The 138,460-nt window shown below is 41.9% G+C and overlaps 3 protein-coding genes across 4 annotated transcripts; all 3 read right to left on the bottom strand.

The window, feature by feature from the left end:
- Positions 1-18,742: 18,742 nt before the first annotated feature.
- aqr (aquarius intron-binding spliceosomal factor) lies at positions 18,743-71,345 on the bottom strand. Its single transcript, XM_069152499.1, has 37 exons — positions 71,087-71,345; positions 70,593-70,706; positions 70,292-70,348; positions 69,388-69,428; positions 69,129-69,164; positions 68,916-69,036; positions 68,646-68,786; positions 67,943-68,011; positions 67,679-67,779; positions 67,485-67,561; positions 66,534-66,598; positions 64,317-64,433; positions 64,086-64,199; positions 63,797-63,900; positions 60,790-60,892; positions 58,928-59,048; positions 58,381-58,522; positions 57,741-57,919; positions 56,523-56,690; positions 54,587-54,756; positions 53,342-53,583; positions 52,953-53,102; positions 52,157-52,226; positions 50,998-51,108; positions 50,410-50,519; positions 46,877-47,012; positions 44,913-45,122; positions 42,691-42,828; positions 42,515-42,586; positions 41,377-41,564; positions 41,093-41,264; positions 35,637-35,807; positions 29,248-29,333; positions 25,315-25,489; positions 23,855-23,965; positions 20,994-22,895; positions 18,743-19,517 (listed from the first exon to the last, which is right to left on the bottom strand). The coding sequence occupies exons 2-36, from the start codon at positions 70,674-70,676 to the stop codon at positions 22,626-22,628; spliced, it is 4,422 nt and encodes a 1,473-aa protein (XP_069008600.1). The 5' UTR covers positions 70,677-70,706; positions 71,087-71,345; the 3' UTR covers positions 18,743-19,517; positions 20,994-22,625.
- A 34-nt stretch (positions 71,346-71,379) lies between these two features.
- On the bottom strand, positions 71,380-75,552 carry LOC138200075 (zinc finger protein 585A). Its single transcript, XM_069152500.1, has 2 exons — positions 75,402-75,552; positions 71,380-75,013 (listed from the first exon to the last, which is right to left on the bottom strand). The coding sequence occupies exon 2, from the start codon at positions 74,955-74,957 to the stop codon at positions 71,652-71,654; it is 3,306 nt and encodes a 1,101-aa protein (XP_069008601.1). The 5' UTR covers positions 74,958-75,013; positions 75,402-75,552; the 3' UTR covers positions 71,380-71,651.
- A 1,472-nt stretch (positions 75,553-77,024) lies between these two features.
- Positions 77,025-132,952, bottom strand: dph6 (diphthamine biosynthesis 6). Of its 2 annotated transcripts, XM_069152497.1 has the most exons (15): positions 132,800-132,952; positions 132,459-132,550; positions 131,241-131,425; positions 118,385-118,458; positions 117,314-117,432; positions 109,059-109,120; positions 108,346-108,440; positions 108,127-108,220; positions 105,998-106,148; positions 105,447-105,572; positions 103,666-103,795; positions 103,343-103,517; positions 88,548-88,796; positions 83,017-83,404; positions 77,025-79,118 (listed from the first exon to the last, which is right to left on the bottom strand). In XM_069152497.1, exons 1-15 carry the CDS (start codon positions 132,820-132,822, stop codon positions 79,000-79,002), a joined length of 2,082 nt encoding a protein of 693 aa, XP_069008598.1. In that variant the 5' UTR covers positions 132,823-132,952; the 3' UTR covers positions 77,025-78,999. The 2 variants fall into 2 exon arrangements, with proteins under 2 accessions (XP_069008598.1, XP_069008599.1); XM_069152498.1 differs by lacking the exons at positions 132,459-132,550; positions 132,800-132,952 and adding an exon at positions 131,569-132,447.
- Between the last annotated feature and the right edge of the window lie 5,508 nt (positions 132,953-138,460).

The following is a 138,460-nucleotide window of genomic DNA, read 5'->3' as shown; positions in this document are numbered from 1 at the left end:
ACGTCTGAAATATGGTCAAAAAGTCATACTATAGCATGTCGTCTGAAATATGACAAAAAAGTCATACAATAGCATGTCGTCTGAAATATGGTCAAAAAGTCATACTATAGCATGTCGTCTGAAATATGACAAAAAAGTCATATTTCGTCATGTCGCCTGAAATATGGTGAAAAAGTCATACTATAGCATGTCGTCCACATTGTGACAAAAAACTCATATTATAGCATGTCTGCAATATCGTCAAAACGTCATGCTATAGCATGTCGTCCAAAATGTGATAAAAAAGTCATACTATAGCATGTCGTCTGAAATATCGTGAAAAAGTCATACTATAGCATGTCGTCTGAAATATGGTGAAAAAGTCATACTATAGCATGTCATCCACATTGTGACAAAAAAGTCATATTATAGCATGTTGTCTGAAATATCGTCAAAACTTCATGCTATAGAATGTCGTACAAAATATGACCAAAAAGTCATTACTATAGCATGTCGTCTGAAATATGATCAAAAGGTCATACTATAGCATGTCGTCTAAAATATGATCAAAAAGTCATACTATAGCATGTCGTCTGAAATATGATCAAAAAGTCATACTATAGCATGTCGTCCAAAATATGACCAAAAAGTCATACTATAGCATGTCGTCTGAAATATGATCAAAAAGTCATACTATAGCATGTCGTCCAAAATATGACCAAAAAGTCATACTATAGCATGTCGTCTGAAATATGATCAAAAAGTCATACTATAGCATGTCGTCCAAAATATGACCAAAAAGTCATACTATAGCATGTCGTCTGAAATATGACCAAAAAGTCATGCTATAGCATGTCGTCCAAAATATGACCAAAAAGTCATACTATAGCATGTCGTCTGAAATATGATCAAAAAGTCATACTATAGCATGTCGTCTGAAATATGATCAAAAAGTCATACTATAGCATGTCGTCCAAAATATGACCAAAAAGTCATACTATAGCATGTCGTCTGAAATATGGTCAAAAAAGTCATACTATAGCATGTCGTCTGAAATATGGTGAAAAAGTCATACTATAGCATGTCGTCCACATTGTGACAAAAAAGTCATACTATAGCATGTCGTCTGAAATATGGTGAAAAAGTCATACTATAGCATGTCGTCCACATTGTGACAAAAAAGTCATATTATAGCATGTTGTCTGAAATATCGTCAAAACGTCATGCTATAGAATGTCGTACAAAATATGACCAAAAAGTCATACTATAGCATGTCGTCTGAAATATGATCAAAAAGTCATACTATAGCATGTCGTCTGAAATATGATCAAAAAGTCATACTATAGCATGTCGTCCAAAATATGACCAAAAAGTCATGCTATAGCATGTCGTCCAAAATATGACCAAAAAGTCATGCTATAGCATGTCGTCCCAAAATATGACCAAAAAGTCATACTATAGCATGTCGTCTGAAATATGATCAAAAAGTCATACTATAGCATGTCGTCTGAAATATGATCAAAAAGTCATACTATAGCATGTCGTCCAAAATAAGACCAAAAAGTCATACTATAGCATGTCGTCTGAAATATGATCAAAAAGTCATACTATAGCATGTCGTCTGAAATATGATCAAAAAGTCATACTATAGCATTTCGTCTGAAATATGACCAAAAAGTCATACTCTAGCATGTCGTCCAAAATGTGACAAAAAAGTCATACTATAGCATGTCGTCCGAAAAATGACCAAAAAGTCATACTATAGCATGTCGTCCAAAATATGACCAAAAAGTCATACTATAGCATGTCGTCTGAAATATGATCAAAAAGTCATACTATAGCATGTCGTCTGAAATATGATCAAAAAGTCTTACTATAGCATGTCGTCTGAAATATGATCAAAAAGTCTTACTATAGCATGTCGTCTGAAATATGATCAAAAAGTCAGACTATAGCATGTCGTCTGAAATATGACAAAAAAGTCATATTTCGTCATATTTCGTCATGTATCCTGAAATATGGTCAAAAAGTCATAATATAGCATGTCGTCCAAAATGTGATAAAAAAAAACGTCATACTATAGCATGTTGTCTAAAATATCGTTAAAAAGTCATGCTATGGCATGTCGTCTGAAATATGACCAAAAAGTCATACCATTGCATGTCGCCCTCAAATGTGATAACAAATTCATACTATAGCATGTTGTCTGAAATACGATGAAAAAGTCATACTATAGCATGTCGTCCAAAATGTGATAAAAAACTCATATTATAGCATGTTGTCTGCAATATCGTCAAAACGTCATACTATAGCATGTCGTCCAAAATATGACCAAAAAGTCATACTATAGCATGTCGTCTGAAATATGATCAAAAAGTCATACAATAGCATGTCGTCTGAAATATGGTCAAAAAGTCAGACTATAGCATGTCGTCTGAAATATGGTCAAAAAGTCATACTATAGCATGTCGTCTGAAATATGACAAAAAAGTCATACTATAGCATGTCGTCTGAAATATGACAAAAAAGTCATATTTCGTCATTTTTCGTCATGTATCCTGAAATATGGTCAAAAAGTCATAATATAGCATGTCGTCCAAAATGTGATAAAAAAAACGTCATACTATAGCATGTTGTCTAAAATATCGTTAAAAAGTCACGCTATGGCATGTCGTCTGAAATATGACCAAAAAGTCATACCATAGCATGTCGCCTCAAATGTGATAACAAATTCATACTATAGCATGTTGTCTGAAATACGGTGAAAAAGTCATACTATAGCATGTCGTCCACATTGTGACAAAAACTTCATACTATAGCATGTTGTCTGAAATATGGTGAAAAAGTCATACTATAGCATGTCGTCTGAAATATGACAAAAAAGTCACATTTCGTCATGTCGCCTGAAATATGGTCAAAAAGTCATACTATAGCATGTCGTCCCAAAATGTGATAAAAAAAAAAAGTCATACCATAGCATGTCGTCCGAAATATGGTAAAAAAGTCATACCATAGCATGTCGTCTGAAATATGGTCAAAAAGTCATACTATAGCATGTCGTCCAAAATATGACCAAAAAGTCATACTATAGCATGTCGTCCGAAATATGACCAAAAAGTCATACTATAGCATGTCGTCCACATTGTGACAAAAAACTCATATTATAGCATGTTGTCTGCAATATCGTCAAAACGTCATGCTTTCGAATGTCGTCCAAAACATGACCAAAAAGTCATACTATAGCATGTCGTCTGAAATATGGTCAAAAAGTCATACTATAGCATGTCGTCCCATAATTGGCCAAAAAGTCAAACTATAGCATGTCGTCTGAAATATCGTCAAAACGTCATACTATAGCACGTCGTCCAAAATATGACCAAAAAGTCATACTATAGCATGTCGTCTGAAATATGATCAAAAAGTCACACTATAGCATGTTGTCTGAAATATGGTGAAAAAGTCATACTTCAGCATGATGTCTGAAATACGGTGAAAAAGTCATACTATAGCATGTTGTCTGAAATATGACAAAAAAGTCACATTTCGTCACGTCGTCTGAAATATTGTCAAAACGTCATACTATAGCACATCGTCCAAAATATGACCAAAAAGTCATACCATAGCATGTCGTCTGACATATGGTCAAGTTCCAGGCTCGCTATCAAACGTGGAAGCTCCTGATTGTGAAATGACAACCATTTTGCTTTTTTTTAATGCATACTTGTCTGATTTATATGACTTATATAACTTTTAAACATATTATGGAAGAGAGGTCTCAACGGTGCAGTGGTTGGCATTGTTGCCTTCCATTCAGAAGGTTGCAGGTTCGAGACCTGCCCTGGAAAAGATGATTTTAAAATCTTTGATGAAAAGCCACGTCAAGGGCAAGAATTGAACCTGGACCTATCTAAATGGGAGTCAACAGCACTAACCACTGCACCACGGTGCTGTCTTCTTTAAAAAGTTTAAAAGTCATATAAGTTATGGAAGTTATGGAAGTTAGACACATGCAATAAGGGCACCACCATTTTACAGTTGCTAGCGTTGTCATCTCACAATCAGGAAGTACTGGGTTCGATCAGGGGCTTGGAACTCTGTCTGTGGAGGATTGCATGTTCTTGCTTGGAGTGCGACTGAGTCACATTTACGACTACATGATGTTTGTTTTACATCATGGACTACATGCATGATTACATGCATAAGTTACTCGTCCATATTAAGGACGACATATTTTAATTTTACTTATTACCTATGCAGGAACATGCAAATTCCACATAGAAAGTCCCAGGCGGGGATCGAACCACGGACCTTTAGACTGTAAGACGACAACGCTGACAACTGCACTATGGTGTTGCCAGACAAAATTTGAACGGAAGTCATACTTGTAGCATGTCGTCACAAATAGCACAAAAAAGTCATACTTCTTTAATGTCGTCCAAAATGTGATAAAAAGTCATACTATAGCATGTCGTCCGAAATATGATCAAAAAGTCATACTATAGCATGTCGTCCGAAATATGGCCAAAAAGTCATACTATAGCATGTCGTCCGAAATATGGCCAAAAAGTCATACTATAGCATGTCGTCCGAAATATGGCCAAAAAGTCATACTATAGCATGTCGTCCGAAATATGGCCAAAAAGTCATACTATAGCATGTCGTCCGAAAAATGATCAAAAAGTCATACTATAGCATGTCGTCCGAAATATGGCCAAAAAGTCATACTATAGCATGTCGTCCGAAATATGGCCAAAAAGTCATACTATAGCATGTCGTCCGAAAAATGGCCAAAAAGTCATACTATAGCATGTCGTCCGAAAAATGGCCAAAAGGTCATACTATAGCATGTCGTCCGAAAAATGGCCAAAAAGTCATACTATAGCATGTCGTCCGAAAAATGGCCAAAAAGTCATACTATAGCATGTCGTCCGAAAAATGGCCAAAAGGTCATACTATAGCATGTCGTCCGAAATATGGCCAAAAAGTCATACTATAGCATGTCGTCCGAAATATGGCCAAAAAGTCATACTATAGCATGTCGTCCGAAAAATGGCCAAAAAGTCATACTATAGCATGTCGTCCGAAATATGGCCAAAAAGTCATACTATAGCATGTCGTCCGAAAAATGGCCAAAAAGTCATACTATAGCATGTCGTCCGAAAAATGGCCAAAAAGTCATACTATAGCATGTCGTCCGAAAAATGGCCAAAAAGTCATACTATAGCATGTCGTCCGAAATATGGCCAAAAAGTCATACTATAGCATGTCGTCCGAAATATGGCCAAAAAGTCATACTATAGCATGTCGTCCGAAAAATGGCCAAAAAGTCATACTATAGCATGTCGTCCGAAATATGGCCAAAAAGTCATACTATAGCATGTCGTCCGAAAAATGGCCAAAAAGTCATACTATAGCATGTCGTCCGAAAAATGGCCAAAAAGTCATACTATAGCATGTCGTCCGAAATATGGCCAAAAGGTCATACTATAGCATGTCGTCCGAAATATGGCCAAAAAGTCATACTATAGCATGTCGTCCGAAATATGGCCAAAAAGTCATACTATAGCATGTCGTCCGAAATATGGCCAAAAAGTCATACTATAGCATGTCGTCCGAAATATGGCCAAAAGGTCATACTATAGCATGTCGTCCGAAATATGGCCAAAAGGTCATACTATAGCATGTCGTCCGAAATATGGCCAAAAAGTCATACTATAGCATGTCGTCCGAAATATGGCCAAAAAGTCATACTATAGCATGTCGTCCGAAAAATGATCAAAAAGTCATACTATAGCATGTCGTCCGAAATATGGCCAAAAGGTCATACTATAGCATGTCGTCCGAAATATGGCCAAAAAGTCATACTATAGCATGTCGTCCGAAATATGGCCAAAAAGTCATACTATAGCATGTCGTCCGAAAAATGATCAAAAAGTCATACTATAGCATGTCGTCCGAAAAATGGCCAAAAAGTCATACTATAGCATGTCGTCCGAAATATGGCCAAAAAGTCATACTATAGCATGTCGTCCGAAATATGGCCAAAAAGTCATACTATAGCATGTCGTCCGAAAAATGGCCAAAAAGTCATACTATAGCATGTCGTCCGAAATATGGCCAAAAAGTCATACTATAGCATGTCGTCCGAAAAATGGCCAAAAAGTCATACTATAGCATGTCGTCCGAAAAATGATCAAAAAGTCATACTATAGCATGTCGTCCGAAAAATGGCCAAAAAGTCATACTATAGCATGTCGTCCGAAAAATGGCCAAAAAGTCATACTATAGCATGTCGTCCGAAAAATGGCCAAAAAGCCATACTATAGCATGTCGTCCCAAAAATGGCCAAAAAGTCATACTATAGCATGTCGTCCGAAATATGGCCAAAAAGTCATACTATAGCATGTCGTCCGAAATATGGCCAAAAAGTCATACTATAGCATGTCGTCCGAAAAATGGCCAAAAAGTCATACTATAGCATGTCGTCCGAAATATGGCCAAAAAGTCATACTATAGCATGTCGTCCGAAATATGGCCAAAAAGTCATACTATAGCATGTCGTCCGAAAAATGGCCAAAAAGTCATACTATAGCATGTCGTCCGAAAAATGGCCAAAAAGTCATACTATAGCATGTCGTCCGAAAAATGGCCAAAAAGTCATACTATAGCATGTCGTCCGAAATATGGCCAAAAGGTCATACTATAGCATGTCGTCCGAAAAATGGCCAAAAAGTCATACTATAGCATGTCGTCCGAAATATGGCCAAAAAGTCATACTATAGCATGTCGTCCGAAATATGGCCAAAAAGTCATACCATAGCATGTCGTCCCAAAAATGGCCAAAAAGTCATACTATAGCATGTCGTCCCAAAAATGGCCAAAAAGTCATACCATAGCATGTCGTCCGAAATAAGGCCAAAAAGTCATACTATAGCATGTCGTCCGAAAAATGGCCAAAAAGTCATACTATAGCATGTCGTCCGAAATATGGCCAAAAAGTCATACTATAGCATGTCGTCCGAAAAATGGCCAAAAAGTCATACTATAGCATGTCGTCCGAAATATGGCCAAAAAGTCATACTATAGCATGTCGTCCGAAAAATGGCCAAAAAGCCATACTATAGCATGTCGTCCGAAATATGGCCAAAAAGTCATACTATAGCATGTCGTCCGAAATATGGCCAAAAAGTCATACTATAGCATGTCGTCCCAAAAATGGCCAAAAAGTCATACTATAGCATGTCGTCCGAAATATGGCCAAAAAGTCATACTATAGCATGTCGTCCGAAAAATGGCCAAAAAGTCATACTATAGCATGTCGTCCGAAATATGGCCAAAAAGTCATACTATAGCATGTCGTCCCAAAAATGGCCAAAAAGTCATACCATAGCATGTCGTCCGAAATAAGGCCAAAAAGTCATACTATAGCATGTCGTCCGAAAAATGGCCAAAAAGTCATACTATAGCATGTCGTCCGAAATATGGCCAAAAAGTCATACTATAGCATGTCGTCCGAAATATGGCCAAAAAGTCATACTATAGCATGTCGTCCGAAAAATGGCCAAAAAGCCATACTATAGCATGTCGTCCCAAAAATGGCCAAAAAGTCATACTATAGCATGTCGTCCGAAAAATGGCCAAAAAGTCATACTATAGCATGTCGTCCGAAATATGGCCAAAAAGTCATACTATAGCATGTCGTCCGAAATATGGCCAAAAAGTCATACTATAGCATGTCGTCCGAAATATGGCCAAAAAGTCATACCATAGCATGTCGTCCGAAATAAGGCCAAAAAGTCATACTATAGCATGTCGTCCGAAAAATGGCCAAAAAGTCATACTATAGCATGTCGTCCGAAATATGGCCAAAAAGTCATACTATAGCATGTCGTCCGAAAAATGGCCAAAAAGTCATACTATAGCATGTCGTCCGAAATATGGCCAAAAAGTCATACTATAGCATGTCGTCCGAAATATGGCCAAAAAGTCATACTATAGCATGTCGTCCCAAAAATGGCCAAAAAGTCATACTATAGCATGTCGTCCCAAAAATGGCCAAAAAGTCATACTATAGCATGTCGTCCGAAATATGGCCAAAAAGTCATACTATAGCATGTCGTCCGAAAAATGGCCAAAAAGTCATACTATAGCATGTCGTCCGAAAAATGGCCAAAAAGTCATACTATAGCATGTCGTCCGAAAAATGGCCAAAAAGTCATACTACAGCATGTCGTCCGAAAAATGGCCAAAAAGTCATACTATAGCATGTCGTCCGAAATATGGCCAAAAAGTCATACTATAGCATGTCGTCCGAAATATGGCCAAAAAGTCATACTATAGCATGTCGTCCGAAAAATGGCCAAAAAGTCATACTATAGCATGTCGTCCGAAAAATGGCCAAAAAGTCATACTATAGCATGTCGTCCGAAATATGGCCAAAAAGTCATACTATAGCATGTCGTCCCAAAAATGGCCAAAAAGTCATACTATAGCATGTCGTCCGAAATATGGCCAAAAAGTCATACTATAGCATGTCGTCCGAAATATGGCCAAAAAGTCATACTATAGCATGTCGTCCCAAAAATGGCCAAAAAGTCATACTATAGCATGTCGTCCCAAAAATGGCCAAAAAGTCATACTATAGCATGTCGTCCGAAATATGGCCAAAAAGTCATACTATAGCATGTCGTCCGAAAAATGGCCAAAAAGTCATACTATAGCATGTCGTCCGAAATATGGCCAAAAAGTCATACTATAGCATGTCGTCCGAAATATGGCCAAAAAGTCATACTATAGCATGTCGTCCGAAATATGGCCAAAAAGTCATACTATAGCATGTCGTCCCAAAAATGGCCAAAAAGTCATACTATAGCATGTCGTCCGAAATATGGCCAAAAAGTCATACTATAGCATGTCGTCCCAAAAATGGCCAAAAAGTCATACCATAGCATGTCGTCCGAAATATGGCCAAAAAGTCATACTATAGCATGTCGTCCGAAAAATGGCCAAAAAGTCATACTATAGCATGTCGTCCGAAAAATGGCCAAAAAGTCATACTATAGCATGTCGTCCGAAAAATGGCCAAAAAGTCATACTATAGCATGTCGTCCGAAATATGGCCAAAAAGTCATACTATAGCATGTCGTCCGAAATATGGCCAAAAAGTCATACTATAGCATGTCGTCCAAATATGGCCAAAAAGTCATACTATAGCATGTCGTCCGAAATATGGCCAAAAAGTCATACTATAGCATGTCGTCCGAAAAATGGCCAAAAAGTCATACTATAGCATGTCGTCCGAAAAATGGCCAAAAAGTCATACTATAGCATGTCGTCCGAAATATGGCCAAAAAGTCATACTATAGCATGTCGTCCGAAAAATGGCCAAAAAGTCATACTATAGCATGTCGTCCGAAATATGGCCAAAAAGTCATACTATAGCATGTCGTCCGAAAAATGGCCAAAAAGTCATACTATAGCATGTCGTCCGAAATATGGCCAAAAAGTCATACTATAGCATGTCGTCCGAAATATGGCCAAAAAGTCATACTATAGCATGTCGTCCGAAATATGGCCAAAAAGTCATACTATAGCATGTCGTCCGAAATATGGCCAAAAAGTCATACTATAGCATGTCGTCCGAAAAATGGCCAAAAAGTCATACTATAGCATGTCGTCCGAAAAATGGCCAAAAAGTCATACTATAGCATGTCGTCCGAAATATGGCCAAAAAGTCATACTATAGCATGTCGTCCGAAAAATGGCCAAAAAGTCATACTATAGCATGTCGTCCGAAATATGGCCAAAAAGTCATACTATAGCATGTCGTCCGAAATATGGCCAAAAAGTCATACTATAGCATGTCGTCCGAAATATGGCCAAAAAGTCATACTATAGCATGTCGTCCGAAATATGGCCAAAAAGTCATACTATAGCATGTCGTCCGAAAAATGGCCAAAAAGTCATACTATAGCATGTCGTCCGAAAAATGGCCAAAAAGTCATACTATAGCATGTCGTCCGAAAAATGGCCAAAAAGTCATACTATAGCATGTCGTCCGAAATATGGCCAAAAAGTCATACTATAGCATGTCGTCCGAAATATGGCCAAAAAGTCATACTATAGCATGTCGTCCGAAATATGGCCAAAAAGTCATACTATAGCATGTCGTCCGAAATATGGCCAAAAAGTCATACTATAGCATGTCGTCCGAAAAATGGCCAAAAAGTCATACTATAGCATGTCGTCCGAAAAATGGCCAAAAAGTCATACTATAGCATGTCGTCCGAAATATGGCCAAAAAGTCATACTATAGCATGTCGTCCGAAAAATGGCCAAAAAGTCATACTATAGCATGTCGTCCGAAATATGGCCAAAAAGTCATACTATAGCATGTCGTCCGAAATATGGCCAAAAAGTCATACTATAGCATGTCGTCCGAAAAATGGCCAAAAAGTCATACTATAGCATGTCGTCCGAAAAATGGCCAAAAAGTCATACTATAGCATGTCGTCCGAAATATGGCCAAAAAGTCATACTATAGCATGTCGTCCGAAATATGGCCAAAAAGTCATACTATAGCATGTCGTCCGAAATATGGCCAAAAAGTCATACTATAGCATGTCGTCCGAAATATGGCCAAAAAGTCATACTATAGCATGTCGTCCGAAAAATGGCCAAAAAGTCATACTATAGCATGTCGTCCGAAAAATGGCCAAAAAGTCATACTATAGCATGTCGTCCGAAATATGGCCAAAAAGTCATACTATAGCATGTCGTCCGAAATATGGCCAAAAAGTCATACTATAGCATGTCGTCCGAAATATGGCCAAAAAGTCATACTATAGCATGTCGTCCGAAATATGGCCAAAAAGTCATACTATAGCATGTCGTCCGAAATATGGCCAAAAAGTCATACTATAGCATGTCGTCCGAAATATGGCCAAAAAGTCATACTATAGCATGTCGTCCGAAAAATGGCCAAAAAGTCATACTATAGCATGTCGTCCGAAATATGGCCAAAAAGTCATACTATAGCATGTCGTCCGAAAAATGGCCAAAAAGTCATACTATAGCATGTCGTCCGAAATATGGCCAAAAAGTCATACTATAGCATGTCGTCCGAAATATGGCCAAAAAGTCATACTATAGCATGTCGTCCGAAATATGGCCAAAAAGTCATACTATAGCATGTCGTCCGAAAAATGGCCAAAAAGTCATACTATAGCATGTCGTCCGAAAAATGGCCAAAAAGTCATACTATAGCATGTCGTCCGAAAAATGGCCAAAAAGTCATACTATAGCATGTCGTCCGAAAAATGGCCAAAAAGTCATACTATAGCATGTCGTCCGAAAAATGGCCAAAAAGTCATACTATAGCATGTCGTCCGAAAAATGGCCAAAAAGTCATACTATAGCATGTCGTCCGAAATATGGCCAAAAAGTCATACTATAGCATGTCGTCCGAAATATGGCCAAAAAGTCATACTATAGCATGTCGTCCGAAATATGGCCAAAAAGTCATACTATAGCATGTCGTCCGAAAAATGGCCAAAAAGTCATACTATAGCATGTCGTCCGAAAAATGGCCAAAAAGTCATACTATAGCATGTCGTCCGAAATATGGCCAAAAAGTCATACTATAGCATGTCGTCCGAAAAATGGCCAAAAAGTCATACTATAGCATGTCGTCCGAAAAATGGCCAAAAAGTCATACTATAGCATGTCGTCCGAAAAATGGCCAAAAAGTCATACTATAGCATGTCGTCCGAAATATGGCCAAAAAGTCATACTATAGCATGTCGTCCGAAATATGGCCAAAAAGTCATACTATAGCATGTCGTCCGAAATATGGCCAAAAAGTCATACTATAGCATGTCGTCCGAAATATGGCCAAAAAGTCATACTATAGCATGTCGTCCGAAATATGGCCAAAAAGTCATACTATAGCATGTCGTCCGAAAAATGGCCAAAAAGTCATACTATAGCATGTCGTCCGAAAAATGGCCAAAAAGTCATACTATAGCATGTCGTCCGAAAAATGGCCAAAAAGTCATACTATAGCATGTCGTCCGAAAAATGGCCAAAAAGTCATACTATAGCATGTCGTCCGAAATATGGCCAAAAAGTCATACTATAGCATGTCGTCCGAAATATGGCCAAAAAGTCATACTATAGCATGTCGTCCGAAATATGGCCAAAAAGTCATACTATAGCATGTCGTCCGAAATATGGCCAAAAAGTCATACTATAGCATGTCGTCCGAAATATGGCCAAAAAGTCATACTATAGCATGTCGTCCGAAATATGGCCAAAAAGTCATACTATAGCATGTCGTCCGAAATATGGCCAAAAAGTCATACTATAGCATGTCGTCCGAAAAATGGCCAAAAAGTCATACTATAGCATGTCGTCCGAAAAATGGCCAAAAAGTCATACTATAGCATGTCGTCCGAAATATGGCCAAAAAGTCATACTATAGCATGTCGTCCGAAAAATGGCCAAAAAGTCATACTATAGCATGTCGTCCGAAAAATGGCCAAAAAGTCATACTATAGCATGTCGTCCGAAAAATGGCCAAAAAGTCATACTATAGCATGTCGTCCGAAAAATGGCCAAAAAGTCATACTATAGCATGTCGTCCGAAAAATGGCCAAAAAGTCATACTATAGCATGTCGTCCGAAAAATGGCCAAAAAGTCATACTATAGCATGTCGTCCGAAATATGGCCAAAAAGTCATACTATAGCATGTCGTCCGAAATATGGCCAAAAAGTCATACTATAGCATGTCGTCCGAAAAATGGCCAAAAAGTCATACTATAGCATGTCGTCCGAAATATGGCCAAAAAGTCATACTATAGCATGTCGTCCGAAAAATGGCCAAAAAGTCATACTATAGCATGTCGTCCGAAAAATGGCCAAAAAGTCATACTATAGCATGTCGTCCGAAAAATGGCCAAAAAGTCATACTATAGCATGTCGTCCGAAATATGGCCAAAAAGTCATACTATAGCATGTCGTCCGAAATATGGCCAAAAAGTCATACTATAGCATGTCGTCCGAAATATGGCCAAAAAGTCATACTATAGCATGTCGTCCGAAATATGGCCAAAAAGTCATACTATAGCATGTCGTCCGAAATATGGCCAAAAAGTCATACTATAGCATGTCGTCCGAAAAATGGCCAAAAAGTCATACTATAGCATGTCGTCCGAAATATGGCCAAAAAGTCATACTATAGCATGTCGTCCGAAAAATGGCCAAAAAGTCATACTATAGCATGTCGTCCGAAATATGGCCAAAAAGTCATACTATAGCATGTCGTCCGAAATATGGCCAAAAAGTCATACTATAGCATGTCGTCCGAAAAATGGCCAAAAAGTCATACTATAGCATGTCGTCCGAAATATGGCCAAAAAGTCATACTATAGCATGTCGTCCGAAAAATGGCCAAAAAGTCATACTATAGCATGTCGTCCGAAAAATGGCCAAAAAGTCATACTATAGCATGTCGTCCGAAAAATGGCCAAAAAGTCATACTATAGCATGTCGTCCGAAATATGGCCAAAAAGTCATACTATAGCATGTCGTCCGAAATATGGCCAAAAAGTCATACTATAGCATGTCGTCCGAAAAATGGCCAAAAAGTCATACTATAGCATGTCGTCCGAAATATGGCCAAAAAGTCATACTATAGCATGTCGTCCGAAATATGGCCAAAAAGTCATACTATAGCATGTCGTCCGAAAAATGGCCAAAAAGTCATACTATAGCATGTCGTCCGAAAAATGGCCAAAAAGTCATACTATAGCATGTCGTCCGAAAAATGGCCAAAAAGTCATACTATAGCATGTCGTCCGAAAAATGGCCAAAAAGTCATACTATAGCATGTCGTCTATAATATGATCAAAAAGTCATACTATAGCATGTCGTCCAAAAAGTTAAAAAAAATGTCATGCTACAGCATCCATCCACTATCTATACCCGCTTTATCCTGAACAGGGTGACGGGGGGCTCGAGCCTATCCCAGCTCACTTAGGGCGAAGGAAGGGTGCACTCTGGACAGATCGTCAGTCCATTACAGGGCCACATAGAGACAGAAAGAAAATGAAGACCATTCACACCTAAGGGCAATTTCTAGAACCACTAATTAACCTGAGGTGCATGTTTTTGTTATGGTGGGAGTAATCCGGAGTACCCGGAGAGAACCCACGCAGGCACAAGGACGACATGCAAACTAAGCACAGAAAGGGACAGGCCCGGATTCAAACCCAGAACCTTTTTGTTGTGAGGCGACCATGCTACCACTGTGCCACCCTGGACTATGTCGTCCAAAAATTGACATAATGTTTGCATGTCATCCAAAATGTGAAAAAAAAGTCATACTATCGCATGTCGTCCAAAATATGACAAAAAAGTCATACTATAGCAAGTTTCATGTGTTTTGAAGTATGTTAAAGCCGCCAAAAAGTTCTGGTTCCGTGATTTTTGTACTAACCCTGCTTGCATGCTGGTCTATTCTTCCCACTGACACTACTACTACGGTCATCCACCACACTGTACTTCAGCAAATGTACTAAGTTATATTCCACCATTGTTGAGTTATGACAGTCCCCACATTCAATGAGGCTCTGGCGGACCCTTTGACTTTAAACATTTTTCCTTTGCCACTTTCCAAGTAGAAAAATAACGGCAGAAAAAAAAGCTTCAATGGCAACCTTTTTCCTCTTAAAACATCAAATCATAAGCAAGTTACTGCTGGTTTTAAAGCTCGACAAAGCTCTCCTAAAGCAAACTGAACTGACCCCAACAGCAGCAATGCAGTCGAAGGTGACTTACGGTCACTAAATTAGTATGTGCCAGATGAAAATGGTAATTTGCCATGATATTCCTTTAAAATGTTTGGTCAAGCACAAGCATTTCCTCCCCTATTTGTCAGAATAGCTCAGAGCACACCGGGGTGAGTCACAGGGGTTGAAACCAACAATTAGCCTTAAAGAAATGAAATTAAACACAGTCTACTGTCCCTCTGAGACACTACATGGGATAATGGCATGGACCTAACTTGACTTAAGGTCAAGTTAGGCAGTTGATTGAACAAAGACAAAGAAAAAGGAGGGCATAGAGGTCATATGAATATGAAACTATGTAATGCATGACTAATGATTTATCTGAATATTTTGGGAAATGTTTTTTCATTTCTTGCCAAGAGAACATTAATGTTACTCTTGTATCATTGCCAAATATATATATATATATATATATATATATATATACATATACAGTGGGTACGGAAAGTATTCAGACCCCTTTAAATTTTTCACTCTGTTTCATTGCAGCCATTTGCTAAAATCAAAAAAGTTCATTTTATTTCTCATTAATGTACACTCAGCACCCCATCTTGGCAGAAAAAAACAGAAATGTAGAAATTTGTGCAAATTTATTAAAAAAAGAAAAACTGAAATATCACATGGTCATAAGTATTCAGACCCTTTGCTCAGTATTGAGTAGAAGCACCCTTTTGAGCGAGTACAGCCATGAGTCTTCTTGGGAATGATGCAAGAAGCTTTTCACACCTGGATTTGGGGATCCTCTGCCATTCTTCCTTGCAGATCCTCTCCAGTTCCGTCAGGTTGGATGATGAACGTTGGTGGACAGCCATTTTCAGGTCTCTCCAGAGATGCTCAATTGGGTTTAGGTCAGGGCTCTGGCTGGGCCAGTCAAGGATGGTCACAGAGTTGTTCCGAAGCCACTCCTTTGTTATTTTAGCTGTGTGCTTAGGGTCATTGTCTTGTTGGAAGGTGAACCTTCGGCCCAGTCTGAGGTCCAGAGCACTCTGGAAGAGGTTTTCTTCCAGGATATCTCTGTACTTGGCCGCATTCATCTTTCCTTCAATTGCAACCAGTCGTCCCGTCCCTGCAGCTGAAAAACACCCCCATAGCATGATGCTGCCACCACCATGTTTCACTGTTGGGATTGTATTGGGCAGGTGATGAGCAGTGCCTGGTTTTCTCCACACATACTGCTTAGAATTAACGCCAAAAAGTTCAATCTTGGTCTCATCAGACCAGAGAATCTTATTTCTCATAGTCTGGGAGTCCTTCGTGTGTTTTTTGGCAAACTCTATGCGGGCTTTCATATGTCTTGCACTGAGGAGAGGCTTCCGTCGGGCCACTCTGCCATAAAGCCCCGACTGGTGGAGGGCTGCAGTGATAGTTGACTTTGTGGAACTTTCTCCCATCTCCCTACTGCACCTCTGGAGCTCAGCCACAGTGATCTTTGGGTTCTTCTTTACCTCTCTCACCAAGGCTCTTCTCCCACGGTTGCTCAGTTTGGCTGGACGGCCAGGTCTAGGAAGAGTTCTGGTCGTCCCAAACTTCTTCCATTTAAGGATTATGGAGGCCACTGTGCTCTTAGGAACCTTGAGTGCTGCAGAAATGATTTTGTAACCTTGGCCAGATCTGTGCCTTGCCACAATTCTGTCTCTGAGCTCCTTGGACAGTTCCTTCGACCTCATGATTCTCATTTGCTCTGACATGCACTGTGAGCTGTAAGGTTTTATATAGACAGGTGTGTGCCTTTCCTAATCAAGTCCAATCAGTTTAATTAAACACAGCTGGACTCCAATGAAGGAGTAGAACCATCTCAAGGAGGATCAGAAGAAATGGACAGCATGCGAGTTAAATATGAGTGTCACAGCAAAGGGTCTGAATACTTATGACCATGTGATATTTCAGTTTTTCTTTTTTAATAAAATTGCACAAATTTCTGTTTTTTTCTGTCAACATGGGGTGCTGAGTGTACATTAATGAGAAATAAAATGAACTTTTTTGATTTTAGCAAATGGCTGCAATGAAACAAAGAGTGAAAAATTTAAAGGGGTCTGAATACTTTCCGTACCCACTGTACATGTGTGTGTGTGTGTGTGTATGTGTATATATATACAAAAATTCCATGATTAAGATATAGAAATAAATGAAATAGAAACAAATAAAAACAAGTGATTGCTCAGAACATATCTCCAAAGAGGTGGATAGGTGGATACAGTGTTTTAGCCTGTTGTGTTTTTATGTCATCACACTCCTTTGGAAACCTTCTATTTAGAAAACTTTCTTCAGTTGGAGTTATCTGAAACAAATTGTTTAAACACACTCGAAGAATTTACCTTAAAGTGACTTCCATAATTTTTTTTTCCAAAATATCAACCTCACCACATGTTGGTGAATTATTGACTGAACTTGTTCATTATACAGTGTTTCTTCCTTTCAGTTATCTTTATTTAATATGTTTTTGCCCTTTCCAAAGAAAATAATTTTAAGCAACCGATTGCCATTTTCAGTTCATCCAGTGGATAATGTGCCTTGTGTATTTTTTATGACTGTACAATGTAAAGGCTCTCGTTGTTATGGATTTTAAATAGTGATAATTTGCTACAAAGTAAAGTACACAAAAATCCAACAAAAGGCCCATTATCCAAATATCAGATTACGAATCTCAGATGAATTATATTTAGTGCACAAACTCACTTCCTCTTCACATTAAAAGTTGAGCTTACAACTTTTCACCCTTTCCTTTGGGTTTTGGCTTTCAAAATTCAATAACTTCCTGAAGCATGAACTCACAATGTCAAAACTTCAGTGCGACCAACCCGCACTTTGAGCTATTGGATCATACTGCTTCAGAGCATTTTTTTTTTTCTTTTGTCAAAACCTTTCAGTCTTTACTTAAGATGTTTGCTCTCAAAGATTAAAATCAGACTTAAACCTTGAAGTAGTACTTCAAAAGTTTAAAAAAAAACAAGTTCCCTTGTTTAGCCCATATCAAGCTGCAGTCTCAAACAAAGCCTCGAGACATTTCTTATTAGAAAAATGAATATTAAGGCAAGTAGCTTTGAAGATCTTCGATCGACCGGGTCACATCACTTCATACGCCATCTCAAAGTTTAAAGTTTTTGCTTGGGAAGTTTGCTGCCGGCCTGCCAGGGTTAGCAGCTCTTTCGCACTTCCAGTCGTTTTACTTTCACACTCATTCTCTGAGTGCTTTTCGATCTTTTGCTGACCACTAACAGAAGCGCTCCGCAACTTTCTGCATCTGTTTTTCTTAGTGCGGTCAGCGTGGTGCTGGTCAGCTTGTTATCTGAAAGGCTTGGGGCATTTTTCAGCCAATAACAAGAAATTGTAAGAATTATGAGGCAGTGATCAACAGTTTCAAAGCTTTAGTTAAACCGTGCCCGTTAGCCACTAACATGAACTCAAAAACTACTCACCTGAGAACATATTGACGTCATTCTCTCGGATAGGTGAAAAATAAATAAAATTGAAAACACTGAGATAGATTGCCTAAAAAAACACTTGGGGGGACGTCAATGCGCCTGGGCGGCCCGCCTATGTAAGTCTATGAATGGGAAAGACTACATATTGTGAACATAAAAATATCATAGTTGTGTTCTCCAAAATTGCCTAAAAATGTTGGATGCGGTGACTGTCAACGATTCCGTTAGGAGGGTTTCCAGACCTATATTTTCATGCAGTGAATTTAGGTCTGGTATCATCAGGCCAGTTGGTCCGACCCGAAGTGGCACTAAATAAATAGATAAACAAACCAGATCATGCTGCTTTAAGTAGTCCACGTGTTCACTCATTGTTGGGCTTGACATGACCTGGCTGCCTGTCTCAAAATATTCCTCCTGACTTCAGAGTAATTCGTTTTGGGATGAGCCCCATTCCCCCGTGTCCCTAAATAAGAACCAGCAGGTAAACATAATTCGTAAATGAAACTGTTGATATGTGCAGATTTTTTTAATTTCTCAATTTTACGTTCACCTTAAGATTTCACAACATGGATTTTCCACGGAATACTGTACACATTACGTCAATCAACAAACCCAAAGGGGAAGCTCGAAGCAGTTTTAATCCTATTTTAAGTTTGCGTACAGTCATTTAAAAGTCTAAACATGTCCATTGGTAAATTGCCATTTTCATTCTTATCTTCCCCTCGTGAATTAAACAGCAAAAACAGACCATGACCTTAAAGCCTATTTTCTTAGTGAAAAATTAGTGTAAATGTTTGAAATCTATGTTTAATTTTTGTTAACAGGAGTAGTGGAATCCATTTCCCCAGACCTTTTTTTTTTTTTTTTTTTTTTTTTACACAAGTTGCGAGAACGTTTCTCAGAGTATTGATTGGCAGTCATCTCGGGATATCTTCACATACGACAGACATTAACAGTTCTCTTCAAAGTGCAGCCTTTCCTCTGTAGGAAAAAAAACCTTGTTTTCGACGCCGGTGTTGCGCTGCTCACTCGGGATGGATCTCAACACAAAGGCTTGCTGTGCCTCATGTTGTTGGCGCAGGTTCGGCCCACGTTGGCTCCCTCCAGGAGTAAATCAGAGAGTCGGTCCAGGCCGAGGCAAGTGGTGAGGGGGCTGATGAGGCCGTAGAGCCCCCCTAAGGTGATGCTGAGGGGCCAGCCAAAGCACAGCAGAACCAACAGCCACATAAGGCACCAGAAACAGGACCCACAGCTTGCCATCCTGGTCTGGAAGAAAGAGACGAAGTTTTAGAATGGGTGATAATTTGCTCGAAGCGGAGATTGGCATGCTTTGCAAAAGCCAAGGTGCTTTCACTTTGAGTTAAGGTGATCAACAACAGATTGTTTCGAATTTGTGTGGAAGTCTGGCTTAAAAAGCACTTTAGATTGCCCGCGATAGTGCCTTCCTCCCTGCAACGGCATCAAGAGTGTTTGCTGCGAGCGTCAACGCTTCTTCAGTGACGACGGGAGATTATCAGATTGAAACGTGCCCTGCACGACGATCTGGATGCTCCCCCCCGTCAGGATTAGGCAGCGGCCTCGACAAAGCGTGATAAACCGGCAACCTCAAGCAATAACCGCGGCCCGCTGAGGTCGACGGGCCGCCCACTTACACGGTGGCACTGGCACATTAGTCACCCGCTAATAGCAGATCAACGGAGATCATGCGTAACTTTTGTAATAAGCATCACCGTCAACACCGATAACAACAGCGGCAAGGAGGTTAATGTGCTGCTATTCTGAGCGGTTTAAAAAAAAAAAAAAAAAAATGCTTCTTGTATGAAAACTGCTAATTGGTGACTGCACAATGTGCGACTCTGTTCTGTGCGAGGATTTACGTCAAGTATAGTAGCGAACAAGAATTTGGAAGAGTAAGACTTTTCCGTGAAATGCAATATTAAGAGAAAGGAGTGGGACTGTACATGTTTTGTTTTTCTGTGATTAAAATCCACCAGAAAAATCTGCCCCGAGGCCCAGCCTTGAAGTTGAGATTGTGGAGCTGATGGTTTTTATGAGCGTGAAAGTGTTGTGCGCCGTCAGACTGATTCCCTAAGTCCGTTTTAGCTTTAAGACACGACGGTCAGATCGTCCCTCCCCTCCGGGCGCTGCCGTCTCGAATCTGCGCGACGTGTAATTTCCTGTTGTGACACCGCTGTCTCGTAGGGTCGGGCAACGCATTACGCATTCGGCACGAGCGCGTCCCGCGGTGGGTCCGATGCGTTTGGTAAACGCGCTCGCATTAAAAAAAAAAAAAAAAAAAAAAAAAAAAAAAAAAGTAGGAACACATCAGCCACCAAACATGCAATTATTTTAAAGGCAGAATGACAACGCACAACCGGGACAAGTGGATTCCTGACCCCCCCGCTGCACCCTCGGCCCTCATAAAACACTTTAACTCCACCGTTCCAACTTTATCGCACGCACTTTTTTTTTTTAACGACTGAACGACCGACATTCACTCTTGGAAAACGTCTCCTTAGATTTGAAGGTATTAAAAGTGTCGGGAGACGATTTTACCAGTCGGACTAAAGACCATTTTCAATTCCAAGTCAGCAAACCTGCAATGAACACGGTAGTTTTACCGCACGCTGTTAAGTCTCTTCGGTACATCAGCCCGTTAGCGAAGGTTAAAAGCGAGAGCTTTGCAAAAGTAGCTACTAACAGAATGAATACCTGTCGTGTGAGTATAAAAGTCATGTTCACCTTCGGCAGAGAAAAGCTTCTGGAGGAAGCGAGCGCCCCGGATTCCTTCTTGCTCCGCAGCGAGTGTCCCGGGTCCCGCTCGAGACGAGTCCAGAGATGATGCGAGCGTGCGCGAGCTGTAGTCACTTCCCACCAGTTAGCTCTAATTTACTCCAACAAAAAAGGACCACGGGCGACTGAATTCTCATGAGGCCAGCTGGGAGAAAAGAAAAAGTCAACTGGGAGGGTATTGCACAATGCAGACATTCATGTGACTCGGGGGAAATTATGCTCACTGTCATGGGTTTCTAGAGACTTATTAAGCGATACGGTACAACGTTTGTCGTTGCGGCTCCGTTTTAAGCCTGTTGCTGCATTTTATGTTTGTACGGTCTGAGTGATTAAATATTTCATCACGCGATACGGTGTATTGGTTCAGTCTCGTTGGCTCTGTGCCAACACTTCTGCCAGTCATATTCCCAGTCGCAGCCTCAGCCGACAGATACGATCTCTCTTCTCTAACCTCTCGTTCTAATCCTGTTCTCAGCAGACGCAACGAGTCCGAAATACTCGAGCGAACCTCGGCCTGAAATTCCCCGGCGCTCCGGAGATGGAAGAGAGGGGGAGAAAAAAAAGAAAAAAAAGAAAGACATTTCATGGCTCCACACTTGACTGAATGCAGAAAATGTGTCTCTCCACATCCATCAACACATGGTTCTCCGTCAGGTCTTTCAACTGGCCCGGGCGCAAGCAGCTGTGCAGCTGACCTGTTCTATCAGCCTGCCCGAGGTATGATGTAACAAATAACTTCTGGTGCATGATAATGAATACATTTCCAGTCTGTGTTTTTTTTTTTTGCCCACGGGGTCGTGTGGACCGCGTTAACCTCTTCGGTTTAATTCATTTCATTAATTTGGGGTCTAAATGACCCAGGTCCCGGTTGGAACTTGCCGCCGCGATGCTTCTTTCGACGTCGGCGCTCACGTCAAACCTGCTGGTCCTTCTTAAAAGTTTGGTCATCGGATCTGAACCGCAGCGCCGATCCAAGCTGGTGGGAACCGCTCGGCAGCGCTCTTCGCCGTCGGCACGCCGCGCAAACATTGTGAATGGCAGAGGATTTGCTGCTTGCCGGTTGAGTGACTGTGTGCACCCACAGGGCGAGTTGAAATCCCCGAGCATGCGCGCCGGCCCTTGGGTGAAGTCACTGACCTACAAATGCAGCTTAGTTGCAGCTTTTGTAGCTGGTATAGTTTAACCCAACGAGGGTCAATGAGATTTGAGCTATGCTTAACGCAGACGACGGAAGCAGATGAATGGATGGAAGTATCACAACAGGGCTTAAACATGTCGACGGTACACTATTTGTTCGGATATACGCGAGATGTATTAGTCTCTGGAAGAGTATTATGCGCTCTGCTGGCTGCATTTAAGTAGAATAACCGCGCCCCAGACAATAATAGGATTTCTATCTTTTTTTTTTTTTTAATAAAGTACTGATGGTAACAAATACAAAAAAAAATTGATATGTTTTAGAAAACAATAACGAAACATTATCTTCAGGATCTCCTTTCAGTAGAAAACAAATTCCCAATTCCTCACTCCACTTTTCTAGAGGGAACCCACTCGGCCCCTAAATAACCGTCCCGTGTGGCTCTACTGCTCTTTCTCCTCGGCGCTGTCCTCCCCTTCGCTGTCGCTGTCTCTGCCAGGGTGCTCTGGCATCTTAGCACGGGCTACTGTATCCTGGCTTCCTTCCCTCTCACTCGCGTCCTCTGATTTTGGCTCCGAGCTCGGCTCTCCTTCTGGGTTTTCCTGCTCCATGGGGGTTTCTTCCTGCGGCTCCTCAGAGCTGGCTGCTGCTTTCTCGAGCGCGGCATCTGTCTTGGTCTGTTGTGGAGGCAGAGCCAGTTTCTGCTGTTGCTGCTGATAAGCCGAAGGAAAGGGGGAAAATATCAGGAACCAGGAGGGAAAATATTTCCACTTTATTTGTTGATATTATACTGTAAAGTGCACAAACAGTAGCTGAAACTAATGAAGTCCTTACGCAACAGCCCTGCAAATTAATCAGTCTACTGGAAGAAATATGTGTCACTAGACAGTGCATTTGATTTATTTCTATTTGAATATATGAGGCGCTCAACATGATCGCATTAAAAAAACAAACTAAATTTGAATAACATTCAAATATAATTCATTAGTTTGAAACTTCATTTCAATAAACCGTGCGATGTATAAAATGACATTTGTTCGCTCTGAAACTCTTTAATTCAACTCTGTATACTTTCACATTCAGTTCTTAAATCTCTATTTCAGTTTGTGTGTCTCACATCCAGTCTTTGGCTGAAAAGAAGATCAGTGAATCTGCACTCTGTTGCTATTTCTCAATCAGCAACTGGTTTTCAGGAACGTTCTGAAAACAAACATTCCTGGAACATTTGTTTTAGAATGATTGGCTAAAAAAAAAAAAAAAAATAAGCTCTTTCAATCTCGATCGCTATTCCTGAAAGACTCGGATGTGTGGGACCCAAAAACACATTCCACAAACATTGCCGAGGTTACGTTTAACACCACACACACACACACACACACACACACACAACCGTCTCGAAAATGCATAGTGTGGATAACATCTCTCCCTTTTTGACGTGTTCTCTTAGTGTCATCTACTATTCTTTCTAAATGAGCACAAGAGACACTCCATGAGACTGAAAGATACAGTTGAAAAAAAAAAACACTCTCTGTCACTTTCATAAATTAAAAGTTTAAAGGTGAATGACGGAAGAGGAGTTTATGATGCTGTAGTACCCCTCGATAAACAGTCGCGTCTGCACTGCTGGTTGTTTTAAACCTTTTCTTGGAGACAATCAGTCGAAGGTTCTTACCTGTCTGTACTTCTGGGAGTTCTGGATCATGTGCATGTACATACTGTACACCAGGTTGGCCATCTCGGGCATGTTCTTCACGATTTGGTCGGCCTGTCCGGAGGCATCTCTCTGAAGCGCAGAAACAAAGGATTTCAATAAGAGAAGGACTGTTTTGAATCCGGGAAGGGATGTGAAGAGAATGATAATGAATAATTCTGTCTTGTTGGCAGTCACTCTTTCAGGCACCACCTGCTGAAGTATTGATCTGAGGCAAAAAAAAAAAAATGTGCCAGGAAACTGCAGTTCACCTGCTCGCTGTTACCCGTTTCTTATTTGAAAGCAAATTCCTCCCTCCAGCGATCGCTGCTCACATATCAAAAGAAGTGGAGGATGCAGAGTTTGTAATTTGACGGTATTAGTATGCAGACGGAGCCTTGCAGCCTAAACTGAGGAGTGAGGCGAGCAGAATATTTATTCTGCTGTGCTGTTTGCCTCCTAAATACGGGGGGGGGGGGTGATGCTCCCGGTGGCCCTGTGGGCATCACGGCAAAGTGGATGAGACCGAAAGCTTCGATACTGTAGAATTGAAATGTGAGAACATACACAGTTAAGTTGCAGTAAAATAAATAGTAAAAAAAAAACACCAAAAAAAACTGGGGCGTTAATGCGTTTCCCAGTGATTATACGTCACGTTTTACTCTCTCTCCACTTCTACCTACTAATAGTGCTGCATTGAGCAGTTGTGTTTGTATACCGACTTCTGAATTAGCACCGTTAACTAGCCCACGACAGCTCCGGTCGAGTGTTGCCGGACAAAATCTGACTTGGGAGTCTGCATCTGCGTGTAAACAGCAGGGGTTTAGTGACTCCAGATAGATGGGCTAGGCAGGGGCCGCATGTGTGCGCCCGAAAGAGCTGTCCCCGGTGGGGACGAACACTGGAGAGACACGGGAAGTGTCAAAGGCTATTGGGTATTTTAGACACCCCCGTTGCCACGCACGCCCGTCATTGAGACACACTGACCAGACAGCAGCCGTCTCATGCAACGGGTTTGCCTTCTGACCTTTGGGGGTTAAATATAGTCAGGACCCGTGTTTCCCCCCCCCCCCCCGCTTGCAGATGGTCCCTGCAGAGCGCTGTGAACAGGCCGGGGCCTATGGGCAAAGCTGCGGTAAGACACGGGGACCAGTGAGGACCAACGGGATTGGAGATTCCATTCAGAATATAGAGGCAGGATTAAGCAGAAGTCATTGGGTGGGGGGGGGGGGGGTGCCGTGGCAACACTGACGTGGTTGAGATGATGGGGAAATGGGCGCTGGGCCCGGAACGTGGGAAAGTAAGCTCATTTCTTATCAGCAGATCTGGTGCTTGAGTACCTCATAATCAGCCAAATATAATGAAGTAGGAGAGTTTTGCGCCTCAGTAGACTAGTGAGTGTGTGTGTGTGTGTGTGCGCGTGTGTGTGCGCGCGCACGTACAGGCTGTTCCTGGCTGTAGTACTCGTGTGGTCTGATGTGCAGCTGCAGTGGTCTGGCAGTGAGCTGGTTGAAGGCAGGAGTCAGTTCGAAGCAGTTCTGGAACAGTGACACTCGGGCAAAGATGTACAGACCCAGTCTGGCTCTTGACATGGCCACCACGAGACGCCTGACGTCCCTGTGGGGGGGATAGAGAGAAAAAAGAGTTGATAATTGGTTTGATGTAAAAGGGGAGGTTCGGGGGAGGGAATCAAAGAGACGTGAAGGGGTGGGGAAGGAACGTGTGAAATTGTAAGAAGAGAAGAAGCTATGTGTAGGGGGCAAAAACAAAAACTCGAGTAAAAAGGATCGCAGTGAAAGGATCAAGGGAAAGACTGAAGGGGAAAAGGCAAAGTGGCGTAGGAGGAGAGAGGTTTAGTCAAGGATAGGCAGCACTAGGTGAGGGGGGGGGGGGGGCAAATATAGATGCCGAGAGCGAAATAAAAGAGTGGAAGGCTAAGGGCGTGGATAAGCACAGCAGACAAAGAAAAGGGAGAGGAGGGCGAGCAGAGAAAAGGGTAGAGAGGTTACTTTCTCTTGACATCCAGTAGAATTAAGAGATTAGCAACAGAGGAGTTATTTCTCTGAGAAAAGGAGGAATCCTGCTTGTGCTTGCTGTACCAGCCAAAAGTGGCTGTTTATCTTCCCCACAGTGAGATAATGCCACTGAAGGTCTATATATCGGTCTATATAGAAGTCTGAATGCTTGAAAAAACACACAGCGAGCACTGGATCTTAACACACTGTGAGACAAAAGTTAAGCTCCAGTCTGTTTCTCTACTGTATGTTAACACATGCAGGAAGGAAGGCGGAGGACGTTGGTAGGCTTTCAAAAGCCACAACAATGTGCGCCGTCACAAAGTGTACCAATAAAAAAAAATAAAAAAAAAAGGGGGTTCCTTTCAACCTATTTTTATCCTGTCAAATCTGTCTGTGTTGGGTTGTTTTGATGACCTCATGGAACGGTGCAAAATATAACCATCTAGCTGACGTCCGAAATTGGCAGTATTGAGACAAAAACATAGTGTTACTGAGAACCACAGAGCTTGGAAGACGACACGGCACTTGAGAGGGAGGAAGTCTTTGGCTCACTGAAAACCATGCTGTTTGATGTAGATGAATATGGCACACTATCGTGTTTCTGTCGACGCAGCCACAGATACACACCAACACATTGCACATACTGAAATGCAGCCAAAAACTGTGGAATGTAGAGTCCACCTGAGCACTTCATGAGATTAAGAGGATTAATCTTTGCAATACGCGTGATGAGTTTCGTGAATGTGCCGAAAAAGGCTTATGGGAAGTATCGTGAAGGGTGCGCGTGAGCAGCCCATACACTAATAAATAAGTAAATAAATGACTGCACATTTCAGGCCAAAACAAAGAAACGGGGCAAAATTAAACGTGAAAGCACAATATTTCCACAGAGACAAACTCCAACAGCCTACACCAATGAGCACAGAGCTGTAGAGGAGAGGAACCAATCATGAAGCCCGATAGCCTGTGGACATGGCACGACTAAGAGACGCCCACCTGGACTGTGCTGTGTGACATGACAGGGCAAAGTGGACGAATACCATTTCTGTGTGTGTTCCCACATATGTGTGTTTGTGTGTGCGCGTGTGTGTGTGTGTGCGTGTACATGTCAGAGCGTGTCTGGATCTGTGCTTCCCTGTCAAAGTGTGTGCGCTCCTGCATGTGAGCGTGCCCATGCGTATCAGCAGGAATGCTTCTACTGTCAAAGCAAGGGTCAGCTCATCATATGGTCAGCTGGGTCCCCTGCGGTTGTCACGGCAGCAGATTGCCATGAGGAGAGACGCAGGAACAGTGGACAGAGGAAGAGGAGGAGGAGAATGGAGAGGTAATAGTCAGCGGTACACCACAGTGATCCCAGTATGGGAAAAAAAAAAAAAAAAAACACAATGGACGGCATGAGGAATTCCCATTAATCATTGCTCCTTCGACCATTCAGAAGCGTCAGGGACACCAAGATATGAATGGATATTAATAAATCTATCAAAATGGGATTAACAAAATATTTTATTGATATTTTAATTGTTATATTATTAAAGTTGAACACTTCTATCCACTAAATACTAAATAAGTTAAGTGCTCTTAATCAAAACATTTGACTTTCGGCCTCTAACATATTTGAAATTGAATTTCCCCATTTACAGGCAAATACTGTACAACAAGGACTGTGTAAATGTGTTGTGTTACACTGTGTGAGGTGGGTCTCGTAAAAATCTACATCTCGCTCTCTGAACTTGGTTTTCTTCTTTGAGTCACACAAGCTTTTTTTTCTTCCTTCGTCTCCGTTATTTTTGCTTCGTGCGTGCATGTGTTTATTTCTTTAAATTGAAAACGGTCAATGTCTTCAACATCATCATTTCATGACTTCTTCTGATTGGTTGGTCTTAACAGCAGTCACACTGTGAGAACTTGGGTCTTAAAGTTCTGACTGCCCGAGTTTGGATGTGTCCAATTAGTGCAATCTAGGACCACAGTTTGACCACATTTCTCTAATCACTTTCAACTTAAAATCTTGGACAGCCAAAGTGCAACAATAAATATTGGTCAAAATCAAAATCCGAAATAAAGTTAAAAAAAAAAAAAAAGTTTCATACTCATAAACTAAGATGACGTGTATTCATGCAGGAATCTGTCATTCATAGTGAAGACGCCGATATGAAACTAGGTTTTCATGGCCTTGAAAGTCATTGTTGTTAAAAAATCCTAATCCAGGAGAATAGCAGCACCAGGACTATTTTTTTTACCTCCACACTGAATAATAGCAACACTGAGAATAATATATATATAAATAATGTAATATCCAGTGTAAGACAAGATCAAATGAATGATACATAGACGAGAGCAGGCCCTGCCAGCAAGATAAACTAGCGCTCTCCGTGGCCTGCTGCACTCTCATTCTCGACTACATCAGGTCACTGCTCTATCTGGGAGATGAGGAAAGAACAAAATAGAGTTTTTAAGTGTTTTCTCAGCAACGCTGTGGGTTGGGGGGGGGGGGGGGGGTGTAGAAGGGGAGCTTGTATTTGGCCGCAAAAGGAATGGCTTTTTATTTGTTTCCGGGGGTCCAATTTGCAGACGGTCCGATGTGAGGGCGGGTGAACACGCTGTGATAAAGCCGTGAGCCGTGCGATTCCAGCAGCAGCTACTGTACATCACAGCCAGCGTGGAGTAAAGAAGTTCTGTGGATGGGTTCGGCCGCGACTGTCTGGAATTAAAAACATGAAATATAAAGACCTCGTTTGGATTTCACGGCAGCTGAGGAGTGAAAGGCCACTCGACTGCAAATCAATTCGGTGAAATGAGTAGGGAACCGAGAAGGAGAGGGAGCAGAGAGATCAGGAGACGACGCTGAGGAGAGGCCGGAGAGGGAGAATAGTTGAGCGGGAGAACAATGGGACGTGGTGTGAAAAGGCCGGTTATCCATCGTGTCTCTCACCGACTGCTTTATAGTTTGCCTTTGATCAGAAATGAGCTCTTTGTTTGTCACTCTCAGCCCAATCATCAGAGCACAACGGCTTCCCTAAACCAGACCAAAAACTAGTCAGCTCCTGTCCTGAAGCACCTTTATCCTTCCTCGTATTAAAATTGAGCTCACACAGACGTTAACGCAGCAACAGTTACTTCCTTCAGCAAGCATCGCTTAGTAGTTCCACATGACAAAAAGAGAAAAGCCTCCCGAGATCAGCCGTCTCAAGAGAGTTTAGTCGCAACGTTTGTGCCGTGTTGTTTCTCTGGAGGATGTTTATCTTAGGTGTACTTCTTATTACACAACTATATTTATGGAAGAATTGCTGCTGGGAGGCGGGAGGCTATTTTGGATCAGGTCTATTTTTCTGCTTTGGCATGCATGGAGGTAATTACCTTAGGTGTCCCACAGCTTTGGTGCGGACCAGTGAGAGGATGATGTAGTCGTTCTGCTGACCCTGGAACCTGTCCACCGTTGTAACCTGCGCACACACACACACACACACACACACACACACACAAACATATTCATTATTCAACAAAACAACACACAAACACATAAATATCAAAGATATGCTAACTACGCTCGGGCAGCTGATGCACTTTGCAAAGTAAATGAGTGTTTGCATTTGAGGCAGGTGGATGGATTTAGCTGAAATGTTTAGAAACATGAGTGAGACTGCTTTCCGTCTTAAACTCTTTTATTTATTTCTGAGGGAGAACGGCGAGCGCCGGCGTTTTCTTGTTATTGCCGTTATCGCTGTGGGCCACATGGGCAGCCGGCAGGGTTAATACGGCTTAGAGGGCATTTGCTACCACTGGCCTCTTACCTGGGGCCCCTGAGAATCAGGGCCAAGGTACTCGGGGCCACGCTGCTTGACTGAATCAGAGATTATTTCAGGGAGACGGAGAATGAAGTGGCTTTCTCTGGCATTTTTTTTTTTTTTTCTCAAAGCAAAAGGGAACTCGTGTCAGCCAATTTGCTTTCATACTCTGGTAATCCTGTCTTGCTGGGAAGCGGTCTGATCCTCGCAGAGAACAGAGCTGTGTTTTGTCAGTGACGTTACCTTACATAATAAAGACAACAGAAAGCGCACGCACTTGAATCTTGATAGAAGGACGGTGAAATTACCGAGATGCAACCCTGTAAAAACGTAACAGCGCGCGCAGACGGCTCTAGCAGCACCGTAACGTGTGAGCTGCTCCCGCAGACCACGGCCGGCAGTCAAAATCTGATCATTTGCAAATCCGTATCTCTGCTGAGTGACAGGCTGCATTATGTATTGAAAGTGTTCCGATTTGATCTTTGTGTGGCAATCCTTATTTTATTACACTGGTTGCTATAGTAATGACATTGCGCCTGAAAGTAAAAGCAGATCACATGAACAAAACTAAAATGGACGTTAATGAAATGAGTTTGCTCATATACCACATGGCGATGTGGAGCCGCGGTGCAGGTTTTATAAAAAATAATGAGACAGCGTTGGGGACACAGGAGGCATAACTGCTCTGCTTTAGTTCATGCAGCTGTCACTGCCAGCGAGGAGTGTGGTTCAGACAGACCAGCTGTGACTGACTCCGTCCTCCACTAAGATAACATGTTTCACCTACGAGTGATGAACCCATGAACTTTACATGGAGTCAAAAGTGAAAGAAAAAGGGATAAAAAAAAAAAAACAACCACAAAAAAAACCCCCACACAACAACCCTGAAATCTGATTAAAGCAGACATATCTAACATCAGATTTTGTGATTTGTGACTGTTCACACTTCCTACATATCAGATCACAAGCACGTACGCGCATAAATCAGATTTTACAGACAGTCTGATCATCTCGCACGTCACCTGAACAGTCCGTGGCCGGGTTTCTTTTGAGTGTGACGATGAATTTGGTCTCGAAAGGATTCAGGACTCTTCTGTCTTCGAGCATGTAGCACAGACTTTTTGTGTACCTGTGATAATATTGTCATGTTCAAATGGCTACTTTGGACACCCTCAAAGTTATGTGATACACAACATGACTCAAAAAAAAAATCTTGTCAGATTAAAAGCGAATAGCACAAGTGTGTGAGCATACAAAATTCAGGGGAGAAGTTAACGACAACTCCTAAGGTGCATCTCAGCGAAATTCAATCCGTGTTTCGAATTCACTCCGATTCACACGCCTGACTACAACCTTCCATTTAGCAACTTACATGAGGTTACATAGACAAAACAAGTCATAAACACTACTCCACAGTTATATAGGCCATATGCTGAAAACGAGAGAGAGATTGGCCTGCGCTCTCTATGGATCCATGCTCTACAGTGGATCAATAGGACAACAGCTGCTACTGAGAAGCCACACAGGCCCAGGACTACAGCAACCATCATACAAACCAGCCATGCTATATAAACCATCCGGCGGTTGTGGTTACTTCCTGTTGTAGAGGTCAACTTTCGGTGAACCTGGAACTCTCTTTGCCCTTTTGGATAAAAGGAAGAAAATCTAGGCAGAGTGTGTTTGTTTTTGTGTGTGTGTGTGTGTGTGTGTGTGTGTGTGTGTGTGTGTGTGTGTGTGTGTGTGTGTGTGTGTGTGTTGTGCGCGTGCAAAAGTGAGAGCGATGGTGCTAATGAGGTATATATTTATGTCTCCCTGTTGCTATGTGAAACAGGTGCAGCACAAGAGGCAACGATATGTTGGTTTTTACAAGAGCGTGAGGCATCGTGGGGCTGTATGTTCAAGTCAAATGTTTAATGAATGAAACAGGGAGTCTTGTTTTGGAGAGAAGGGGTGCTGAAGAGAGCGAGTTATTCTTAACCCACAGACAGTGACAGCGAAGCCCGGATCGACAATCTCCCCAAGGCGTAGCATTTTGCATGGTGTTTAGTTATTTATGAGAAATCTTCCAGAGAGAGAGAGAATTACAGAGGTCATGTCATTGTGGCACAGGCATGTCTGTGGACACAGGGAAGCAGGCAGGCAGGCAGGCAGGCAGGCAGGCAGGCAGGCAGGCAGGCAGGCAGGCAGGCAGGCAGGCAGACAGACAGACAGACAGACAGACACAGGTTTGCTGCTTAGAGAAGCTATTTTACTGACAATCATCTCACCCTTTTTCTCATTGTCATGAAGACAATGACACTCTCTCTCAGCTAATAGTCAGCCATGGATCTCTGCTCTCTTTCTGTCTTTGTTACTGACTCTATCCATCCTGCTATGTCTTATTCATGGCAATTACCGCCTGCAATGTGCAGAAGTCAGACTGATGGATTCTTCAATTTTTCACAAGAGACACCCAGAGATGGCAGAGGCAACAGTCTCACGTCCTCGTGTCTCAGGGTGTCATGTCTGACTAAAAAAAAAAAAAATGAAAAAATAAAGAATGCAGGGAAATCACATGTTTCTCATTTATGTCAACATATCAGATTAAAAGACATCCTGGTTCCGGTCACACAGTTTTTGTGTTGTAAAGGAGACTCCTGCTCTCAGTAAATTAAGTTCATGCGTGTGGAAGAGCTACAGAGGAGGACATAACATGAATTCAACAATAAACAGGCACATCTTTTGTCTCCTATTCATCTTTCTTTGACCCAGCAGATCCTGGCAACCTGACTAACTGAAGACACATTAGTAACAATGTATTACTGCTTTGTTGGAGTGAGGTTCTGCAGTTTAAAGCTCTGGCTTGTGACCTGGATGAATAAATACTTTCCTGACGTTTAAAAATGCATAACTGCATGCACACTGTATGTATGCGAAGTGCTGTGTGTGAGATTCAGCAGACAGCTTCAGCTAGAGTGTTTGATTCGAGGACTGCGACTGGTGCTAACTGGCCTTCCTCTCCTTTTCTGTCTAATTAAAAGTCATCACAGTAAAGTAAGCTGGCTGTTGACATTTGCTTGGTTTTAGCCATTGTGACACATTGTGAGACACACTGTGGACCCAAAGCTCAGCACCATGACCTTTCAGCTGCTCAGCATTTTCCCCACAAGAGCCCCTCTTTCTTTTCCGTCTCTCTCCCCCTCCCTGGCTATCTTTCATCTCAGCCAATCTAACATGCTGTCACTCCTGTCACTTTATTACTGGACATGCATACTGACTAAGTCCATGAGCGCGCTGAATGACGCTTTATGTCTTAACATTGCAGGACATTTTACATAGCTAAGCACAATTTCTGGCCAGCTGTCAGAACAGGGACTATCCTGAGACACAGAGCAACATGGTAGGGTAGCGCTGCACAAACTACAGACACAACAACAGGAACTCAGTGGGCACACACCAGCCCTGCAGGTGGTAGAACGCAACATTAATTTAGACTCCAAACTGCTATTATAAATGACTCGCAGGGATCCACTTCCTGCCTACTTGTTTCTACACAAAATGGCCCCAATATATCAGTGACCCATTTTTAACTCTTCAGTAGTAACAAACAGGGTTCAGGGAGACTGTCACAAAGTTAGGAAAGTTGGCAAAGTACTGAGAGACAAACTCACATTGTTGGTTCTTTTCATGACATTTGTTGAAAATAAGAAGAACTAGAATTACTGCAAGACGGTCAACAGTGTTTCAAATATGGATGTTGCTGCAAAGAAGCTAAAAATTATAAAACTTCTCACACACAGATCTATACAATTACAAAATGTTTAAGGTGGACACCCAAGATTAGTGTCACCAATTCAGTATCTGACCAAATGTAAAATATGGTCAGTTTCCTCTTCTGTTCCTGAGTTATGGTGTTGAACAATAGCCAGAAAAATGTTTTTTTTTGCAGAACATTATTATGTCACAATGAAGTTGATCTTTGTCCCTTTGGATATAAAATATCATCACTTCACCCTTTTAGACTTTTGTGGGAAACAAGTGTATGAATTCTTGCGTTAATGGCCAGAAATGTGTTTTTTGAGGTCACAGTGACTTCGACCACCAACATCTAATTAAATTATTTTTGCATCCAAGTAAATGTTTGTGCCAAGTTTGAAGAAAATTCCTGGAGGAGGTGACAACCCGAAAAATATAATGCCTCCAGCCAAGACTCTCGCAGAGGCAGAAAATCCAGAAGGATTTAAAATGCAGAATAACTTCAAATACTTAGTATATAAATCATAAATCATGATAATATTGAGAATGATTTTTAAGGCCAAAAGATGAAGAAACAGAATTTAGGCTTTATATTGGTAACATGATCAAGAGACTCGCTGCTGATGTTTTTGCCCGAGATCTCCTCTTTCATCTTCATAAACAGGCTAGTGTGGAGAACTACTTTGCTTTAGTTCTAAACTAGACAACAAACACCAAAAAAAATTCAACACTTCTAAACTGGTCCTGATATTTTCGAGAGCACCCTCTGTTACTACGAACAAAAAAACAACTTAGAATAACTGTTTAAGTTGTTTTCACTCTAATCCTGTTACTTTCCCTGCAACGACTGAATAGTCTGTGACATTGTTAAGTGTGTGAAAAGCATAAAGTACAGACACCGAAGAAAGGTGAGAAGATGTGGGCCTGGTAAAAGGAATGAAGCGAGAGGAAAAGATAACCTGAGGCTAGTGAGTAAAGTGAGTAATTTATCGGTACAAACAGAATAGGGATGGGAGACTGTGCCAGCGGGGTTACTGATTTAACACGGTGTAAAGAAAGGAAAGAAAAAGAGGAGAGACACGAGGAGTTCAGGCTAGATGAAGACTACCCAACAGTATCCTTCAGTTATGAACAGAATTGACATGTTTCCTGCATTCACACTCCTTCACACACACGCACACGCACGCACGCACGCACGCACGCACACACACACACACACACACACACACAGACAGACAGACAGACAGACAGACAGACAGACAGACAGACAGACAGACACACTTCATTGAGTTAGATTTACAGAGGTATGCAGTTGGCTGGTATGCAGGAAGTGTCCTGCTCAATCTGGTCTTATGACTGGCTTTAAAAGTCTCATGATATGATGGAGTCGGACAATGAAGCCACTGAAAAAACATACTTGTAGCTGTTTAAGTAAATCAAGATTCTTAATGAGCCACTCCCTCTTCTACCCAACAGGAACCATTGAGATTCACTAAAACTCAAATATTACTGTATGTTACATGATGAGGATAAAAGGCTGGTGGGAAAATCTGTAGTTAAAATGTATAAATCCACTTAAACTGCACAGGGAAGGAGAGAAGAGTGTGTGTGTGTGTGTGTGTGTGTGTGTATGTGTGTGTGTGTGTGTCTGTGATAATGGGAGGCAGAAACACCAAAAGCCTTGTGAGAATTGAGAGCTGTGAATTTCTTTTGTCAGTGTGACGGTGAAGAAGATGTTGTTGGTGCATTGATTGCAGCTGACATCCAGAGGTGTGAAGAAGCTCTTCATGTGTAGGTCATGTGTGTTGTGTATGTTCCCACTAAACTAGCCTGAGTCCTACATATATTTATGAGGTGAAAACATGTCTGCTGGGATTGGGGGGGTTCCTTCCTGACAGCAGAGAAGAAATGTGACACCTTTTAGTGATATTGCATGTGGACTCGGGTGTGCTTCAGTGTTAGGATGCCGCATGAAACGTAGTGCATGTGAAACCGTGAAAGAGTAAAAGTCTGTCAGGTGTCATTGAGAAATTTCCTTTTAAGAAATACCCCAAAATATACTGCACAAAGATTACACAGAACACGGATGGATACACAGTTGTCCCATATCACTGTGTTTTTTTTTTCCTCCAGTTGTTTGTGGTTCATAACACGAAACTTGAAATGTTCAGTGTTCACAAAAATGATCTGCTGTTTTTTTACTTGTCTGTTCCAGCTGGTGCTCACCTTGTTGGGCTGGCTGAAGAATGGATTTCCAGAACAGCGTTGGTTGATGACATCTCTGATCAGGTGTTTTTGTCCATTGTAGGTGGTGAGGATGCTGATGCGGTCAGCAGGGTAGCCCAACAGACGCATGTACATGAAGAGAGCCACAGAATACTCCGCCTCCCCCAGGTTCTTCACAAAGAGAGAGAGAGAAAAGGTAGCGTTATATTATTGTAACTAAACATATTGACTATTGCCTGAGTCCTGTGAAAAAGACAAACTGATGTTGAAGAGATTCTGTTTACATTATACATCGAGTATAACATTTTTGCCTGCAAAAATGACCTCAGAATTAGAGCCGCCCCCCCCCCCCCCAATTTTTTTTGGGACAGATGTCCATAGATGCACACGGTTCTCTCTTCCTACTGGTACACCCACAGCTGTTTGATGTGTTTGACACCTTGCTGTTCTCATTCTCTTTTACTGTATAGGATTAAAACAGTCTAATTAGTATTCATAAATATATTTCCAATTACAAATGCTAGGTTGATGTACAAACAACGAAGTAATGAATTAGAGGCACAGATACATGTTTATAGATACACATCGCTGTGCATACAGTGGGGCAAAAAAGTATTTAGTCAGCCACCAATTGTGCAAGTTCTCCCACTTAAAAAGATGAGAGACGCCTGTAATTTTCATCATAGGTACACTTCAACTGAGAGACAAAATGAGAAAAAAAATTCCTGAAAATCACATTGTCTGATTTTTAAAGAATATATTTGCAAATTATGGTGGACAATAAGTATTTGGTCAATAACAAAAGTTCATCTCAATACTTTGTTATATACCCTTTGTTGGCAATGACAGAGGTCAAACGTTTTCTGTAAGTCTTCACAAGTTTTTCACACACTGTTGCTGGTATTTTGGCCCATTCCTCCATGCAGATCTCCTCTAGAGCAGTGATGTTTTGGGGCTGTCGCTGGGCAACACGGACTTTCAACTCCCTCCACAGATTTTCTATGGGGTGGAGATCTGGAGACTGGCTAGGCCACTCCAGGACCTTGAAATGCTTCTTACGAAGCCACTCCTTCGTTGCCCGGGCGGTGTGTTTGGGATCATTGTCATGCTGAAAGACCCAGCCACGTTTCATCTTCAGTGCCCTTGCTGATGGAAGGAGGTTTTCACTCAAAATCTCACGATACATGGCCCCATTCATTCTTTCCTTTACACAGATCAGTCGTCCTGGTCCCCTTGCAGAAAAACAGCCCCAAAGCATGATGTTTCCACCCCCATGCTTCACAGTAGGTATGGTGTTCTTTGGATGCAACTCGGCATTCTTTCTCCTCCAAACACGACGAGTTGAGTTTTTACCAAAAAGTTCTATTTTGGTTTCATCTGACCATATGACATTCTCCCAATCCTCTTCTGGATCATCCAAATGCTCTCTAGCAAACTTCAGGCGGGCCTGGACATGTACTGGCTTAAGCAGGGGGACACGTCTGGCACTGCAGGATTTGAGTCCCTGGCGGCGTAGTGTGTTACTGATGGTAGCCTTTGTTACTTTGGTCCCAGCTCTCTGCAGGTCATTCACCAGATCCCCCCGTGTGGTTCTGGGATTTTTGTTCACCGTTCTTGTGATCATTTTGGCCCCACGGGGTGAGATCTTGCGTGGAGCCCCAGATCGAGGGAGATTATCAGTGGTCTTGTATGCCTTCCATTTTCTAATAATTGCTCCTACAGTTGATTTCTTCACACCAAGCTGCTTACCTATTGCAGATTCAGTCTTCCCAGCCTGGTGCAGGTCTACAATTTTGTTTCTGGTGTCCTTTGACAGCTCTTTGGTCTTGGCCATAGTGGAGTTTGGAGTGTGACTGTTTGAGGTTGTGGACAGGTGTCTTTTATACTGATAACAAGTTCAAACAGGTGCCATTAATACAGGTAACGAGTGGAGGACAGAGGAGCCTCTTAAAGAAGAAGTTACAGGTCTGTGAGAGCCAGAAATCTTGCTTGTTTGTAGGTGACCAAATACTTATTTTACCGAGGAATTTACCAATTAATTCATTAAAAATCCTACAATGTGATTTCCTGGATTCTTTCCCCCCATTCTGTCTCTCATAGTTGAAGTGTACCTATGATGAAAATTACAGGCGTCTCTCATCTTTTTAAGTGGGAGAACTTGCACAATTGGTGGCTGACTAAATACTTTTTTGCCCCACTGTATATTTGTGCATTGTGTTTTACGAGTTACGTAACTTGACATTTGTTTGTGAATGCTAATAAGACTCTTTTAATCCCATATACTGTAGCCCCTTCTCACCTGCTGAGTGTTTACCTTTTCAGACAGATAAATCCCAGTCATTCATGAGATGCATGAGCAGTCTTCTGATTGGACTGAAACTAATTAGCTCAGACAGAGCTCAACATCGCTATCACTAGGCAGCTGGTACAAAATTCTGAATAGCATATTTCTACTGAGGCTTTGATAAGGGAAGAGAAGGGTAAGGCAAAATTGTGTGTTCAGAAGTGTGACAAACGAATTCATCATCAAAAGTTGCATTAGTCAGAATCTTATGAAGGCAAAATACTATTATAATACACTACCCATATCAACACAATATCAACACATTTACATTTTAACCAGAAAAGCTATGATTCTCCAAAATGGTGCTGCTTGTTTTTAGATCACGACAGCCCACTGCATTTATAAATGAAATGTAAATATTCAAACAAACGCATATAAAAACATTGTCCCTGTCGACACATGTAAACACACCCGTTTTAAAAAAATATATTTATCTCTTATTTCCAATTCCAAATATTGAGGCCCTGAAACAACATCAACAAAATTCCTCAGCTTGTGCATCCTGTCTCCAAGGCTACACTCTGCCCTTCAGATGTGACCGAGAAAAAGAAAAGAAAAAAGCCAACGGTATGCATTATTCATCTGCTTTCAATTAAACGTGGACTGCATCCTCACATCTTTGATAATAATTTATGCAGATTCATCAACAGTTCCCGATCCAGCTGCACTGGAGTCAACACATCAAAAACAATGACAGCCTTTGTTCTTCTTCCCTTATTACCTGCCTCCAAATGGCACAAATTCACATATTTAATAACCTCACCATGTTTCTCCAAAGACAATGTATTCAACACAGTAAATGTCAGCTATGAGTTGCTGTATTCAAAGACGATCTACCAAATAACAATCAGCTTTCAACACCGCCTGCTGGTCAGTGACAAGAGATAATTTTAGGATGAGTAAGTGAAACCGCATGACCTTATCTTATTCAGTTTGGCTGGACTGAGAGAAGTAAGGATCCCACTTCATCCAAAATATAAGGTCAAGATTGTTTCAGTAAAGCTCTCTTCTCAGTTGTGCATCTGCATCCATTATAAATACTAATGAGGTTGTTTTACAATTTGGCTGCAGAGAAAAAAGATCACAAGAACCACAAACATGCACATCTCTCTCTCTTTCACACACACTCACATACAGAAACAGACACAGAATAATATTTAAGTAGACATCTGGTTGACATCTACAGCTTTGCCTACCTCGTGCATGTTTTTAACATAAATAAGATCTAATGCCCTAACACCCGAGAGAAGTTGGTAACCATAACAACAAGGTCAGACCTAGCCCATCGGAGTTTGAGCCAGTGGCCACATTAGGACCAGAAAGGATGAAAAGATGAAACAGGGGCACAAGTTAGAGGGCTACACACTGCGGTGTACAAACACAATATAGTAATAAGAGGTGTAAATCTGGACAACCTGTAAGTAAAGTCCACCGTACCAATGGCTCTTATGCAATTTAAAATGCAGCTTGTGAAGCAGAAAAGTCTCGACTAACACGCCCAGAGGCTGAGAAAGGCAATTTTCAAAAAACAGAAGGTTTGGATTTAGATAAGCATCTTACTCTTCATGAGCCATTTGACAACACTGAAGTGCTGTCAATGGGCTGAGACTCAATATGGAAAGTGCTTTAGCAAATGAGGCAAACAAAGAAGCAGGGAAGGCAGACCTTTCCACTGTCAATTGTCTGTTCGCATGCACACACACTTACACATTCATGTGTTTAGTGTGATTTGTGCACAGATGCTGTGTAAGTGCAAAGCAGCGGCTGTGGCAGTGCTTGTTCAGCTGTGACATGTATTCAGCACGCACTGGATACAACTGCCTCTGTAGTGTCAAATTTATCCCCTCTGGTTCCTATGAAAGTGCATGTGTGTGCGTATAAATGTGCATGTATGTGTGTGTGTGTGTGTGTGTGTGTGTGTGTGAGTGAGTGAGTGAGTGAGTGAGTGAGTGAGTGAGTGAGTGAGTGAGTGAGTGTGTGTGTGTGTGTGTGTGTGTGTGTGTGTGTGTGTTCAAGCAGTGATACTGCCAATTCCCCTGAGGAGCCTTAAAAATGGCAACAGGCCAATGGAGTTGAGGTTCATGTGACCTGGTGCCTCGAGAAACGCACATGATCTGGATTTAAGAACAATAAGGAGCTTCAGGGACTTGAGGACGCATCGTGTTGAATGGAGCGATAACATTAGTGAAGAAATGTGAAATGCTCATTGGACATGCAGGTTATAAACTTAAAGCTTTGATTTGATATTTTTTATCATTAGACAAGAACACATTAACCCTAAATCAACTTTGGGTGTCTCTGATTTCTGCAAACCCTATAGAGATGCAGGAGATGAGGTGTTTATAGTATAACTTTTCCAAGATCTATAGGTTGTATATTTCTGGAATAATTCAAAAGAACACTTCCAATGAAGTCACATGTAAAGATTTCAAAGTCCTTCTTAAAATGTTGTTCCTGTCACAAGAATTTTGCTGTTATATTTGACTCCCACATATTTGGTCTCCTGAGCTGGTCCGGTGCCAAAGTAAACACCCCTATCCACCCTGCCGCCCGCCCACACACAGTCTTGGTGTCTCAGCAATGTCATGATGAAACACAATCTGGCTCCTGGTGTGAAGGACGAACCCACTGGTTTGTGCTGGGCAGCCAGTGTTAGCTTGCAAACTAAGCAGAGTGATGAATATATCATATGGACCGGTGGCTAAACCATTAGAATTTAAAAATGAATGAAGCGCTGCACAACAACCAACGTAGAGGAAATGGAGGCGAGGGAGGAATATGCTTCTCTGCTCTGGTGAAACTAAGTGGGCATGAATGTGTATCTGTGTAAAGGAGTGAATAAATTCTGTCTGGAAAGGGCCACACACTGTGTAACAAACCATTTCAGGTGTTCAAACGTTGTATATACCTGTGCCACATATATACTGAATACTGGTGTTATGTACTGCACAACAGCAGGTATTTACAGTTGTGAACATTTTATTTTCTGGAAATTGTTGCATTTTTTTATGTAGATTTTAAAACAAAGAGATTTGAATGTGCATCACAAGAGACAAACAAAATATGTTTAAATCAATTTCATGATCTGCGTGTATTTGTTTGTACTACTGACCTGGTAAAAGTAAGGGTTGGGCTCAGACTCTCCCACCCCATTGAAGTCCTCCACATTAATGAGCTGGAAGTCGAAGGTCAGACCAGGGTTTGGCACCTGGAACTCGGGAAGCTGCTGGACGTGCGGCAGGTTCCCCAGGTGTTTGTAGCGCCAGTTGTACAAGTTACACAGACTGTAGGACAGTGAGACATAAGGTCACATTGTTGTTACTGTAAGCCTTTCCAGTGACGGGACAGCACCCACCCTTGTAAAATTAAGTCGGACTCCAGCACTGTGTGACCCACCTTGCACGTGCACGGCCCTGTGCATCCAGGTCTATGGTGGGCACCCCGAGGCGCACAAATCGGGTGAAGAGAGACTGCTCCATGTTGGAGTACTTCTGGAAGGCCATGTTCTTGATGACTGGGGGCAACTGGTGGTGGTCTCCAATCATGATCCAACGCTTCAGCCTACTGTAGCCGTCCTCTGGGTTCTACAGAGAGGTGGAGAGAACAAGTGGTAAGAACACCTGTAACGGAAAAGGCATTTTGCCCAGTACATGTTAAACAGATAATTTAGGTTTACCTTTACTCTAACTAAATGTGCAGTAAATGTATTCACATGTACTCGTTTTGGCTCTATGGATCTACATCTGACATGTGAAATCTAACCTATGTTTACATATCTAATTGCAGTGCCCTATAGCAATCTCATTTTGCCCAACCCTTATTCAATTTTCATTCATATAATGACACAACAATATGAAATAGTGTACGTAAAATCCAATCTTGAGCAGGGAATGAAATTAAAGTGCAGCAGGGAAGCATGAAGGGCCACTGCAGTATTTCACTCACGTCTACGCATACTGCCAAATTTTACTAATGAGCTGCTGTTTATTTGGAGCTTGACCTCACACAAATCTGATATTCCAACCACTGTAAGTCTAGAGCTCATTTAACCACTGAAATCCCTGGTAAGGATGAATGGCTGGACAGAGAGAGGGAGGGAGGGAGGGATGGAGAATAAACAGGTCCACAGTGACGTCGGTACACCAAGCACAAGACTATGGCTCATTGGTGAAGAGAGATAAAGAGAGGAGCTCTTACAACGTTGTTGGATAGATTGATGTTCTTAATGATCTCCTCTGTACACAGAAATTAGCACTATCTCAGACAATTAGGCACAACTACCAAAGACAAACACCATTACATCGTCTGAGGCCCTTAACAGGGAGTCAGGTTGTAAAAGGCTGAGTTCTGTGGTAAGGATTAAACTAGGCTTGATGTGGGAGCTTGTGACACAGTGCTCATCCCTGGCAGAGTATCATTTTTTTTTCCAAGTGTAATTTTTTCAGCCAAGATTAACAGCTAAAACTTTCAGTCTTAGTCATAGGTGTTAAACAACATGAGTTTGTGTTTTAAGACTTAGTCAGGAGACGGTTACCTGTAACAACAGAGGGATAAAGGTCTCGATCTCCAGAATCTGTGCAGCTTCTTCCATCAGGATGTTGTCGTACTAATGAAGAGAATCAGCGGTTTAGTGCAAATTTTAAAACTATCTGCAGTAAATACAAAATGGACAAGGCTGTCCAGCCTTTGTGTCAACTGAGAAATGCCTACCTTAAATCCCAGCTCAACTAGATCGTGACGTTTGAGTGCAGCGTGTGTGCACGTCATGGCAATGATCTTGGCTTCCTTCACGAGCAGATACTTGGAGCGGTCCAGTCCACTCCTCAGCAGCTCAAAGGCCCTAAACTCCTTCAGGAGTAGACGAGGGAGAAGGTGAGGTTCAGGACCCAATCATGGTGAACAGTAGTATTTTAGAAAAAGGTGTGATTGGGACAAGAAATGGCAAAACATCATGAAGAATTAAGTTAGCTATCACTAAGATAGTGATTGTTTATTCTGTTATTTTTTTAGTTTTTTGCAGATGTGAGAGGAAACTTAAGACATCATAAAAAAGGATGGACCAGAACTGAGAAAAAAATATGGATGATATGATTACCTCAAGCAATAACACCTTTACTATATAAAGAAAAAATACCTCAATAATAAAAAAAAAAACACAGCCATCATATCATTATAAACGTATCTTCAGACCACTAGAATATCTCCAATTGGACAATTTTCATTGTCCAAGTTCCTGATTCAAAGTGATACCCAGAGACGAAACACAACTCCGAACTTCAACAATGTCCAGATGGACAATTTCATGACCAGCAGCCACCAGTACTCTGCTTTTTAATGAAACATATCATTAACATAATCCCTCTGCTTTCTACTCTCATTAGGAGCAAGCTTCCTCTTTTCCCATGATGCAGTAATGAGGAGACCAGACAGCTGCAGGGATTTTCTGTGGAGAGTGTAGTGGGTGTAGTTTGTTGTTCAATAACTGCAGCTTGAGGAGCACTTAAAACACAGATTTTCTTACATGGATGAAACTGCAATGGAGAATTTAGGGACAGTTTTGCGAGAATATACAAATCAGTTTACTTCAGGACGCTGATATCATGGAATTATTTAAAAATAAATAAACGCTGGGGAGGATATGGGTAAACTGGCATGCTATTTTCAGGTTGCCACACAAGCTGAGTAGGGCCAGGGAAGTGGGGACGGAGGGAGGAAGGGAGGGAGTAGACTCGGACAGCATTGGGGTATAAATATTTGATGTGTTACTATTTTAGCATTAATATTAAACCAATCAAAACATGCAATATTGATGAGGCCTATTTTTAACCCCCATGGCTCCAGAGTGGCTGAAGTATGAAATCAAGATGGTTTGTATTCTAACTCAGAGAAGTGGAGGAAGAGAGAGAAACAAAAAATGTATAAAAAAAAAGAAAAGAAGGAAAGATAAGGTGGGACTGCAGAGGAGTAAACAGAAGATGTCTGAACAGGAACCCAGGAGGTACATTGTGTCTCTGTCTGTCTGTCTAGCACTGAACAGGAGGAGGATATTCCTATGACAGCCTATTCAAAACTGCTTTTACATTTGAAAAGGTAGACAGATAAGCAAATTCAGCAGGATGCTGCATTTGCTACGCCTGCACCACATACAGCAATACCTCTTAATGGGTGTACAGATTTCACTGCAGCATGGGTGAGGCTGAGGGAGGAGGGAGAGGTGCTGTGATGCAGTGATACAGTGATACAGAGGCGAGCCAGATAAATCAAGGTCACCGCACGTGTTGGGATATTACCTTTAGCCAATAACTTCATTATTGCTTTTCGGAGACCTTCTTGGTGTTCTGAAATGGGTTTTTTTGTTATCCCTATAGAAATTGCCGATGGGCTGGGGAGGAATGATAACACATCTTCAGCTGTGAGTTTGTGAGCGTGAACGAGTGTGAAAAAGAGTGACAGGGAATAATAAGAAGTAAAAGACTTGACATTATTATTGTGTTGCTTATTTTTTTTTTTAACGGGTTACAAAGCATCCACAAAGAGACAGTTAGTGTCTGACCAGTCACTATGAATGTACAACAGCCTGTTAATGCGGTGGCCACTAAGGCAGCTACTTGTGCATGAGAGAATGTGCAACACCTGGACAAACAGCTGGCAAATAGCTTGAGAAAAAAGGTCAGATACAGCTGGCAGAGCTTGTTTGTGCATTCGAGCAAAAGCACATATAGGTTTATCTTTAATTTGAGCTTCTGTGGACGGGTACATAACATATGTTATTTGTTGCGGTGTACGTTTTAATGAAAAACACACTAAGGGTAGATATAATGACGTGTGCTCTATGAATAAAATGAACTGGCCTTATTGCACTGAAATAACCTATTTACATCCAGCTGGGTGTTGCTCAGCCGTGAGGAAACTAATGCACGTGACGTTCTTACCTCCAGCTGGGTAAATATCTTCTTGATGTGGCGGTAGCAGCCCTCCGCGATGTCCATGTCCTCCTCATATGAGCGGCCCTTGAACACAGGCTGAGGAGCGTTGGAGAAGTACTTGTGGAAGGGAAAGTGAGCAGCGACAGCCTCCACCTCCACGTTCTTGCCCTGTTTAGGCCGGACTTTGCTCATGTACTCCTCCCAGCGAGATATCACCTGTAGTGGGGAGAGACAACTGTCATTCATCCCCCTCTGAATGAGTGCCAGTGGTGATATTCTGTGTTGAGTGGATGCTTGAGAATTGCATATTTATCGGACTTTGTTTTATCATACAAATACAAACAGGTCTTTATGAATAGAGAAAAGCTTTTCTGGCAATTTCTTATTGCTTGAAGTGGTTGAATTGCTTGGACTGTGTTAATGTGCATGACGGGCAGCTTTGGACAGAAACAAAATGTACCTGTTTACAAAAAAGAACTATGAGTGCACAGCACTGTTAACCTTGGACAATAACTAAATGGTGTTTTAGTCATTGGCTTTATTTAGCAATGAAATAAGAAAAATCACAGAGGTACTTTCTTGTATGGAAAAACACTTGGCACAAGCCTCGGGTTAGATGATGTCTACCATAATGCTGTATGACCACACACAAAGTCCTACAGGGCTCTGCCTGTCTTAAATGGTGCATTCTAGATTTTTGCTAATAATTCAACTATAGCAAAAAACACATTACAAGCAAATAAACAAATGAGAACAGATAGCCTGACTGTTACAGAAGCGTTCCTGCTGAGCACCTAATAAACCAGCTTCAACCAAACAGCAGGGTAGCCTAGTTCTATAAATACCCCTGTGAAAAACAACTTTAAGGAAAGCAGTAATGAGTCTGCTAGAGGACTCAGCTTAATTACATGTTAAGTATCTGTCTGTATGAACTATAAAGCCCACCATGGAAACCTTAAGCATATGTACATAAATATACACTGTTGTGTATATTGTGTATCCTCTGACAGAGGAGTAAGCCAATGGTCAAGGTTTCACCCGTGCTAACATCCTCTCGACAGCATCTTCAATACCGATACTGATGGCTAGTTTTCAGAGTTAAAATAAACACAAGAACTCAGAAGCACAAGAAGTGTGGCTGGCGAATCCAGTCTCATCAGACTAATGAGGAACCACAGTGGCATGGGAGAGACAGCTGACAGACTCCTGGCGAAGTGCAAAAATGGCAGCATGAACAGTATTAGACACACACCACTGACACTAGAGTATCTGGCAATGACCATAGTCACTTCTAAAACACCTTACTCACTAAACAGGATGTAGTTTGAACTATGACCAAATTCAAGAGTAGGCCTCAGGCATCTTTGCACTGTTTATAAATGTCTAACATGGCTGTTGTGATGTGATGTCATACTTAAATGACAGCTATTTCTTTTCAGAAAAAAACATGTCTATTTTAGACCCCTGATACTGAAGCATGGGAACACCCGTCAGTAACTGTCTGCAGTATCATTTCACCTGCAGTCTGAGGGGGACAGAAATGAAAGGCAAGAATTGGGAAGGTTTCTTAATATTTGCAGTCGAAGCAAAAAGAGCAGCGAGTCTGGGGAATGAAAACTTCAATAATGTCTGTTTTTGACTGACAAAAATGTTCGGAGGAACAGGACAAACATTACAGAAATCCATTCTAATTAATTCTGCAAAATATCTCTTGGATCCCCAAAACTCTCCCTCCCTGCAAATCAATACCAAAATCCAAACATACATTTCAAGGATGTTTAGATGCCTAGTAGATGGAAGGAAAGAAGGAGCTGACTGAAAACAAATAACATCTGGGCTTTTGAGAGGGTTTGGTAAACCTGTGTGTTATTACAAATGAAGTGACTTTCAGCTTGATGGAATATTATGCAAAATATGAACCCAAGTGCAAAATCAGAAACGCAGCCATGCAAGCCTGGTGACGGTCTTACTTGGTAGAGGTAGAAGTGTCCAGCAGTCTCACAAGTGTAGGAAACATCTCCCGGGACGTCCAAGCTCTCCTGGAACCTCCCAACCTCTCTGAGGAGCTCCAGTCTTCTGGCCAGGACATAGTTTACTCTGCCATACCTGGAGACAGCACAGTGTAGCTGGTCAACAAAACAGTTCACCTTTATGTGTAAGGATAAACACACAGTTACAAAGACCTGCAGAAACAACTATTGACTTGATCGTGGGGTATTGATTCCAGATACCTAATAACATATATGTATAAGTACCGGCTTTACTCGACTCCACTTGTTTTCATATCATGTAATTTTCTCGATTTTGTCTTCCGCTGCAGACAACACCCCCTCATGTAGTAACGAGGCTCTACATACTCTATACACGTCATCGATAACGCGAAACACTCTCTTGTTGGATTCTTTTGTTGGCAACCATCCAGAGGGACATCTGCACCTCCTCAAAAAGCAGCGATGTGGCGGAGGTGATATCAAAAATAGGGCAAGGTACTATCCACCTATTTTGCCAAATGGAACACTAAAAACAGCAAGTAGAGTAAATTCCTGTATGTACGGAGGTTAAAGAGGGCAATCGCTGTCCCTGACGGTACACAAGATTTTCTTCAGGTTCTATAATGCATTTTACTGTGCAGCTAAACAATACTGTTCAAATTATCAGATGGTAATGAGACAACACATACAGACAGGAAGTAGGAGGAGTCACAGGGTAATACTAGAGGTGGGCTCTATTTTTAGATCCTGTGCAAAGATTCTCAGTCAGCAGATGACTCAAAGAAGATCACACTGCTTTGCCTGTTTGGCCTGAATAAAATAAGATAAAAAAAAAAAAAAAAAAAAGAAAAAAAAGGAAATGACCTTGTTTGTGAGGAAGACACACCTGTAATGCAGTCAGCCACTACCTAATACTGAAAACCTAAAATAGATACACAGGTATTTATCAAAAAGACTGAATTATATTTTGCGTAAAATCTAATAAATGCAAAACCCAATACAACAGCAGCAGCTGTGCTTGGACCTGGATGAGGATGGTGGATTTGTTTTCCACCTTAAACTGAAGTGGCATCATGACACGTTTTGGCAAATATTGTTTTCTTTACATACGACCTGCGGTACAAACATAGACTATCCAGTAAATATGGCTTCCCCCGGGGCTGCCACCAAGATCTACTTAAAAAAAAATCTCATTAAAACAGCACAAAATTTATTATGAAATGCACAGAGGCATTGTTAATTGATGCTGCAACTTCCCCTTTGTTAGGCATTCAGAGAAGCACTGCCTTCCATTTTTTATGTGGTATACAGTGTTAATTAAAACTTCCTGGCTCTTTCCTCTTGCTCGTGTCACTGGGGTGGAAGAAGTGTGGAGTCTGCATGTTGTTATGAAGCTGCCAGGCAGGCGGGAACATATTAAATGCTGCTCTTCCTTTTATATCTGTGTTTCTGCATAATTTAATAATGTAAGAGACTGCTTTCATGTGCAGTCCCCAGTTTTCATACAAGACAATTCATACTACACTCGTGCACTCACTCTGAGCAGCAGTCATACAAATGGTACATTAAATGAGAGACATGTATAACCCCTCCCTCGGTCTTTTAGAAGTGATGCTAAGAGCTATAGGGTGTAATTCACTCAGTACCACAGATGGAAAAGGTGGTAATTAAGAATTTAAGCTATAAGGAAACTTTAAATAGTCACAGCATACATTTTTTATGAATATTCAGTGAGGCTAAGCTATTTATATTCAGGAGCTGGCTAAAAAGTCTTGCTAGAAAAAAAAAAACTACGTTTCAGTCTGAGTCATTCAATAAGGGTGTTAAATATAGCAGCGGTCATGTAGAACTGTAAATGTTTTGGGTATCTTGAGATAATCTGCCTTCCTCAACTCTGTCAGGAGTGCTTAAAATGCACAGCCACCCCACCTTCTCTTTTCCCATCTCAGTAGTAGGAACTGAGTCACTCTCCTTCAAGGCATTACACTCACACAGACACACACTCATACACACAGAGTGGTTGAGAGAGCCCAGAATGATTGGGGATCCTTTAACAGGACTCTGGTGTTTCTTGTCTGAAGCTGTTTGTTCTGTTCCCTTTCACTGGTTCTACATGAGTTATAGCAGCACCGGCTGGTTCATGAGTCTTAAAAAAAAAGTTCTTAAACTAGTGTAAAAGCTGTGTTAGTTTCATCAAATTATACTCAGGTAATGTTGCCCTCTTAAGCTGCAACAAATAATTGATTAGTTTGATCATATTAATCGTCTTGAGTAGTTTTGCAATGAAAAAAAAAGGGAGGAATTCCTTGATTCCAGCTCCTTAAACATGAATATATTCTGGTTCCCATGATAATACCATTTTCTGACATTTTAAAGACCAAACAGCTAATCAATTCATCGAGAAAATAATCAACACATTACGGATTATGTAAATAATCGTTATTTGCCGTTCTGTTTCCATCTATTGATTTAAATTGGCTTCCTTTCTGAAAAGAGTAAAATTTACATTCTAATGGTCTTAGAAAACTAAGATGAAATTTATCTATTCATGTAATTATTTATTTATTCATGAATTTATTTAACTATTCCATCACATTGTTGTAAATGAATTATTAATTAAAAGGCTTTGTGTATCCCTGTGATAGGAAAAGGAAAACGTTATTTCAGCGGCTTCCCCATTAAACTTAATCATTTCGTTTATATTTAACATTTACACAACCATATTGTGGATTTGCCAGAATTTGTTGCATATGGTTATGCAACAAATTCATCTTGCTCATCCATAACTACAACTACAGACTTGATATGATTGAAACAAATTTTGGAACTGGGATGATTTGAATTAATGTTTTACCCAAACTTTAAGAAAGATTGATTTCATCTCTAAATTGTCGAATGAAATGTGCAAACACTTCACACAGTAATAACATTTTCAGGTTTAACCTGTCACAGGTAAATCTACATAAGTCTTTCTACAAAGCTTGTTGTCATGCTCTTCTTTTCTAAAAACGATTCTCAAAGTGGACAATACCGGTCTGATCTGATCTTGTGGTCCAATATAGCGATGAACGGGTTAATCAGGCACGCATTGCCTCTGAGCGCAGGGCTGCAGAGATATATCCCTTACACTGGCGGAAAGGTCTGAGAGTCCAACGATGCCTAATGAAGACAAACCAGGTCCACGGCCTGGCATATGGGAGTATCGAGTAGCCCTGTCATTGTGTTGCTCAGACTCATTATGTATGTGAGCAGCTGCTTCCATATGTATGTGTGTGTACAATGATAATATTGTGTGTGTGTGTGCGTGTGCGTGCGTGCGTGCAAGGTCAACTTCCTCTGCAATGCAGATGCACTATAAGTCTGCTCATTTGCTGAATTTACTTTCACACGTGTATGCGGGAATTCATGCTGTATCAGCTTTCACATGTGCTTTTCTATTCGTTTCGGTGCCTTGATCTATGTGTGCGTGTGTGTCTGTGTGCATGTGTCCACCTGTCGTCTGCTGTCCTCACCTGCTGAAGTCCTTCTCCGTCTCCAGCTCCTCCTCTCCGTGGCCAAGACGCAGAAGGTGGCGCTCGTCAATGTCCAGAGCCATGATCTTTTCAAACAGCTGGTTCAGAGCCTGGGTTACAATGAAGCAGGAAAGAACAAGTCAACATTGTCAGATATGGGAAATCTTCTCTCTGATGTGTGCATTTGATGTGTATCATATCTAAACTAGATACACATTTAGCATGCTATATGGTAAGCTTCTGTAAGAAATCTAAATTACTCTTGCAGGAGAATAATTATGGTGCTATACTTCTTGTGGATAAGGTTCCTTCTGGCAACCTTCCACTGGTGTGGAAAAACAACAGCAGATTACTTTGTGATTAAGTACAGAGGGGGGAACACCAGGGCACAGGGGAGCTTAGATTGAAATTTTTCCTTCATGGTTTGGATTTGACTATCGCCTGATTAATGGGCAGTTCTAAGCACAGGCTATAAATTCTCTAGACAGCTTCACTTATTTGAGGAGGGTGTTAGGAAAACTTTTTAGAGACTGTGTGTGTGTGTGTGTGTGTGTGTGTGTGTGTGTGTGTGTGTGTGTGTGTGTTGACCTGGTTCGAGTGTGTGACTATGAGGGTCCTCTGCTCAGGAAAGTTGTGATAGAGGTTTGAGATGATCTGAACAGCAACATCAGTCTTTCCGGTGCCGGGTGGTCCAACAACCTGGAGACAGAGTAGGAAGTGAAGACGAAGAAAGACAATATATTTTTTTTTAACTCTAGGAAACAAAAAAAAAAGAAGATAAGCACAATTTGAAGTTAGGTTGCAAAGGCACTCCACTTGAGATAACCTAGTGGTTGTGACAGCTAAGCCATGGGCATGTCACAACAGGCTGGGCTAGCGCCCCATTGTTAGCCATGCTCAGATGGACCCAATGCAATGCGGTGTTGGCTGGCATGCCAAGACAGTCAGTCTGACTGCACATATACTGTAGGCAAGGACAGACAACCACTGGAAAAAAGCTACAGGAGGTGCAAGTATTTTTCAAGCCTCCATTTCCTTCTTATTATTTGAATGTTAGGAACACTTCATCGCTGTATACAAGTTAGCAGGATAATAAACCTCATATTCACCTAACTGGGGGGGGTGAACAGCACATTTAATTTAGTTAATAAATATTCATGGAAGTGTAGTGTGGGTCTCTCAGGTGAGTAATCTCTGCTAAAAATAGTAAGCACAATTAAATATTTCTGCATATATCAGTACATAATCAGCTCCTTGGTTTCCCTACATGAAAGCCAGGCAGACCGGGAGGTAGTGTGTGTTTGTTATAACTGCTAATGACTGTGACATATGCCAAGAATGAAGGTTAGAAGGGGTGAAGAGAGGGGCAGAGGAAGGCATGAATGTGGAGTTGTTTTACGACTCTGTTGATAGCCTCTTTGCCATATTTACCACGGCAGGCCGCACAATAAATAACCGCGATCACGCTGCCAGCTTCAAATCACCACATCAAAATAGCACTTTTGTCAAAACATAGCAATGGCAGGCTGCGGTGACATGGTTGTGGATGTGCGTACACATTGGTGCATCTATATTCTGGTCTATTTTATTTAATGCCAATGACAAAACTACAGAGAGGGTTTCAGTGAAATTTGTCAACACTACTTAAATGATAGCGATGGGGGACTTTTTGTAAAATAAAAAATTAAAATTTTACTAACTATATGTGAGGAACTTAGCAATTGAACTCTAAATACGAAATCCTTACCATGGTTAGTCCTGGCTGCATCCCGGCTCGAATGGCTTCAATCTGCGTTGGAGTAAACTGAATTGTGTTCCTGTAAGAGATTTACATTGCTGATATTAATAAAAATCGAGTAATATTCTTGAGATACTGAACGGCCTCAGCAGCGTAAATACATTAGTATTCAGATGTTTTCATTTGTTTTTTTCCAAGAGATGTTCAATGCAGCAAGTGTAGTTGTGATGCTTTTTGAGACCATCTTGAAAGATTGTTAAGTCGGGGTCTCTTCATGGACCCAAAGAGCAAACTGCAAATGCTCAAACACCGCTGGATGAACCTTAATGTTCGCAAGTATTTTGTGGTGTTGTAATTAATACAAGAATATTAAAGCCTTTTCCGTTCACCTTTAATTGCATTAAAATGTCCATCTATAAATGTAGGCCTAACAACAACCAAAACAGCAACACAACATTGCATGGCAAACAGGTCGGATACCATAGAGACAAGCACAGACAAACAAATCAAAATAGTCAAGCTCAGAGTAGTGCACCTACAAGAAGCACAGCTAAAAGGACTGCACCTTTATACTGATTTATATTGAAAATATTTGTGAATATAGGTGAAGGACTTAACATGCGCTATATTATGATTCACAATTGAGCCTGGAATTCTAGAATAAGAAGTCATTATTACACTAGAGACTATAGTTTGGTAGAGTGCCTCAGTAATGAGGTCAGTACACTGACTATAAATGTTTTAATCAAGCGCTGTCCAAGTCATTAAGTTGTGTATGAGAATGACCTGGGTCTTGACCTCTCACCTTTTGGGCTGGTTGTAGGGATATGGTCCACGGTTGGGGGTGACGTAGGGTTCAACAGTCAAGGTCATGTCTTCCTCTTTGTCTTCCATTTCTTCATCAGCCTTTCTCTTCTTCACTTTGTCTGTTTTATTTGAGATGGGAAACTTGATTCTGGTCAAGCAAAAGACAGAAAATAGGCATTATTACAATATGATAGAATACAATTTCATACAATACACAAATTATAGCAGCATTATTTATATATATATATATATATATATATATATATATATATATATGTAGCAAGTAATGAAAATAGTAATGATTATACTTGAATCTGATTTGAGTTAAGTTGACCTTAACAAAAAAGTTTCTCTTCATTATTTCTTCATTGGATCTTTGACTTTCACCTGAAAGGGGGGACCTGCAGTTCAGGGTTCTCCTCGATGACCTTTATGTTGCAACCAGGGAAACATGACCGCAAGTGGTCCAGGGACAGAAAGGTGTCATTGAAGTCCAACGTGGAGATTTGATTGGGCATTTTTGAATAGTGCGCACTGCCTTGGTCACCGTAGCCCAGGATAATGTCATGAAGCCAGTCTGGGACAACACACTCTGTGTTCATCAGGTTCCTGATGGTCTCCAACACGGCCTGAAACAGAGAGGCAGAAAAACATGTGACAGATATCTAACCGATAAGATTGCAAAGTAAAAACTAAGAAGCTGAAGGAGAAAAATCTTACTGAATGAGGCACATCAAACAACAGACAACCATCCCACAAGAGCTAGTTTAGCTGGATAAGAATAGCTTTGTGGTGGGCTGATGGGACAGCAGGTAATTTGTAAGTCTGTCAATTATATTTTAATGAGCTGCAAACTGTCTAATACCCAGTGCATCAAACAGTGTGTGGGGAAACGTGTTTACTTTTATGAATGTCACAGATCAAAGATGGAGAAGAATGTTTCTTGAATACCCATTAGTTACTGCCCTTTTCAAATTCAGGAGAAAAAAAGAAAAAAAAAACACTTCAAAAACATCTGTCATTGCTCTGACTGTGAAAGACAGAAATGGGTGTTCAGAATTAGAAACAGCAGATTTGACAAAGCTGTAATGAGAAGCTCTCAAACTAAAACAAATTGATAAAAAAAAAAAGAAGAGTTTTGTGCATAGTTACCATTCTAAAAACACTGAACAAAATGGAGGACAGCAACATAAGAGTTAACTTTATCATGACCTGCATAAAGACTTTTTTTTAAATAAGTGTGAGTAACAGGTCTTCAAATTAAATCTTGAGCAGAGATTTCCTTTTTATTACCCTTCTGAAGAAACCTGCACGTTGTACCTACTGTATAACATGGACATGATTCCCCACAGAAACTATAATAACCTTTTGACATACAATATGGGTCTGCTGCCACAGGGGGATTCTTAAAGCAGAGAGAGGGGCGAACATTGGGAGGGCCTTGAGTGGGCGGCAATCTCAAAGATGCCCTGGCCCCAACCTTACAGCTACAATACCCCAGAGAGTATCATATGTGTGATACATCACTCAGGGGTGTTGTTGGTTGGACCAGAGCTCAAGGTCCGAAGATAAAGCACTCAAATACAATCTGCAGGGAGGACTGATGTCTGTGCTCCAGCCTGTAGTCCAAACCTTGAAGTTATTCTCCTTGGGTTTGCGTCTCATGATGATGTTGAAAGTCTCATAGGGGTCTTCGGTGCCGCTTTGAATGCTGCTGGTCATGTCCTGCTGGTACTGGTTCGGGTCAAGCCATACCCGGAAGGTTCTGGCGTCTCCTCGCAGCTTAGGCTTTGGTTCAGGTCCTAGACCAGAATAGCAGAGAGAAAACCTATTTCAGCATTGAAGTCATGATAACCTGCATAGATAAATATGCAGTAGAATTAATAAACCTAAAGAGTTTAAAAACACTATTTAAAAAGTGTTCTACAATCTAAAGAAAATGTAAATGTAGGCCAGGACAGTAAAACAGAACAGAAAAAGGCAGGGTATATAGCTTTCGAAGGAAAAATATATATAACTGAATCTAAATCAGTTAATTCTCATATATATAAAACTAGGATTTCAATTACTATCTCCATCCTATCCTTACATTAAGAGATAAATCCTTTTTAAAAAAGAGCTAATTAAAGCTTGCTTTACTACAGTACCATCAATACCTCCTGAGGAACAGGAATTGCTGCTTGACACAGGCTTTAAGCTTATTCCCACTGGGAGCCTGTGTGGTGCAGCATTCACAGATTTCTAAATAGATTCTGTGCGGAGCTGCAAGGCACGAGCAGGAGAGTGAAACCAATCCTGTCTGCTTCTGATGTGTGCGCCCGTGTGCACATGTGTACAGCTATGTGGGATCATCAAATCCCCTTGCTAAAAGGAGTATGGTGATAGCTTAAAGAGTGGAAGCTACACCCTCACCACTATGCAATAACAATGTGGACAGCTGGGCCAAGGTGCGTGAGCAATTACAACAAGTATGACCCATTGTATTAAACTGTAAACTGAAAAGGTGAAATTAAATCAGTGCGGGACTTAAAGGCAGATGCACAGTTCATTTAAGTCACAAACAATATGTACAGTTGAGAAGAGCAGTGTTTATAAAAAATGGATAGCAGTCGATAATTAGTGTCCCAAAATGCACATTGCATCCTGTGTCTCCCCATACCCCCACTAAGTTCCCAGTCATTTATGTGACATCACCCCACCACCCAGCCCGCCAAAGTACCACTTATCCCACTTGAGGATTTTAAAGTTTAACCAAGCTGGCACTGGCAGGGAATGTTCCTCGGCATAAAGCCTATGTGGAAAGCCCTGCCCGCTGCATATTTAATCCAAACAGATGAGACAGGATAGGGAGAAAAGGCTGCTTCTGCATATGGACACATGTTCTGTCAGAGGAAAAAGGCAAAAACTTGCAAAGGCTAACTTAGGTGAATCAACCGCTAAGATGGACTGCTTAGAGCTGCGAGGAAGACTCGGTACACCAGAGAAGATTGTGTTACTGTATAAATATATTTTACTTTTCAGGAATGAGCAAAGATTTAAATTTGGTCTGATGGTATCGCTCCAGTGGGGACACACAAAACAGTCTCTTTTTGTTAGAAAAACATAAAATTTCAGTCAGTGTTGAAATCAGTTTTGCAATGCTACAATGGGGTGAGTGTCGCTGATATGACACGTTACTGTATTCTGCACATTCAGCGTTCTCTTCCAGAAACATTCGTACAGATAAAGCCAATGCAACTCTTCAGGTGAGTCCAATAAATAAAGCAGAGGGCAGGGCTCGTCGCTCCGAGGTGTAGTTGTTGACCTCAGGTTAATGGAATGTTAATGGCAACAGGTCAGGTCTCAGTGTGACTGTCACCATGACAACACCCGCCGGCCCCTTTACCTGAGGATTAATAGGTAGGGATGATTGTGTATGGGACTGACGGGTGGATGGATGTCATGTGTCACTGCTGTCTGTGTGTGTGTGTGTGTGTGTGTGTGTGTGTGTGTGTGTGTGTGTGTGTGTGTGTGTGTGTGTGTGTGTGTGTGTGTACACGTATGCAGGCAGAAGCACATATGAGCGTACCTTCCTCAATGACTCGCCCCTTGTCATCCAGCATCCCCTGCACCTCGCAGCCTCTCACGTACACCAGGCCGGTCTGCTCAACGAAGGGCTGGCGCCGGTCGAAGCGGGTGCCGTAAGGCAGGTTGGGCCGCACCGTGACCAGAAAGCAAACGTCGTGCTTCCGCAGGCCTGCGGGGAAAGAGGATGGATGGAGAGGTTAGAGGGAGAGAGAAAGAAGAAAATAAAAAAGTTTTAGCGATATGCAGATGGGAAAAAAAGAGATAAAGCCTTACTTTGGGTAAGAAAAGGACACGGAGAGAAAGAAACGTGAAGAGGGAGCGAGACAAGAGTCGTTGTGTGGGGGGAGTATGGAGATGGGAGACAAACCACCTTGTCAGCATTTGCCTGATCTTTAAAATATGAAGCTCTACGGTCAGAAAAGACCAAGTGGAGGGAAAATATGGAAGATATACTTCCTTCTTTTCTGAAATTAGACAAAAAACTACAACTGCAAAAGTGGCTGTAAGAGATTGACATCAATTTGAGATAGATCATTTTTATTTAAATCCAGTGGTGACTTTATTAATTCAACAGTATTAATTTTCTATATGAATTAATCTGGTACATCATTGGGATAAATTCGCTTGGGAACGTATAATCTGTATCTTTCTCTGGAGAGCGACAGCAGACAGTCAGAGGCTTCGAGGTGCTTTCTAATGTTACCAGTGAATCAAAGTCCTTCAAGCCTGTCAAGCTTTATCTATAGTGCCCTTATCGCCACACAGAGAAAGAAAAATGATCAGGAAATAAAACGGAGGCTCAACAGCAGAGGCTACACAGAAATAGAATGTCTTCAAAGAGACATGAGGAAGGCGAGGGTCATGAGTCAAGGCCTGACAGGATGGAATACAGTGGTAAAGGAGGACTTTATGGAGGTTATAAACTGCTTAGTAGAAGTGTTAGGAGGCATAATAAAAGAAGAAATAGGAAAAGTAAGGTGGAGCAAGGCACTATGGAAAAAGAGGGTGATAATGCAGCATCGTGTTAAGAGGGTGTGTTTTATGGCCAGATTGTTTGCACTTATTTTTTCATCTACTGCACAGAAGCAAAATGGATTACGTAAAATAGGAAGACATGCAAAACATACACAATAGATAGACAAATACTGCAAGGAAATTTATTTGAAAAAATATATTGACAGAAATAAAGCTCTGGGAAAAAAAAGTCAGCCACTTTTACCTTCCCACTCGTGTTTGATATGATCTTGTACATTGAGGTTAACGGTGATGTCAGCTCGGACACGAGCCGGCCAGCTCTCCCCTATGTTGGGCTTGGCAACCTCTACTATGGAAAAAGCGGTGATCATCTGAGCCATCCTGGCCCACCCCCCAAACACCGCGCCACCATATTCTGATTGCCTGTGCAGAAGGACAGACGTGACAAGAAGTGAAGACAAGCGCCGTGGGTGGTTGTCAAGATTGAAATCAGTTGGATTTAGGGCAGCACATGGCACTACTTACTTATTTACTTTTGCAACAACGACAAGCAAGTTGGTACAACACTTGACATAATGGGAGCACTTATTATGTTAAGCAATGGGTTTCCAAATGTGGTGTACCAAATGCCATGGTCTTTTAATAAAATATAATCAATGTGCTGCACTACCATGTGAGAGGCAGATAGAGGATAAGAATCTTCATTCATTGAAATAAAAGGACAAAGTGTGCTGTAGCTGAGTTAATGGTAGGAATTTGTTTGAGAAAAATGAACACTGATGCTTATCAATGTATGTTTCTTGTTTTGTTTTTCTTACCAAGAAAACAATATGATATTGTGGATCAAGTTTTCTCTGATGCTAACAAAATCAAGGACATCTCACCATGGTTTCATACGCCAAACCACATCTTCTATGTCCTGTCTGATCTCGTAGGTGGACTCGAGACGAAAGAGGTTAAAGTTCCTCAGCAGGTAGTCATGGAGGGTCAGGAACTGGAGATTCAGCTTTGGTAGAGCAAGGCAACCTGAAAAGATAAACAAATGGACAAATGAATACAGATAGTCACTGTAAACTTAACTAAAAAAAAAATAAGTGAGCAATTAAGCACACTAACTTACAACAAGTCAAACAGAATTCATGATTTTATACACACTACTGCAAATATATGTGTGATAATATGAGCGTATTATGCTTAACAGATGGTGCCTGACTTGTCAGTGACATACGAGTTCCTGAATGTGTCATTGACAAGTAAAGAGCGTTCCGCAATAAACAAGGAATAAAATAAGATATGGTATAACACATGGGTGTATATTAATAAGTATGAGGCACTGACTGGACAGTGAAATTAGCATGCGCTCTAGTGCATGTCAACTCACACAGACACACCAACACAGTCGTAATTCACACATTCATTTACAGCACACACCTTCGCCTGAGTAGTACTCTGTTGGCACAATGTTCTCATCCCAGATGATCTTCTCTGTTGGATAAAGGGGCATCTGGTTAAGTTGCTCAATCTGAGAGATTCTGCGCTCATGACGGGAAACCTGTCATACAACACGAGAGAGAGAGGGACACAGAGAACATATACAGAGAGAAGTTAACGGAACAAATTCCCCTCTGCTTCGGATCAGTGTTTAGGATCTTTAGGAAAAGAAAAATCCGGTCATTCAAACCAGTCTGGTGACGCTTTTTTATCATTTCTCATTGGAAATGTAGTTTTTCTACCGACTTCAGTTGATCAATGTGTGTGCTGAAGTGGACAGAAATGCTACAACTAAAGGGTGAAGAATACATTTTGGGTTATCATACTAGGAAACTGCATTTGCTTACATCCGTTTATGTCTGGAAGGACTAGAAGCCATGACAACATGTAGACGTATTTTGTCAAAGGCAACAAAATCTCTGCAGGTATTATGATATCAAATCTGTATGATGTTTGCACACTGATTTAAAACAATGTTTTATTTAACTTTATTGGACACAGAGGTTTAACACACACCTCTGGAGATATTGTGTCACCTTGCTGGGGTGCATTTTCTGGGCGGTAACAAAGTGGCTTCTATTCCAGTGTGAGGTTACGCATCTATGTAACTGCATTCATCTTTGAAGCCTGCACCTTTCCTACTGAGGTTATGTGGATGTGCACACAACTGTCTTTGCTATTGTATCTATGCTCTTCTGGAAAACTGATAAATAACATGAATTATCGCCAATGTAAAGCAGAGTAATATCTGCGGCTGAATCCAAACCAGCTCATCTGTTCCACCAGACGAAGTAAACAGCCTTAACTGTCCTAACATTGGGACTAGTGTAACAACTCCTCCATAAGCATATTAATGAGTTCTGTTGCATTCGTGGCTGTTTTGCTACCATGTGGCAGAGTTCTAGTCCTGTGGCCTCCTCCTATCAAACCCACCCAGTCAGAGATTTTGGTTGTCGGGGGCAACCTCGGGCACACACAAATGTAACCCCTGACAAAGTCTAGTGCAAGAATATAATCAGATAATTACGAAACAGCTCTTCTCCATCCCTTTAATGGGTAATCATGAATAACCGCGGGACAGCCTTGAAACACCCACTTTGATGAAGAGGTCTACTGTACAGCACATGTGTGTGTGTGTGTGTGTGTGTATTGGGGGGACTAGCGGGACCTGCGGAGTCCTGGAGAGGTTTTCAAAAAGAAAATCAGGAGAGTGCAGGAAGGGCACCCAGAGAGCACAATCAACTCAGCTCAAGCTTTTCAAGAGATACTACAAAAATGAGAGACATAAATGTCTCTCTATCTGATCAGCACTGTCTTCAATTTACCCTACGTCACACCAATGACCACATAAAGCAGTAATTGGATTAGAAGGCAAATTCAAGAGGGACAGGGCAGTGAAGAGGGGATACAATATGTATTCCAAGGTCAAGAGCTTAAATTAATTACTTAAAAATGTGATTCACAAAACCTATTATGCCGTGGCGCTGAGTGGCCAGTTAATGTTCTGGAAAATAACATTTCACCAACAATAATTATGCATCTTTTATACTGCCAGTTGACAAGCAAGCAATACCTGATGTATTGCTTCATCAATTTATAGTCTGATACATTAAAAATTGCCTGAAAAGTCTGGAATAAATATTTTAATATTTGATTTATAAATAAAAGGGACCAAATAAAAAGGTAAGACACCAGAAAATATGCAGTTTTTCTCTTTAAGTTTAGTTTGAGAATTACTTCTGGAGTTCAAATTCAAAAACTCACGTTGACAGGATGATAAAAGCTGCACACACTGCACTTACCAGCAACTCAAGGAGAACCTCCTTCTCAATGGTGGTGTCTTGCCCTTCAGGCAGCTCTGGCAGCAGACACAGATATGAGGCCACCTGGTGGAGCATGTTGGGACTAAGAGAGAGAGAGGCAGGAGATAAACAAGTGGTTAGTCAGCTAAAAAAATTTGCAATTGCAAATTACAAATTTAGCTCATACTCCTGAGCGAGCATGCCAATAAGCAGATAATAACTCGTTGCTGTGCATAGATAATGATTTGGTAATGACTGAAATGATGCAGATTAAAATCACAACATGAACAATCGGATATCAACTCACACCTCAGTGATTTTAGGAAACAGCCTGATGATATATTATTGCTTTTGTGCACTATATTTATAAAAAAATAAATAACATGTCGGTTCAGCCACTTTTTTGGGACACTACCTCCCCTCTTCCTTCAGAGATTTTTTTTTTCAAATACCGTCACCATTGTATGCGTGAAAATACACGACCTTATACAATTCTTTGTGCTTAGTGGCACTGCGGCACAAAGCAATTCTTGTGTTGGCTTTGACACTGCGCTCCTGCTCTGTCAGCGCGTGTGCTCAGGGGGCCGGGGCACACTGATGAGACAGGATTATGAAAATCAAAGCCCATCTCCATCTCAGAAAGCTGAGGTGTGGCTCTCTGCACACAGACCTGTTTTAATCAGGCTGACACACTGTGACACAGGCCAGGCCTGGTGCAGGACAAAGGACAGGGTGGGGACACGTTGTGACAGTCCAGGACAGCTACACGTGGCACTGACCAACTGTAACCGTGTATGTGCATCCTTTTCTGCTACTTGTGATGCCACGCTTGGGCAGTGGGGTGGCAATTCTGCCAATGTTGCAGTTTAGTGGCCCAACGGATGACCTAGCATGGGTCATGTGGACATTCCTTCCCTTAGCAAAAAAAAAACAACAGCAGCACAACAACTCACTCTGAGTAACAGAGATGACTGGACCAGGTCACGACTGACAGCTCAGCCACTGGCAGGGTAAGGTGAAGATGAGGACATAACTGAAATCGGTCTACAGTGAGTTTTACTCTATAGCCTAAAGGCTGTCTAGACCCATGTACAGATTTGGTCTTAGCCATGAAACTGCAACTTTAATATATACACTATAATTTGGTCTGTATTTACTGGTCAGTTCATGGCACTTTTCATTAAGTTAGCTAGACTTTTGTGCACACAATCACATTATAAGATAATATCACAAGCCTGACAAACCCTCTTCTTGTTTTAAAGTTGTTTTTAAAAAAAAAAAAAAAAAAAAAAACTATGATGCATGTTTTTAAGGATGCCTAAATCTGCCGAAATTGTAGGTGGCGTATGCTTTCACCATATTTTGTTTTCTTTCATAATATAATACCTTCAGAATAGTGACCAAGATTCAATGAGAAGTGGAGTTGATCAAATCTACACATCCTTTTAAATGACAAGACAGTGAAGAAATAATCTCCATTACTAATTACACCAATTATTTTTACATTTCCTGTAGCAATGAATGATTCCTGCAGGTTTTGCTAACATTTCACTATGATGCATTCCCTTTGATCATGCATTCAATAATTTTTTTTTTGTGGCCTGAAATGACACCCAATATGTTTTACATAACTGAAAGAAGTGTATGAGTGTGAATGAGTGCGTGTCTGTGTGTGTGAATGTGAATGAGTGTGTATATTTGAGAGAATGGGTTTGTCTAAGTGTGGGCAGCCTATGCAATAATGCTGCGTTTGTGTGTTTGGGGGACTTAGCAGATGAATTCAGAGCGGCGGGTGACTGGGAGCTAAGCTCATGGGTAGCACAGCTGGAATAAACTGGCATTAGCGCGAGTTGTTTGGATGAAAAGTGCCTCGTTAAATCTGATCGGCATATTTTGAGTTATCCAGGAGCCGCTTTGGTGACAGTTGTGGGGCAGAGAACAATGCCGCTCCTGCTATATTCAAAACCCTAATTCTGGGAAAAGGAGCAGAGCTTCTGGAAAGACACGAAATGGTTCTGCTAAGTCTTTACCTGATTCAGCTCAGCTCGGCTCATAACCCTCTGCCTGACTCAAAGAAACTTAGTGTGGGGTTTTAGCATTTATAATCCACCACACAAGTCAAAAATATGGAAACATGGACAGCAAAAATAAATTGAGTTATTCCAACACCTCAGAGCAATCAGGACCAATAAAGACATCACATGATAGTGTACAAACAAATAAGTCATCAGTCACTCAGAGTGTCTGATTGAAAGACCTTGTACAAGTTCAGGGTCGGTTATCTTAAAATGTCATTCAGATATTTAACGTGAAGGAAGGTTAGACCGCGAAGTAATTACAAATTAACAATGACTATGTCTTTTCGCTCCCATTCCCACGTGCACAAGTTAAAACACACCCACACAGACCAGTTCATCAAAGTGAGGGTGTTTTTTGGCTCTCTGGCGAGCTAATATGATCTGACAAACACAGCTGTTCAAAGAGTTTATTCTCAAGCCACTGCAAATCGATTAAATTAATGAGGCGTGCCTCTCTCTCTGGCTGGTACCAGCTGCCTGTTCAAGGGTTCACTTGCTGCCATTTAGCAGGGAAGTCAGGCAGCAAGGGTGGTGCTGTTATATTACAGCACAGGAGCCAGATAACTGTGCATATATTCCTGCAATTGAACTGGGATTTTATGGTGATACGGGGAATATCAGTATTTGGCACCAAGATGTTAGCAGCAGACTTTAAATTGCAAGTTGGAGCCTCTGAGGCTCAGAAATACTTGAACATGATGCAGAATGGAAAGAAAACTGATTTTTGAACTATCTGTAAGGAAATAGGCAGAAAGTGTACACATCAGGAATTATTCCTCTTTGCTGAAACACCACTCCAATGCTAGCAAGGTTAGTAGTAATCATCCAGTCATGTGTATCCTCCCACCACACATTCCTCCATCTCTGCGCTGACAGATGACATGTTACTTGTTTGTTTGTTTTCATGATATTTTCTGGGTGTTATTTACCTGAGATGCCCAAAGTGTTTGGTCAAGGATTCTCTTGTGTCAACTGCAGCTACATTGGACAAAGCAAAGTCGTGCAACTCTGGGAAATGAGCAAAGGCTGCCCTCTGCAAGACAGAAAACACAAAGCAAAACACTTTAACTGACTGGTGTCTGAATACAACCCATCACTGTAAAAACGAACAACTTACATATAGTAGATTGGAAAGAAAAGTGACACACAAAAAAAAGATCTGCAAAAACATATTAAACAGAGTTAAACAGTCAAGGATAATAGAAGTCCCTCTTTTACCTGCAGTGAGGTGATTCTGTCATAATGCAAAGTGGTCATCTCTTTCTCCGTCAGGGCATTTCCTGTCTGGTCACTGATCTCAAAACCAGTGTAGAACTTCAGCATGTCCAGCAGCTACAAAGATGAGACAGTATCACCGGTCACTTCTAAACATTTTACAATATCCTATGCAATTTTAACTTGTGTGCATACATATTATCAATCCAAGTGCACATGCATGTTTTCTTGTACCTGGCAGAAGAGGTGCCCCTCCTTCTCTCTCTGGGGGAGGCTAGAAAGGTGACAGCTGACCACCAAATGAGAGTCATCCAGCACTGTGTTGAACCAACGCCTTGTGGGCAGCAGTGCCTAAAAACACACACGGGACACCATGTTTGCAGCTCTGGACTACATGATCTCCAAGTTATCACAACAACATAGTAACAGGAATTTCACGAGCAAAAACATCGAGGGCGGAAATGCTATTTTAGTAGATCGGACGAAAATAACTCGAGGAAGATTTGCAGGAAAATCGTTCTACATCACAGAAGAAAAAAAAACAACAGTTGGGTATCGTATGACCGAACACCTCTCAGGGCTCAAAGAAATCAATTGACTGAGGAACAACCACATTTCCCAGCATCTGGATCATGATTTCCCATACATCTTATTGATCAATGCTCTTTTCTTGGCTTTGCGGTTGTTGTGATACAAAAACAAAGCAAACTGACAGTGAGACGTGAAGACGACAGGGCGAAACCTGGCTCAGCTAGTTCTACAGTCATTATTTATCTGCCTGTTGTTTGCAGCACAGCAACATGACATGAAGGCAAGAACAGAGGAAACCTGTCAAACTGAGATAACAGAGGTGCTTTAGTTGGAATATAACAAAAGAAACTCTGAAGACATTGATGAACAGACAGCCTGAGTGAGAGGCTGACTGACTGATGCATACAAAAACCACACTGTACAGACTGGAGGAGAAAAGAACTGCCCAGAAAAAAAAAAACAGCATTGTGAAACGGGATATGAAACGCAAAACACAAACAAAACAAAATATGATTGTTTTCATTGAAAACTGCTCTTCAAAGGCAGCAGGCGTGACATGTGATACATAAACACTGCGAGAACAGATACCTTTATATCCAACAACCATCTTTGATCTCAACACAACCCTGACAGCCAGCATAAAACAGCCATGATAACGGGGATCTTTTCCCTGCATTAATTTTCAGGTCGTCATCAGATAAGGGGGGAAGTATGGATTTCATGGAACTGAGGCTTTGTAAAAGGATAGTGCTGAAGGACAGGAGATATCTCTGGAGACAGTCAGCTGGCCGGCCACTCGCCGCTGCCAGGAACAGCAAGGCCAGCCTGTCAGCAGACAGCCAGATGAAATCTATTGAGCTCCGTCGCTAGTAACAGGAGATCTGCTCGGGCAGCAAGAGGAACAAATTTATGTGACACTATATCTTTACGCCAACCTTATCGGCAAGGCTGGCTCTCTGAAACAACATCGAGTTCCCTGTTTCTTCATTATTTCTTTTTAAACAAACCAATGTGTTCATAATTCATAAACTCTTCTAATATTTATGAGCAATTTCAGAACCGCCAAGATGCCACAATGACTGTAACTGAGGTGATTGAAAACAATGCATCATTAAACCCAATGTAGAATACACTCCACTGCATGACAACCAGAGATCAAATTGAGGGGGGGGGGGGCTGGAGGGTCACGGACCCCCCCCCATTAGAGCAAAGGGACCGTTCATAAGGGAGAAAAACTTCAATTTGGAGGATCCCTTGCTATTTCCTTTATTCATGTAAGGCCCACCACCCCCAATGGGACCTCCTGCCCCCTCCCAAAAAATTAAATATTGTATTTATTATACCTTCCCAATTCATATGCATGTTGTTTGTTTGAACTTTGTGTGATAATCTACAGCGTACTACATGTTCACTACATTTAGTATACTGAAGGGCATATTTTGACTAGTTCCTGCAAACACTGGGATTATTCCAGAAATGAATTGGATCTCAGGTCCAAACCATTATCGCAAGTCAAAAGCCATTAGGCTGAAAATAACCTTCTCATTCTCTGGTCAAAGAGTTCCATTTAAAATTGTGCCGTGCTCTGCAGACAGCAATGGCTGAAACACGCTGAGTGGAGCCGGGACTGAACAGTTATCCACTGTCTGTTGACCTGAGTTAGCTATAAATGTGAAGGACAAAAGGGAAATGAGCTCTGCAAAAACTGATGTCTAGACCGCTTCCTTCATCAGGATACCATGACGAAGCAAATATACTGTAGACCGTCATTACAGTGGAAAAGAGTGGCTGACTGGCCCGTGTGAAGACTGAGTGCATCATCTTTCATTGTAAATTTCAAGTCGTGGGAGACAAAGTTCAAATAGAAAAATATTCGAACATTTACTTAATGAAGCTATGAAACAGGAGGTTACGTCTTACCTCCAAATCAATCATGAGTTCAATGAATCTCTCGCAGTAATGCACTTTGTCCATGGATACGGGCCCTGTGGACCATGAAGGAGGACATCATGGAGGTTACCACTTCTTCTCAGGTTAGGAAATGCATTTTACCAATGACAAATGTAATCTGATTAACATACAAAGACAAAATAAAACAGGGAAGTGTAGATGTAGCCGTGTAGCGCAGGATGTATAGTTTTCACCAAGGACATGGGGACAGCAAACGCATGTGGACAACACCTAGGTGCCATGCTGAGTGTGTGAGCCTCACTATAAGATGCTGCATGGCCAGCACAGCAGCATGCTGGGACCTCAGCCCTCATTAACAATGCTGCGGTGTGTACACTTAAAGTAGAGGCATGCAGCAAGCATTAGAGTGATGCGGATCCTGCTGGGCTGCAGATTGTAATCTCATCCGTCAGGTTTGAATTCTATCTAAACACACAAATACACATATTCTGTTTTTAGCATTCAGGTGGGGGGCCTGCATGTCAGCCTGCATTACAGCATAGTAGTCAGTGCCAGTGGCTGTATGGCAGCTGGAGCACACGCTCCTTCGGCAGCTGCACGAGAAAGAAGGGAGCAGTGCAACGGAAACAGTGATGAAAAAGGGAAATGTTGGGTTTCATATGGGCAATATCTGTTTCTGACGCGGTGCGGGCTGTAGAAAAGGCAAAGTCCATTACTCATGCTGGAAATGGCAGAGAAAGCAAATGTAGACCTGATTTGGGACCAGAGTCCCGGGGACGGTGACCTGGGATCACTAAATTCACAAAACATTTGGAGGCAGAGGCCGTCACCAAAGATATACTTTTTCCTAATCAAAATATGACCAACATCGATTGATCATCCTTCCTGCTGAAGGAATTCCGTTAAGTTGTTGTACACAACAGCAGTATTTCCCACGGGAAATAAAAGAATCCTATTTACCTGATGGTGGAATTGACGTGAGAACTCCAAGAAACTTTTTAATGAGAGCCGAGAGGAAGGTTCTCTCTTTTTTTGCCCTGAGGAAGACAGAAAGACTTGAAATCAGATCGAGCTCAGAAACTCATACAATACAAATATCTTGTCTTAGTCTGTATAGATCTACTGAACACTCGGGGAAAGAAAATATGATTTACTGCTCAGCTGCGTCAGCATCCATCTTATCAAATTTCTTCTTGATTAGATTCCAGAACTTCCGCAGCTTTGGAACTTTCTTCATTTCGTGTTGGAGTCTGGACTGCAAACATGACGGAAACAAATCAGCCAAGAGTTTAAATAAGGATTAGTGTCACAGCAAGGAGCCAATTTTTTTTCCTATGAAATTATCAAAACAACATCATTACTTGGTGTGCCAATACCCACCACAGAAGTTTAATTAGAGTAATAGTTTGACATCTTACTGGTATGAGGCACATCCACATGGGCAGAGAGATGAGCTGCTGCACCTGATCTCTGATCAAATCCACCTCCTGGGAGGGAGGCACACAGAGGGAGAAAAAGAACGAGAGAGGGAGTTGTCAAAATGTACTGTGCATGACAGATTTTCATTACACTTGGGCCCCTAATAAAAGTCTGCAACTAAAATATTTAGAGGCCTTTATGGGATATAATCAAAGAGCAGCAGGCTATCACAGCAGATTTTTAAGTGAGACATCTGCAGTGCTTCCCTGTGGTTTATCGCAGCTGTAGAGGATACAGAGAGCTGGCCTAGTCTGTACTGCCTTGTCTGCTACTGCCACCTAGTGGGCATTACGAATAATTGCCTTAAATTTCACATATCTTTAGTAAAACACTTCAGCATTGTTTCCATTATTATGGAAGGCATGAACGCATTATGTACTAAGGCAATATATCTCAATGAAAGAAATTTGATTAAAAAAAAAATTGGGTCACAACTTAACGATTTAAGAAAAGTGTTGGTCCTGAGACTGCTGCATTAACAACTGCTTTAAACCACATATACTAATAAAAATACAAGCTGATGACTACCAGTGCTCTATGTATTGGCATGAATACAACCATGCTCATTTATCTTGCTGGTCGCAAAATAAAACTCCCTTCTCCAGCGGGTTAGTCATTGGATTTTCGAATAATGTTACACACCAGACTGTTGAAGCAGTGATCCAGGAAGACCAGTAGCACGGTTTGTTCCTTCAGAGTAAGACCCGCCCCCTCGCCAGCCAGCACAGCTTCCATCACACATTTGAAGAAGAATGGGAAATGGCTGGGCTCCTTCTTGAACACCTGACAAACACCATGCAATAGAAAAGATAACGTTGTACAAATCCATCACCTTGAATGGTAGCTGCAGAGGTTGTGAATGAAGATTTTATAACTACAAGACAAACTACTTGATTTTTTTTTTTTTTTCACCTCCCAAGCTGGAACATTCTCTCTGAACTTCTCATTGACGATGCAGCAAATGGACATTAGATAGGCATTGCTGGACACCTCGGGAGTGTAGTTCACCCACAGGTAGTTTTCAAGGTATTGGCTAAAAGATGAGAAAAATGATAAATTAATATCTATCCACCAATTGGTGTTGCTCGATAAGTAGAGTAAAGAGGAAGAAGTAAAATATTTCACCTGAATTCAAGCAGCATAATTTTCCTGATGGCAAATCTGAAAAAATACAAGATAGAAGGTCATAAGCAGATACGAGTAAAAAGTGTAACTTCCTTGTTTTTATTGTATTTTAAATGCAATTTTAATTTCTTCTTAATATCTTAACATGAATGTATTCCTATGCCTTTGTAAAGCAGAGTCTGAATGGTGCTATAGAAATAAACTGGCCTAGCTTTCATAACATAAAAAATGGCAGTTAATTTGCTGTACATTCACTTACTTGGACTTGAGAATCTCTTTTTCATAAACATCCTCCATCACCTAAAGAAACAGGAAACATGTCATGTTGAAAACACGAGTTTCTGCGTAAGGTAGAGTTCACTGTCACTATACACCTCTCGACCATTTTACTGTGTGAAACATAACGATGATGATGGAAAGACATTTTGGTGAACAGCATGATGAATATTGGATACCGTGTGAGATGTTTGGAACTGAAGTAGTTCAACTGTAAAACATATATGAGGGGCAAGCAAAACATTCTAAAACTGCTCCTGTTATAGCTTTGTGAATAAGCTACAATAGGAGCAGTGGAATCAGCACCCGAGTTACACATGTTTTTGTGAGCAGTATTACACGCCCATTTGTGAATTCACCATTGATCCGAGCAGAGCGTTTACGTAACATTCCGTGTCAAACTCTGGAAACCGGCAGCAGAGATCCTTGAAATGCTTCAATATGCTTACAGCGACGAAGAAACCAGCTGGCGAGGTGTTTTGAGGGCCATTCATGTCTCAAGAGGGGTAGAACGTCGCTGTTGAAGACCGAAGAAGGTCATTCAGGTCAGGAGCACAACCGGGTGGGTATATTCTTTGACCATCGTGGGGGAGTGTGCTGTGAATTCATCCCTCAAAATCTGACACAACATTTGATGTGCACTCTCTGCTCAAGTTTCGGGTCCATGGTGAAATCGCAAATGCACAGATGCCAAAGGTCACAAAAACATGTGCAACTCAGGTGCCGATTTGATCTAACGACGTAACTTGTAACATTTAGAAAGATTACATCTTCCTCCTGCACGTCACGATGCTCCGTTTGTGCGCAACAGAAGCCGGGTCGAAACTTTTGGATCCAACCTCGTACACTTAACACTTCCAAGATGCAGAGAGACGCTTACAACTCACCTTTGGGTCAAATGGTAGTTTATTCTTTGCATGAGGAGCCCAATATTTATTGGCCAACTGAAAGAAAGACAAGAAAAGCATTAATACGATTCAAACTGGCAGCAGCAGCATTAACAAACAACGGTAATTAATCAACACAGGAAGTACAAATGATTACAGGTCGGTGTATAAGTGGAGGACTGGGGAAGTTGTCTTTTTTGCAATTCTGATGAACTAATCGTGATTTTACAGGTGTACTCTGCACGGGGAGACTACAACACACTGCTGAACCACAGACGGAGTGTTTAATCGGTGTGATTACCTGCGTGACATATTCGGCATTTATCTGAGACACAGACGGCGCTGCAGCCTTTTTAGCGGGGGTTTCTTTCTCCGTGGTGGCCATCTCAAGCGGCTACGACGACGACTGTGGGAACTAAAAAAAAATAAATAAATAGAGAATAGAGAGAATTTATTGTTTGAGAGCTGCAGAAGCGAGCCAACAAAACGACTTTAAAAATACGGGCCGGCAGTACAAATGCAGAAAGTAGTAGTAAGAAAGTTAGAAAGCTCAGTTTAAAAGTTTAGTAAGGTAAGTTAATTGGTAAAGAGCGGGAGTATGTGCAGTTCCAAGTTTCCGGTCCGATACTTTAATAAACGTCTTATCGGCGTCTTACGTCTGAATGTTAGCTTTCACAATGAGGTGAGCTAAGCTAATTAGCACAACTAACAATACGCATGACTCAGTTTGATAACATTGCTGTTACTGATCTGGTGTAACGTTACCGAAATATGTGACAAAGGAAGTTCACTGACCTTGATATTTAATCCAGCATGAGTACAACTGCCGCTTGACAGTTTGTTTGAGCATGTACACAACCAAAACGCGCTGTGTGCGACTGACTTCCTCGAATGGGTACGTCCCTTTTTGCCGGCCCCGGAAACAAACAAAAAAAAGCCTTTCTTTCGTTCCGCTTCGTTCCGTTCCGGTTTCCTATTTGTGACAACATCTGCCGACAACTATCATCTGTATAAACTTTGTGTAAGTTTAGTCAACATTTTTTTTTTTTAAAGACAGCACAAGAAAAAACACGTATGGAACATATTTTGAGTCAAATACCACAAGAGTATAGTTTATTATAAAAAAAAATTAGAAATTGCTATGTCAATAAATGTACACCTGAATAAATCTAACAAAGACGTAAACAATACCAAAAAGAACACATTTCAAATTGTATCAAATATTTAAAAAAAAACATGTTAAAATTATGACATACTTTATACACACAATAATGATTAATAATGATAAACAATGATTCAAATACCGACACAAGCCATGTTAAATACAAAAATCCACCGTTAAACAACATTGTTTTGACTGTCAATGAGTCAGCTGGTGTGTTCTGACATGTGCGGACTGTGTAAAAGCTTTGCCACAAATGCCACACCTGAACGGCCTCTGGCCTGTATGGACAAGATAATGCCTTTTAAGCTTAGAGGGAGACACAAACGTTTTGAAGCAAATGTCACAATGATTCTTATGGGCTGACTCTGTCGTTCGAAATTGATCATGAGTTGAACAAATGTGTTGCTTAAGATCGAGTTCACTCTCAAAACTTGTCGTGCACTTGTCACACTCGAGCACGGTTAGCGGTTCGCACCAGTAGTCGTTTGGCTGCATTTGATTATCGACCACGGAGCTCTCAAATTCACCACTGAACACCTGGTTGCTTTCTGAAATAGGCTGACGTGATATTTCTTCGTTACGTGCATCACCCTCGTGCTGATGTGGCACGAGCGGAGTTGCCATGTTTTGATTTTGGACAATGTTATTAATTTCAAAGGCGAGTTCAGAGGAGAATGAATAACTATCATAATCTGTAGCCAGATTACAGTTTTCTCTTTGCTTTTCCTCCGATTCAAAATTCTCCTCTTTCAAGCCAACGTCTGTCACTGCCAGCCATTCAGTGTCTATTGCCTCTGAGCCATAAACTAAATCTGTATCGATACACGGGTAATGACCAACACCGGTATGTTGTGTCTCCTGCTGTTCTGTCGTTGCATTCACGTTGAAATCTGTACGGTCGGTAAGGTTTTCGCTGCACTCGTCCCGTAGCTGATGGCTGTGCATCACCTCGCTTTGAATGCAATCTGAGCTCCTGTTACTTTGTCTGCATCTTTGCTCATGAACCTTCAGATGACCCTTTTGAGTGAAGGCTTTGTCGCACAAAGCGCACCTGTATGGCCTTATCCCCGAGTGAGTCACCAAGTGCCTCGAGAGCTTGTACGGGGAGGTGAAGTTCTTGGAGCATATTCTGCATATGTGACGCTTCGTTTTTTCACAAGTTGTGTTACTTTTAGAGTTGTCCTTGAAGAGGCTGTTCACTTCTGGGGCGGATCTATCGCGCCTGCTGCAGGGTAGTGCGTTTACTCCATAACTGACAAGTGGAAAACTTGAAAGAGGAGACTCCGTGTTCACGGACTTTTTCCGAGATGGGATACGAACAGTGATCCTGGGATAAATCTGCTGTTGATTCTTCGCTCCCCCTTTTCTGATGATGCCCTGCTGGCTGAGCGGCCTGTATGGGTTCATCTTTAAGTGGGTGCTTTCATGGGTTTTCAGATGTGAAGCTTGTCTGAATGACTTCCTACAAACAGGACAGTGAAATGGTTTCAAACCTGTGTGTACCATCTCATGTCGTTGTAATTTAGAGGCACTCGGAAAACACTTGAGGCACTGGTGGCACTTGTGTCGTACGTTGCCCGTATTTTGCTTTGATTTCGCAGTCTGTGTCCTTTTCACACGCAATTCGGAGACCTCTCCCGTGTGCACAACCTCCTTTTCCTTCGACGTGTGCAGCAACAGTTTGTTCTCCGGTTCTCTGTTGTCGTTAGTTAGCGCACTTGTCAGAGAGGTCTGATCCGTGTGCGGCACAGAGACTGCATCACTGTCTCTCTGAAAATCTTTCTTTTGCAATAACCTTGCCCGAACTGGGACGTCCGCTGCCATCTTTGTGTTAAACCCGCCAACTCTGGAAGGCGGCCGGTTGATATACATTGACCGCTGTTTGTGATACCTAGACCACATGTGAGTGCGCCAATGGACCCTCAGGTGTGTTTTCTGGCGGAATTTCTTTCCACATATCTCACAGCCAAAAGGCCTTTGCCCAGTGTGAGTCATTATGTGTCTCTGAAGTTTTGACGAAGAAGGAAAGCATTTTGAACATGTATGGCACTGATGTAAAGCGTTCATTCTCAGCTGCTTGCCGGTGGAGTAGAGGGTTTCCTTCTGATGTTCTGCTGACGCAATCCAGCCAGCATCCTGAGGAAGAGCTCCATCGTAATCAGTATTAATTCCACCCCACGTTTCTGGTTTAACAGCGATGTTCAGGGCGATGCCGGAGTCAGGTGAACGATTTACCGCTTCAGAATTGGACATTTTCACATTATTAATGTTTTTCACACGGGTCGGACTTCCTGATTCTCTTCGGTCCCGATGAATTTTGAGATGTCGTATTAAATTAACTTCCAACCGAAACGATCTGCTGCACATCCCACACCGGAACGGTTTCAAGCCTTTACGGCTCGTGTGTTGCTGCTCTTGTTCATTCAACTTATGACAAATACTTGAATTTAAGGGCTGCTCTGGTTTTACGACCGCATGTGACTTGATTTCAGTGTCCTTCAGGTCCTGCACAGCATTTACGCTTATTTTACACTGCAGCTCCAGCTCCACTGAGGAATTCACAGGAGCGCGATGGATGGGTTGTTGCTGAAATGATGACGGAGGCTGCGAATCTGAGGTTTGACTCCCATTACAAAGTTTCTGCTTTTTCTGTGCAATACCTGCAGAAAGCGAACATTTATTCGAGACACTTAAATGGGATTTCAAGTGTACCTTCTGCGTGAAGGCCTTCCAGCAGATCGTACACGAGTAGGGTTTCTGTCCTGTATGAATAAGAAAATGCCTTCGCAATTTGGACGGCGAACAGAAGGTTTTGAGACATTTGGGACACTCGTGTTTCAGAGTGACTTTGCTTTTCCTGGAGGTCAGCTCTGGCAACACCAAGCGCACTCTCGAATTTGTCGTTTTCGAAGAAATCTGATGCCACCCTCCATCACTTTCACGTTGTTTTGGTTTGTTATGAGTTGGGGAGTGAATCCAAAGCTGAAGAGGTGAGGAAAACGACTTGAAGCAGACTTTGCACGTATATCCATTCGGTGAGTATTTCACAGACGCGTCCATGTTTGCAAAATCAACTCGCTCAGGAGGCACCGGACCCACAATATACGATGTCGCCGAGCCATCATGTGGCATATTTTCAGGTGGGTTCCCAATTTTATGAACAAATTCATCAGTCCCAATGTCCGGATTCCACCGAGAGGCCACAGAGGACGGCGCGGTCGATGGCAGTGTGTTGTAATGACTCCTGCCGTGAGCGTCGATCCCCGCGGCTGCTTCCACACAGCTCGGTCGGTTCTCCGTTAAAATCCCATCCCGCGGAGACTCTTTTGGAAGCCCTGAACGGTGGACTTTCTCCAGGTGCGTTTTCAAATGCGCAGACTGCGTGAAGGCTTTTCCGCACGCGTTACACGCGAACGGCTTCTGACCGGTGTGGATGACGTGATGTCGTTGGAGTTTATACGGTGACGGGAAAGATTTGGGACACACAGCGCAGCGATGCATTTTCAAATCACCACCTCAGTGATTTTTTTTTTTTCTTCCAGTCGGTGAATCTCTCACTGGACAAAAGGCACAAAAAAATAAATAAATATATATATATATATATGTATATATATATATGGCGTTAAAATTCGAGCAGGCAATTGAGTGCTTCTGACATCAGTGATTACATTGTGGTTATATAGTAACTAAAAGTGATTTAAAACGTCACGTGATATATATATATATATATATATATATATATATATATATATATATATAAAAAAAGAGATTGTTTAAACTGAATTTAAACTAGTGTATAATATCGATATCCCCTACAACATGTTTCTGGAAAAAAAAAAAAAAAAAAAAGCAACACCTTATTTTCCAAACGTGAAACTAACACCTACCAAAAACACAGGGATTTATCAAACGCGGTGACAACAGAGCCGACAATTTGCAACAAACCTTTTTGACCAGCTGAACCCCCGAAGCTTCGTTGGTCCATGAGTGAACGATACTTCGTACGTTTGGGGTCCTTTCGCAACTATTTGTGAGAATGTGTGCGGCTAATTAGCTTCGTTGCTAACGATAACATAACATCTGACGTCACCCCGGAGGGGACGTGCGTACATCTTTAAAATCGCACCGTGGGAAACAAAGATTTAAGGTTCCGATCCGTGGCAGACCTGCAGATGTGAGGACATCTCAATCCGTGAATATTATGAATAGTATATAGATTATTATACGTTGTTTTCGTGATTTTTTTTCTCCCTAGGATTGATAAAGGATATGCTATGTTATATAATTATATTAAAATGATAAAGCTACCCATAGTTTATTATTAAAAAAAAAAAAAAAACAGCCCTGCAAACGATGTGCTACAAATAGAAAATTATTAAATGTTGCTCAAAAACAAATTTTTTTTATAAATATATTAAGGAAAAACTCAAGACCTGCATGTTTCTAACTCTGGTCAACAACATAGAATATTGTCAATTTAAGAGTAGTCATACCTCTGTACAAATTTTGTAAATCTGGCTTCCACCTTTTTTAAAGGAGGCTGCACAATACAGGAATGCCACTAGGCCTCTAGGGCTGGATGCAACTATCAGACTATTAATTGATGAGTCGATCAACAGAAAATGAATTGCCAACAATGTTGACAATTAATTATGGATTAAATTTGATATAACAAAAATACCCACAATTTTGTTCCACATTTTCAAAAGTGAGTGTCCTTTTCTGTTTAATATCACTGTGATTATCTTTGGGCTTTGGTCTGACCACACAAACAATTCAATTTATTTAGCAAATGAGGAACTGATAAAATAGAAAAAAAGACAGATTAACAGATTGTTCAGATCTGCATTTCATTAAAGTGTTTGAGTCCTCGTGTTATTGTTTTTTTCACATGCTGGCTCATTATCATTAAGATCATAATAAGATAATTATACATCTTATGTTGCTTGTCTTAAATTACAAATGATTCTACTCAAGCTATGATGTTAAATACTGTACAAGTAGAACTGAAAGCTTTTACGTGTTTGAATTGCAGTGTTTACATTGACCACGAGAGGGCGGCAGACACCATTCAATAGCATGTGTTGGCTCGCCAGTGCGGCAGATGGAGAAAGTTTCTGTAAGCCAGTGCTGTGACCATAAAGACATGCTTTCACAATACGTCAAGGGAAGAAAACAATACATTATAAAACAAAACGGATTCAAACATGAAAACAAACAAACCACAGTCAGTGATGCAGGCGGACTACAATGTGAGCAGGCGTGTAATGCGGCTAGGCCGCTCCGGAGCTGGACTCCTCTACTGTAGCCCACTGCTGTGGGGAAAGAGAGTCACACACATCAGCCGGTTTTGCCTAAAGGAAGAAACACACAGTTAAAGTCCATGTGCAAGGCCACAATGACAAGGGCCGCAGGCTGGCACACTGCACACAAAGGACAATATTAGCCACAACAGCCAGTTTGTTTGCGGAGTGGTTGCAGGTCAGCTTTGTAGAAAATGTACATTTGACAAAACACGAGAAAAAATAAATGTCACCCTGTCTTTATTCATCTTGTGAGGGAGCACAGTGGTAAGGACGCAAAGAAGTGTGTCGGCCAAAGGCCATCACATCGGTTATGATGAGGTTGTGAATATATACTTGTGGCTTTGCCTGCGTCTGTATGAAAACATGTCCGCTGAAAGACAAAATGTAATGTTTAGTGTGTGATCGACAAGTGGTCGCTGCGCAATGAATTCTAGTGGCCGTGCTAATGTGTTTACTGAAAAGCTGAGTCTTGTATTTTAATGTGTAGGTGGCTATGTGTGATTTATTGCACTGTTGCTGCTGCTGTTGTTGTTGTTCCACTGTCAAAAAGAGCTGAAAATCTTTGTGTTGTAACAATAAATTTAAAGCCAGTGCTTATATGATGTGTAATTGAAACAGATTTGCATAGGCTGACGTGTGCCGTTTCAAAATTTTTCATTGCTTAATTTGAACAATTCTCAATCTTCCTTATGAACCAGTAAATAAGGGACAGTGCTGAGCGTGCATGTTTTCTCAGCACAGTTTTAATTGACAACAGGCTGATTGGCATTCAAGCTGTCAGACACGTTCAGAAAAAACAAACAAACAACAAAGACAATTGACAAAGGAAACATTTTACTTTGGCTTTGCATTTTTGCCAGATCTGTGGCTTTAAAACAGCTACATTTATTGAAAACATTTAAATATAATCAAGTATTTGTGGATGCAATTTATGTAGAAGTACAGAATGAAAACAATGTATAAAGAACACCCAAATGTTGGTGCTGATTTGATATCTCTGTCATTCAAAAATGCAGACCCTCCCTCTGGTGGGGCTCTTTAAAACTAAACAAGTGAACATTAACACACACTGTATATTTATGGGGCATTGGCTTGCTCGCTCTCATAAATAATTGCTTGTTTATGCTTTTTCATTCCCTCAATAAAAATCTTCAGGCTCTATTGGCTCCCTCTATTGTTCAATTTTTTAAAACAACAATCAAAACAACATTGTGGTGGGTGAAGATCAATATCGCCCACTCCACTCCGATGCCATCACAGGCGCGATGAAGAGAATAGCCGGAGTGAAGATGCATTCCAACTCAGATCATCAATACGGTTCATGATCTTTGAGAAAAGAAATGTTCCAGGAGCAATGGTTAATAGTGTTATTTTCTTCCCACATTGTCACCCTGTGTCCACTGACAACCGCCCAACACAATCACAAACACACACACACACACACACACACACACACTCGCCCTGCAGCGGTGTGTGGTGGCGTTCTTCTCCTATTAACCAGGCTGCCTTAGAATCAATAGAAAACATAAAGAGGCTTAATCTTTTCAGGTGCTTGGCGCTGATTGCCTATTACACAATAATAACACACCCTGAGTCCTATGGAGCATGAGGGAGACAAAACACACTCACCTCATCCCGACACATTACACACGGCCACAAAGCAGTCACACAGTAAATCTATAGGTTTACAACTGAACAGATGGTGTCAGCGGTGGTGCTAGGCCTTTATGAGGGGTGGTAGCTGGCGTGCTAAGAGACATTCCAGCAGAAACAGTGGGATATCAGGGGATACAGTTTATCGCCTCGTGGAATGAGACACTGCCTGTGTCTCCCTTTGCAGACTATGGTCTCCACTCCTCTGCTATGTAGCTTTAGGTTATAGACGTTCCGCAAGATTCGTCTCAGAGGTAGAGTAACAGCTGCTGCACTCAACAACTCCAGTAGAGGACAAAGTGGATTATTGGCCCAAGTTCTGGCGTGTGAAGTGGAATAAACACATACTCCAAACCGCACGCTGTCAAAACCACTTGGAGATACATATGGCTTTGCATTTCAACAATCAGCTGCACTGCAGTCAATGTTAATGAGTAGTTATGCCGTTTTTCTGTTCCACAGTCACTGATGTCCCACTGGAAGTTATTAGGTGTTGGACTGTCACAGTCGTTCCTCCAGAAAAGCCCCGATGAATTCCAGTGCTGTGGATGGCTGGAGTCTGGTTGTTGGCTCTGGCTGTGTCTCTATAAACTGAGCCAGCAGGACAGGTGGAAGATCTGGGAGTCAGGCAAGTCCAGGACTGGAACCAGGGCCACGGATGGACCGGACTCCGCGAGGGACCTTCTCAAACTTTCTTCGAGCCCTGCAAGGCGGAGGTGGGGAGGGAGATAAAGGGGTGAGAGAAGACAAAGAGTTTCATAAGAACTTCAGCTCGAGTTGGACATGTAGCTGTCTCACTGGGACACTTAACCCTTTGACCAGCCAACACAGGGCCTGTTTACAAATCATTGGCCTTCTTGAATACTTGGCAGATTGCAGCCCCTCTCCCCCACCCCGTTCATCTCCCTGCAGTGCAGACATATGGTCAGCAAGAACTGAACTCTCGGCCTCCTCTCCCAAATTTGCACATTGAGCCATTTATGCCCAAACACACATGCACACATAAGGAAGGGGGAGTTCTCAATTTGCCCTTTTGGACAATTGAGCAGCTTGTTGGGGGTATCCAGTGGAATTGATCCTCTGTCCTGTTGAGTTGGGATGTTAGGAAGCTGTGTTGGGACTGCCACTCAGCTTTACTGGGGATGAGAGACATTGTTAGTGTGTGTGTGTGTGTGTGTGTGTGTATGTGTGTGTGTGTGTGTGTGTGTGTGTGTGTGCGCGCGCGCGCGCGCGCGCGCGTGTGTGGCCCGACTACAGACGGACAGTGGACATGTGAGAATTCATTGAGTGTCTCGGAGCCCGGTCTCGATGACAGCCTGTCTATTTAGCAGCAGCCAGCTGGGATGTTGCCCTTCCCTCTGCTGCTCTGTGCACTAATTGGTCACAAGTGTTCCTGTCTCACGGTCGACTGTCCCGCCTTATTTCTTCTGATTTTACCAGCGTGTTGGAACGGGACTTGGGTGTGGTCACTGTGATCTGGCATCGTGGTCACAACGGAGTTACACACGTGGGAAAGCCTGCTGCGTCACAGTGCTATCACTATTACGAATGTCAATCCAGTTACATTCACAATGACATCTGTCCAACAGAATGCACGTCAAAATGTAATTCCTGATCACTTATCTCGAGTCTCAGTGGACAAACACACACGAATGCTCTTTTAATAACCTCTACTAGTACTTTGGTACTCTCTCTGACATTTGTGCGAGCTTATAGAAAAAATAAATCAGGACGTAGAGGTTACAGGAGCCATTAAATAAGCCTCATTCTCTTTGATTTGAAGCACACGCAGCATGCCAAACATCCCTACAAAGAGCCCCCACACCCTAATTAGCTAATATGCACTACAGCTTAAAATGCCCCCACAGCACAAAGGGCCTTTTTTGGAGGGCATTAAAATCCTAAATATGTGTTATCAGAGCATGCGGCACACCCTGGGAAGCAGGATCCTCTGGAGGTGGCTAGCTGACAACTGAACGAGCTCCAGAGATCACAGACAGGGGATGGTTTTATTAAGAGAAGAAACACACCCTTCATCACACCTTGCGCACTACGCCTGTTTTATGTCAGGATGTTTTAATCTTTGTACCAACGGATGGGAAATAATTGCGCTTTCTCTCTTTGAGGATCTCTTTCAGTGTCTGTGCACACAGACGTGCCTGCTTATGCATGAATGAGGGGGGTGAAGGTGACATGAATGACCATGCAATTTTGTGTTCTTTTTTTTAAGTTAAAAACGAGCAAAAACACAGACCGCTTCCCTCCAATCCCACATAAATGCTTCTGTAAAAGCAAACAAAAATCCTGCGACCGCTTCCCAGTCCCTTTCCCTGGGTCTCTCAGCCCCCCTTTGGACAACCCGGGGAGCCTCATTGAGAGGCCCATTGGACAGAGGTTGGAAGATTCAAAAAGCCATCACATTAGCATAAGATGGGACTAAACCATCTACCCAAGAGGACCGGCCATTATTCTGCTTCACGGCAAACACACGGGGAGCTGAAAAGGCTGCGGTTAAAACTCGGTGTTTTTAAAACCAAACCTTCACTAATACCCGCAACACCCTTTTTATGCTAAACGTTAACAGCCATTTCTGTGTGAACTGATTCGCATATAAATATCGTAAGTGAACAGAAGGAGGTGTGTCAGTGAAGGCTGGGGTGGAGAGGAAGGAAAAGGATGGAATGGATGATGCCTGCTGGGTTTTATGGGCCTTTTAAGCAGTGACCAAGGCCCAGAGCCAGTAGTTTTTAGTTGTGCTACACTGACTTCCAAACTGGTCAAATTAACCGCTAAACGAGGTGGTAATTAGCCAGTTTTGGCTCACGAAAATTGTTAATTTGGTGCGAAGACAATAAAGAGAGAGGCTGAGGGACTTGGTGTGTGCAGTGGAGCCACAGAGGACTTGCTCACTTTTCTTGAAGCAGTTTTTCTATATCAACAACAAAATCACGTGATTTCTTGTATATAAAAGAAGCTGCACGGAAAAACAAAACCACAGAGAATTGTTGCATCCCTTCAAAGTTCTCCTCAGCTCTAATCATATTAAACCATATTCAAATTTGATGGTTACTTTGTAAAATAACGGATTTCTTTAATCATTGAATTTGTTTACATTTCATTCCTTACGGAGGTGCCTCCTTAAAAGTTCAAAGTTTTTGTTTAGTTGTGGGGGCCGATCTTTGCGAAAACCTCTCCATCGTAAGTAACAAGTTGCGACAAGATGTTTAAAGGTTTCATTTGAACCATATGTCATGTCTATCAACTGTGAATCCCAACGCAAGTCAACGACGGAGGGGGTGTGCAGTCACATTTTGCCCCGGTGTTGTCTGTCTGTCTGCTCGCTGACAGCGGCGGTTGCAAAGGCTGTGACTGCTAGCGCCAGAGGTGTTACTTTTCCTCCTTTGACTTTTTGGATCATCACCCAATGAGCATCGGCTGTGACCCATAAACATGCCCGTGGGTGAGCTTCCAGGGGGCCTTGCTGTGCGTGCATTGTAAGGTAACAGATTCCACGTCAGTGATGAGTCAGTAAATGGTTTAAGGGAAGCAGTCTGTGCAGTCAATAATCAAAGGAACATACATGTCAAGGGTAAAGGTCTGGGCTGCAACTGCTCCAGTTAACCATTGACCCAGTAACACAGTTAATGGTTTCTATTAAAATAACTAACATTTTGAAAGCATTTGACACGTTAAAGCTTCAGAAATTAGTTTTTCTATATCTATTGTAATGTAAATATGTATATATATTATAGATAAGTATAGATAGATTTGACATTTTAATAATATTCTTCCTTCCTGAAGCCACTTGCTCTTCTGTTGTAGATGACAGAAGAAACAAATGACAAGCATCATATATCGTGAAACAGTGTTCAGCAACAATTATATAATTAGACAACAAAACAAATAGCACTGTCGGTCTGACGTGCATATCAAGACATATTCCAAACAGATCAACCTTTTTCCCCATTCATTACTGGCAACCATACTTCATCCTCCCAACGATGAGTTATGTCAAAGCTAAAAGTGACAGTGAGATTGCTGCTTTGGCACGTATTCAAAAATGTTAATTGACTGCTTCAGTGATGACTTGACAACTGAGCCCGTGTGATCGATGTGCTCATTGCCCTTTTCCCTCCGAGAGAACATCTCTCAGGATAAAACAAATACCGCTCCACATTCGCCTTGACGAGAACCTAGAATCCTAGGAGCCGGAAACGGTGGCGTATAAAAGTGTAATGATGACAAAAGAGCGTGCCAGCTGCTCGGGTTACTGTACACAGTGCAGACACAACAAATGACTTACAATAATTAAACACAGGAAGAAGTGGAGATCCTCTGGAGACACTGTTTCCTTGAATACTTTATGTTGACTTAACCAATGTCAGCTCGAACTTTCTTTGAAAAGAGAGTGCAGAGAGAGACAGGCTGTCACTTTGTTTTCATTAATACAGCCGTGCGGAGCTCAACTTGCGAGAGCAGTGTCTCTCAGAAGTGTTGCGTTTAATGCAACGGTTTATTCAGGATAAATTCTCCTCATTAGTGTAAATAATAGATCATTTTAAATGTGTGTGTAGTGTCTTCAGTGAGATACAGTGACATACCTTTAACAATGTGCTGGGCCACTGAGTGGTTGCACTTGTAGAACACCCGAGCACACTGTGGCACCAGGTCACCATCCATCTTCTTCATGGCTGTCTTGAACGTAGCACCGACTTCTTCTGTTACATGCTTTACATCGGTGGCCTCCGGGCCATCAGCAGTCACAGCCAAGGAAAGTGAAAGTGAAGCACTGCGGCTGTCGGCAGACATTACAGTGTGGCACTCTATGGACCCGCACGCCACCTTTGTAGTAATGTGACAGGAAGTCCTATTGGTGGGATCATCCTGGACCGCAGTGACGTGAAGCTCAACAGCTGCACCCTTGGGTAAGGCAGGTACCACGGCAACCAGCAACGGCGCGGGTTTGATCTCAGATTCCCACAATAAGTCCTGCAATGTAAAAAGATGGTATTCAAATGTACTGGGTGGCAAATTATATACTGTGTTGCGCTGCACACTACAATCAAATGTATTGCCCTCTTGCTGAGACGCACGCTGCGGTTTATGAACACAAACACTACTCCGAGAACATTATTGAAAAGCGCATCATAAAACTGCTACCACACGGCACTAGGACAGGCTTTTTACTTGACAGACTGACAGCCTATCAATTAATGTGGGGTGTGAGGTGACACTCGGTAATGATAGTGTACAAACAATTCAAAAAGAATCCATAGTGCTCGCAGCCACCCCACCATAAATAAAATTCACAAATGCATTCACTTTGAGCTGCATTTGCTAACATGCCAGATCCAATCAAAGATGACTTCTCACCTTTCTAAGAAGATCACTCACAACATGTTATGGCAGCTTCACCACACATTTAGTGGAAAAAACTGCCTCAATTTTCTCTCCAAGAGCCAAAATATCTTTATTTTTTTTCTCCTCTAGACTGAGGGCCATTACAACTAACAAAATGTCTTGGAGCAGTGCTACAATGTGGCCCTCTAATAATACTTGGCTGTGGCTTCATCTGCTAATGGGAGAGAAATGAGTGTTTTATATAACCGTCATTTCAGTCGGAGTCGATAGGGCAAAAACACTTAACCCCCTTTTCAATTTGCTGGATCAATTTTCATCCACTTACACCCCACTTCGTAAGTGCAGAATAATAACAGGTTACTTACATTTTATTTTGATATTCACTCACCAAAAAAAAAAAAAAAAAAAAAAAAAAAAAAAAAATCATTGACAAGAGCAAATGGCGGCTTCTTTGTCCCTTCAACAGACGGACCCGTCATGACCCAGTCCAGATTCAGTAGAGCAGCACTTACCTTCAGATTAAACTTGAGCAAACACATAATTGTGTATCAACAGCTAACCTTTCACCTTCAAGAATAAAAAAAATAAAATAAAGTGTCCTCAATGAGTTTGTGTGACGGGTTAAGATTTCTTTACTCTGCTGATTTTGAAAAAAAAAAAAGCTAGCTTGTAGTGATCAACAATAACAATCAAAGGAGCAGAACAATGACCATGTCAGCACAAGACCTCTTAGCATGTCAGACAAAGTGACAGCACACATACGTGTCCTATGCTTTGATAAATGTTATATTAGCACTTCTGGCACATGCTAGGTATTCTCCTAGAGGGAACTGCTCCTACACTTGTCAATTGTGATTGAACATGGAACGGAGAACGGGAACTGGGGGAGAGGCTTGACAGGGCAGGGAGGTCTTGCTCAGCCAGGCTTAAAGGCCACCCTGCAGGCCTTGGGTGCCGAGGCACTATACCCAACCGACCGTCTGCAAGGAGACCAGGGGACCGCAGCACTGCGCTCCAGCCTCTGGCGGGACTTTATTGTCGCAGCACAGTTGCTGAGTTTTTGTCAGAGCTGTCGGACGAGGTTACATCAGCCCCTTTTTGTTTCTTTATTAATGTATCCACCGCAATGTTACATTAGGTAGGAAGTTTGTTCAGCAGTTCTGTGGAGCTGTGTGAGCTGAAGGTGCAATACTGTGTGCACGTCATGCATTTATGTGTATGATGTGTGGCCGCCGCTCTATTACTGTGTGCTTCCCCGGCACTTTCATTCCTACCTGAGCGGAGATCATTAATTCAATTAATCCGATAAAATCCAAAGTTTGATATATGGTGGAGCTGAGTGCTGGAGTGGCAAGTTTGGAGGTGCTGGCAGGTGACAGAGTGTTTGTGTGTGTGTGTGTGTGTGTGTGTGTGTGTGTGTGTGTGTGTGTGTGTGTGTGTGTATGGAGGACTCTGTTCCGCTCCACACCAGCCACTTAACACAATCCATCTCATTACTTCATGCCACTTCAGTTCCAGGGCATGCAGCCATTCCCTCTGTGCTCTCTCACTCTGTAGGCAGCAGGTAAACCCATATAGTCTGATTCTGCTGCGCTCAGCTCTCTCCACTGATGGGGTGTGACCTGCTTCTCCTTATGTTTGTTTTCTTTCTCCCCACTTTCCTCCCTCTGACTCGCGTCCATGCGCCTGGAGCGTGTGGCGGGTTGGAGGGCCGAGAGGCGTGAAAGCCGAACGGTAAACACGGTAATAAGGAAGTGGTGTAAAGGCGGGGAACAGCGGGGAGCTGATGGGACTGCGCTGCTTAGCCAGTTCCCCTACATTTCCTGCCCAGCAGGATGCCTTCGCCATGTGGCTCTATGTCTCAGCACTTACTGTAGTGCTGTCAGTCTGCTATAATATCCCTTCCTATTCATTCCCTCATTCGCTCTCTTTTCTCAAGATTGCACTGTGAAGCTCGTCAGACAGTTCGCGTAAATGAAACACACAGGGCCATGTCAGTGGGGTGAAGAAAAGTTTAAGGACATGAGGGCATTTCAAAACCGCAGCAGTGGCCAGTTACTTGAAAAGTCTGAAGTAAGCAGGAAAAAAAAAAAAGTCTCTACACTGCAAATTCAGCACTAAAAACTATTCATCACTTATCAAAATCTAAAAAAAAACGATAAAATGTTTAAATCCCCCCCCCTTTGTCTAAAATAACGATGGTGTTTATAGCATTGTAGCCTAACTGAGTAAAAGACGATTTAAACCTGCTGTTTTCAGAATCCGACACACAGGGAGGTCTGTTTAACATTTATTGACTTATCACATCAAAATCCTCCTGTTCATCAAATCTTTCACACACACACACACACACACACACACACACACACACACACACACTCACACACACACTCGCATGCACACAGACCAACGGGCTCTTTGTGGTTTAATGCACCGTAAATACAATTTCACACTTGTAGCGACTCCAGTGTGCTCCCAATTAACCCTGCAAGCTTCTTCATCCACCTGATTAGAGAAATTATCAACGCATAACAACAACATGGCCCTGTGGCTTCACAGTCACACTTGGCATTGGTGTTTCTATGGTAAACATGCGTTTCACAGGTCTGGTGTCTGAAAAGTATACCCTCTCTATCTCTTCTATCTGTATATAAATGTGTAAGGCTGTATAATCAAAAATTCAGTTGTCTGGATATTGTTAGTGGTCATGAGTTTCTGTAAAAGCCCACATCTTCAGGATGCATTATAATGATCAAAAGCAAATGAACTGTAAATAAAAGTACAGTATAGTATAGCAATAAAATGCATTTAACAGTTTAATATGACATATATAATTACTACATTGTCAGTGAGTTTGATCAAATCAGGTATTTGGTATAAATGTGTCATTTATTTCTTGAAATATTCTAGGATTTTTTTTTATTGAGTTCAATAAATCTGTTTAGAAAATCTGAATGCCAAACACTGTCTGTGTCTTATGTACTCACATAAATACATCAGATGACACAAAATAAACTGTTGTGCAGCAACATACACGTATTTACATACAGCATTGTCTTCTCTGTCTCTTCTTCCTTTTCTTATTATCTCGCCCAGTAAAACACTTGATACCTTAGTTTTGAAAAAGGTTTTATAGATTAGGTATATTAGTTACTAATTTACAGTTATCACAGTTTTGTAAATTTGAATGGTCTGCATGTTTAAAGACACCATCACCTTAAAACTTACTGTATGTTATGCCATATTTCTTAGTGTTACTTCTGTTCTCTGAGAGAGTTGCTCTATGGTGTGTGGCCAACTATGGTATGAGTTAAACACCATAATTACAGTCAATTCAAATGGGCACTGGTGCTTTGTGTAATCTGAACACTGGTAAAGAGCATTTCAACAAGTTTGGGGTTAAGCAGTAACTTACACCACATCGACTCTCCGTATATTTTCTCTGCTGTGCTCCATAAATCTGCACTTACATCGGAAGAGAGGTCAAAGTGGAAGACGACCTGTCAAAGCCAGAGTCCTGTTCTTAAACCTGTTTACAGGTGAGGCACCCTGAGCTGTCAATTAGTGCTGCTTAATCTGGAAGTCAGATGAAACTAAAACGTGGTCTCCTGATAGAAACCCTGGGTCAGTAAAATGAATATTTTTCATTGTTCCGACACGCTGCTTGGAAGCACAGCAGATGGACGATGTTGTCCATCTTTGGTGACCTCTGACACGAAGCTCGTCTTGTCACCTCCCAAAGCTTTGCCCTTGATTAGCCCTGTTATCGGAAGGACTCGGTCTGTATGCTAAATTGGCACTACACTGTCAAGGCTTTTACGATGTCTATTCCTCTGTGAGTTACAATGAGGCAAAATGTGTCAAATAAATTAACTAAACGACACCGGCTCTTGACTTATATATGCAAACTGCAGGATACTGTATGTTTTGGAATTTAGAAATTAATACGTAACATTTGGGATCTTTGTAAATATTACTGCTGACTTTAAAAAACATTAAGTATTTTACATACTGCTGTACCTTAAAATATGTTGTGAAGTGACATAAAGTTGATATTCTCTATGCAGTCCTTAACACTTTCCCCCATCACACCGGGCCACATGTTGGAGGTGGGCTCCAGCCCCTCTCCCCGAGGCCCTATTCCCATGGCTAGACAGATTACTGTGGGAGGAGAAGGGCTGCCAAGGGAGACTGGAGCCCCTATTAGATGTGTGGAGCAGGGGTTGTAAGCCGGGGCGGTGGAATGGAGGGAAGGATGGAGGGAGGTTGCAGGAAAGAGGGGTGGGGAGGGGGGATAAGCTGCTCTGAGAGTTGAACCGAGCTCCAAAATGGTGTGTGGGGGCAAAGGATTAGGGAGGCTCTGAGGAAGACATCTGCTTCTGTGCCAAGCTCCACATTATCAAAGACACCAGCGTTTCCCACATCATCAACTTTTCATGAGTGCACTCACTGGTAAATATCAGTAGCAGCGGCTTGGGTCTCAAGGGGGTAGAGAGGGGCGAGGAACCTTCCCTTATTTCACAACTATAAAACACAATTCTGAAAGGCCTCACTGAAAAACTTGGATATCATATCAAGTTTCTCTTCTTTTACTTATTCATTGATGCATGGATCTTGCTGTCTTTTAATGCATTAAAGATGTGTTCATTGTATTTGGGGGTAACATTGTAAAAGTATGATCAATATTTCCTCTGCATCTATAATAAAACAGTCAAGACATTGATCTTTTTTCTTAACCACTGGCATATATTTCATAAACACAGCGGCTGACCTTCTCTTCCTCTGTGGCCCTCAGCATGCTCTCCCAGACTGCCCTGATCATCGGGATGTCTCGGTGCCTCGTGGTGTAGCAGTGGGCCTGGACAACATGAGCCAGAGTCAAGCCGCTGATCACAGCTTCCAGAACCTTCTTTACGTGGCTGAAGGACAAGTGGGCCTGCGTGTAGGCGCCAGCCTTTACCAATTGCATGGTACAGGGGACCAAGGCAATTTGACCGGCACAGAACACCAACTCATCAACCTACAGAGGAAAGCAGAGGAGGAAAACTATTAGGGTTGTTCTTGGTATGGTAAAAAACAAGATGAAGAGTTGACAGACACACATGCAACTCAGTGAAGCTAAATGCAAATGTTCGGATGTTAACGTGCTAACATGCTCACAATGACAGTGTCAACAAGTTGATTTTCAGCAGGTAACATTTAGCAAGTGATGACTGATGTAGAGCATTTCATCAAATGTAGCTCATTTACTTATTGAGTTTCAACAAATTGCAAAACTCCTGGCTCCACCGGAACGTGTGTTAAGTTATAAAGCAAAACATATTAATGCTTAATTAGACAGCTACGAACTTGACACTGCTATTCAATCAGAAACGTTGAAACAAGTCATCAAACTCCAAAGTTTTATTAAAAAAAAGTTCACTATTCAATGAGGTGTTATAATCAAATTAACATTAATTTAAGCATATGCTTGATTAGCAGCGCATTAATTAAAAAGGTTCAACCTCTCCATTTTTCAGCATCTTGTCACCAACAGTTCTCATTTCACAGCTCTAAAACAAGCAGCTATTCTGTGAGAAGCCTGCCAATACATCTCGGTGTCACCAATGTTATTTATATACATAATTAAGTATGTGATAATAAGCTCAATTCTCTGCTAAATACCTCTGTTAGAAATAAGCTTCATGAATAATGAAACCTGGGGAAAATCTATCTGTTTAATGCAGACCGACGAGTAGGGATGAGGTGTGGCATTAAGGAGGTCAGGTCTTTAGAGACCCTGCAGCTCGTCGGTGTTTGAGCTTGGATGGCATTAGCGCTGGACACTAACTGCTGGTCAATGCAAATAGATGCTGGTGATGTGTTGAGAATTGCAGAGACTCCGGAGCACATGCACATCTCCGGGGAGGATCAATTGATACACGGACCAAGACAAGGTCTTTTACTGATTAGCAAAGACACAGCGAGGGGTGTTGCGTTTCACAATGAGATTACCAAGGTTAGCATGAACCAAAGGTATTATTTAAGACTCAGCACCCCCGAACCTAAACTTCTTCTCTAACATATTGTTTTCCTTGTCTGGATTAGCTAGTCTCACCAAAGCTCACACAGATGGTGGTAGGCCATGACATATCTTATTTAAAGGTGTAAAAATCGAATACAGGACATTTCCCATTCTTAAGTGTTTTATGGGATACTAGGAGAACAAGATGCCAGCCACACAACTGTTTAGCTGGAGGGCAGACGCAGTCATGGCTATTTCCATAATCAAATGGGTTTGCCATGATCCCCAGCTCCTGGGTTCACTTGTCAACTTTGATGAATCTTCCGCTTCCATCGCTGCTGCTCCAATTTACTGGGACAGAGCGGGAGACAAGAGAAGGAGGGAAGACGAATAAGAGGAGTGTGAGTGAGTGAGAGGGCGGGGGGGTGGGGGGTGGGGCGACGAGACGAGGCCCTCACTGCTTTCAAACATTTGGATCAATCACCGGATCGTTTACCTGCTAGCACGATCTGCCCAGAGCCTGCATTACTGCGACTGCCTAACATAAAAGACGGATTCCCACACATCAACAACAAATTGTCATTGGCATTCCATTTATGAGCCATCAAATGCCATCATATCCACTCCGACAAAGGGGAGCTCCATCAGGTTGGACGGGTGGCCAGAATCTTTTAACAAGCTCGTCCCCATGAAGAGAACTCGCTCCATCCTCAATTCATAAAGCCCAGCCAGCATTTGTCAATTTGAATATCAAAAGGGGCTAGCATGGGGCCCCTTGACTGTTAAAGGGAGACTCCCATAGCTTCTACCAAGCAGGTGTGTGATGATCAATTATTAAGGATCCCACTCTGGTTACTCTTAGTGGGAGGTGGAATTGGGGATCTGGGGTTTTGTGGTGGTGGGGGAATGTCTTTCTGTGTTCAACCTGGATGGGGGAGAGACAGTGGAGAAGGGAGAGCGAATACTATTTACATAAAATTAACAGTTCAAAAGAATGAGTTCACACACCAATCAAACTTGTTAATTGACTGTCAATGGTGTGTCCCTGAATATACAACACAACTACATTATTCATCTTAGGCCTTGACAGGGAAGACAGTCCAATTTGCATGGGCGTTCTAAACGTGATCAACAACCACAATGCCACATGCATTTTTAATAGACCAGAGATGGGATCCTTTAATATTCATAAGGGTCAAACAATTGCATATGACATTAAACTTTCTATAACAAGGTAAGTATTTTTCAAATTCTAGCCTTAGAAGTCTAAATGGCCCTCAGAGAAAAGGGAGAATGTGCTGTCTTTCAGATGTTCACAGTGAATCAACGTCATATGTTCAAGTTAGTTTATTTCACCTCTTTCTCCACTTGTTTCTTAATAATATTTGATATTTGCAGGCATAATTCAAAGTGATGATTAATATATGATTTAGGATTAATTTGCTGATCCAAAGTCATACAAATAATAATAAATAAATAATAGCACCATTAATAATAATTAAAAAAAAAAGTGACTTCAAAACTATTTTACAACAGTCTTTAAGCTAAACACACTTCCAATGAACTCAACAACTGAGCTCTGTCTGTGTGTTTTTTCTTTGTACTTTATCAACCTTTATTCCATGGTTAAAACGCTATGATTTTTCTAATAAACCCAATGACATGTCCAAAGGTCAGCAGCCTCAAAGACGTTCCTTCTTTCCAAGTCTGCGAGGTGCAGACAGTAACATATATGTAAATGTACTCAGGAAGCGCCAACCCTTAACGGTGTCTCGTTTCAGACTGGTGTGTCTGAGGTGTTTCTAATTGCAGTTTTTGTCAAAGGGCTTCCATGAGATGACCAGACAGTGCTAGACTATATTCACATCGGTGTTGGAGCCCTCTGGGCCCCCATCGTGTTGAGGACGTCTCCAAGTGTCATTAGCGGAGCTTTGGAATGGTATAGATGAACTGGGCTGGCCTGGATAAAATGACCTGGTATTGACGAACAGTCAGGTTTTTCTGCCTGGTTCCAAGGACAGAGAGAGGTGGAAAACTCCTATCAGATATGCTAATGGTCACATTTCTCCCCATTGAGACCTCATGCATAATTTAACCAGGAAAATGATAATACAAAATGTGTAAAATAGGTTAAATTAATATGGTGTAACTTTTCCCTTATGCAAGGACACATGTGGCCAGGCTAAAGGGGTAATGGCAGCGCAGTATCGATTACAATGTGGGCGATTAATGCAAAATGTAATTAATATTTGTGATATGTTCATTCACTGAGATGGTCCAACATCTTTTAAGTGTTGTTTACAGCCTAACCATAGAGTTCGGGTAAGTATATAAGCCCCAGGCCAAGTATTTCCATTGCGGGTAAAAAGATGATTTTGGAAAGATAAAATGTTAAAGGATGTGTCACCAGATTCAATCCCAGGACGTTGTACTTACATAGAATGTGCAATCTAAAACTCAATTTGACAAAGCTGTAATTTACTTTAAATGACAAACTCTTTGGTTTACTTTTAATCCCTTATGGAACATTCTTACTATATTTGACCAGTTTCAAAATTTCTGTTTTAACTATTTTCTCTAGAGTAATTTTCCTCTATTTTGAATATTTTAGGGTTGGCAAATAGCTGAAAATAGTTCAAAATGTGGGGATCAAAAAACTGAGGTTGAAGTTTTGTTGAATGTATTTAAGTGCATATATTATTCCTGCTTTTTTTGGCTTGGATTTGATATGCAACGACCGTTTAATCCTTGTGTGGTGGATGGCAGTTTGTCAGGGATGTGTGCTGTGATTTCATCTTGAACTGGCTTCAAGTCTGTGGGGTTCTTTCAGCATTAGTGAATTCAAAGCAGATCACGTCTGGGAGTGGGAAATGATAAGAAATGGGCTCATGTTGTGCCGCGCCCTGAGGAAATCCTGCCTCTTCTGACACCTCATTTCTACAAATACAAACCTTTCAGGAGAACCACAACATCTCTCCCTTCTACAGAATCTTTCAGCATGTTAGTCTTCTCATTTAAGACTTCATGGGAAAGAAGGAAAAAGATATTTCCCTTTTTTTTTTTATTCCATCCCCCTTTTTTTTTTTCCTCTATCTAAATTTTTTTCTTCCTGTTTGTGCTCCAGTTTGAGCCTAACCCCTGTATGCTCAACTGTCACACAACATCAGTGTTACTTAAACAGCGACATAAATAGCAGTATGAAGTGCACAAAGAAAGACAAGTATTAGGCCTTTCTGAATGCATGCTCTCAGGTCTAAAACTGCACATTTATTCAGAAAACAAACCATAAACATATGTTCAAAACAAGTGGTTATTACGCTGACAAATTTGGAAAAATACTCAACATTACACAACTATAAAGAGCCATTATTGAGGCAACGTGTGGTCAGTCTGAGGGACAGTGGCCTTTGCCCAACCCCCACCTTCTATAAGCTTATGTGTGTTTTTCTTTTATGCCTGTTATGTCTGCCCTCGACGTGCCCACTGCACAGAGATTGAACCGTGTGGAAGAGTAGCACTGCCGTGTCAGCTCTGCTCAACTTTATGCTGGTCAGGAGCTGCCACTCAGTACAATGACCAAGGTCGGAGGAAGTCTGACTGCTGGATGCTCAGGGAGAGACATCTGAGTGTCAACAGGCATGAATAAACAAATAAAGGAATATTTCCACCATCATAAAAAAAGAAAAAAAAAAATCAATAAAATAAAAGCAGTTTTAAATGGTTTTGTGTTTTCGGGTGTAAATCTACTGTTTCTTTAATGATGTTAAAATAAAGAAATGGGTTCAAACAAAACCAAACAAATACCCAAAACTGATAAAAAAAATAAAATAAAATAAAAAAAAAAATTGTCTGCTGCTGGGGAGTACTGTGCCACACAAGAGCTGGGCTGTGAATGCAGAGTGATGGAGGGGCATGCTTTTTCATTGCGTTAGGCAAAATGCCCTGCTGCCTTCAACTGTCCCGACCTCACATTTTTTGACAAATTGGTTGTGAGGCTTTTACGACTGATGCACATATCGCAAAAATCATTTCTGCCAAGCTTCCTCTATGACCTGCCCGTGGGACATGACAAGACCCTCCATGCATCGCTCTATCAAGCCGAATCTTTCCAGGACAATGCAAATTATGACAAATTCCATCATCCTGCATTATGCGCTTTCCCGCTAATCTCCCTAATTCGAGAGAATCGGGGAGGGTCTCGCTGTTTCGGCTGAGGGGCATGTTGTCTGATTGAATGATGCTGAAACTGCAACCCTCATCCCCCGTTATTTCTCCTTTTCCAGCTGTGACCACCTCATCTCTTCTGTCTTTTCATATTTGACCTCTTTGTGACGCTACATTTCTTAGTCTGGCTGGTAATAGAACAGCAACTTAACTTCACCACGACTGACGGTTTTACTTTAATGGTCGTGCCTCAGCTTTTTTTTTTGTTTTTTTTTGACGTGATTCATTTGTGCCCAGGTTAAGTAAGTTTGTGAGTGAGTCTCTGTGTGTGTGTGTGTGTGTGTGTGTGTGTGTATATGCAGAAAATGTCTATTCTCAATGAGACAGTGTGAATGTTCATAACAAATCATCCTGTGCCCCAGCAACATGAAGCTGCTGGTCCAGAAAGAAACATCTACTGTGTCCACATCCAGACACATCCCACACAGTCTCCAAAGCCCTGTTGACACTATTTTGCTTGCAATGGACACAACATGTAGTTCAGTATTCACGAATAAAAGATGAATAGCAGACAAACAAAACAAAATAATACACGACAGAATGACACAGAGAGACAGCGCAGAACACACAGAGGGACGTAAATGAAATGTAGTCCCGCTTCATCTCAACAGATGGCAGTATGGCTGCATTAAAAAAGGCAGCTGGACTGTTGTACATACAGTATAAACAGTATAAAGTCCGCTCAAACCATGGACAGGGTAGCTGGACAGTCTCCTTGGATTACCTTCTTTGTTTTTAGTTTTTTGGCAAAGTCAAAATATTCACATAAATAAGCCACAAATTCCTCCAGTGAAATATAGCAATGGATGAAGGAAAGTCAGGGAAAATAAGATTAAAATCGTACAACTAAGTATTTGGACATTCCATTGCAATAGTGTTTGCAAAAGTGTTTTTCTATGTTTATTTTATGAATAAATACTGAAAAATGTCAGTAAAAACAATAAACAGTAAAAACTAAAAATCAAAAAGGTAAAGATTAGACAGTTTAGAAATATTTGCTTAAATGGATCCTGGAATTAATAAATATATATATATATAGATATATATTTTTTCCTAAAAAATATGCACTAAAGAGCATGATAATATTCCTCCTAGAGACAACTCATAAAACACAATGTACTTAAAATGTCCCTGGTAAAAAATATAGCAAATATTTTTTTATGTGAGTGCATCAAATTCAACTTAATACATTTTGACAAGTAGAAAATATTGTGTAGTCTAGATTATATTGAATGGACTTTTTCCCTGAACATCTCAACTTCATTATATTACCTATAATACCTATACTTGCAGGGCCTGACATCCCCTTACATAATAAATCTATAGTATCAATAATAAATATATATTAAAAGTGAACATGCTGACATGACCAAAGGGGGAAAAAACAGGAGGCTGTGTATCATTCATCAGCAGCAGTTTTTACCTCAGCAAAGCCTGCTTTGATAGCGTTTGAACAAATGAATGGAAAGTTACTGTTCCATGGGAAATTTAGAATGAAGTGAGAAGAAGAACTAAATGAACCTCTTATCTGCGGTACTGCTAAAAAAAAAATATATATACTTAAATAGATAAAAACAGAGTGCCAATGCTACCACACTGTTTCATGTGGATGTAATAATCAATTCTAACCTGCCACTTTTAATGTGTGCAACTTGTGGAATCGCAGAAACACAGGAGAAATAATTAAATATATAATCTACATTATAATAGTAGCTTCCTTAGATGCCCCAACTGCAGCGAAGTGCTGTACAGAGGTGTATGTAGGCGAACCTTCTGCACGGAGTCATTAATAACTCTCAGCCTGGGTCGGTTACAGTGCTGGTTGGTAACACCCATCAAGCTTTCTTTTCTACATTTATGATATGCTAGCAAAACATTTTATAAAATCGGACACAATTTTGTTCAAACCTAGTTTAATTACTTTACTGTATCTGTATCTATTGTTTTGGATAAGAGATTCTGTGTAAGAGTAAAATGTTGACAAGGTAAGGGGGTTACATTTCCTAATGCCGTTCCCTATTAGTGTCTGTATGTCACCACAGCAGCATGTGTGGGTGTTGCTCCCTGTATTGTTCACTCTATATTTGCCACACGTGTAGATTTCACAAGAAACCTCTTCCAGACTCTCCCTATCTGTATGTTTGTGTCTATTGTGTGTGTGTGAGTGAGAGTGTGTGTGTGTGTGTGTAGGCCCTGTCAGCTATGCCCTCTCGTCACTACAGGGGGAAGAAACACACCCGGGCAGTTCTGAATATAGTGGCTAGTTACCATAGTAATGGGATGGTCATACGTCTCTCCCCTCTCAGACAGTGATGGGAGTGGACAGGACACGCCGCTATGCTTTTTATCTATGCATTTGCTATTCAGTTATTTCATTCCACAAATAAAAAGTCGAGCCATCCCACCTCTCCTCTTTCTGTATTCAAATAGAGGGGTGAAATGGGAAGTAAATAGTTGGATATGGGGTAATAATTCACACATGGGACTACAAATAATTGATGTGTTTTGACTGAGTGTTTGTGATTGCAATTGTAATAGTGCGAGTGTCTTGGCAGATGTCTGCGGTGGTGGGATCTTTGCATGACGCTTTTCAGATGCCTTCTTGATGTCTCTGAACCGTTCACCCCTCCACTGCTCATCAGCTGTGACAAAGTGAGAAACAAACAAGGATCCACTCACATAAACAGACAGAGACACACACGCACACACACGCACACACACACACACATACACACACACACATACCCATGTAGCCTGCGGTTCGCTCAAATTAAAAAGCCGAGTCTACCATTTATCAAATGAAATCATAGTCGTGCACCATAATCGATTATATTAATCTACATACCATTAAATATTCTGGTACATTCCCTTCATATAGATGCCAAAATAAGAATTATTTGTCATAAAAGGTGTAGTACAGCTATTTGTAAATCTGCAAAGGTTTCCATTCACCAAAACCACCAGAGACCTCCCCTCCAGTTTATTGAGGGATCTCAGGTCCTGCAAAGATCACCTCGGTGCTACATATGTACCTGTTTGTTCAACACACACACACACACACACACACACACACACTGTTTAAATAGTTATATGTGTACCTCCACATGTTTGTCTGTATCCTTTGTGCATGGAAGAGGAAGAGGGATGATCGCTGTGGCTATCCTGTCCCTGCTTCCCTTGGCTTGTTGACATGAACCAAGGCAGTCAGGCACCAATAATACATGAAGAGCTGTTCAAAGGCAATTAGGATCAGTTGTCAGGGCCGGGCCCATTAATGAGTGGGAGTGTGGCAGGGGCCGAGGCAGAGGCGCAGCGCCGGCGAACGCGACCGCCTGAGAGTCGATGCACTCTGACAGATCCAGTCCTTCCCCTGTCCTCGCCTGGTACAAGCTGATACCAGCCTGCGCCCACGTGGTGCTGCAGCAGCAGCAGCAGCAACAACAACACAGGATAATGTGGCAAAGAGTGCGCTGCCTTCTGAAAATGACTACTGCCATGGCAGGTCAGCCTCCACGTGGTCGCAGCAGGGGAGAAAAAGGGAGGGAGGGGGACCTGGGAGAATAGGGCTGGAGGGAACATAATTACCCTCGCTGCCGTCTATCTCCTTCCCATAAAACTGCCCCCTCATCAGATTAAAAAGGTGGTCTGATTTGACCTCTCATACATGTGCACACATGAAGAGGCACCCGATCCCATCCCCCCCGTCCAGTAGCCGCAGCACTGTCCTGAGACGAAGCTACGGCCATGTGTCAGAGCAGATAGATCGGGATGTGGGGACGTGTTAGTGGAGGGGGAAGGAAGTCCTGATTTCATTCCTGCATACAAGACAGTGTACATACATGTTGTGGGAGTACGAGCAAATATTTAACAGCATTTGTCAACCAATATTAAGGTACTGATCGTTTGAGTTAATATGTGCACACTGAATTGCCTATTTTGCTTGTCTTTGCATACATCTTTATCTATTTGCATCTGACTGCGTATTGGTTTGAATGCCACGAACGTCAGCCGTGAGTGCATTACAGTGAGTCACCTGTGACTCCTTTTAATGGCCAAATCAGTTTAGCTTGTCACACAGCCAGAGCCGATCACAGAGAGCACACAGGTGTATGTGTGCATGTCTGTGTGTGTGTGTGTCCTTGTAAGACTTGGCCTCGGGGCATACAGCCGACATGCCACTGCGGAAAGGTCTTACTGGGTTTGATCAGTGTGTTTCGTGTGTGTCCGATTCAAGTGAAGACAGTTGACCCTGGTGTTTGGATAGGATGAGTAAAGCCTACAGAGACGGAGTCAGGTGAAGCACGCAGACAGGAAGTGAATCAATGCGCGCTCGGGGGACAGAGGCTCTGAGGTGAAGCTTTACTGTCAGTCAAAACCTTTTCTGACTCCAGACAAAAGGCTCGCCTCATTCCACACAATTCAGGCATTCAGAAAAAGGAAACAACCAGCCTGCTCTGCTAGTGCCTTCAGTGAAATGAAAAGAAAAAAACAAATCTGTGTTAACATCCTCTGCTGCAACTCGGAGCAAGTAACAACACGTGCTAAAGAACACCGCAGCTTTGAGTAGCCTTCAGTCTCAAACCGCTGAGCCTTCAAGACCTCATTTTTCATCGACTCAATTACTCGACAACTGTTCCCCTCCTGGCCCCACCCCTCCCTCCTCCTCCTTAGTTGGGAAGCGATCATTTGTTCTTTTATTAAAGTTGATAACATCCCTTGCATTGTCTGAGCGTGCACGCCGGAGAGCCGCCCCTACTGTTCTAGCCTCCAGCGTTTCGTATTATTGGTGCATTATTTCACACATGCCCTCCTCTTTTATCAAGCACTTTTGAAGTAATGTTAATAGACTAGAAAATGTAGACATTTATGAAGTATGGGCCATGTTTATGAAAAAATCCATAAAGTATGACAGGAGAGAGGTGAGATAAAAGCAAGGTTTTAATAGATTATGGCAAACAGGGGAGAGGCGTCAGATGCTGACAGGCACTTCCTCCGAGATCCCTCATATTTTATGGGATTAATTTTGTTGTATTAGAAATGAAGTTAAATGTCCTAATTAATCTGTTCGTGCTGCATGAATACCTCCCTGAACGCAGATGCATGCACACACACTGGCTTTTGGCTAATTACTCTTCTGTGATAATTGAGGTGGATGCAGTCTCTAGATGTAGGCTGAGGAAGTTTGGGGAGGTGGGAGGATATTTGATGTGGTGAAGGGGGCGTAGCTGGACTTTGCACGTGATGTGATAAAACTAAAGCACTAACCTTAATTTCTGCCATTCATCACACATTTTTTTCGCTTAAATTCCTAATGAAAAATGCTGTAATATATCTGCATCTCTCTTTTAAAACACAGATGGAGAATGAAAGGTTAAACGTATTTTCTTTGGTGTGCTCGCGAACGAGCAGACTCAGCTGCTTTTACTGTGTAACCACAAAGTGTATGTTCAATTTAGTTTGGAAATTTTTAGCACATTTCATTCCCACATCTCTCATCTTGTGCTTGCTGTCACTTTTTACTGTAAAAATGATGCTTGCTAATATACCCTGTATACCATTTGAGATAAACAAAATCTAACTGAGACTTCAAACAAGCAGGGAAAATACATTTCTACCTATTCTGTCCATGCAGTCGTTCTCTCTCTGGTTCCAACGTGAGTGGCCCAACCTCACCGTGACTCAAGTTGACCTCCTAACTCTTCATCAAAAGAGCCAGACAAAGTTCAGCCCGTTGTTTTTAGACATTTGGACTCCCGTAAGAAGATTATTCAAATTCTACCGCCCGCCTCACTCCACACCTCCCTTTGATGCTAATTGGCAACGTCAGCGCCACTTCCCTCCTCGAGCCTCACAGTCCAGTTTGACAATTTTCAAAATCCAATGCAAATCCTATCACGGCCTCATGCAAGACAATCTTCTACAATATTGACTGTCACTCACAATTAGGGGAATGAGGCAAGAGGTTAGTGCTCACCAGCAACCTGAGGCTAGCGCAGTCAGCTCCCCAAACGCACCCCACAGAATCTGATCAGTGAGTATAATTTCCCAGCAAATATCCCAGGGGTGAGCCACTTACCTTTAACAGGAAAGAGGAGATGTTTAACAACCATTCAACTGATAGTCTTTCCATTCAGACCTGGTTTGGCTATTGTGTTTGCTTCTGTAAATGCAGCTCCAAAGGGAATGTGACCGAACCGGCAGCAATAATTCAAATAGATGTGGAGAAAATCCTGCACTTTAAAACTCCTCTCCTCCCGCTAACTCTGACTTCAGTAAATGATTGACCAATTTCATCCATCTGGCAGCTACTAATCTTTTGTTATTAGTACAAATGTATGTCTGTGTACAAATGTGGAACATTGCTGGATTAAAAAAAACGACTGATGCCCTTTTTTCCTGCCATTATGTTAATGGACTAAATTGTTTAAAAGCTCCTTCTAAGAAACAACTGAGAGAAAATGCAGCAATATCTTTCACTTCTTTTAAAAGCATGCCATTACTTGGCTTCTGTTGTAATGAGAGAATCTGTTTTGATATTTTACTACAAAAAAAATGGATGTCTGAGAACGTCCTTTGTTTTTCAATAAATTGATTGCTGTAATAAAAGAGTGACATTTCTTGTATCTTAATTAGATTATGCAAATTGTGCCTAAAACAAACAACAGCTACATTTGCATTAGATCTCTGATAAATAAGGCAGCCAAACAGAACAATTAGTGACAAGAACTTTGATACTACCACTCACTCACAAATGATTTGATATGATTAGACCACGGTGACTGCAACCTCTAAACACGTCAATCAAGCGCAGAACAATATGAAACAATGTAAAAACAAACCATAAATTAAATTACTGTCTTCGTCTTTATGGCTCGCGGCTTTAACCTAAACTGACGTTATATTACATATCAACATACAATACACCAAGAGGCCCGCAGCTTTGACATTATAAAGGTTAACTAATTCTCTAAATCAAGTCAGATCTGAATCTGTCAGCTTGCCCGGCCGAGTCGACATTAAGTCAGCTTGCCATTTCCGAGAGCTGAAGCTGGGAGACGTGACAGGCCGAGCAGACAGATGAATAGATGGAGGGAGTTTGAAGGTCCAGCATCCATCACATGCCAATCCGTAACGCCGGTCCTCCGTACCAGCCCTCAACGCGGAGACCTACTGTAGTTAAGTCCTGCAGGGCCGGAGTGCCATGTTCTGTCAGTCGCCATGTGCTGTCCCTCAAACTAGTGGACACTTGTCAACAGAGTGAAGTGGTCCAAATATAGCTGGACATTGATCAGTCCATAGCCCTTTTGACTACACTGCATTAATGCAGGTAGCATTATAAAGTTCTGTCAGATTCATGAACAATAAAGTAAACAACTAACTTTTGTTTGAATTGTTTGACAAAGGTGACTGATTTTCACTTTTATTTCCCCAATCAGGCTCAACTAATCGTGTCACAAAAACACCTCTGCTGCACAAAACTGACTGCACTCCTTGGACACAATGAAGATCACAAATTCATCCTTGAGGCTTCTCAAGTTCAGCCCCCCCTTCCAACCCTCTGGTACAACTGGGTCCTTCTTTTATTTACTAATTCTTGAATGTTTAGGGCTCCAGGTTATTCGGCCTCAGACAACAGCTTTTCTGTCTCTGTTGCCAGAGCCCTGTCGTCATGGTGTCACACGGCAACAGTCACCAAGGAAAACTGTCATTAAGATGGGAGTCAACGTGGTCCTGGTGAGAGGAGGGGTGGGGACTGCACGCTTGCTCACAGCAAGGGGCTAATTGTATTAATATGTAAAACTCTGTGGCTGTACTGAAGAGTTGTTAATACATTTTTGATCAAATTAAGTCATTGTAGCGAGGAGGAAGAGGAGGAGGAGGAGGAGGAAAATGAGGAGGAGGAGGAGGAGGCACATTGAGAGACCATGCAGGGGTCGTATGAAGCGCCATGAACAGCTCAGAGCGAGCAAAACTCTCATTGTTTTCTCAAATTGCTTTGGATATGAATGATCATTAGAGGAATGAGAGATTCGATGGCTTTCCAGAGGCGACAGCACACGCACACAGCTGACTTCCATTTCATGTCTCAGTGAGACTCCATTGAGGAAATCAAACACTGCTGGCATGTTAAAAGCAAATCTGACTGTAGGTTACATCTCAGGAATCCAAACTGAACTTCAGTGACACACTGGTGAGATATGCCGTCAAGGTCTGAGTGAATGGCTAATCCACACATGTTCTCACTCATAGACGGATTTGGCTGCAGGATCAAGGACAGTGTGGAGGAGATGGACACTATCCTTGTTGACAGTACCTTGACAAGTGTAATCCTATATAATACACACTGGGTAAACACAACACCAAGCCAACCGTGCAACCACGGCCCACACTTCCTCTGCTCTGCCTTTGAATTCCACATTCTTACTGGGTTTGAAACAATATGAAAGAAGTTTGACTTGTAGCTTTACAAACAAGTGCAAAAGTGGTTACAAAATGCCCGCTATGAAAGGGATAGATATTTACATGTATACACAAAAGTAGTGATGAGAACAAACTATCACACAAAACAACAATCACATGCATCTGCTCGCATGCATCTATACGTAAACAAAAGACAAAAGAGATCCACAACCAAGCACTGCATGTAAACCCAGACATTTCAATTGGCTTGTATGAGTGAAGCATAACAAAGATCATAAGAATCATCACACGAGTTCATCATTCAGCAAATTAATCCTCGATTATCCTGTAATCCATTACCGACCATGTTTTTGTTTGTTTTTGGCTCGGTTCCAACCAGAAAGTAGCTATATCATTTTCAAATTAGTTTTTAATCAAGAACCAAACTATTCATGAGAATAATAGATCTGAAATATGAATACAAAAATAATAAATGTCCTGGGAGAATAGGGCTGGAGGGAACATAATTACCCTCGCTGCCGTCTATCCCCTTCCCATAAAAGTGCCCCCTCATCAGATTAAAAAGGTGGTCTGATTTGACCTCTCATACATGTGCACACATGAAGAGGCACCTGATCCCATCCCCCGCAAAAAATTATAAAAAAAAAACCAAAAGAAAACATAACTAACAGGGTGCCCCATCCTTAGACAAGACGGTAATGCCAAATTTATCACTGAGTTTTCCTCAATTTTTAAAACAAATATTTTGCTTCTGACTGTTGGTCGCAGAGCAATTAATTTGAAGACAGTGAGAATGACAGTTACAGCTAGCTGCAGCCCTACATGAAATATTAGCCTCACTTAATCATACACTTTACTTTATGGCTGCCCTGCACACCAGCAGCACCGTTTCCCTGGTGGGGCTTTCAGGGTCTTACCCTGAGGGCCTGGCTGTAGGGCCCGATGTTGGCTGGGGCCCAGTGGGACAAGCTCTGGACGTGCAGGGCTTCTCTCTGGCGGAAACAGCCTTCCTCCAGGGGCTCAGTCCAGTCATGGAGCAGACAGTCCATCTGCAGGAGCTGAGCGGCGGGTAGAGGCGCCTGGACGCACACCCTGCATGAAAACGAGGTTTTTTTGAATGAATGCAGAGATCATTACAACTTAACAGGAGAATAAAAATGAACATGAAACTTTGTAAAGGTGTTCCCTGAGATAAAAGAGAAACAAGGGTGAAAATCTGCATGCGTGTGTGCACCTTTACCTGGCTGGTGGGTTTCTGTCAAAGTGTTTCTTATAGACTGTATTGAGTGATGAAAAGTCTTCCATGTTCCTCACATACAGGTGAACCAGGACAATGTTCTTCATCTCCCAGGCTCTGCTGTTCAACTCACCTGGAGACAAGCAGCTCACAATAAGTGACGGTAACACATTATGTTATTACAGTAACATAACCTCACCTCAGCTTAGCAAAGTATGCAGATTTAGTAAAAGCTTATCTAAACTGACAGAAAACAGTTTACTCTAAATAAATGCATATTTATGAAGGTAAAATAGCTCAGGGTTGTGACCAAATAGAAGTGCTACATTGGCTGTACTATATCTCTGGTTGTACATGGTCGGCATTGTCAGCAATTTCATGCAACTGGCTCTTTAAGACTAGTTGTTTGGTTTACATCTACAAGCTTAGTTAGTCCTGGTTGTTCTGTTTTTGATGAAATGAGTTGCATCGACTCCCACTGCAACTCACGTGATTGCCACAAAAGAAAGTCAAAATCCAGGCATTTACTTTTAGGACTGCTTTCAACAGCAGATCGGGACTGTGTTGTTTCACTTCAGCTTAAACTAGCAGGTGTGCTGCACCTAGTATATAGTCACTCACCTGTTCAAACAGTCATCTAAATGCAGTCACCGCTGCTTTTAAAAGGTGGATAGTTTAGAACTTTTGTCTGACTTTGAAATCTATTGCTTTAAAGTGGTAATGGTGGTCCCCCTTCTGTACAGTCTAACGCTGCATGTGCGTACATCGTAGCCTTTGGATGCAAACGCAGGCACAAGGGCTCAAAGCAAAGCCTTTCTCCCTACAATCATTTGAAAGAGCTTCAAGTTTGTTTTTCCTTTGCCAACACTAGCGTCTCAGACTACTTCGCCCTCATACAAAGAGGTTGTTCATTAAATATTAACTTGTTTAATATTGTCTCTGCGCTGTGAAGGCTGTTCAGCCAAGCACCACGATAAACATTAAATATGCTTTTCATCTTTCGCTCCTCTATCTCCATCAAAAAAAAAAAGAGAGAAAGAGAAAAAAGATACACTGTAAAAGCGTGCACCATTAAACTTCTGCAGGGCAAAAACGATAACCCACCCAGCATGCCTGTAATATGTGTGTGTGTGTGTGTGTGTGTGTGTGTATGTGTGTGTGTGTGTGTGTGTGTGTGTGTGTGTGCGCGCATGTGTGTGTGTGTGTGTGTGTGTTTGGCTTAATTTGAAGTCTTGTCCTTGTTTGGTGGCCAGCTCGCTGTACCGTTCCTGTGACAGACTGAGTCTTTGACACACTGGGTTTGCCTGCTGAGCTGACAAGCACTTCTGAGTAAGGAACGACTTCTCAAGCTCTGCTACTTCTCAGAGTGTGTGTTTTAGCCTACACAGCAAGGAGAAAGAAAGACACCCAAGGGACAAAGAAGTTTTCCCCATGTGGTTCTCTTCATTGTTTTTCAGGGCTGAAGAATGGAGTGTAGTAAAGTAAGCCCTGTAGAATTTGTTTTACTGCTGCTTAAATCACCCCTGGAAAAAAAAGAATTACGTATCATCTCCCCTTGATCATATCAAAGATGGAATTCTTATTTGATTGAAGAAAACATGACTTATTAAAGGTTAGTTTACTTGTGTGTGTTGTTCTGTATACCAGAGAGGCAAAAAAAAGAATTTTCTAGTAGACCCATGTGGTTTTTCTTGTAGGGATATTTAAAAGTGTGTCCACAGCTCTGGCACGCCATGTTTTCTCAAAGTGCTACGAACATTCCCCTCTTCACTCTTTTCCCTTACTTTGCAGCTGTGCAAAAGCTGCCGATGTCTGGCCCTGGATCCCGGCGTCTTGGCTCTGAAGGCCATTTATGCCGGAGATCCACTGATAGCCTCTGGAGCTCCGCGATGAGCAGGATGGACGGAGGTCTGCAGGAGACACAATACCACAAAGAAGGGTTGACCAGTTGGGATTTCCACAAGTACTCAGCTCCAGAAACAGTTAGTCATCCTATGTTTGTAATGCTTGATTCAAATAAAACATTTAAAATAAGTATGCATTGTGTTTTTTTTCTTCTTCATTTATAACCATGACGTGCTGTTTAAGAGGTATTTCATGCATAGGTGGTTTATGTCAGAAGAGAAATTCATTCAGGGACTGTCACAAATACCCGGCCTAAGTGACAGCTCATGTCAAATAGTCATTCAAAAATACTAGCATCATGATGCTGGCCGCATGACACAGATCCAGGGAGCACACGCCACACAAAGATATCATCTGACACATACAGACATAAATACACACTCATGCATGCATGTCAGGACGCTCGTGTCTCAAAATAAATTAATCTCACCGTGGCCCCGCTGACAACTAAGGTCACAATTTGATGTAAATTCTTGCTGGTTGTCTTCAGCTTGATCAGCATATTCCACCTCCTCAGTCATCTTGTCAATGGCGTTCTGGCAAGGACAACTACCATGGGGCAAAGCGCTCGCCACCACATCCTGCAATAAAGCACCACAGGGAATACATCAGGCCAAATGCCCACCAAAGAGCGCCAGGCCTTTCGCAAAGACAGACAAAACGCTGTATAATTAGCCAACCTTTTCCAATGTCCCATCAAGTGGGCTGTGTGTGTGTGTGTGTGTGTGTGTGTGTGTGTGTGTGGGTGTCAGTCTTTCATGACAAGGACCCAGACGCACATAACTTCAAGGTGAATGAATATGAAACAACATGCTAACATATTCGTGGCTCAGGCGAGTAGGGAGTGGTGTTTTCTGATACTGTAGATTCAATCATGCTGGCTGTCAGTCAAAGCTCATGACTGAATTGGGGAGACATGTTTTGGATTTCACCTGTTTTTTTTCCTCTGTTTACTTATACTTTGCCTCTCTGCTACTTCCTTTAAATAACAAATCATTACCATTCTCTGAGGCATACATATTACCTGCCAAACCCTGCTGGGGTGTCACACATTTAAATACATATTTCATATTTCTTCAACTTGCGCCTCCCCCCCCCTTCAGCCTGCCCAACACTCATTCACCCCCCTCATCTGCTGTCAACCGCATTAGGCCATATGATAATCAAATTAATTATACTTCAGCCCCTCTCTCCTGGCCAGCATGAAAAATAGCTTGACTAGCATTAACGGAGGGCAAATGATGGTGGTCCATCCCCACCCCCTGAGCTCGGTGCAGTTTCGTCTAGTGCTGGTGTCACCGCGGATCTGTCACCCTGACGAGAAGAGCTTCAGAAGGCTGAACCAGGGCAGGTTCTCCCCTGGTTGTCCCCCCCCGCCCTCCCTCCCTCCACCTCCTCCTCCTGCTCTTGCAGGCCCTGATTTTTCCCTGCTCTTCCCCCAGCAACCTAGCGGGGGGCTAGAGGGGATGTGGGAGCGTGCGAGCATGTGTGTGTGTGTGTGTGTGTGTGTGTGTGTGTTGTGTGAGTGTTTGTGTGATGGGGGTGGGAGCGGCAGTGTGGGGAGTAAAAAAAAATAAAAATACATAGCTGTAGGGAGCGAGGCTGCAGGGTCACGGAGGTTGTGGGATGGGGGTATGTTTTCTGTCCATAACCATCCCATCCCCCATCCAGCGTGAAGATATACATACATGAGGGCTACAAGCAGGAACGCACTCTCTCTTTCGCACACAAACAAACACAAAAGCACATTATTGCGTGATGTGCAAAGAAACACACTTGCAATTTGCACACTCTGCCCCGGAGATGTGTTGATCCCTCTGTGCAACCCTACACTCGTAACGCACAGCAACTAATACACCAGTATCAAAGGAGCACTTTACTGTTGGAAGGAACACTAATTATCGAGTGGGCTGCTTATTAAACCAGACAATTTGAAACAGAGTAATTAAAATGACACCTAAATAAGGTCAATGTTTCCGTCGCAGCTTTCTAACATTGATTTAAGGATTCTTAAGACGTCTGTTCTTGCAGGGAAACTCAAATGTTTTCCACTCGTTTGGCCTGTGAAGCCCCATTCAGCTTCTAATTTACCAAAAGCCAATTCTTACTCCGTCCCTGCAACCCTTGCTTGTGTCCGCTTAGCCAGCTACCTGAATGCGAAGCGCCTTAATGTGAGCAGACATGTTTATTAAGCTGGGCCTAGTTTCCGGCTGCAGTGAATATTGCAGACGTCAAAGTAGGCCATGTGGGGCTAGAGGAGAGAGGGCGAGGGATGAAGGGGAAGACCGAGAGCGGAGTGTGTAAGAGAGAGAGAGAGAGAGAGGGAGAGAGAGGCCCTCTGGAGGTAGATCTGAACCCTGCCTCGCAGTGCTGTGTTTTCTCTTCTCCTCCACAAAGTTATCAGACACCAAAGGGTTTTGTTCTTGTATTTGTTTTGCCCTGAGAGGAGTTCTAAAGTAATCAACCCCAAAGCGACACAAACTTTTGCTTGTAAAAATGATCGATTGAGCATCGAACGGCATTGATCTTAAACGTTATACTCGTGGAAGTTTGACTCACGTCGTCTTTGTTCTCCGTGTGCATTTCGGTCAAGCGCAGGTAGCCAACTGGAGCAAAGGCATCTGCTGAGTGGATCACTGTCTCTGCTGTATCACTGCACAAATGCACAAAAAACATCCATTTATTCTTGGGGGGAAAAAAAGCAACACTTTCCAAACAGACAGGAGTTAAATACAGAAAAAAAATGTTAAGGCAACAAGGTTAAAATACTTCACTTACATAACTATCTTCTTTTTGAAGAGAGGACAATCGAGGGTGAAGGTTTCATATTCACCTCCTTCTCCACAAATATGGACTCCATACTTCTGGGAGAGCTATTCAGGGAAAACAAAACACCTCATTCACACACTTAGAGATTCATGTATTTCATTCAAAAACAAGTCTTCTTTTCTTTCTGTCATTTTTCATTTATTTTAAGTCATTTTGATGCCAATTTTCAACACAATGTTTAGTTTAAAAGTTTATAAACTGCAGTCTGAAACAACATACTGTAATTAAATTAGTAATGGCTCTACAACTGCAAGGCAAAGATGTAAAATTTTAATATATTCTTTAATAACAGACACAGCCACGACCACAGGCGTGGAAAGGGTTAAAACGTCTTGCCAGCTCCAGGGAAAAATACCCAGACCGATTGCAACACAGTGGATCGTACAAGAATGTGAATTGGATGACTGGGATATTTTTTCACAATAAATCACCAAAAGCAGAGCAGTGAGAACACAATCGTTGTGAAAGAAAAGGTAAAAGACAATATATACATATATAACATATTTCATTGTAGTATCAAACTTTGAATTTAGATGAATAATTTTAAACCGTTTTAGGACCGTCATCCATGTCGAACATGAAAATCAGGCACACATTGGAAGTGCTGAAAGTACTGAAGTCAAGAGTTTAACAGGGTGACAGAGAATCTACGAGCCTCTGACCTGTTTCAAATAGGGCTCCATGTCAGCCAGAGGGTTTCCTAAGTGCTTCTCTGGATCCAGGCCTGGCACCCACGTGGAAAACACACATATGAATACATACAGAGACAGAAAGACACACACAAACAGAGTTGCACAGAGATAGAGAGAGAGAGAGAGGCCTGATCAGGAACAGAGAACAGTGATTGAAGATGACAGGCAAGGAGGTTTATGGGCAGTCGCACAAACACACACGTAAACCTGCACCCTGGATCTATTTGTTTGACTTTGCAAGTAGTGTACACAGATCTCTCCGGGTAAGGGCAACAGTTTTCAATTGCTGGCCACAGACACCCCCCCCCCCACCCCCCCCCAACACACACACGCACACACACACACACACACACACACACACACACACACACACACACACACACACACACACACACACACACACACCCCATACCTCCTCGCCCACCACCCCCATCGAGTTCCCTTTGAGAATATAAACTCTGGAAAGAGATCTTGTTTATTTGCCTTTTCCCTCCCCTTCCCCTGAAATGGTGCATGGAAGTGACTCACAGGCATGGGAGAGAAAAGAAGAAAGGGGAAGAGAAGGGTGGTGGAGAGTTTTGTATGCATACGCAGTGGTGCCACACTCCTAACATACAGGCTCACTGGCCTTCACTCCCCCAGACAAAAAAAACCAAAACAAGTGAAGTCAACCAACCAAGTAGCCGTCGAGAAAATTAAAAAAAAAAAATAAAGATATCCAAATCTAGACCCTGGCCTCAACGAGATGAGCACTTTGATCAGTCTCATTTTGGGATTATGTACATATTTGCAGCAATAAAACGGTAAAAAAAACAACACTTTCTTCATCTTGATGAGGCTGAGAGGATTTTTACTCCTTTGTGACACTTAGTCCCGGTTTTGTCTTGTAGTCACCGGTTTCTGAGGGCACAGAGCTGAACTCCATCTCACCCATGTCGCGCCTTTCATGCAGAAAGTGCTGCCTACGTTTTCCTACTGCACATTCTTCGCTGTTCTGATGGAAAACAAAAGCCCCGAGCACCAGGTGCTTTCTACAAAGAATAGAACAATAAAAACATAACAGGACATGAATGTAAAATGCTACATTTTAGGAAATTCCAAACCAACTAGTTGTATGCCGCCGCCACCGCACTTACAGCAAACACCAGATTGTTATCTACAAATATAAGTAAAATTACTGCAGCCAAACACATCTGGATGGTTACTTGTTAAGGCTAGACTCATTCTTTGACATTTTCCATTTGCTCTTTCTGTGACTGCCTATTAATTGATTGACATAATCATTAACAAGTAACTGATGACCTATTCAGAGTGATGTGCAGTTGTGACAGTGATGCCATCGCAATAAAAAAAAAAAAAGTTGCTGAATTGGCCTAATAATTTCTCTGAAAAATCCAATATAGCTCTTCTATTCCCGAGACATCACGTGGTCCTGTTCATCGGCATGCTCATGTGTTTAATTAAAGGAACAAAGTTAATCGTAATGTGAGAATCTCTCTTCTTCTCATGGCCTGACAACCTCAAAGGTTAATGTGTCATCTGTGGGCCCCATGGGGAGCAACGGATGGGAGAGGGGAGAGAGAGGAGAGGAGATGTGAAGGGAGGACGTCGCATCCCATCCCGGGTTCATCTTAATCCCAGCTGTGCCTCTCCTCCGGGCCCTCGGTGGTCCAGGACTACGGGGGAGAGAGAGACGGAGGGCCACGGCAGCGGGAGGGAGGCAGACAAGGAGGGTAGGAGAGAGCGTGGAGAGGGAGAACGAGCGGGCCCTTATTCTCTTCCCAGGGGATCTGTGGTCTTAATTAGTGTGAGAATATCTAATCTCAACATCCTCTCATCTTAACCCTGCCACAAAGGTAATAAGGAGGGAGAAAAAAAAAAAGCATTAAAATTCAATCCAATTTAAATATCCTCTTTAATTACTCATGCCTTTTAACAAATTTTAATAATTGGCTCCAAATTGCTGAGGGGATGCCGCGTTTTTTAATATGTTCATTAACTTCACTGCTCTTAAATAATATATGACACGTGATTTGATATTTACAAGGAGGGAAGAGGATGACGGAAACCTGGTGAGACGGGAGCGAGTGATAAAATGATACAGCGGTGGCATTAATGTGGAGGCATTTCTCCCAAGACTACTTAGCACTTGTATGAGTGTTTTCTTAATTGAAGTTCCTGGCTGACTTCAGGTTACTCAAACCATTTGGAGACAAGCAGAGGTGGAGTGAACTCGCACTTGTACGATACATGCTTTTGCGAAGTCTTTTGAGTAGCCAGCAGTGTGAGCCTTCAGCGATCCAACACCACTCATTTACATGATCTTCACATCTCTGTCTCCTCTGAACCTGTTTTACAACTTGACCTAAACCCAATTACCTAACCTCATTATGCCACATTAAACCCAAATAAGCCCACTAGAAGCTGCCATTAGTCTGCCGCCAGAGACAGCGAGACCGCACTTTGGAGAGAGAGGAGCTTCCCTAAGAGAGACGGAGAGGAATGGCTCGCCTTTAAAAGGGGCTTTTTACTACGTATTATCCTATAAAACTCCAATTAGATTCGGTGAACTTTAAAACCAGGGAGTCCAGTAATGAGGGAGAGCATTTTTTAAAAACACTGTCGACATTTAGGGGGTTGAAATTAAGGAGGAAGAAAAAGTTTACCAGGAAGCCGAGAGCCATTTAGACAACTGAGTTAGTCTTTATATTGGTGTGAAAAACAGTAAAAACTTCTTATTTTTTAAATTATTTTGTGCACATTATAAGACATAATAGAAGTTATCATTATAGAAAAATACTGGAGAATCCTTTGAATGTGCTTAAACATTCACCACAGTCAATTCTTGAACCAAATGTTCTCAGATCAAGTAAAACTACATTTTCCTTCTTTGATTTGGTGCTATATAAATACAACTGGATTGAATCTGACCTCTACAGAAAGTGCTGCTCTCACTTCTACCCTTCAAGACGTCAATGGCAATTATTTCCAGAGTATAATTTTGCACTAATTCTCTTCAATAATCATGATCGGCCTTTTCCCACCTTGAGGTTGATTCGTGTAAACCCACAGCACTGAGTTACCTATTTAATTGAAACGGCTTGCGATTTTGCTTACTGAGCCTAATGCCAAATTAAAAGCCGGGAGATTCGAGATACTGTCTGAGCTGAGCTGAGCGCAGTATCGCAGACATCCGCGGGATGTCTTAAGATCTGGCGTGCCAGCTGACAGCTCGGCTTTAATCCCTGCCTTCAGAGAGAAAAGGCAGAGAAAATTGGATTCATGATGTGTAACATTTTAGCCTTTAAATGGATGAAATAAGCATCTCCTCCCTAGTAGGTGAGCTGCATCAGCCTTTAAACAACGCGCTCAAAGACCTGCGCCAAAACAATAGCTGGTTCACTATCACCTAATCTTTGTAAGGCAGACAGAGGAATACAGAACGGAGAGGAAGAAAGAAGGGGAGGGAAGTGGCACGCTACAAAGGATGATAAGATTAAGGTTATATGTGAAATTTGTCAGGCTCTTATCTGAAATTCAGTGTCTATGAGCAGAATAATAGGCAGCATGAATTGTGCAGCAATCGCAGCAAGATGAAATCTTTTCAGTCTCAAAAAAATCAAAAGAGGAGCAAGTGGGAAAATTTAAAACCACAGAGAAGTGGCCAAAATTAACTTGTGGAAATTAATAAATACATTTTTCTGTTTGAGAGGGAACTGCAACTACAGTTCAATGTGTGGCAAGTGGTTTAAATAAGAAAAACAATCACTGCCCATCATTCTTAAACTATCTAAAGCTTCAGGTACACATTGACCACTCTACAGTACAAACTGTTCAAAAAAACATCAACAATCAACATGATAAAGAAAAAAGTCACGAGCAGGGAGATTGAAGAATTATCTAGGTATGCAACTTTTTGCAAATCATTTTGTGTTAGTACATGTTTTGTTATGTGGATGCAATTAATTTGCGTTAAAAAGCAAGAGTTAAGAACAGTGAGGGATTATTGCAAATCCATGGTCGGCACCTCACGCAATCACCTGTTTTCATCTTTCTCTTGCATGGAAGCCTAAAAATGCCCAAAAATGGAGTCGTATTAGTAACGGTACTAATCAAAATCAGACCAAGAGAATTCTTACTTAATGAATGGTCTATTGACATTATAGCTTAAACCATTAATTCAACAATAGACAAACAAATGAATCCACAGCTATTTTGATAAGTAGTTCATGTTTTTTTTTATTTTTTATTTTTATTTTAATTTTTTTTAATTTTAGTAACATCTTCTGCTTCTCTTCCTCCTTTGTAAACTAAATATATTTGGATGAGTAATCTGAAGATCTGACCTTTGGCTATAGAACATTTTGACCATAAAGTTTATAAAGCAAATATTCACTCACTGTAATTTTGATTGTCCTCTATGAGTGTTCAGAACTGACTGAGCAGAAAGCAGTTGAACCTGACTGTAGGCTAAACTTACAGTATGACCACAAACTAAACTCTAAAGTCAGAAATCACATGTTTATTAACAGCCTAAAAAACCCCTTTCAATAGGCAAGTAGCAGTGGGCTCGTTGGCCCTAAACAATGTCACCACATTTCAGGGTATATCTGCGATATGAATATTATAGATAACATGACAAGATACTGAAAAATGATCAAATTCAAGTTGTTATAGCTTTATATAATATCATAAACGTATGAAAATTTGCCTTCAAATATTCAGTAAACACTCGACAGCAAGTCGAGTTGTTTGTAAACAACAATAACTCAGTGAGACTTCGATTATATATAAAATATAAAAGCTTTCAGCAGTGCTTGTTGTTGATGTGCATAAGCTACGTATGTAACGTCTATTATACTGCTATGCTGTGCATAACGTCATTACTTTAACAAGTTAATAATTTATAGTCGTTCTTTGGTGCTTTACTGTGTTACATAAACGAATTGATTGACTGAAATGATTAAAAGCTAAATTGGTCTGGGTTGGAGGACAGACCACTTAAATCCTGGAACAAATTGCATCATGTCTTTTTGCAGGGATTGATAATACGTATAATGTCTTATAGCATAAAAATATCTTCTGTTTTGTTTTTCAATAACAAGAAAAAAAAAATCTCTGAATTGCTCAGTCTTCCACACTGAACAGGTTTTAGTAAATTCTTTTTAATGTCTTTGACCATTAATTGTCCTTTAAATATATATTAAACTATAATAAACGTCCTTAAGTGGTGAGGTGATCAGCGGAAGCAAATATGTGACATAAATTCCCCTCACAGCACACAGGCTGTGCTCGTGTGAAGGGTAAAAGATCATGCAGAGATAAAAGGTTTTGCGGCACATAGACCCTGATTTCAGACATGCCAATTATCTCTGGAGCTGAGGACCAATTAACTGTTGAACCGGTGGCCTGATACTCACCTGCACTAATCAATCAATTAACTAATTACATTAATATTTAATACAAGCTTTTGGAATTGCCAATTAGCTCAAGAGATATTGCATTATAAAGAGATTGTTTCCCAACAAAACTATGCATCTTCCTTTGAGGAATGCTTCTTTGCTAATTAGCGGCATTTTCTGACATTCATAGGCTTCGACTCAGGTAGTTGAACTTACTTCCCTGCATGCAATTTGGCATCTTCAAAGACTAAAAATCTTCTTTTCCCTCTTTGGTGGGGTTACGCTGCCATCAGCACACAAATGAACACTTCTGGAGAAATCAGTTAGAGGCTCATCCTGAATTTGGACAGCTGTGTTTTCACTACAGGGATGTGTTACCAACAAGAAGAAGAAAAGAAGGAAGGAAGGAAGGAAGGAAGGAAGGAAGGAAGGAAGGAAGGAAGGAAGGAAGGAAGGAAGGAAGGAAGGAAGAAAGAAAGAGAGAAAGAAAGAAAGAAAGAAAGAAAGAAAGAAAGAAAGAGAGAAAGAAATGTGTGCCTGAATTAATCACAGCTGTCTTTTGTCTCTATTGTAAGTCGCTATTGTAAGTCGCTTTGGATAAAAGCGTCAGCTAAATGAAATGTAATGTCTTAAAATAAAATGAACCGATCAGATTGTCATCTCTCAATATTTTTAAAAGACAGGTTTCGGATTGCTCTTATAAAGCCGGACGTTCCAAGTAGTAAAAAATAATCCTTCTCCGCACAGGAAACAAATCTGCTCATGCACAGATTGAAAAGACTGATGAACACAATAATAATTGTAATCTTTTTTTTATTTGTATTATCTTTTGCATGCTTGTGTGTCATGTACAATGTACCTTAGCACATCTCATTTTAACACCAACACACCCGTGTGTGCTAAGATGGGCACAAGTGCTATTTTAAAGATGTGGGCGCTGGATGCAAAACTGTGTCGAGCAAAGACTCGTACATTGCACTTGCCGTCGCTTTGTGCAAGGGTGTATGACACAGCCCAGTATATCCTGAGCTGCTGTGGCTGTCAGGTCAGATGCAGACTTAACCTTTGCTCTGTGAAAGTTGTTTTTTTGTTTTTTTCTCCTCATGGGGTCTGCTCAAGTAAATCCCTCCAAATCTCTTTCTCTTGCTCTCCCTCTCACAGACACACAAACATAAACACCAAAGGCCACCAGGTACGCCCTTCTGTCACCCAATCTCCCCTAAACAGCACACCTCACTGCTCAAACCTGCTTCCACCAAAGCTGCAATTACATGAGCGCTGCCTGAAACGCCTTGGGCGCTTGCACCCCCATTCAATTCTCTGCTTTCTAATTACCGCTGCCTTAGGACAGGTGAGAAGTCATGTCTGATAAGATCTTTTCTTTTTACCTGTAGCCAAAACACACACGCACACACACTCACCTCCAGTGGGAGGCCAAGACACACACTCAAAGGCACCCGAGGTGATTTTCCTTTCTAATTATAATCTTCAAAAACATTTTGAGAATTTGCTTTTAGACGAAGTTGTGTTCGGCGTAGAAAGCTCGGCGGAGGTTGCAGGGTTAGAGGGTGACAGTGAGATCGTTAAGGTGGGGTGAAGAGTAATTTAGCATTATGGTTGACCAATTAACATTAAATACAGATTTAGATCATATTACAAAAATTTAAAAAAAAAAAAAAAAAAAAAAAAAAAAAAATTTGACTAATAAACAATAATTAAAATCACGCATAAAAATAGGTAAAAAAAATATGGATTGTGACCTCTCCTCTGACGGGCATCTGACAAGTTTCATTATTTATGACCAAAATGTCCTTGATCAAAGCCATTACAAATGAGAAATGGCTCCAGCAAATAAAGTACCAAAGATAAATGGCTTGACAACTACATTCCACGAGAGGTTATTTGAGCAGCGTTGAAAGATATGCAGAATATCCTGCTCGGCTCTGCGGGTCATCAGTCAGCCGGCGACCCCTTTTCGACTGATTGCTACCAAAGGTGACAACAAGCACTTAACAGCACGTAAACAGTGTCTACATGATGATCTATCGCCATGAGTAGTTTGAGAGTAAAAAGAACCATTTGTAGCCATAATTATCATTTATCACTGGCACCGTAAAAGGGGATCCGGCTGCACTGTCAAGTAGATACAGGTAGGGATCTTAACATCGTGTACCGGAGAAAAGAAAGAGAAAACTTTTTTTTCTTTCTCTCCTGTTATTCAGTAATCTGATCTTCCTGTCCTCGGGCTGCAAAACAGGCAGGTAGAGAGCAGGTGACACCACATTAACCTCTTCCCTCAGTTGAAAAACATAAATGAGAGACACCAGATTTTAATCTTCGCTTCACGGACCACTTATTTCGAGCTATGCGAAAGCAGTGTTTCTCGCACACAATGGCGACATGCGCCGCTTATTGACAGGTTGCATTAATGTGCAGGGCAATCACCTGCGATTATTTCTCGAATGCCACCCCCCCCCCCCCCTCCCTCCTCCTCCCAATAGCACTGCGCACTTCCCTCACTCCTCCTCCCCCTGTGCTTCTTATCTTTTCATATTGTTCTCTGCTTCAATACCTTTGCCGCTGGCACAAGTCTCAACACCACTGCTAAGCCCCAGATTAATGATTAAGGCATTACTCTTGTCTCCCTTTTTCTCTCTGGTTACACCTCCTTTCCCTCCTATCTGCAACTCATTCAAATTCTGTCCTTACTTAACCAACATGGCACCTTGAGAGGAAGTAAAAGGAGAAAGAAAAGGGTGACCAGGAGTGAGGGGACATAAGACTGCTCACTAGCTGGCTAAGACACAAAAGACACAAACTCACCCAAGGCGGCGACTTTGATGAGGATAGCATGGAGGTCAGACGATATCATCTCGGCGAGCAGGGACTCTTGGTCTCGGCGCCACAGGTAGGCCAAGGGCTGCAAACCGAGCCGGAAACATCTGGGGAACAGGTGAAAGGGATGCAAAGCGCTTTTAATATTGAATATTTGCCAGCTTCACAACAACTTCAAAGCCAACTTGGCCGGGCACCTTTTCCATTTGCGGGAAAGGCTGCCACCCTGATAGGCACACAGCACATGCTCCCACCTGCCACCACAGCCAGCGGCTTAATTCAAGGAGAAGACAAACACACACACACACGCAAAAAAAACAAAAAACTCCATCTTAAGCTGTGGTTTGTCTGTCCCGTGAACTCCTGAGGAACACACACATCCACAGCAGGTAACTGGAGCCAAACTGTCTGCACACAAGTGTTCACTCCTCCAAAAAAATGCTTAATGTTTATGTGTAAATGTGTGTCTCTATCGTGTGTGTATATGGGGAAACAGCAATTTGACTGACAGCAGGATTTGTTAATATAAAGAGAGCTTTTGTGCTGCAATGTGTCCAGTCTCTGAAAGTTTAGAACAAGAGAGAACAAAGAGAGAAAGCTGAAAGAAAGAAAAAAAGACCAAGAAAAACATGAGTATCTGTGTCACACGGAAAGTCTATCATCTTTCTGTGAATAAAAGTTGTGTTTCACTCAAAAATTGGAAAGTGCGTTTTTTTATATTAACAAAAATCATGTGACTGTAATGAAACAAGCAGTTTCATTCCTTTTCTTCAAATCACTGCTCCATAAAAACAGAACCACACCATAAAATCAAAGCTTGTCTAAATAAAAGCGCATAAACAAAACCCAAAGTGTGTATATGTGTGTGTTTAAACAAAAACTCATTCCAAAGTTTGGAACACACTGTGAAGTGCAGACTACAGAGGATGTACTCTTTTCCTTCGGTGGACCACAGACTGTGCGTCATTGGAGTTCAGGGGCCTGAACGCAGTGTGTGTGTGTGTGTGTGTGTGTGTGTGCGCGCGCACTTTAGATAAAAAGTGTGTGTGTTTGACTTACACATTTTCCACACGGACCCTCTGGTAATCGGAGAGAATGGCCCCTACAGACACTGCCTCAACACCCTCCTTTTCCTGTTGGGAGGCAAAGATGGAGGAAACTTGACTACAAAGATGTATCCCCCCCCCATTATACAGTACAGTGCGACGTGCATTCAGACGGCAACATGATGTCATAGTCTCTCAAGGCCAAATACTCCTTTCTCGACCTACAATGGTATCCCAAAGTGTTATCTGAACAAAAACCACACAAACACATGTAAACACAGACACACACCGAGAGGGAGAAAGACAAAGAAAGCAGATTCCTGACAGCTCATTCCTTTCATTGGACTGCGATCCTGTGGGGATGTTTACACTCTGGTCCGATCACGGCCTTCAAGGTCCAGCCCATATCCCCTGGAGGTTTGCGTACATGGCTCTGCGAGTGTGTGTTTATGCACACACGTGAGTGTGTATATGTGTGTGTGTGTCAGGCACCAGCCGCACCACCAACGGCAGCGGCTGGACCTTGTGAGCAGGGGACGAGCGGCTGGCCGCGGCTTCCATCCCCTACGCGTCCAGCCGGAAAAGATGGAGCCGCAGTGACAACTTGAAGTATCAGCGAAACTTTGCGTCTGTGAGTGGCATGTATCTTTAATATTGCTGAGGGCTAACCTAATTGCTTTTCATATCATATTCATACTTCAGAAACAGTGAGACAACTGTGCACTCGAGAGATACTGACACAGCCTTGAGATGCGTTCAATCTTCTTACACGAAAACAGGCTTGATCCAGAGTGACACACACAAACAAACACACACGTGTCAGGCGAGAGCACGCACGCTGACGCACATGCATGCAGAGGCACAAAAGCACCCCCCCCCCCTCCCACACACACACACACACACACACCTGCAGATTCATTAGAACATTACATGGGCTGTAATTAGAATGAGAGGCAAGGGTAGAAGCAGTGGAGGGATGCACAAGTCTCCAGTAAATTACCTTGTAGCCATTATCAATTTCCCTGGCTACTGGTCCTTAAGATAACCCTCCCACCCCTCCCTCTCCCTGTGGTCCCTTCCTGCAATTTTTCTCTGCCTGATAAACATGCTGATTAAAGCGAACAGCGTGTAAACCTTTGATACTTTCCTAAATGAAATCCATGCCCTGCCTGGGGCCTGATGCTCAGCTGAAACGCACTGAGCCTCACACACACACACGCAAACACACACACACACACACACACACACACACACACACACACACACACACACACACACACACACACACAGCTCCACATAGGCGTGCCAGCTAATCAGATAAAGGATGTGCTCTGTGTGCGTGTGGTGTTCCTGGTGCAGAAAAGGATGTGAGGTATAAACACATACAGACTACTACGCAGCTAGAATTTAACTCTTTGACCCGAAGTTAAACACTAAGAGATCTAGAGGAGGGATTCTGCTCTCAAGTTTTAATATCTCTCCAATGTGTCCAACGCGGGAATGTGCGTTATAGTCAATTCGGTGGCCCAGTGACAGTAATTAAGTCAGACTGATAACATTTCAGCCCCAGCACAGAGCGAAGGGGGCTGCAGGCAGTGTCATGTAATTCTAGGTAAGCCTCAAGGCCAGCACTCTATTCTAATGCAATGATAACCTTTTCCCTAAATGCAACTGTCACTCCCTAAAGAGGCAAATTAGGAGGTAAAAGAGGAGGATGAGGAGAGACGGAGAGGAAGAGGAGAAGATATACAAATGAGAGTGTTGAAGGAGTGCGCTACATCAACACCAATTTGTTCACTTGGCTTTAAACTTGGCAGGGCCTGACAGAATATCAGAGCGTCAGAGCAACAACAAACAGGAGCTTCTCCGTCTCTGTCTCCCTCTATCTCCTCGATCTCCTCTGTCTCAGGATGCACACTGTCGTTGGTGCTGGGACCTCTGAGGATCAACTCTGCCTCCAAAAATGAAATGCCTTCTCTTTTCGCTTGCTCTTATTACATCAGATCATACAGCCTTAGACCCGGGCAAACTTACCACAAACAATAACATAATGGTTTTTTTTGTCATACATCCCTTTATTTTCAATGGAGACTCTTGATGCTGGGCCGTTTGGCAACAGCTTTGGGAAGTGATTATTTTTGGATGTGGCTGTGTTTTTGTTGCTATTATAGCTATCACCAGGAGACAGGCAGGAATGAGGGGGCAGCTAATGCTGCTGGGGATGTGATTTTACAAATTCTAGCCATACTTTCTCATCCTCTGTGGGAGAAGGTAGGATAAATTATTGTGAAGAAGGAGTGTACGTGCATATAAATCTGAATTGATGGTTATTATGGGAATTTTTCTATGCGTATTCATGACGCCATAAAAAAAATACAAACTTTGATTTTATAGTAGCTAAAAAATTTATCAAAATGGTTTATGGTGGAAATATTTGACAAAGCGACTAGGTAGATCATGGAGCACAGTGTAATAATAAATAATAATAAAATCTTTATGAGAGCTATCTGGCTAAACGATGTTTTGACTGCATTAGAAGTGGGATCCGGGTAGCATAATGATAAATCAAGGCGTAGGTCATCAGGAGACCTGTGACCCACAAACCACTTTTCTTTCTTCATGAGTGTTGGCACAAGACCTGAAGAAAGCGCTTCCTCCCTGCGCTGATTCCACGTCTTTTTTTTCAACATTTAATGACCCTTGTTCATTAAAGGAAGCCTCACCTGATCCAGGACCCGAGGGCCTGCATTAACTCATGCCCAGAGCGGGACTAATTCTGGCATGGCATTGTGCAACAGTGCAACCCCCCAGCAGCTCCGTCACAGGCAGACTAAACAAAGGCCCGGCCTGGCCTCCCCTGTCCTCTGCGGCAGGCAGAAAAAAGCTATTAATGAGGATCTATGGCCCAGAGCAATGGAAGTCCTTAGTCCCCCCAGTCATGTCCATCAGGGTACTTAGCCCCATGCAGTCATTAACTTCTGTTACTAATTGTCAAATTCATTAAACTAATCCTTCCCCCACATCCGGATGTCTCCCGTGGAAATGGATGGAGAGGGCTGAGTTATTAAGATGTCAGCTGTGGAGAAGATTAAGGCCAGCAGACATGCTCCACAAAGAAACGATACGGCCATTAAACTCTATATCAAGGTAGTGTGCGTGATATACTTTGTAATTATATATACATTCATCTTAGTAAGGGAGTAAAAGACTGCTTCAAATGTATTCACAGTCACAGACATGCCTTCAGTCAAGATATGTATCTGCCCCAAAGACAAGAACATCATACAGCCAAGAATTCAACTTGAGAATGCGGCTGTTTTATCAGAGCTCTGCTTTAAAGGTTCTTACCCATGCCACGTATTCAGTCAGGGTAATATTCAACAGTCAGAGCCATTAGCAGCAACCAAGGCAATTAGAAAGCTATAAAATATTAAAAATTCAATATTCATATTCATATGGAGCACATCAGAACCCTCATTAACTCTCTCTCAATGGCTGTCACAATGAGGTCTTAATTATACACCCTAACAATACAAAGCTCCATTTTGTGAAATGGTAGATATCCAAAATGCCCGCTTCAGTCTGTTCTGACAACTACGAGTCCAGAGCCGGCAGATCTTAACCATTACACACACAACACCGCACAGTTCCATCACAAAAATCCCTTTTTTATCAAGTCCAAAGTTGTTGACATGCACGCTGCATTAAATTACTGCCTCCTGTAGGTAGTGTGTTTGGCTGTGATCGCGCCGAGGTGGGGAAGAGGACAAGGTGGGGAAATTAATTAAAGTGGTTTGAATGACAGTTTGCTCAAGGGCACCGGGGCACCGGGGCACCGTCACGTACTCTCCATTGCAGCAATCACATTGTCACATCGTCACCGTGTCTGACCCCCGCGAGCCTGCGATCCCGTCCCCCCTCTTCAAGATTCCCTCTCTTCTCCATCTCTCCTCCTGGATCCATCAAGTAAGTGAGTGGATGCGACACGGTTTTAATGTTCTCCGCATTAGATCAGCTCTGGGCCTGTTGTAATGTAATGGGATTGTTCTCTCCAGTACATGGTGGAAACACGGGTGGGGTGGGGTGGGGGGGGGTGGACCTTGTTGTAGCAGCTCAGGTAGATGTGGTACAGGGGATAGGGCCTGTTGGGGTCAAGCGATTGTGTTTAATGTAATGCGGACGTAGACCCGGGGCGTGTTGGGCTGTTCTGACAACACAGACATGCCAAACTGACAGGAAGTAAGTGAACTTAGTAGGAGGACACGCTGCTTATTTGTTGTAAATCAGCTTCCTCATTATCATTCTGTATAGGCAGTTTTACTCCAAGGTGACTCCCAGAGTTGGTAAAGGAGTGATAGGATGTGGAGAGGTGTGCACAAGGTACAGGATATAGTTTGGTCAAATGAAACATTAAGTTACACCCAGTATTTTCTAAATGTATTCTGCTTATACAGCATATATTGCAGCTAAAGCCTTCGGTATTGTGTCTGATTCATCAAAACAAAGCTACAAGTGGACGAGCAGGCTTAACGAATGTCTTTGTAAAACAAACATCAGCCAAAGTATTGTCCTAAAAGGCTTTTAGAGACATTCCCTCTGGTAAATTGGTAGGGTTGTGTGTTTGAAGCAGCTGCTGAAAGACGGGGCTCTTCCTTTGTGCTTGTGGACGTGGCTGGCGAGATGACTCAACACGTGTCAGTCCTCAACCATACAGAGTGGTGGAATAAGAAAAACAAAATTCTCCCAAAGCCAGCTGCCTCATAAACCCAAATGCCCCTGACTGGTTCCTGAGATGATGCAGGTCCGAGTTACAAGAAGGGGAGAGAGGAAGGAGACGAGGGGAGAGTATTATCCTCCGCTGAGGCCACGGTGCAGGTGTGACCAGCCAACACAGGATATGACATGAGACATTGACTCTTCAACGCGATGAGTGAAGGACGCTTATCGACCCACAGAAAAGTGACGAGTGACAGGCCAGTGTGCTCCGATTAGTGTTCAGAGAAGAATGAAAAAGAAGCTGCAGATTTTATCCACGGAGGTACTACTGCAGATTTTCATGACTGAGCTGTTATTTGTACAGTTTGCTAGCCTGAAGTTTACACACACGCACGCATGCACGCGCACACACACACACAAAAATATACACACACACACACACACACACACACACACACACACACACACACACTTACTTTAGTCCCGGATAGTGATTCATTTACAATGACAGAGCTGTTTTCAGCAATAGAGCCTGAGCATAAATATGCCATGCTGCACAGCTGGAAAATGTAGAAATTCATCAGGGTTAAAAAGTAGCAAGATTAACGTTTCACGAGTTTCCTCTCAGATATATATGGTTACGTAAACACAGGCCCAGCCAGTCGTCAGACAGGGAGGCAGAGGGCCTTAGCCAAAGCAAGCACAAAGCCCTGGTTTCAGAAGGCCAAGGACAAGGAGGCTTTCCATATCAGCACACATGGAAAACTACATGTAGAGGAAGCAGCAGAGACATTAGGTTGTTTATCGATGTGCTGTATGACCATGAATAATCAGTATTCAAGCAAACAAGTTTATTCATTTATTATTGATTCTTAAAAATGCAATATTTTAATGTTTTTTTCCACAATATTGAAAGTGTTTCTGTCTACCTTTACTTTCAGTCGATCAACGGTTTCTGGTGTTCAAGAAATCCTGTAACTTCCTCCACATATTCAAGGTCTCGCCTCTCACCATTAAAAAAGGAGAACATGTTCCAACAAATAAGCATCAGCAATAGTTTTCTGTAGGGCATAAAACAAAGTCATAATCCCATCTCTGTCATAGCGACGTTCCCACTTGGCCGAGGGGAGTGTTTGAGCATCTCAGACAGGAAGTTGCTTCCAGAAAAGCGAGAGGGACGGAATCAAAGAGCAAGTTTTCGAGTCACAGAGAGGTAAACTATGTCAGTTGCTTTTCATGGTCCAGAACAAGCACCTAGTCCACAGGGTGTGCGCACGCACATTTACTGATGTCCGCGTATATATACACATAGCACGCGTTGGTCCTTGTGCGCGCACGCACACACACACACTCACTGACACTCACACACACACACTCCAAAATGTAAATGTTTTTCTGGTGAGGTCAGGTTCCACGCTCTTGGCATCCTGGTAACTCCTGTCCTCCATCCTCCAACAGACATCATACCCCCCCACACACACACACACACACACTCCCCAGAGAGAGACTGGAGAAAAATATAGCAGTTATGCTGGTTTAACCCACTCTCCAGACTCCAGACAGTGTTTTTCTACGGCTGGTTATGACTTTAGCTGCGGGAGGTGATGGGGCCTGCCACAAATATTTCTTGAGGGGAATGGTTCACAAAACAAAACATAAAAGCCCTCTTAATTTTTGAGTAGATGAATGGCAGAGAGTTGAAAGACTTAACACTACTCCTTAGCTGCTTGTTCTCCGGCAGACAGGATTGGGTCTGACTAGCTGTTGATACCGGTGAGTTTTAAAAGGTTTTATTACACGTCCAATCTCCTTCATTACTTCTGTCTTTTTCTAAATTCTTCATGCTTTTTGAAGGCTGGAGAGTAAAAACAACTGGCTTGAGCAATACTTTGTAGGTAATGTATGCACGTATGTATGTAATTCGAACATATTTTGCAGATAAAGCTGAAAGAAGAGAAGAAAGCATTGAGGCTGGAATAGATCTAAGATGATCAAATGTAGCAGTTGTTAGCAGCAGACATCCAAAAGGCATTTTGAAGAAAACATGCCAAACCACACACAATGAAAGAAAGGATTTTTTTTAAAAAAACCTAATTTGTTTAGCCAGGACTAAAAAATTATCACAGATTTCCCTTAATTTTAAAATAAACAGTCAAACAAACCAGTGAAATTACAGCAATACCATAATGGTGTGTTTACTTCAGAACATATTAGCCAATCGCTCAAACACAAAGAACCTCCAGATGCATCTACAATTCATCAAAATAAAACCAGGAAAAACGACCACAAACGCACAAGTTCTTCACTGGCACGATGCTCAACCAGGCAGTTTGTTGAGGTTCATGCCCTTGGCAAGGCGAGATAAGGCTATCAGCTTCCATCATCGCTAAACAAGATTGAGCAAAGTACATTAAGCAGAAAAATACAAACAAATTACAAAGGCTCGGGGCTCAACTCTTTATCTAATGTTTGTGGGGACTGCTAGCGTCAGTTGGTGGGAAATGGGCCTGCGTCTAATAGATCCTGTCCCACCACTTCCACACGGCCAGCGAACAATGCACAGTGCCATTATCTCAGCGCTAATGCTATCCTTCCTCATGTGCAAAACAAGCCTGCAATCTCAACCCCGCTGCCGCCGCGTCGACCAATATAAATACAAGCATCTCAGACCTGAGGAAAAGATAACAATGGCTATCACAAAGGGAGGCAGCACAGAGAGACAGCTGTTTGAAGGCAGCTGTCACGCTGTGATATATCCTTAAGTGAGGCACGTTTAACTTTGCTGAAATGTCATAAAACAAACTTTCCACAGAGTGATTATCCGTTGCCCTTAGACTGCTTGTAAGCTACTTCCAATAACACCATTTAGAGGTCTCCGTGCACCACAAACCAGCTACAAGCTTGCATTAGCTTTGTTATTGATCTGATCTCCTAAACCCTCGCTGTGACCCCAGAGGTCATGATTTATGTATTAAGCAGCTTTTTAAAGAAATCCATTTTCTGTTGAGCCCCCGATGTACGTCTAATGCGGCACCATGCCGGTAATCAGAGAAGGGCTGCGTGTTTGATTTTGACCCACCCACCCCTCCTTCCATAGTTCACACCCTCCTCAACATCTTGTCTCACAACACCTCAACTGCTTAATCAATACTACAGAGCTCTTGGTTCAACTGGAGATTCCTCCGCCTGCCTGCCTGCCAGCCAGCCAGCCAGCCAGCCAGCCAGCCAGCCGGTCGGCCAGCCAACCCTCCTCCGCCTCTTCCTCCTCTTCTTCCTCTCTGCTCCTTTCTTTCTCCTCTCCCTTGGTCCTTCTCCCTTCTTTCCTCAGCAGGATACGCCTCCATCAGGGCACTCGCAACAAGGCTGTGCCAGGCTTCTGAAGGGTCCGGATGAAAGTGCGACGACAATACAATGGAGACAAAGATGCCAGTAGAAGAAAGAAAGAGGGAGTGAGGGAGGGGGAGGAATGAAAAAGACTGTTTGGACTTGTGGACAGACTGCCTCTGCGATCTCAGAGGGCCCCAGTCTTGTCTGCTGATGTCGATAATGGAGCGGCGGTAGTGGCTGAGGATGAGGGGGGAGTGTGTGTGTGTGTTATAAAGGTCAGGAGAAACGGGGAATGGGGGGTAAAGAGTGTGTGTGAGTTGAAGAGAAAGATTATCTCACTAAACACAAGGTGTTTTAACACACACCAGTGGAAGGCAACGTTTCATCTACAAAGGCCTCAAAGGTCTCGGTGTGAATCTCCAGGACTTTTCTCTGGAAAAGAAATCACTGACTTCTTTTAAAAAAAAAATTTTTTTAAAAAGGGACAAATTTGGTTGTCAACTGACCTCAGACATCATTTCTCAAAAAAAAAAAAAAAAAAACTTACAAAAAACCCACATAGTTTCTGAAAAGTCAAATGCGTTACAGGATAGTAAATTAGATTTGAAAGTAACATTTCCATCGTTCTCAAAGCTGGGTCTTAGTGTGACAGAGATGTTACAGCGTTGCTAATTAGAGCTGGCAGAATAGAACATGTGCATAGATATCATCTATTGTTCCTCATCACTCTAATGAGCTCAAATGTCTTTGTCTTTATTCATCAGCTCAAAGGTTGTAGAGTTCTGCATTAGTCTTTCTTTCTTTCTTTTTATGTTATCTATTACTACATCAAGCGATTGAAGCTACAACTGCACCCTTCCAAAACTCACTGCCATGTAAGTTTTGCAGCATTGTAAAATATAAATGTTTCAGGAAAACGGAATTCATAACTAATAATTCATAACATCGACTACAATTAGTTTGCAGCTGAGTGAATGAAAAGAGTGCACATGGATGAGCGGAGTGAGAGCGCTTTCTGTCTCCCCCGGAGTGCTGAAGGAGAGGCAGAGGTGTGCGAGGAGAACAGAGCTAGACCTGTTATCGTGTAACAGAGGCCCCGGTTTGACCTGACCTTGAACACACAAGCGTGCATGCGTGTGCGCACGCACACACACACACACACACACACACACACACACACACACACACACAAGCAGGGTCACGGGGCATAAAGAGCCACTGTGTCAGGTCACAGAGCACAGAGGGAAGGATAAAGGACTTGAGGGATGTGATATGACTAATATGAGGGGTTTTGCGGGCCTTTGGGGGGACTGGCGTTACAGCCGGGGGTGACTGACACTGTTGATCTGTATCACACATCAGAGCGGATCACAGCAGAGCAGATCGACCACACAATGCAGTATGGACACACTACCTAGAAAATCTAATTACAAAAGTCGAAACAAACAAGGACATGAAGGAAGAGTATTTCAAATCTAAACCACAAATGATCTTTTGCAGTTATTTATCCTTTAGGTAATGCTTGCATTTTAGCTTTAAAGCCAGGCAGAGGACACAAAGATTTCAGGTGTTCTATGAAAATATAGCCTTAAGCTGAAGATGTGCCCAGTCAAAACTGTTATTTCTCTCCCTCAAAGAGCGGGTTCAAAGATCAGCACCTAGCAGGATGGGACAGGGGACGGTGTGTCTTGCATGTCTATCAGGTTACACACTTCAAAGGAACACTGCCATACACAGCCAGCGATGAGAGCAAAGGGGCCAAGGATAGGGCCACATTGTCACTCTGCCATTATGACGGCTGCCAGGGAATGGATAGCTCATTTTTTTTCTATCATAATTGGGCTTTTTTCCCCCCTCTATCAACAATGGTTCTGAAGAATATGATCTCCTCCTTTGAATCTTTTCAATGGCTCCAAACATTCTCGGAGGCCAAAGTGTGTGAGCATGTTTGGTTTGTCAGCCAACGGGAATGATCCATAGATGGCACTGTTGGCTCATGCTTAGAGTGTGTTAGCAGCACTGCAAAAAGGAGGAGGAAGGAATATCCACTTAAAACTCATCAACTTTGGATCTGAGGGAAAAAAAAAAAAAAGCTTTCATGTATGCTCAAGTGTCATTTGCCAAATATAATCTTGTAACTTCTAATTAATTCAAACTGGTAGAAAGAATCTTTCAAAACATCACACTTTCTAAACAGAGCACATTTTTTCAGGCTAAAACTGTTCTTTTCCAGCAATAGTGATTTAACAGCTCATTATCAAAAGAATTTATTTTTTTCCCTCTTCCCCCCCCCTATCATTTCCTTCACTAATCAACAACACCAGAAACTTTATGATGAAAAAAGAAAACGTGCTTATTTTTTAGAAATATATTTAACTGCACTGAAATTGACTGAATACGAATAATCTGACTTTTCAAGACGTTTTTTTATAAAGTGTGACAAAATGGAGTAAGTTTCTAAATTCAGGGAGTTATATCATTTACCTGAGTTTACTGCCATACGTAATGTGGAACAAAATGACAAGTTAGTTAACCTATCGATTCGTGAGGATGCAAAAAAAAAACGGTAAGTTGAAATCCGAGCTAAAAAGCTGTATTCTTATGGTTGCCGTCACTCAGTGGGCAAGAGAGGAAGCCTGTTGTTTATGGTGCAGGTCTGCTGATGACGGTAAACGGGGTAAACGGGGAGACGACTGGAGGTCTGCTAGCCTGCAAGGGCCCCACGGGAGTCCCACTGCCCTGATCTATGGCCTTCCTGACTGGTGAGGTCAGACCAGAGAAGCCCTGGAAATGGGAAATTAGCAGCCTTTTGCAATTAGAGCCCTGACCACAGGCAGCAGTGGTATATTGCATCACATACCACAGAGATGTCCACTATTTGGACTTGCGAATGCTCACAAGAGGCCAAAAAAACAAGCGTGCCCACAAGAAAGCACGACATCAAGAGCTTTGTCGTGTAGCTGCATGTATAAAGCCACCGATTTGTACAGAAGACGGCAAAGAAAGTCAGGCAGAGGGCGCGAAATGCCCCGAGGCAGGCTGACTTGCCCCTCGCCACCGAGGCGGTGTGTGGACATGCAGGGGCCCTGGAGCAGTCCTGAGCTCCAGATGAACATGTCTACACACGGACCTACAGGAAGAGCGGTGCATACCCCCCCCCCCACCCCTCTCATTTACACCACATCAAGCCACCTCCGATCTCAACAACAAACTCCAATCCCCCATCCCAGGAGGAGCGGGGAAATCGTGACGCTTCCAGCTAAAGTAAGAGGCTGTGTGGTGGTGCAGGGGGAGAACGTGCTACACAGGATCAATCCAACACCCTGTTTGCGTTGACAGCAGGGAGAGGTTTTGCTGCTGTTGAAGTGTGTGTCCAGGTAGCTTCCTCATGGCTGCAGGCGGTCAGGTCGGCAGGCAGCGCCAGCGGTGTGTAAACGCACGCGCACTTTTCTCAAACCTGTCAGTCAGCCACCCCGCGCCACACTGGACCACCGAGGTCTCATACATAATTTGGCATCAAATGAATATTTTCTCAGCGTCCTGGCAAAAGTGATATTTGATGAAATATTAATTTGGTGTTTAATTTTTGCATCTGATCTTCTGTCAGGTGAGATAAAAAAAAAAAAGAAGGGAGTTTTTCCTGTGAAGCCATTGTTCAAGGGCACCTCTCTCCAACTTTGCACATGAAACTTTGATTAACTGATGGAACAGGCACACTATTTATCCAGAGTAAGATAAAAAGAAAAGTCGCTCCCCTTTGAAAGTGAAATTAAGACACTTTACAATAGGTGCTACGAAGTGTTAGTGTGCAGTAGGTCAGCTGGAGCCAGACAAGCAGGGTCTCTTTGAGCCAGTATGATGGGCTAACAAGTGACTGAATCCACAGAGAGAGACTTGTAAAACATCTCAATAGTGTGACATGTCATGAACCTTCGATAAGATGACAAATTTAATACAGTGGTGCTTTAGGAGCTTCTTTACCAACATGTATATTTGTGTAAATGTAGGTTTGTATGCACGTGAATGTCAAAATTATACATAAAATATCGGCTTTTTTAAATATATGTATGATGACCAATAACAGTAAATGTGTGTCGCTCCTAAGTGTAGTGATGTCATAGCAAAATGTGTCAGTTACATTAGTAGCATGTAACATCGCTGAAATAAGTGTTTTAGTAGATTAGGATACTAAAATCTTGTTTTAAAGTATCCTATTTAAACTCTCAATACGGCACTTTAAATAGTATATTGCATTTTTATTCATAACCTGCATGTATTTCTTGTTGAAACTGAATTTTGCTGTGATACAACCTTATTGTACTCTACGTTCCCAGGACAAAACAGCAAAGAGTAACGTAGAGAAATGGTGGGTGAACAAACCTTTACTACCAGCGAGATGAAAAGACCAGGACATTTTTCTGAAGACGTTTACCACGTGAAGAATGGGGACAGCAGTGTGATGTCCATGCTGTTGTGCTTCTTTTGTGTGTATAAATAAAGTTAGTCAACTGTCTGCGATATAAAAAGTTGAGGTGAGCTCAAGAACACTTATTCTTCTGTAAATCATACTCAATAAAAAGCAGCTTGTCCTGGTTTGTATTTCTAATTTGATAAATGTTACAGATACCTACAGCACTGTGGGCCAGCATCCTTTAGTTTTTTGATGCTTTATAAAGCACCAGTGATGAAAGCCGATCAACTATGTAAATAAAATAAGAATTGGATTCTCTGAGTATTGAGGCCAGAGGACAGCGATTGTAGCCAAATGCTCTAAAAAACTGAAAAAAAACCAAAAAATAAAGTGGTTTTTTTACAGAGAGGCCTACCTTGACGTGGTACAGCAGCTGATACAGGTCCTCCACCTCGTCCCCCTCCGTCTCACTGTAGTTCCTGCTGGTGTCCAGGCTGGAGCCCTGGATGGTGCGTCTGTACAGAGGCAGGTCCATGGCGTCAGCATACAGCTCTATTGCCTGGTGGCCCACCGTCTGGTACATGTAGCTGTCCAACTCATCTGTGACATGAAGGAAAATGTGATACAGCCCGTGTCATCTGACAATGAAATCATTAAAATGATCTGGGATTACTTTTATTATTAATTGATTCGTTGTATATTCAAGATACGAAACAGCGAACAAAAGAAAATGTCCAATAAACCTCAGCCACTGCGAAGACTCCAGTGATAAAAGCCTCAAGAGTGTCATGCTTGCAAAGTTAAATGTTTCTAAAAAAACGTATTTAATTGTTTCACGCGTGTCACGTTTTGTAGGTTTCATTATGTTTGCATTAACGAGGCCTCCGACCAGTGACTGAAAGGTCCGGTCCCCCAGACGGGAGTAAATCTGGATGGGTAAAGTGATGGGAGCAGCGCCGGGCCCCCTTTTGTCACACCGCCGAGATGCACTCGACAAAGGCCTTTAAACGCCAACAGCTCCAACGAAGCGGCTCAGCAGCCGGTGTAACCCCGAACCGCTGGGTCAGGATTGTCCGGGCAGCATCCAGGTGTGAACGTATTCGACTGCACGAGCATGAATTTTGGAGCGGTGTGACTCCTTCCGTCAGGCAGACACTCCGTCTGAGAGAGAGTTTATTGTAAAAGACATGTCATCTCTAAAAAAAAAAAACAACAACCCTCTAAAGTAGTCAAACGCTATCTAAGTGTTATTTTGAGATCTTTTAGCATATAAATGGGGGATACAATCAAATATAAAACTTTTTGTTTTTTTGGAAACACAGTTCACAATGAATTTACATATTCTCAAATCCTGGAGATGCTGGAGGATCGTTTTAATATTTGTATTAGAAAAACACGCATTTTTTTGTTATTTTTTTTGCATATTTCTGGATTTAATTTTTTTTTTTTTTTTTTTATACCCAACAGAAGTAACGTGTCTTGCATACGTGTTTTGCGTGACATTCAACAAGCAGTTCTGCAGTAATTTGTTGATGCACATTTCCTTCCTTTTCCTGGTCCGCAGAAGTGCAGCTGGCTGGCCCGTAAAGCACAGCCTCCCCCTCCCCTCCTCTCCCCCTCCCCTCCCCTTCACCTGTGTGAGCGGGACGCAGGTTGGCCAGAGCTACGATCCGGTGCCCAGCAGCTGCGCACTGCATCATGTTGTAGCAGCTGTCTTTGCCCCCGCTGGAACACAAACAACATCGCAAACATGAGGCGCGGAGTCGTTGTAACGCAAAAAACAACAACAACAACAACAAAAAACGCGCGCAACGAATGCGGGAGACGCGCAGCGGCGCGCTCGTTTTTGGGGACGCGGGGACGCCGCTCTCAGCGCGAGAGTCTCCGCGGCAGCTGCGACCGTCGGCGCTCTTGCTCGCGCGAAACACCGGTGACAAGAGCTGCGAGACCGTTGAAGCAATGACGTGCGATTACCTTATCAACGCAACCACTTTCATCTTCTTATATTTTGATTAAAAAAATAAATAAAAAATAAATATGCAATGGCGCGAAAGGTAGTCGTTATAATGGTACGCAATGTGATAACGGCGATAAGCAACCGGTGAATGTATACAACTACATGTGGGAGCTATGCTTCCGGGTTGTTGAAGGACCCTTTTTGTCAATCAAGCTGTCCTCTTAAGTGCCTGATAGAAAACCCCCCTTTTTTTTTTTTTTTTTTTTTTTTTTTTTTTTTCTCTAACAAATTCAAATGCAAGTGTTGCTTAACGCCAAGGGCCATTATTAAATGCAGTGTTAAAGCAGTATGTTAACAAATTATATATATTTATATTTATAATTTTTAAAAACATAAATCGGCTATGGACATACTATGTAGGCTATATACATATATATACTACGGTATTGAATATATAATAGCTATATATAATTAAAGAAACAAAGTTGTGAAGGCAAAACAAATTTTACATTAAAATAAGTAACTAAATAATAATGCCAAAAAAATGATCTAAATTCAAATTAGCTATGAGTGAGATAATAAATGCAAATATTGATCATTCTAATTGACTCACACAACAGCACACACAAATTACTATGCAAGCAAACCCAGTTTCAAAAATGAAACACGTTTCACATGTTAAATGTGAAGGAAATGTAAAAACGTGCCATTGTGAGAGCATTTTATTCTCACTCACTTGCATGGGATGAATTTAAAAAAGGTTATGTTGGCATAGGCTATGTGAAATGATACATTTCACATGTGGAAAAAAATGTATTTCACATAAACACTTTTACAAAAACTTACCATATTTGAAGCAAACTTTGAAAGCTGCATATTATACTTCAGCCAATGCATACAGTATTGTAACATAATGAAAGTGGATAGGCACTGCAGCTCTATTGACACACATCCTTTGCCTGGTGTGTCTCGAGAGAGAGGACCAAAAGTCCATGCACTGGTATTCACACACAGGTTGCTGCTTTTCCTCTGAGGGAGCCCTATTTTGCTCAGAGGAAAGCCTTTGATGCTCCTTTTGCTCTCTGTTGTTGTGCCAGAGCAGAATAATTGCACTGCTTTTGTGTGCTTCCCTCACCTTCTACCCCTAAGCAGGCCAAAGGCAACTGATTCTGTCTGAGAGTACAAAATTGAGATAGACGTCTCTTCATCCCATCGCTTTTAACTAGGTTCCCTTTTTTGTTTTTGTTTTGTTTCTGTTTTATTCATCCTGAATAAATGGCAAAATCTACAACCTGCAGATGAGCATTATTTGTGTCGTGGTACAGGCAGTACAGACTGAATACAGAGATCGCCCTTTTAATGCATAAATGCGCTGGAATTACATCTGTGATATGGTATGATTGATTTTTTTTTTTTTATTCCCTAGTTTTAGACCAAAGTGGATAAATCAAATATGTACAATAATATTTCAACTCTGTACATTTAAATTTTTTCCTTGTCCTATATTTCATTATTCTTTCTTACTTCATTAAAAGTATTTATAGTTTATTTAAAACAGCTTTTTCTGTTTCTATTTAACATGGCTAAAATAATAATAAAAAAAAAAAAATCTCAAGTTACATTAAGTTTTATTCATTTTTCTTTTGAGATACAGTTTAATTGTAAAGGTAACAGTCATATTCATTGACATGAATATTGGAAATTACATTTGACAGGATGAGTGATATAGTTTCCAAAATGTTCCTTTGACGAGTGTGAAAAATGGTCTTGTCCTGCACACAGCAGGAAACTGGCTGTCCTTCAGTTTTGTAAACTCATTAATATATCACCTGTTTTCCAATTTTGTGGGTTATACTTTATATAGTTTCTCTGCCTCAGGTAATTTCCACCAAAGCCCAGGCCCATAAGATGTGACTAATGCAAATGTTGTCACTTATCAGTTTTAATTTATGTAGTATATTACCCAGACAAATAAAGAGGCGTGTTGTTCAAGTTTTATTTGTGGCGTCATTTTGCTGACGTAAAAGAACGTTTTATGTCCGTATTGTTGGGGCGATGGGGATAAAAAGTGTTGATGGATAGCCCAACTGAGACACAACCAATGGACGTGAATATGAGACGCATAAATATGAAAGGAAGGCAGCAGGAATCAAATGACACCCTTGGCCTTTTCTTAAAGGAACATGTGCATATGACAGGTGATTTACACAGACACACAAACAAATTTTTGTCGCACAAGGACACAAAAACTTTGGCTGTAATGAGAAACTAAAGCCTCAAATCACAAGACAATAAATTGAGTGTCAGAACAGGCCAGCCAAGGTTGCAGGCTGAGTGGCCAGAATACAAACACACATACACAATTGGAGTCCCTTCAACAAAATGACAAAGAAAGTATGTACACGCTGAGGAAAAAAAAATCCAAAGAAAAAGGATAACGTCTCGACAAGAAATAACCAAGTTGACAGACATTTTACAGAAAATTCTGCAGATTTACAGTCTATCTTTTGTGGCACATTAGGGGCACTTTTGTCAAGACACCTTGAATGTCATAAAATTCACTACAGAACACAAATTAGATTTGGATGTTGCTATAATTCAATGTTAAGTTTCAACTAAGCCACAAACACGAAGCAGGGGACACGGAAGATGAAGTGCCAAGCTAAGCCATTTGCATGGAACATCTGGAAGTCCAGTTTTCTGACATTTCTCCTCGACTTTTTATTGTGAATCAACAACAGTCCAAATGTCAGAAGTTTAAGTCAAAAATTGTACCTCCTTCACTACAGTGTAGCAGGAAAAACAGAAATCTCATGCTAATTATATATGAAGTTCCATGAGCACTGATGACAGCCAAATGTTATTTTAAAATAGTGATAAATTTGCACTCAAGTGAGCAACGGTTGAAAGCAGTCCTGTGTATTCTTAACTCTACTCCACTGTGGTGTTGCCTCCATCAGGGGCTCATTTTCCAAAGAACTATCAACATAATGATACCTCTTTAGGGCCTAACCACATCCAAATCAGTTAGTAAACAACCCAAATGGGGATCTGTACACATTTTTACAGACAATTAACTGTTATCACGAGGGGCCCAAATGGATTAGTAGGCTCATTAATGTCTGAGGCTAATCGGTCCTTGATTGGAAATGTGAGAGAATGTGAAATAAAGTCATGGTTTGATCCAAATTGTGTTTGATCATGACATCGTCCTTAACAACAGCCCCAGTCTGCAAACAGTAATTGAGGTTGTTTTTTTCTCCAAATCCCCCAATGAAAAGCTGGCTTTTACCCTCCTTCCATTTGGCTTCTAAACTATATAAAGCATTAAAATGGATGAAAAATGTTTTGCCTCATAAGCTGCTGCTCTTTTGTGAGAGCCCTAAGATCATTTTGACAATAACTATTATTTGGTCTTCAAAATAATAAATATCTTTGCTTACAAAGGTGCCTTGCAGAGACATTTTAGTGGTGCTGAATCAATGCTTTTATTTATCTAATATTTTGATTCAGCCTGAATATATTTGGCAGCCATTTGATAAAGGTTTTTCCATTGTTTCACACGCCGGCTCCCCGACGTGCAGCACGCGAGGGTCCGTATATTCCCACTGGCAGTTTTAATTTTTTTCTCAATCTCGTTCCTTATTCTTCTTGAAAGAAAAAAATTGCCTTTTTTTTTTTCCCAGCTTTAACATCTTCAAAAACTCATGAAAGTTGGTGCCTGATGCGGGTGCAAAGTTTGGTGAGTTTAATGTTTCGCCATGACACAGGAAGTTGATGTTTAAGGTCAAACAATACTCCAAACCTCACGAAACTTTGCACATGCGGCATGAGTTTTTGAAGATGTTAAAGCCGCCAAAAAAAAAGGCATGTTGTCCGAAATATGATTAAAAAAAAGTCATCCTTTAAAATGTATTAATTGGATTTTGGGGGATACATCCAAGAAGAATTAGACACACCCTTTATTTGTTGTTATTTGAGTTTTTGTTTTGTATTGTTGTTGACCTTTGGTTTGGTATTAGTATGACTGCATTTACAGCGCAAACCCGAAACCTTGTGGCTTACCCTTAGGGGGACTTGCTCTCCATGAACCATGTGGCTTACCCTTAGGGGGACTCGCTCTCCATGAACCATGTGGCTTACCCTTAGGGGGACTCGCTCTCCATGAACCATGTGGCTTACCCGTAAGGGGACTTGCTCTTTGTTGTTTTAATTTTGAATAATTTAAAAGCAACAATTATGGTACAGTGGCCAATTGGTACATGGAGAATCTAAGCAAAGACCAATTTCAGAAATTTAATTATTATATATTATTATTATTATGAATGAAGAAGACGCACCAGCCCTGCCATCTGGAGCTGATTTAGCCTTCAGATGGTGGTGTTTCATGGTGTTGCTTGAGCTAAATGCTAATATCAGCAGGCTAGCATGCTCACAGTGACAATGCTAACATGCTGATGTTTTATACTTACCGTGCTCACCATGTTAGTTGAGCTTGCTAGATGGCCAACAACTGCTACCTACTAAACACAAGGTAGAGCAAATGCTATCATGGTTAACGACTAAGAAATAGTACATTCTGCGAGAGGATTTTTGCACAAATTGGGCCTTTTAAAATGAATGAAAAGAATTACTTTCTGGCCAATGGAGCACTGCAGAAAAGAGAACTTTCCAACAACCAAGCCAGCCAACCATCCCCAAAAGTACAAATGTAATTTCCTGAATATTTCTCCTTGATTTGAAATTGTCTTGCCCTGCTTCAAACATTCTAGATTCAAATTATGGCTTCAGTGGTTGAGGCTTGTGAAGCTCCAGCCAAAAGGATGTGGTCCATTAAAGTACGCCACCATTCCCCTAATTACGAGGCAGCCAAAGCAAACTGCATGCACTCCTATCACCTGACCCTGCTGCCTGACACTGTTCCACATACGGGATCTTTAGCCTAATGGTTTACAGAGACATTCTCTTCTTAGAAATCCAAACCACTTTAGCCTAGTTGATGTGCCATCCAAATCCACTATTGAATACGTCCTTAAACGAAAACGACACATAGACTGGTCTGTCTGGCCAGTCCATAATTACAAACCTTAATGCATAACATGTGCATGTACTCTACATATAAACAAACATATATTATTCTTTGTCGTTCTTCTCATCTTCTGTGTTAATGTATTCTGAAAACAAAAATTCTGTCTTTGCTGATAGTGACTGAAAATACAAAGCTGACTAAGTATTAAAATGGCCAGTGTTAGCGAAACAGTTATAATCTGCAAATTGTCTTGTGGGATGCTGTAATTAGCTCGTCTGCTCTCTGATATACAATCCTCGGACAGTTTCCCTCTCAGCCGACAAACACAATCCTAATCCAGGAAATAGCCTGCAATCAGAATATTGGAGTTGACATCAGAGGTAGCCACAGAGGCGATTCCCACACACCCCTCCCATAGCTTCAAAGGTCTTCCTGGGCCTGTTATGGGTTTCCCTCGTGATGAAGTGTGACACTGCACAAACACAAAAGCCCCAGCCCTCTCGCGGGCCTGCTTTGCTTTTCTTGGATCACTCCAGTCCGAGCAATGCCAAGTCAACTTGCTGGTTGTCAAATCGGGCCCCATATCTCTGAAGAGTGTGTGTGTGTGTGTGTGTGTGTGTGTGTGTGTGTGTGTGTGGGGTGGTATGCT

This window comes from Embiotoca jacksoni, unplaced genomic scaffold (assembly GCF_022577435.1).
Source record: "Embiotoca jacksoni isolate LCO1_2020_lvr unplaced genomic scaffold, fEmbJac1.0.p SCAF_18, whole genome shotgun sequence".
Lineage (NCBI taxonomy): Eukaryota > Metazoa > Chordata > Actinopteri > Embiotocidae > Embiotoca > Embiotoca jacksoni.
This window is presented reverse-complemented; position numbering and strand designations above follow the sequence as displayed.

Excerpts from the sequence above, each read along its gene's own strand:
- aqr (XM_069152499.1), bottom strand. The coding sequence starts at position 70,676 with ATGGCCACCACGGAGAAAGAAACCCCCGCTAAAAAGGCTGCAGCGCCG. Across the intron at positions 63,901-64,085 it reads ACAGAATCACCTCACTGCAG|AGGGCAGCCTTTGCTCATTT; the intron begins GTAAAAGAGGGA and ends TCTGTCTTGCAG. Across the intron at positions 53,103-53,341 it reads CTGCAGGTCCCCCCTTTCAG|AATCAAGTTTCCCATCTCAA; the intron begins GTGAAAGTCAAA and ends TTGCTTGACCAG.
- LOC138200075 (XM_069152500.1), bottom strand. The coding sequence starts at position 74,957 with ATGCATCGCTGCGCTGTGTGTCCCAAATCTTTCCCGTCACCGTATAAA.
- dph6 (XM_069152497.1), bottom strand. The coding sequence starts at position 132,822 with ATGAAAGTGGTTGCGTTGATAAG. Across the intron at positions 131,426-132,458 it reads CCTGCGTCCCGCTCACACAG|ATGAGTTGGACAGCTACATG; the intron begins GTGAAGGGGAGG and ends TTCATGTCACAG. Across the intron at positions 118,459-131,240 it reads AGCTGCTGTACCACGTCAAG|GAAAAGGAGGGTGTTGAGGC; the intron begins GTAGGCCTCTCT and ends GCCTCCCAACAG.